At 31.3% G+C, this 117551-nt stretch overlaps 17 protein-coding genes and 1 non-coding gene across 20 annotated transcripts; 11 read left to right on the plus strand and 7 right to left on the minus strand.

Moving 5' to 3' along the window:
* Positions 1–7901: 7901 nt before the first annotated feature.
* Positions 7902–11408, plus strand: LOC114168797 (D-ribulose kinase). The gene is made up of 9 exons (XM_028053749.1): positions 7902–8060; positions 8158–8378; positions 8503–8642; positions 8770–9022; positions 9122–9254; positions 9667–9755; positions 10070–10347; positions 10828–10897; positions 11025–11408. Exons 1-9 carry the CDS (start codon positions 7982–7984, stop codon positions 11229–11231), a joined length of 1470 nt encoding a protein of 489 aa, XP_027909550.1. The 5' UTR covers positions 7902–7981; the 3' UTR covers positions 11232–11408.
* Positions 11409–16827: 5419 nt separating this feature from the next.
* Positions 16828–19121, plus strand: LOC114170421. Its single transcript, XM_028055897.1, has 5 exons — positions 16828–17474; positions 17693–17815; positions 17910–18051; positions 18249–18395; positions 18837–19121. The coding sequence occupies exons 1-5, from the start codon at positions 16828–16830 to the stop codon at positions 19119–19121; spliced, it is 1344 nt and encodes a 447-aa protein (XP_027911698.1).
* Positions 19122–20291: 1170 nt separating this feature from the next.
* TRNAP-CGG lies at positions 20292–20363 on the minus strand. The gene has a single exon. It is a non-coding gene; the product is annotated as a tRNA-Pro (tRNA).
* An 86-nt stretch (positions 20364–20449) lies between these two features.
* LOC114169599 lies at positions 20450–22127 on the plus strand. The gene is made up of 3 exons (XM_028054835.1): positions 20450–20955; positions 21441–21647; positions 21731–22127. The coding sequence occupies exons 1-3, from the start codon at positions 20500–20502 to the stop codon at positions 21794–21796; spliced, it is 729 nt and encodes a 242-aa protein (XP_027910636.1). The 5' UTR covers positions 20450–20499; the 3' UTR covers positions 21797–22127.
* Positions 22128–22330: 203 nt separating this feature from the next.
* On the minus strand, positions 22331–29406 carry LOC114169601 (protein DETOXIFICATION 46, chloroplastic-like). Its single transcript, XM_028054836.1, has 14 exons — positions 28882–29406; positions 28688–28782; positions 27072–27180; positions 26887–26942; positions 26341–26396; positions 25125–25263; positions 24866–25003; positions 24713–24781; positions 24510–24620; positions 24214–24342; positions 23323–23400; positions 22877–22948; positions 22720–22779; positions 22331–22635 (listed from the first exon to the last, which is right to left on the minus strand). The coding sequence occupies exons 1-14, from the start codon at positions 29303–29305 to the stop codon at positions 22540–22542; spliced, it is 1632 nt and encodes a 543-aa protein (XP_027910637.1). The 5' UTR covers positions 29306–29406; the 3' UTR covers positions 22331–22539.
* A 1748-nt stretch (positions 29407–31154) lies between these two features.
* On the minus strand, positions 31155–38810 carry LOC114170445 (protein DETOXIFICATION 46, chloroplastic-like). The gene is made up of 14 exons (XM_028055919.1): positions 38390–38810; positions 38196–38290; positions 37191–37299; positions 37000–37055; positions 36627–36682; positions 36043–36181; positions 35778–35915; positions 35626–35694; positions 35425–35535; positions 35167–35295; positions 34412–34489; positions 31778–31849; positions 31630–31689; positions 31155–31545 (listed from the first exon to the last, which is right to left on the minus strand). The coding sequence occupies exons 1-14, from the start codon at positions 38808–38810 to the stop codon at positions 31444–31446; spliced, it is 1635 nt and encodes a 544-aa protein (XP_027911720.1). The 3' UTR covers positions 31155–31443.
* A 7054-nt stretch (positions 38811–45864) lies between these two features.
* Positions 45865–51657, plus strand: LOC114169582 (squalene synthase-like). Its single transcript, XM_028054807.1, has 13 exons — positions 45865–46211; positions 46296–46338; positions 46854–46943; positions 47234–47309; positions 47944–48013; positions 48416–48559; positions 48641–48745; positions 49129–49275; positions 49994–50069; positions 50744–50832; positions 51200–51291; positions 51372–51417; positions 51497–51657. The coding sequence occupies exons 1-13, from the start codon at positions 46017–46019 to the stop codon at positions 51563–51565; spliced, it is 1242 nt and encodes a 413-aa protein (XP_027910608.1). The 5' UTR covers positions 45865–46016; the 3' UTR covers positions 51566–51657.
* Positions 51658–54722: 3065 nt separating this feature from the next.
* On the minus strand, positions 54723–58314 carry LOC114168378 (SH3 domain-containing protein 2-like). Its single transcript, XM_028053163.1, has 10 exons — positions 58052–58314; positions 57204–57326; positions 57028–57097; positions 56780–56931; positions 56363–56464; positions 55994–56194; positions 55818–55880; positions 55533–55688; positions 55343–55417; positions 54723–55043 (listed from the first exon to the last, which is right to left on the minus strand). The coding sequence occupies exons 1-10, from the start codon at positions 58109–58111 to the stop codon at positions 54927–54929; spliced, it is 1119 nt and encodes a 372-aa protein (XP_027908964.1). The 5' UTR covers positions 58112–58314; the 3' UTR covers positions 54723–54926.
* Positions 58315–60042: 1728 nt separating this feature from the next.
* Positions 60043–65336, plus strand: LOC114170625 (subtilisin-like protease SBT3.6). The gene is made up of 11 exons (XM_028056141.1): positions 60043–60383; positions 60484–60581; positions 60834–60931; positions 61728–61883; positions 61967–62078; positions 62270–62813; positions 63542–63639; positions 63733–63972; positions 64072–64186; positions 64277–64505; positions 64583–65336. Exons 1-11 carry the CDS (start codon positions 60294–60296, stop codon positions 65149–65151), a joined length of 2349 nt encoding a protein of 782 aa, XP_027911942.1. The 5' UTR covers positions 60043–60293; the 3' UTR covers positions 65152–65336.
* A 4566-nt stretch (positions 65337–69902) lies between these two features.
* LOC114168237 (GATA transcription factor 7-like) lies at positions 69903–71688 on the plus strand. 2 transcript variants are annotated; one of them, XM_028052983.1, is made up of 3 exons: positions 69903–70087; positions 70214–70555; positions 70707–71688. In XM_028052983.1, the coding sequence occupies exons 2-3, from the start codon at positions 70226–70228 to the stop codon at positions 71292–71294; spliced, it is 918 nt and encodes a 305-aa protein (XP_027908784.1). In that variant the 5' UTR covers positions 69903–70087; positions 70214–70225; the 3' UTR covers positions 71295–71688. The 2 variants fall into 2 exon arrangements, with proteins under 2 accessions (XP_027908784.1, XP_027908785.1); XM_028052984.1 differs by having other exon boundaries at positions 69949–70087; positions 70199–70555.
* Positions 71689–77453: 5765 nt separating this feature from the next.
* Positions 77454–80474, plus strand: LOC114169331. The gene is made up of 5 exons (XM_028054443.1): positions 77454–77810; positions 78698–78867; positions 79295–79361; positions 79923–79989; positions 80106–80474. The coding sequence occupies exons 1-5, from the start codon at positions 77549–77551 to the stop codon at positions 80203–80205; spliced, it is 666 nt and encodes a 221-aa protein (XP_027910244.1). The 5' UTR covers positions 77454–77548; the 3' UTR covers positions 80206–80474.
* A 404-nt stretch (positions 80475–80878) lies between these two features.
* Positions 80879–86252, plus strand: LOC114169330 (endoglucanase 24-like). Its single transcript, XM_028054442.1, has 5 exons — positions 80879–81219; positions 81316–81971; positions 83644–83943; positions 84482–84643; positions 85461–86252. Exons 2-5 carry the CDS (start codon positions 81543–81545, stop codon positions 86067–86069), a joined length of 1500 nt encoding a protein of 499 aa, XP_027910243.1. The 5' UTR covers positions 80879–81219; positions 81316–81542; the 3' UTR covers positions 86070–86252.
* Positions 86253–87941: 1689 nt separating this feature from the next.
* LOC114169109 (TATA box-binding protein-associated factor RNA polymerase I subunit B) lies at positions 87942–91850 on the minus strand. The gene is made up of 4 exons (XM_028054131.1): positions 91127–91850; positions 89807–90607; positions 89545–89678; positions 87942–88631 (listed from the first exon to the last, which is right to left on the minus strand). The coding sequence occupies exons 1-4, from the start codon at positions 91746–91748 to the stop codon at positions 88002–88004; spliced, it is 2187 nt and encodes a 728-aa protein (XP_027909932.1). The 5' UTR covers positions 91749–91850; the 3' UTR covers positions 87942–88001.
* On the plus strand, positions 91850–93428 carry LOC114169110. The gene is made up of 2 exons (XM_028054132.1): positions 91850–92140; positions 92473–93428. The coding sequence occupies exons 1-2, from the start codon at positions 91870–91872 to the stop codon at positions 92523–92525; spliced, it is 324 nt and encodes a 107-aa protein (XP_027909933.1). The 5' UTR covers positions 91850–91869; the 3' UTR covers positions 92526–93428.
* LOC114170422 (pentatricopeptide repeat-containing protein At5g50280, chloroplastic) lies at positions 92532–95992 on the plus strand (the record flags this gene model as incomplete). The annotated part of the gene is made up of 2 exons (XM_028055898.1): positions 92532–93415; positions 94462–95992. Coding segments are annotated over 2 exons (2172 nt in total), but the record flags the coding sequence as incomplete, so codon positions are not given.
* A 3382-nt stretch (positions 95993–99374) lies between these two features.
* On the plus strand, positions 99375–102053 carry LOC114169948 (fructose-bisphosphate aldolase 1, chloroplastic). Its single transcript, XM_028055356.1, has 6 exons — positions 99375–99692; positions 99874–100143; positions 100445–100554; positions 100677–100767; positions 101091–101360; positions 101593–102053. Exons 1-6 carry the CDS (start codon positions 99516–99518, stop codon positions 101869–101871), a joined length of 1197 nt encoding a protein of 398 aa, XP_027911157.1. The 5' UTR covers positions 99375–99515; the 3' UTR covers positions 101872–102053.
* Positions 102054–103908: 1855 nt separating this feature from the next.
* On the minus strand, positions 103909–106625 carry LOC114168815. Its single transcript, XM_028053774.1, has 4 exons — positions 106412–106625; positions 105567–105858; positions 105365–105407; positions 103909–104259 (listed from the first exon to the last, which is right to left on the minus strand). Exons 2-4 carry the CDS (start codon positions 105837–105839, stop codon positions 104108–104110), a joined length of 468 nt encoding a protein of 155 aa, XP_027909575.1. The 5' UTR covers positions 105840–105858; positions 106412–106625; the 3' UTR covers positions 103909–104107.
* A 1664-nt stretch (positions 106626–108289) lies between these two features.
* On the minus strand, positions 108290–110926 carry LOC114168945 (B-box zinc finger protein 18). 2 transcript variants are annotated; one of them, XM_028053931.1, is made up of 6 exons: positions 110661–110924; positions 109501–109597; positions 109290–109405; positions 108952–109194; positions 108722–108816; positions 108374–108607 (listed from the first exon to the last, which is right to left on the minus strand). In XM_028053931.1, the coding sequence occupies exons 1-5, from the start codon at positions 110751–110753 to the stop codon at positions 108727–108729; spliced, it is 639 nt and encodes a 212-aa protein (XP_027909732.1). In that variant the 5' UTR covers positions 110754–110924; the 3' UTR covers positions 108374–108607; positions 108722–108726. The 2 variants fall into 2 exon arrangements, with proteins under 2 accessions (XP_027909731.1, XP_027909732.1); XM_028053930.1 differs by lacking the exon at positions 108722–108816 and having other exon boundaries at positions 108290–108607; positions 110661–110926.
* Positions 110927–117551: the final 6625 nt, after the last annotated feature.

Here is a 117551-nt window from a genome sequence, read left to right on the forward strand (position 1 = left end):
GTTCAAAATCTTTTAAGCAAAATTCAAATTCAATAACACTTTAATCAATAACTTGCTTGTTGATAAGTATGTTTTTGTATAAAACAAGTGACAATAAATTGAATCAACAATAATTATACATAATATATATATATATATATATATATATATATATATATATCCGTACTTTACATTACAATACAAGATAATAAATATAGTTAACAATTTTAATCGTTATATAAATTATTCTACATATATATAGAGGCTACTTATAAATGATTCTTAATTATGTGATAAAATTTATTATATGGGTTTTTACGTATGTGTTAGTATTAATAATGGTTACATGTATTGGACAAATGTAATGTATTAGAAAATAGATTTTGAAATCTATAATTAATATGTATACTAAATTATAATTTATATGTGTAACTTGAGTTGTAATACAGAAATAAACAATGTTCTTTTACGCTCTACGCTATAACAACGTATCGTATATATTAAATTTTGCAATTTATTTTTGTATTACTTTAATATTTTCTTTCTTATTGCTTAAGTAATTAGCAATTTTATTTTCTTACTGTGGCAAGGAAGCTTAATTATGATTTAATTTTAAATTCTAATTTTTAAATATAACAAATCTGTAATCTGTAGAAGTACAAATAAATATAACAATACATACGTATTTTTATTTATTTTTTTACTTTTTCTAAATCCTTAAATTTAGTCTTCATTATTAAAATAGAGGTATTTTATTCTCCTATTTAAAATTTCCATATTTTAACATAACTAATTCTTAAACGCGTATACATTTAAACTGCAATGGAAAAATATTTATTCCTTTAAGTTTTACATATTAAACGTAAACACACGTATGGGATTAAATAAAAATAAGAATTATAAAGTTAATTTGGTAATAAAAATAATAAGAATGATATGAGAAATTGTGAGACTTTTAAAACAAAATAAAATATAAATATTTATTTAAAATTAAAAATCTTAATTGAAGTAGTCACTTAACAAAACTGGTACAAATAAAAAGTTAGAATTCATAATCGAAATAACAACTTAAAAAAAATAACATTGTTATTAATTTCTGCTCTAAGATATTGTTTGATTCAAAATATGAAACTTCTATTTTGAGAGGAGAAAACCGTGTTTTAGGATCGATAAAATATTTAAAATAATAACATTTTATTATTTTATTATTAAAAACATAACGTATAAATAGAAATTTCATAAACAAATTTTATTAGTTATAAATATTTTATTTTTTTAAAAACTCTAATTCTAAGAACTTTCTTACATTTTTCTAGATTTCTCATTTTCAAACTCGTATGTTTGAATATCAGAGGTTGTTAGGGTGATCCTAAAGGTGAATTTTCTAAACCTGTCAAATCAATTTCTCGAATCGAGTAAGTTGATTTTCTACCCCTTTCTTCATTTTTAGTTCAATTCAACGCATGGGAAGGATTATAGGTCACATGTGTTATCTAATATTCTTTAGGTGATTTCTTCTTCATCAGTGATTATAGTTTTTCTCCCTCATCCAATTTCGTTTTTAGGGTTGAATTGTGTTCCTTATGAGCTCAAATGAGGGTTTAGTGCTTTTTGGGACAGTGGAGTCGAAATTCCAGGTAAGGGAAGTTAAAAATTTGCTTATAATTAGTGAATGGTCTTTTTTATTGTTTGTGGAATGATGGATAGTTGAATTGAATGGTGTTGTGAACTGGATTATGTGTAAATGTGTTGTTCATATGCTGAATTTTTGTTTTAGCCATGTAGAATCCACATGCATGTTTGAATTAGGTGATGATCGGTGAATTAGAACTAGAGTCATGAATCTAATTGGTATCACTTACTACAAATCTAAAGTTTTTCAAAGACTTAACAAAGGTAAGGGTTACCAAATAGATTTAGGAAATAGGCCTAAGTATCTCAAAAATCCCTTAAACTTGAATCTGTTGTTTTCTGGTGTGAGGTTGAGCACTAGATCCAGCACTCAACGCCCAAAATTGCAAGACGATTGGCGCTCAGCGCTGCCTAGCGATGTCCAAGCGTTGGGAAATCTTTGTATGGTTGGGAAAGGATTAACCTTGTATGGTTGGGTGATGACCCCTTGTGTCTAGCACTTTGCAAAGTCTATAAATCATTATAAGTGCACGCTTCTTATGTACCCTATATCAAAAACATGGATCCAGATCCTCGAGTCGTGAGATGTTTAGTATTTGGGAATCCTTGTATGAATTTGAATGTTAATGATTCAAAGATTTTAATCTGAGTTATATTTAATTTTCCATAATCTTATTTGAATAGTTCTTATTTATATTAGTTTACTCTTTTGCTTTTGTGTGGTTTTTCTTGTATTTCCTTCTTTTGCAATGATCACCTTGGTGGTGGGAGCAGTTGAGGATTATACAGATGGACCTTTACTGAAGATAAATGATAGAGTTGTTTAGATAAATCTTTAAATGTTTATCCTATAAATATTTGTGGTATATATGTTTTGATATATATATATATATATATATATATATATATATATATATATATATATTCTAAAACCTCTAATTCTTCCTCTTAGAGACTTGTAAACATAAAAATTTGAGTTTATGAATTATGAAATGATTGTAATATTGTATTTACTATTAGTCTCTAGATGTTTTATGTTTATCAATATGAGATGTCTTATTTAACGGTTTATACTATTAAATGGAATATTATATATATCATAATTTTATTTTTTTTAAATTAGTAATATATATTTAATTACTTTTTCATTTTAATTTGAATAAATGTGAGACTATTAAAAAACATATGTCCCAATCAATATTAAGGAAATTTTTGTCCCAAACTGACATGTCAATATTTTAACCTTAAATTTATTAAGATAATATCCTTAAAATTAATGAAATGTTTCCACATTATTATTTTAAAAAACTTGAAAATGCAAAAATATAAAATGTAAGGATAGTAAAATGTATGGCTTAGAGAATAGCCGTGTTTAAATTTATGTTTAGAAAAATATATACCTAAATTTACAAAAGAAAAGATAGATATTGACAAATCTACATTAATTAATTGGTAATAAGTTCAAAATAAGCAATCAGTCTTATTGGAAACCTCCATTAAAATATTCTCAGCGTCAATTTACAAATAACAACATCAAAGGATATGACAAAAATTCAAAAATGCTAAAATCAAATGAAAGCAATAAACACATGAGCCTTATGCACTTTGCAATCAGGATTTGTCTTTAAGTAAAATGCTATTTGTCAGAACTTTAGTACCATATGTCATTCTTTCCTTAAAACCTCAGAGAGGTGAGAATTATAATTGGTGTTGGTCTCTCCGTTAAATTATAATTTACAAATTAACCAATAAGTATTTTAACCACTCTATGAGACTATATAATAAAATGTGAAACTTCAAGACTTTGAAACATATTCTATTGAAAAATAAAATTATGTCATATTTACTAAAATAAAACAAGATAACATTGGGATTTGGTAACATGTGAACATGCAACTATGTAATATCTTAAATTTCAAGCAAATATGTTTTGTTTATTTTTTGTTTCTTACGTTTTTTTTATTCTATGGTTAGATCATTTAGTGTTATTTTTTTAATATTTTGAGATTAAAAAACCTGCTAAAAACCTTTCTTTTAAATTCATATAAAAAAGTATTGATGTTAGGAATTTAAATATAAAATTACATATCAAAAAGATAAGAGTTATAAATAATATAAAAAATTATAAATTTATTATCTTAAAAATTTAAATGAACATTTGAATGAAATATATCATATATCAAGTCATTAATCATTTAAAACTCACCAAAAAATAAATTTTCTGCTAATGTTATCTTGATAATATATAATTTAGATTATTAAAAAATAAATTATAAAGTATTTTTAAATTTTTTGTTGTATTCACGGCACCGCTCTCACCGTCGTTGTTTCACGCGTTAATGCTTGAGCTTTCTGGTTGATCCATTTTGGCGACAATGCATCACAGGAATCGATGAACCAATTAATTAATGCCATGTATTAATAAAACCAAACTCACCAACTTTATCTAACCCTCCCCTGAATTAAAAATTTCCATTGCATGTGATTTCCACAGAATCACTTTTTTTTTTTAAGTACGTTTATACCCAAAAGGTGCCATTGGATGCTTCAAATCCAAAATATAGTAGATTTTATCCTTTCCCCAACGCTTTATTCTCTTCCCTCGAGTTAATATGACTTATTAAGGGTAATATAAATATTGTGTTAGGATTAAAAAAACATAACAATTTAACTAACCACTCCAAGTGGTACTTTTTTAACATTATTTGGTACATTTCTTGAGTTTTAATGTTTGGAATCTATTACTTGATAAATCATTCAATATAAAATATATATATATATATATATATATATATATATATATATATATATATATTTGGTCATTTTATTCAATTTTTGTGGTAAAGGTTTCTGGTTTCCACTCTAAAATATAGTAGTTATATCTAGGTGCACAATTAAATAATGTACTATATTCACACTTTGAGTTTTGAAAAAATAATTATGTGAAAGTAACACACGACCTTAATTATGTGAAATTTAAGCGTAAGGATCTACTCTTGACATCAAATATATTGTTTTAAATATCAATAACTATAACTCAAAACAATTGTATAAATTAGGTCAGTGAACTAGATATTAATGATTCTCTTATGATTCAACATTAATTATAATCCCATGGTTATATAATAAATGATACAATAGTTTTAATAAACAATAAATTTTGATAGCATGGTATAATTTTATTTTACATCTAATCATACTCAGACTATAAACTTACAAATTCAGAAGAAAAAAAATAACAGAAGGAAAACAGACCTGTGGGGTCACCTATATGAAAAGTTAAAAAAGATGGATTTGTTTCAACTAACCAACAACCTCTGTGCATGTACCCTCAACGAAGATATTCGATCAGAAATTATAAACAAAAAGGTAAAGAATATTAGAATGTTATACTTCATCGAAAAATATAATGTTAAATATGTTTTTAATTATTTAATTTATAGTGAATTTTGGAATTTGTCTATTTTAAAATTTTGGACTAATTTAGTAATTATTTTTTGAAATATGTATATTTAATTATTTTAATCAAATTTTATTAAGTTTATTTGACATTTCAAACGTGTTTTATAATAGTATTTGAGTTAATATTAAGCAAAAATGTGTGAAACAGTATAAACAACTCAAATATAATTCTGAAATACATACGAAACATCAAATAAACCTAACAAAATTTGATTAAAATGACTAAATCTACTTATTTCGAAAAATGAAAAACTAAATTAGTACAAAGTTTTAAAATAAACAAATTTTAAAATTTACTAAAAATTAAGGAAAAAAACATATTTAACCCTAAAATATATTTGGATAAACCTTTATTTTCCCTCTATTGTGTATATTCTGGTTGGGAAAGAGTACAGGCAAAGAATACAAGGCTAAGAAATTGATTTTCTCTTTGGGGCACTTCACTCCACCTTGAGTGGATGTTGTTAGCTTTATGGCACATGCACGATGATAAGGGTAACCTTTTTTTTTATTGGTTGTGGTCCTCATCTTGTGACGGTGACCTCAAGCTACTTACTTGTGTCACATTCACGTACATTGCAAGAAAACAAATACCATGTTACATTTAAGGAATTATTTATTTATTTATTAAATATATATTTCATATCAGTAATAAAACAAATTTAAACCATATAAGTGAATAAAAAATTGTTTTATAAAATTAAGTTTAACTTAGTTTTAATACTTATTAAAATTTTATCAACGAGATTTATATATTTAATCTTACATTCAAGAGGTATATAGTTCAATAAATTTAATTAATTTTATAAAATTAAATTAAACTTTTTAGAATTTATTTTTTTAACAGTATTTACTCTAAATTTTGGACATTAAGAAAACATCTTAAAATATTTAACAACTTGACACTGACAATGTGAGATAATTTAGTAAAAGAGGAAAGAAACAAAAAAAATTAGGCAAATAAGTTGATTAAACTGAAATGAAGACCCACGTGTAAGTAGGGACATCATGCACGACTAGGATAGTAATGTTTCATGGTTTTCATGTGTTTGTGACAATATTGGTTTCATCATAGTGGCGGAAAGAGGGGTCGTAGTTTCTTAAGTTTTTATTACAATTCTCAGCCCCACCCTAGCACATTATATTATAGTAGTATTTTTGTGTGCGTCGTGCGATTTCACCTGGAAAATCCTCTCGTAGCATAAGAGTGTGTTCATTTAAGGTATTATTAAAAGATTTACGTCGATTATAGATAAAATAATTTTATAATATATAAGTGAAGTGCAAACTTTATCTTATAAATCAATTTTTTTAGAATTAAACTAGACTTAAAGTCTCATTCTAATATGGTATCAGAGTCATAGTAAACAAAAAATATTATCTTAATGAAAATTTTTAAACATTTTGTTCCACCCGTTATTGGATCGCTGACGGACTACCCATTTTTAGTCTTGCATTATATGTATATACCTCTCAGCGTGAAGGAGACACTAACGAACCATCCATTTCTAGTCTCACACATGAGATGTATATATCTCGACGTGATGGAATATGTTAAAATTTTCATATCAACTAAAAACAAAACAATTTCATTTAGGTACAAATCTCACCTTACATACTGATATAACATGGTTACATGCCCATTCTGCGAAGTTAGAATGAAATATTAAATACTTCTCTTTATGTTTTCCAAAAATGAAATATTAAATTGGGTATCGGGTATCGGTGTAGCCAGAGCGTTTAAGATTCCTTCGTCCGCACAACTACAGGACTTTTACTTCATGCACCTCCACAACAGTTTTGCACTCCCCCTATATTTTAAAGTGACAATTTTACCTATCATGAGAGTGACTTCCAGAATATACCTGTTTCGAAAATTTTCAGAACAAGATTTTCATAATAAAATTTTAGAAACAAGATTTTTAAAGCATATTAAATGCATTACAGCAAACACACTCTCTAGAATATAATTTCCGGACGAAACTTTTTGAAACACATATTCTAAAATGAGTCTTTCTAAACATCCCTACAATAAATGTGTTATAAAAAAGAGTTTTGTGCAATATATGAATATATTTTGAAAATAACTTTTTGGAACGAGTTTTCTTTCGCATTTTCTCCTCTTCCTCTGCAGTGTTCTCCTTATTCCTCTCTTCTTCTCCTTGTGCTGCGGTGGTAACGATGAAAGTGGCAGCACAATGGTGGTGTGTTGCAGTGGTGAACGGTGTCTGAATCTTTTTTCTAAGATTGTGGGGGTGCAGTTATTAATTGTGGGAGTTTTTAATTATAGACAAAAAGTGCCATCCAGCCCTTTAAAGTTTTTCATATTTTTATTTTCTTACTTCAAAACCAACACATACGAAAGCATTTTCGTGAAGCTTGTGACGAGGTGGGAAAAGAAATTTTATGAGGTGGAGGAAGCAATTTCCTAACAATTTTACAAACACACGTGAGCCCACAACATAATTTACATTCTTAAAGCTTAGGAACATTAAGAGCAGCTTCCATAATTTACTGTCTTTTGCCACTTTTATTTTAAGACATGATAGTATGTATGTATGACCATAACTTTTACGGACAAAATTTAGATGATGTAAGGCAGCATAAACAACATCTCTATAATATGATATTATATTTAAATTTTGCTTTCTGTAATAATATTTTAACCTTGAAAAAACTTTTGGGAAATTATGAAATTAACAATAACTTTTTTATTTGACAAAATTAATTTATAATTTTATAGTTTTTTAATATTTTTTAACCAAAAGATTGTGTTCAATAGATGTATTAATATCTTTTCACTTAATTATTTTATGTGGAGTGGCTTTGCCAATTGCCACCATGTTTTGTTCCTCAGCATCTTATTATCCCTGGGGAATGGCAGAAGAACATGTAGCAAGTGTTCAACATGGTTTGCGCTAGTTCACTAATCCACCCGGGAAGCACCGTTTTAGTATCTTTGCCATCAATCCAAAGGAAAAAACGAGGTATGTGACCTTTCTTCATCAGCATAGCAATTATGAACTGTTTTTCATTTAATTTAATTCCCCCCGTATTCATCATACTTTGAAACCATTTTCACAGGGAATGTGTTATGTAACAATAAGGTAAGAAAACAAAGAGTAGCATCAATGTCAATGTCCCTTGGTAACCAGAAAAATCAGAATGCAGAAGAAGCAAGTGTAAGAGAAGGTGAAAGGCTCTATCTGGGGTTTGACTTTGGCACATCTGGTGCCAGGTTTGCCATAATCGACAAAGATGATGCAATTCGAGCTGAGGCAAAGAGAGAGTACCCTTTGTACTTGGTATCATTCTATTTTCTGTTTTGTGCTAGCATACGATGAATTGGGTTAATTCTGTGTTTAACATGTGAAACGAAGGTTTATGTAATTGTTAATTCGGAGGTTTTTGTTTGTGTTGTCTAGAAAGAGTGGAGAGTCGCAGGATTGGGTACGCTCATGGAAGGAGACACTGTTTTCTCTGCTTGAAGATGTCCCACTCGACATTCGCAAACACATTGTGGCTATTTCAATTGACGGGACTTCTGCCACTACTCTCATTGTTGATAGGTGGATGAGTATTATTGACCTGCACTTTTTGATTTTGTTTAATTTGTTTGTGTTGATTTGAATTGTATTAAAGATTATGCATCTGAATTCTGAATTCTGAAGTAGGAATGTGAATTTGGTGTTGCAGTTACACAGGGGAACCGTTGTGGAGACCTTTTCTTTACAATGAGAGTTGTTCTGATGCATTACCAATGGTGAAGTCTATTGCTCCTCAAAATCACACGGTTTGCACTGGGTCGTCCACTCTGTGTAAACTCGTCTCTTGGTGGAACCATGTTGGTTCGGATAAAAAACCTGCTTTGTTGTTGCACCAAGCAGATTGGCTTTTGTGGCTTCTTCATGGAAAGCTTGGAGTTACAGATTATAATAATGCTCTCAAGGCATCATTTAATAAGTCTATCACCGTTCTGGGTTTTCACAGCTATATGAGATTTATGTCTATGTTACATTTTTAACCATTTTTTTGTTTTGTTTTGCAGGTTGGCTATGATCCTGAAGTGGATTCGTATCCTTCATGGTTAGTGTGTCAACCATATTATCATCTTTTACCTTCAGTTCTTGCTCCCGGAACTCCAATTGCTTGTTTAAAGGAGGAAATTGGAAAAAAATATGGTATGTTTTCTTTGCACATTGATTGCAAGCGCAATGAGTGAGGATCTGTACCTAAAAACCCTTTTTATGGTTATATATTAAGAGAGCCTTCTGTAAAACCAAAATTAAACTTAAATGTTTTAGTCTCCAGCTTTTATTGGTAAAGCTTATTATTAGTATGGAAATTTCTAACTTCAGGGACATTAACCGGGGGGAGAAATAGATTGTTTTTTATTTGTTGAAAAATAAGGCTTTGTCTGATAAGTGTTATGTACAACCGCACTTGTTTGTTACTAGGTTCCTATTAATAAGGTTTTTTGTCCTTCCAATTTGTTATGTACAACCTTATCTGGGTTTTGTTTTCTATTCAGACCAGTGAATAAAACTTTATTGCTATAGAATTGAAAATCATGTGTACTGCATATTCTTTCAGGTTTTCAAAAGGACTGTGTTGTGTGCACCGGAACCACCGACAGTATTGCTGCATTTCTTGCAGCTCGTGCTAGCCAACCTGGGAAAGCTGTAATCTTCTTTTATCTTTTACTGTTGCTTATTAAGACAGCTTCAGTTTCATAGAAAGCTGTATTTACGGATTGCCAAATAAATTGGAAGTTTCGTATTTTTCATGATTTTGTATTCAGTTTAGTATTCAAAAATAACGTTGAAGCTTATCAGCTTCAAGAATGGAATTTTTCTGTGCTAATATTTAGTCAATTTTGATTTTTGCATAGAAATCTTTCTGCTAATCCATCTCTGACAGTTACAGATCATGTTCCTTATCAATGCTACTACTATGACGCTTTTTATAACCTGGTTTCTCGTACTCTTCTTGGTAGGTCACTTCATTGGGTTCAACACTGGCGATTAAGTTACTCAGCAATACAAGAATTGAAGATTCTCGGTTTGGGGTTTACAGCCATCGCCTTGATGATAAATGGCTCGTTGGTGGTGCTTCAAACACTGGTGGAGCAATTCTTAGACAGCTTTTCACTGATAATCAATTAGAGAAACTGAGTGAACAGATCAATCCCTCACAACCTTCTCTTCTGGACTACTATCCCTTGCCCAAAGCAGGTGAAAGATTCCCAGTAGCAGATCCAAATTTGGCTCCAAGGTACTGAATCCCATCTGCTTTATCATTGGATCACTCATTTTTTGGAATTCAAATCCAGTTCCCATTTCAATTTTAGCTTGTTTGGAATAGTGTTTATAATATTCTCCCAAAAAGTCTCTTAACATGAACAAAACAAGTGCTGACCAAAAAAGAATCGTTAAAATAAGTTATCAATCGAAGGGAAAGTTTTGGGTGATTGTGCCAATTTTTAGAAAGGAGAAATGACATCTCAAGTTCAATATACAAAGAATCAGCATTAATTAGTTCTCAAAAGGCTGGTTCATTTTGGGTCTTGTGACAAAGCCAAATTTGGTTCTGCTAACTGTACCATCCAAAAGGCGAATTTTAACTTAACCACAAATCAATCTTAACTCATAGCAGGAAGTATAGTTTATTTCGATTTTTTATTTTCTGAAAACTTAATCTAAACAAGTCTGAAAGACTTTTCATTTTCATAACCAAGTTTGAATTCTTGGGCAGGCTTCATCCACGTCCTGAAAACGATGTTGAGTACCTGCATGGGATTTTAGAATCCATTGCGCGTATAGAGGTAAAACTGAAAATCTTCTGACTCAGATGAGACACTATCTTCATTTCATATTTTTGTTGAAACATGTGTGGATCTTCACGCATCCACACTAGAGCGAAATGTGAAAGACTCTTGAATGTTATTTTAGGCAAAGGCATATGGGTTGCTAAAGGAGCTAGGAGCAACCCAGGTAGAGGAAGTTTTCACTGCTGGTGGAGGAGCCAAAAATGAGAAGTGGATAAAGATTCGTGAGAGGGTGCTTGGTTTGCCTGTGAGTCGTGCAAATCAAACAGAAGCTGCATATGGAGCTGCATTATTGGCAAAAAAGGGTGATCAGCAAAATATTCTTTCATAACATTATTGCACTCCACCTGTTTGATCATGGTAACCAGGAATAATTCTGAGTTCAAATTGTTCTTGTGAAAATGAAATTGAAGTCCGAAGAATGTTTCAACATGGATGCCACAGTGATGTTAAGTTATCTTCTTGGGTTTAAGAATAATGAGACATTAACATCTTTATTATTTTATATACTATTATATAATGAAATATAGTATTTTATTATTGAAAATAGGTGTTTTATTTATGCTTTAAAGTTCAGCATCAAACCCTGTTTGAAAAGCCAAATAAATACAAATAATAACCGAGAAGAAGTGGTGTTTGGTTTGGTTTGATATAGAAAGTACTGCAAGTTATTGCGCCGATGAGAGAAAGGACAGTGTTGAATTCACTAATCTGAAATTTGTGGTACCTATAACCACGTGGGTCCATGAAATCATTACGCCTTTCTAATCCATCTTCGACACCCCTTCTTCCCAAATCTTCCTCATCATCAATGATCCAAGATTTACATTTGCGAATACCAAAATTTTAGCCCAAAAATCTATCTAGGTTTTTGGTAAATTTTTAAGGTGACTTATTGGGGAATGGTAAGGGAAGACATTAATCTAGGTTTGGTAAATTTTTAAGGTGACTTAGATGGTAAGAGATGAATATATTAACATGTATACAACTATGCATAACTTAATTATTTAGGACATTTGAATTGTTCATGACAAACTTTAGATTGTGAAGATATAAATGACATAATATTAGTAAAAACACATGAAAAAAACAATAGATTAAACGAACAATGACAATAGATAATATTACTAATAATAAAAGATAAAGAGTTAAGAGTAACATGAAAAAGTCATTATCTTGTTAAATAAACGTAAATTTAGATATCGATTACCATTGTTATGAGTCTCTTAACACACTTATTGAATGTCTAAGGAAAGTACAAGAAAAATGTCACTTAAAAAAACTCAACTAAGTAAGCAACACTCTTAAAGTAATTACTTTAAACTCTTAAAGTAATTACTTTAAAATCTTAAAGTAATTGTTTTTGCCATCTCATAAATATTAATATTAATAACTTATTACTTATGAGTATGAATGAAATGGTTATGTCAAAGATGTATAATGTCAACTCGTTACCCATCAACAAATAAAAAATAACTTGTTATTCGTCTGTTTACTTGTTGGATATCCGTTTCAAAAACTCCAAGATATTAATGAATATATGTAAATATTAAAAACAAGTTGTAAAATTTTAATATAAAATCTAAATAAAATAAAAAATATATAATATATAATATGAATTAAATTTTAATTTTAATTAAATTTAACTTAATAAAATATAAATTAAATTTTAATTTTAATTTTTTTATAGACAATGAATATTCATGGGTGTAGATAATATGATATTCACACCCAACCTATATATAAATGAGTATTAAAATATTTGTTATCCATTAATAATAGATATCCACCACAAATACAAACTATATGTCTACAAATATTTTATTTATTAAATGTATGTTGTATTATATATATATTTTTTTCACTCTATCTTATTAAAAGAGTTATTTTAAGAATTATTTTCCAATATCTTTTATCAAATATGTATTATATATATATATATATATATATATATATATATATTATTCTATCTTATTTACATTTTTATATTTTTTAACTCATGAAGACTTTATTTTCATAATAAAATAATTTATATAACATAGGAAAACAACAATTTTAATAAATAAAGAAAATTAATCATTTCACATCACCAAAAATTCTCATTATACATTAAAATCTACAATAAATATAATTATAATAGATTATCATATATAAATATATATACTATTTTGTTATAATTTTTCTTTATATGCTATCAGTTTTTATACAAACAACATACCTATTTAAAACTCTCTCATAAGAGAAAAATATAATTAAAATACTGACAATAAATTATATATTTAGAAAGACCCGAATCCAATTCATTTATCGGAAATCCTATCAACTTAGTCTCTTATTCGGCTCAAATCTAATGAACCAACAAAGTCAAAATATTTGTTATAAAAAATTTAGAAAAAAAAATAGTATTTTTAAAATGTATTTTGGTTTATATAATATAGTGAATATTTTGAAAGAGATTGACAATAATTTTGTCCTGGACAGTGACTCCTCAGTTGATGCATTAAATGTTTATGCAATGATTACCCTTTCGCTCTTTTCCTCTCTCTCTCCCATTCCGTCATTTTTTGGGCTAACCAATACTTCCCTCCCTACCCTATACTCTCCTCTCGCCACCTTTCTCATCTATTATTTACTTTTTGAAAACCTATTAAATATTATATTATCCTTAAAATAGTTACGAAAGAACGAAGTGATCATTCAAAACGTAATGTTTTTTACAAAAGCCATAAATAAAAATTTAATTAATTGAATCGCACTCATTTTTATTTAAATATTTTTGTTTGTTATTAATTTTTAAAAAATGTGTCTATTTGATATTAACTTTTATAGACACGTTAATAGTTTCTTAATATTTGAAAAAAATGTCTTTTCTAAAAAATATTTATTAATGTTGTTAATTTTATTCGATTTTTATCGCTAAATCTTATTATAAATATCTTTAATTTTGTAAATACGTGTTAATAATTTATTCAGAAAATAATCTAATTGATATATTATTTTAAAAGTAACAATTCAACTAATATCTTTTAAAAAATAGATATCAAACTCATCGAATGAATATGATATGATTAATTAAATCATAAATAAAACAGAAAATATTTGTTTTCATTTAAGTATATTTTAAAATTTTCTTTTTAACTAAAATAGATCCTTGATGAATTGTATACGTAAGAAATTCGTTTAAATAATATTTCGTTTCTTAACGAAAGTTTGTTATTAAAAAATTATTCTATTTTCTATTATTCTCCTTGCTTCTTACATCACTTACTTATAAACAAAATTTTTGAAGGAAAACGTATTAACGTCTCTTTTGTCAAATCCTCTCGATTATCCTTAACCCTTAACAATATAAGACTGTGTTTTGGTAGTTACCATTTTGATGGTTGTAAATTTTCTATAAAGTAATTTTAAGTTATTTATCTATATACTTTTTTTACGCTTTAACTTCTTTATAATACTTAAAATATTTATTTAACCAGTATATTTGTATATTATTTTATTGCTACTATAATTATATAAAAATAATGTTACAAGTCTTATTTTTGTAATAATTATAAAAATAAATAATTATATTTGTATATTATTTAATTAATATTCTAAATAATACTTATTTTTTAATGTTTTTTTAAATAAATATTTATTATTATTATTATTATGTTTGCTGAAAATATGTAGTGTGATTCTGAATGAATTGAAGAAATCGAAGAGATTTTATCTAATAAACCCAAATTAATCAATTTAATACATATTTTTATACTAAAATTTATTTGTAAAAGGGAAAAAATATAGATTTCCAATTACAACCGAAAATGTTTTTAGTAGAATTTATCTTGAAACATAATTTCTTGAAAATAACTTATATAAAATATAAATTTATTTATATTTTCTCTACCATGAGTAAAAATATACATAACTTTTTAAATAAGTGTCTCGGTGAAAAAAAAAATGAAAAGTAACTTTAGATATTTTTGTAAGGTGTCTGTGTTGGAAGGTCTTACAAAACAAATTTTAGGTTAAATGTATTAAAAAATATAGATATACTCTTTAGAAGAGTTTTTTCTTTTTTTTTTTAAGTGTGTTAGAGATTGTTTGGAAGTTGCTTAGAGTAACTTTTTTATTAGATGATTAGGACATAACATTTTTAACATGTTTATGGTTTTTTTGTTTTAGTTAATTATTTGATTTAATAAATAAAGAAGAAAAACAATATTATTTGGCACTCTCTTCTTTCTCTTATTTCTACTTAACAAATATTAATAATAAATAAACAAATTCTATATTGAAATAATACTATTTAGAGTTATTAAATTATAGTATAAGAAATGATAGTCTTATACTATTATGGTAAAATGAAAAAAAATATTTCCATATAATAATTTTATGACATATCCAGTACCAAAAAAATATTATAAGAAAAACAGTAACTTGAAGGAAAAAAAAAACACAAAAAATCAAGTATAGTTTAACAAATATTCAAATAAAATATATTTGAAACATAATAATGTAAAAATAATAAAATAAAAATAATGATGAGTGTCTTCAATATTTTTTAAATAATTTATTATTGTGATAAAATTGAATATGAATTATTTAACGAAATGTGAAACTGTAAAGACTATAACAAGTAATTGGGGTCACAAGAATAAATGTTTAAGAAGCTTTTATAACTAATCATTACAAGATATGTTCCAAAAATAGTAAAAATACTCTCCTTTTTTATTTTCTCTTTTTAATTGTTTTTAACAGAGATGTAATTATAAGTGTGATAAAAAAAACTTTCAATTTTTCATATATTAAATTTTTAAATAATTATATTTTTCTGCGGTAATTTGTCTATTCCTTTTTCATCATCTTCATCATGATCTAGAAAAAATAACGTATCAAATGAATTTTCACACACACAAAATCCTCTAACATAGTATTTTATAACGAATTATCTACCTAACACTTAGGTAAAACATATATTGCACTCACCTATCAATTTTTTTATCAACAATGTTTAATTTAACCAATTAAACAATGCGTGAATTATTGTAAAATATTTATTTTTTTAATCCTTGCGAATACCTTTTTATTCTTATATTGAAATTCTGCATCAGCAATAAATTATATTATATAATAAACTTTAATTATACCCTTTTGATCTTTTTCTAACTGGTTGGACCATCTAATTATTGTAAAAAAGAATTCCCATTCAAGATATGATTTTATTCCTTAAAGCCATTAAAAAATGCAATTTTGTTAACAATAACTAATGAAATTATTTTTAAACAATTTAAATCAATTTTTCACTACAATTTTTTTAAACCTTAATTATACTATGTAATTATGATATAGTTTTTATTTTTATGGGAATAAATGTCTTCAAAATATTATTAAGTAAATAATGTGTTCAGATATAGAAATGAGAAATAAAAAACAAATTGTGTTGACTTTGCATTCCATATAGGAAATCTAAAAATAAATTATTCACTTACTCCATTTAAACGTTTTTTATAATATTTCCAATAAAATAATTACTTATTAGCATTTTTTATATGTCTAGATAAATTTATTTAAAATGCACAAAAAGACAGTTTTTGAAAAAATGCTATGTAGTTTGAAGACAACTTAAAATATATATATATATATATATATATATATATATTACCCTGAAAATTTCCAATAATATAATAATATAATCAATAATTAATAATTGTTATATAAAAGAGACAAAATTTAGAAAGTACTACTGGAATATCTATAAAAGGAGGAGCAGTAATGTGATAAGTGTGTAAGTCATTCTTTCCAACAGTCTTTTAGCTATTTCTTCTTCCTCTCATTGGGAAACTCATATAATCATCACACAACACCCATTTTTACACTGCACATTCTTCTTCTTCTTCTTTCTTTTCTCTATCACCAAACACTCTTCTTCAACTTCAACCATGGTTTCTCTCAATCCAGAAGCACCTGAATTTTTTCCCACTCATACCTTCAAGCTTCAGCAAAAAGAAGAACCTTTTTCATGCCCCAATTTCATCACTTCCACATTCACTCCTCACAGCCACTACTACTATGTTGTTTCTTCATTTCCCTCGCGTGAACTTCACCCCCATTACGTTTATTACCCCGCCACAACTTTTTCACCACCTTCCATATCCACCCCTTTGGCGGCGCCACAATCTGAACCACCCCGTATTCATAGAACAGAAAAAGAACCTGGTCCAGTGGATTCCCATGAAGTGAACCAGAAGAAGGATGAAGTGGTTGTGGCTGAAGATGTAAAGTGCGGCGCAAAAGGGCTGGTGCAGAAGCAAGTGTTTAAAGCTTTCATAAGTTACGGAACAATGAATGATCAACGTTCTGAAGGTACGAGGATGATGAAGGCTTATGTGCCGAGAAGGAAGGGAGAAGAAAAGGGTCAACGCAGAAGCTTTGACTTTTCTAAGAGCGGAAAGGTTACGAGGCACCCAGATGAACAGGATTGTTGGAGGGGTTATACTAAGAAGAAACGTTGTTTTCCTCTGTTGCCTGTTAGGGTGGACAAGAACGAAACCACTGTCATGATCAGAAATATTCCTAGCAAATACACGTATGTGTGATTTTACAATACAATATAATAACCTTTGGTATTCCCTTTTGTTTCAGATTTTTTATTTTTTGGAAACTATGTTAGATCAACTTTCAAAGTCTGTGACGGGTTGTTAAAGTTATTATCATTATTTTCTTTTGTATTTTTTGTCATTTGAAACTATTGTTCATGGATAGTGTTAATGGGATTTTTGCTATTGTTCATTCTGGTTGACTCAGCCGAGATATGCTGGTGGAGTTTCTGGACAGTCACTGCATGAAAGTGAATCTGAGAGACAAAGAGAAAGACGAAGAGTCTTGTTGTTTAGCTTTTGATTTTGTTTATTTGCCAATTGATTTCAAGTAAGTTGTTCTATTCACAATGTGTCTGTGTTTATTTATTTATTTATTTTGGTGTAACATAGATTATGATTATGATTTTGTTTATGTTTTGCAGAACTGGGATGAACAAGGGTTATGCTTTTGTGAACTTCACCAAACCCCAGGCAGCATGGAAGTTTCTTTTGACAGCTTCCAACATGAAATGGGACTTGTTCCAGTCCCACAAGATACGTGAAGTTGTTTCTGCACGGTTGCAGGTATAGACTCACATACACATAAAATCATAGAATAGACTTAATCATCATTCTCACTGTTAACCATTAATATTATTATATTCCTCTCTTTATCTGTTCAAGTGCTATTTTTTCATTATAACTCATTTAAACTACATGAGAGACCAAACTTACAATTGTATAATGCTATATATTAACATAAAAGACTTGTTTTTATATAGGGGAAGGAGAGGTTGGAGAAGCACTTTGAAACTATGAACTTTCCAAGCGAGTCCGAGGATGTTCTGCCAGTGTGTTTTAACCCGCCACGCGATGGAGTTATAAAGGGAAAGCAAATAACATGTGGGAAGCTGCGGAAGCATGAACAAGTTTGAAATGCAAGATTTTAGCTTTCATAGTTCCTCGAAGATGGTTCAATGTTTCTATGTATTTGTTAATATGCATGCATGCTTTATTTCTGTTTAGTAGTTTAGGTTTTGTGTTGTGGTAAATGTAGTAGTATTCAGATGATGAAACAAACATGGTTTTGAAAAGTTTCCACGAATGGGTTGGGTGGACCCTGGCCACTTGATCCCATGATATGAACCAGGTTGTGTGGTGGGGTCCACCCTTTCTCTTGTGGAGGCTCAACAACACTGAATCAAGCCTCATTCTAATGAAGTTTTCTTTTGCAGTGTTTATATCTGTTTGTGTATTTGGTAATGTATATATAGCTTGTATCCTACGAAAGCTGAAGTTGTGTTTTCGGCTCAGGGAATATGTTTTAATGCGTTGTGTCGTTTATGTTGCTGTTTGTGGTAATGTCGCAGTTCGTTGCTGCGAAAGTTAAAATTCTTGGTGTTAGTTTTTGTGATATCTCATGTTTGGGGTTTAGTCAGCGCCTGGAGACATGTATGAAGTCAAAGGACACAACAAACGTTGTCTTGTCTGGGGTCAGTGTTAAGTTCTGCATGGTTGATTTGCTTTTGAGATTGTGCTCGCTGGGTCAAAAGATTTTAACCCGTTTTGAAGCAATTAGAATTGATGGGTCTGTCAAGAGAGGTGTTTTGTGCTCTTTTGAAGTGGTTAAAAATGGTGAAGATTGGGGGGTTTAACTTTTTCTTAGTATGGACTTTTGGAAAATAGAGCTTGTTTGTTTGTTCTTGACAAATTTGGAACTATTTTTATTGATAATCACTTTGCTATTGTAACTAGTATGCTTTTTGTGGTCCTTTAAAACCTTGACTTTCAGAATTTGGGAAAGATGTTGTAGTTTCATAGAATTGGTGGAGTGCAAATAGTTTGGGAGATTGGACTTTTTTAACGGTAAAATGAACGTGAACTATTTCAACTTAGACTATTTGTCCTATTCCAAATATTTGTTTATATTTACTTGGAATGCATGCATTTTTAAATAGAATTCAAAAAGGCCTAATCAAATCTTTAATTCCCTGTATTAAATTTTAATGTAAGAGCGTAAAGTACACTATTTTATTCTCATTTTGCTAGGGGTGGCAAAACGGTGGCAAAACGGGCTGGGCTCAACGGGTCAGTCCGTCAGCCCGTGCTAAAAGGAATGGGCTGGGTTGAAGATTTCAACCCATCAGCCCGTTCTGGCCCGTCTCGTCCAACCCGTCAACTTGACGGGCCAAAGTACGGGCTGACCCGTTCTGGCCTGTTGGCCCGTTTTAAAAAAATAAAATATAATAAAAATAATTAAAAAAATTATTTTTTTAGATTATATATTTTAAATGTAGAAATATATAATAGTATTATAATTTAAATCATTAACACCTACAAATTAAGTTTGAATTATTAGTTATAATTGAATAATTTAATATGTAAATTTAATAATTATTTTAACTTATCTAATTAAAACATTAACTAATCAATTAAAAGTTAAAATAATATTTTATTTGATTAAATATGACTTTAATAATAATTTATATGTATATATAAACAAATTTAAAAAATAAAACAAATTAAAAAATTTGAAAACTAATTAAAAAAATAAAAAAGAAAACTAGACGGGCCAGTCCGTTCTGGCCCGTGTTTTGACGGGCCAAAACGGGCCGGGCTGGCCGTTTGTCACCCCTACTTTTTGCGCTACAAAACAATTTGGATGTAGAAGTAAATTTTCCTAAAGATAAATGATAAGAAATGATGTGCAATATATAAAGAATTATCAGTGCTATGCTATCAAATTATAACTATGTATTATGAAGGTTAAAAATGACAAAAAGTTTGAAAAGAATGGTGAAAGGTTCAAGAAAAATAGAAAATTAGGGGTGTTGCGAGAATCGAACTCGCGACCTCTCGCACCCGAAGCGAGAATCATACCACTAGACCAAACACCCTTCTGATGACAATCAATTTTCGCCATTGAGTATAACTTCTGATATAACAACCTATTGTTGCTGTGTGAGATATCTTTCAAATCCAAGCCTCTGTGGAAAACAGTCGGATACTATCTCACGATTCATCCGAACTAAAATGGCGGCAGCAGCAGCAGCATCCTCTCATCTAATGTTTGTTCTTCGTTCACAGCCATTGTCACCATTACCCTCTTCTTCTTTCTTTTCTTTCCTCAAACCTCTTCCACGTCTCCAATTCCCACCGCTTCGAAAATCTCTCTTCTCCGTTTCCTCTTCTGTGGTGGTTTCCCAAGACGGCGAGGAAACAGAGACTGGGAATGATGAACTGGATAGTGAAAGAGGTGATTTTGGAGGTACCCAATTAGATTCAACGTCGTCGCCGTTGGTGATAAAGAGGGAGGAGAGGCTGAAGTTGGAGGTGCCGAGTCTCAGTGTGAAAGAAAGGAAAGAGCTTGCGTCTTATGCTCACAGTTTGGGGGATAAGCTCAAGACCCAGTTGGTGGGAAAATCTGGTGTTACGCCCAATGTTGCCACCTCTTTCATTGAGACCCTTGAAGCCAATGAACTTCTCAAGGTATCAATCAATTGCGTTAATTTCGCTATCCCGTGTTTGGTATGTTTCCGCGGATTGTGTTCTGAAAATTGAAATTCTTCTCGGTTTGATTGTGGTTGTCTTTTTTATTTTTATGACGTTTTCTGGTGCTTGTAGAAAGAACCGTTGTAGTTGTATTTTTCTTGCTTTTAGGCTGATTGTTGCTTGAAATATTTTCATAAATTTCAGTGTTGCAGTAAAATTACTTGAAATTTCTAGTGGTTGGAGGCATTCATTGACGTTGCATACCTAGAAAAAAAAAATGCGATTTTCACTTGTAAGGTGGATTTTATCACTACTAGTCACTAAATTAGGTTGCTGTAGAGTGCAGCCGCTGATTTTTCTTTCTTTTTTTATTCACATAATTGTTTCTACTATGGTGTCTTCGTCTTGTGTTTCCTCTGTTGATTTGCAACTTGAAAATGAAAAAGTGTGAAGTGTATCAAAATCTTGGATGGTATTTACAGATTAAAATACATAGGAGCTGTCCAGGTGAGTTAGATGATGTGGTGAAGCAGTTGGAAGAAGCAACTGGCTCGGTGGCCGTTGGTCAGATTGGTCGAACTCTGATTATATACAGGCCCAGTGCCTCCAAATTGAAAGAGGAAGAAAAGAAGAAACAAGTTCGTAAATTTATTCCGAAAAAGCAACTAAATCCGAGACTGGTAAACAAGGTAAAAGTTGTGCCGTTATGTTATTTTGCATAAAGTATTGTGTTCAATTGCTACGTTTCCCTAATTCTCTTGTGAAACTACAGAGTAGGGTTCAAGTACCCAAATTAACGCGGCCTGGTTCTTCATGGAAAGGAAGAAGTAGGCCATAAACACATTCTACTTGTATTGAGGTTTGTCCTGGTGCTGTGCCTGAACAAGCTTGAGGCTATGGCATGCATAAAAACCAAAGGTCATGGAATCGACTGTTTATTGGCAGAAGAAAATACAGTTAATTAATTTTAAATCAATGAACGGTTCAATACGAGTGTAGAGTATGCTTGTAACTACTGGAGCATAACAATGCATTGAGTTTGGTTAGGATTGTTTGGAGATCAAATCAATAGATTTTACCGCGATGAACATATTGTATTTGCAATTATTATCAATCAGAACTCTTGTTGAACACACCGTTGTCAATAACTTAGAAACCTTGATTAAATACATTCCCTTCAAGGAATAATCTCTTGTTGGTAACAAAGAACACCATAAGATAGAACAATTGTTGATTTGCAAACTGCAATTAATGTGACTTTGAATTCTTCTTCTGTTATGAGTATTTTAAAAGTAGTTCAAGGACATCGTACTTCACTGTAGAATGCGTATGGTTTAATTGGGGATTTTCTAGTTTCAAGTTAGAATCACAATGAAACTGAAACATCATTAATAAACATAAGGAAAATTGATTGGGTCTAGAAATACATTTTACAATGTGTTCATTGATTGGATCTAGATGTGCAAGTCCTCTTTGACTTGCACATCATTCAATTAAAATCAATTTGTAAATTTGATTTCATTCAAAATCAATTTTTGCCTATGATTAGAAAGATCTATTTTATAAAACCAAGGCCACAAGTCAAGTAGTCCTCAGCTTGCGCAGCTCATGTGTGTTTCCTGAGTACAAAACGCCCTTGGGAGAAAGAAGGCGCTGGAGGGCAATTGAAAAGCGAGCCTATCAACCAGACAAGAATTACAAGTGAGAATACTTGAAGAACTGGTACTTCAACTTAACACAGGCTAAAGGTCTTATTCTTACCCATTGAAATATTGCGAGGGAAAACCAGCAGCCAAGTAAACCAAATCTATTGCTCATGGCCTGGGCATCACAAAAAAAAAAAAATTTGTGCGTTTCAGGCAAAATTGGGCAAGCAAGATTACTGTGAGTGGCCCGAGCTTAAGGAGAGGTAGTTTACCCATAATACTAGTGAACCCACGCAAAAGCATCCAGTCATTGACAAACTTATAAATCTCAGGTCCCGCCCAGCCTGCATGAGCAAAGATACATTAAAGTTCTAATATGGTTTTTAGGAGACACGCAGGTCCCTGTTTTGAATGAGTAATGCCGAAAACAAGACAAGTTTGATTGCGGTGTCGGCAATAAAATAGCTAACGACTAATCTTTTTAAGCTTATTTTGATAATCTTCTAAGCAAACTTATCAAGAGCAAGTTCTTGGTTTATTATAATAAGTTTTATAGTCAAATTTATAACATAAACTCTCATGAAAAAACGCTTCACCAAGCTGTTGAACACAAACACACTAAAAGTCCTCTAAACATACTTGAAGAGAACGAACGTACTGAAAAAGTTTTATATGCCTGCCTATTTTTCCCATTTATATAAAGATTTGACGAACTTACCAGCAATGTTCCCTCGAGGCTGTGAGTAGGGGGAGTTATAGACAGCGCTATAAAGTATGGAATCAGCACTTTATGCATCTGCACGATCATGATTACAAAGACACCAGTTAACAGTAATCTATGATCTAAATTTCAAAATATACTAATTCACAAAAAATGCTGCATTTCCGTTTGTTTGCCCTGTTGCTTGTGTGCTTGTCCAACCAAGCACTGGTTCAGTAACCTGTCAGTACACCCTCTTTAACTGAGTGTTTGAAAACCAGTGAAGAATTAAGTGAACTAGCCTGTTTAGTGCTTAACTGGTTTGAGCTTCTTGTACAAAAAGGCAAACCTTTAACCCTAGGATTCAAAACTTGATATGTCCAGCTTCATCACCATGCCATGCTGCTGGCCACTAAAGCTGGTCCTTTATTTCAATTTTCTTTTTTAAAATAATGCTTTCAGATTGCGTTCCAATATTTATATGTGCAACTTAAATTTATTCATTTACTGGTTCAAATCTATTAAATTTTAACAACGCATGACACATAATATGATCTTTCATGTTATTTCAAAATCTAAACAAACTCAATTTCTATAAGCATAACATTTATTTATTAATCTGATTGTGTAACAACTACATTGCTTCAACCCTCAAATACATAAACTCTGAACTACAATATTTACAGTTTTAATATCTGATCTGTTTTTAAGAATATTATTGCACACAAGTAATGATTTAAAATCATAAACTCTCAAAGAACAAGACTAACAAGGAAAAATGGTAATTTAACTTCTAAATACTTGATTGACTATACCGGCACATGTTTTCAAACAAGTTGCAAAGGATTAAGCACAAAAGGGGACACAGCATAGATATGATATCTAAATCATAGAAAGGAATGAACTGACCTCCTGAATGACCATCCGATCAGGTGTAAAAATGTATGGAAATAACCAAGGAACTGATGTTCCAACAATCCCTAGCAATAATCCAAGTATGATTCCGATTGTCAGAAGAGACCTTAGGAGCAATTGGGCCTGTCATGAAAATTTTGAAAAAGAAGAAATGATAAGAAATTATCGTCTTATATAACATGAATGTCAACTAAACAAAAGAGTGATCAGAGACCGTAGATATGAGGATAGGGTAGAGACCCTTGGACATCAGAGTATGATTTGTGACATTATAAATGAGAAATACTGACCTTTGATAAGCTGCGATTAGCTCCATATATCAATTCAGGCATAAATGATTGAGCAGTTTGGGAGAGAGGTTCACCCCAAACAGTACACATGGAATATGTTTGGACCATTACCTGAAGAAAAAATTTACGTTATCACTGGCCTTGAAATTGGTTTTCACGGAAAAATCTCAAACAGCAAGCAAAGAAAGCCAAATAAAACTAACTTGATGAGCAGCCATTGTATGTGTACCCAATGATGTAGCGAAATATATAAGCAGTGAGTAGAAAGCCACCTAAACATTAGAACTTCAGATTACATTAAAAAGCTTAAACTAATCCAGACAAAGCTACAGATCTAGTATAACGATGGAGACAACCTTTGACATCATTGTCATAAATACAGGAGCAGCAAGCCCAAATATCATCAGAAGTTCCTTCCCTGACGGAATGGAGAAGGCAAGTGCGTTATATCCCTTTTTGTTTAGTGTTTTAATCATCATGGAAGCAGCAACAACCTAGAATCAGTATGAGAATAGAAAAACAGTATATGACGAGTTAGAGAGTGTTTTGAGAATAGGAAAGCCACATATAATACAACTCAATACATTACAATGCATAAGGGTTAGCTCAGCATACTTGGGAAATCATTGTAGCCCACGCTGCCCCTACAATTCCATAGCCTAACCAGTTGCACAAAACTATGCAACCAATAATATTTATAACAGTAGCAGCAGCCAAGGACTTCAAGGGTCCCAAGGAATCTTTCATGCCAAGACTACAGAATGTGAAATTAAATTAATAAGCCAATGTTCACCATTTTTCTGAAACTATTCCAAAAAAAATTGGCATTTGGCATTATAAGCTCTGCCAATTGTAACAGAAGAACCTAAAAAAGGTTATTTACTCAGTTTAGAAAGAGGACACTGCATACTAAGTTCAAAATACAAGATACAGACTATATACATTCAACATATAGAGGTAGGAAATCATTGTAGCCCACGCTGCCCCTACAATTCCATAGCCTAACCAGTTGCACAAAACTATGCAACCAATAATATTTATAACAGTAGCAGCAGCCAAGGACTTCAAGGGTCCCAAGGAATCTTTCACGCCAAGACTACAGAATGTGAAATTAAATTAATAAGCCAATGTTCACCATTTTTCTGAAACTATTCCAAAAAAAATTGGCATTTGGCATTATAAGCTCTGCCAATTGTAACAGAAGAACCTAAAAAAGGTTATTTACTCAGTTTAGAAAGAGGACACTGCATACTAAGTTCAAAATACAAGATACAGACTATATACATTCAACATATAGAGGTAGGAAATCATTGTAGCCCACGCTGCCCCTACAATTCCATAGCCTAACCAGTTGCACAAAACTATGCAACCAATAATATTTATAACAGTAGCAGCAGCCAAGGACTTCAAGGGTCCCAAGGAATCTTTCATGCCAAGACTACAGAATGTGAAATTAAATTAATAAGCCAATGTTCACCATTTTTCTGAAACTATTCCAAAAAAAATTGGCATTTGGCATTATAAGCTCTGCCAATTGTAACAGAAGAACCTAAAAAAGGTTATTTACTCAGTTTAGAAAGAGGACACTGCATACTAAGTTCAAAATACAAGATACAGACTATATACATTCAACATATAGAGGTAAATTAACTTTGCGTGAGAAATGCCAAAGCAAGTGAATTTTTTAGCCAAGCCAATATATCAAGACAAATCTATTATTATTATGAATAGTATTTCCTACATGATATGAATATCAAGCCTCAAATCGTTAACTCAGGTTCAAATATCGTCCCAGAGATTCAGATGTCAGAAATAAAAAGCGTATTTGCACCTTGCACTTTGAGAAACCCATCCAACAAGTAAAGCAGGCCACGCCAAGCCGCGAATCTAACAAAAACAGAGTAACCGAAAAATCACTGCATAAATTAAGAGGGGAACAACACAGTTTATAATTAGGAAGCACTAAGCAAAATCTTATTAGCAGGTTTTGAGAAATGTCTTGTTATTAATAAAATTGCAAGAAAACAAAATTGATGAAATATAAGGGGTGTTTACTTGCATTTTTATTTCCCATTTTCAATTTTTTATTTCATTTTCAAAGTACGAAGCAGCACCTCATTTTCAATCTGTAATTAAGGATTTGTACAAGAAACAAAGAAACAAATTTACAGTATAAATATTTGAAAATAGAAGACAAATTGTAAGCAAGGTTGCCAATTTGTAAATAAAAGGTGAAAACGGATAGTGGAAACACACGTAAACACCCTCTGCGTTACTTCCCTCCATAAATAACATGTCGAGTAACTTCTTGAATTCATAGAATGTTAATTACAATCTTTATTTAAATCAAATGACATAAAAACATGTGGAAACAAACCTTTACATAACTGCTAGCTGCAGGTACTATGTGTGCATTCTTTGATCCAGTGAAAGCTGAAAAGGCATAAATGGAAAAATCACCAGTTATGGGATTGACCCTGCTACCCTTTCAGCGCAAGTGAATTCTTGTTTTCCAAAACGTATCAAAGAACACAAGTGGCTAAAGCACTCTATTTTCAATACCAGTTATTATTGCAGCACCAAATAGCCTTGTGAACAAAAGCATCACAACGCCACAAGATAACCCAACAAAAACCAAGATAGATATGTGATGTTGCACTTCTTGTTTGTCCTACACAAGTTCGTGAAAAAATTAGTATAAGTCCCAAAAGTGCACAAGTTAAATATGCAGATTGGAATAAACAAGGTGATGTAGATTTAGTCAAATCAAGTAATGCTAGATAAAGTTGTGGCCATTGCATTACCACATGTTTAAATATTGCAATATTGAAAATTAAGGTGTCGATACTAAGTTTTTAATGAAAGACAAGCTACAGGAAGGTATTATTGTGCCTTGAATTCATCCCTTTTCATATCCTATTATAAAAAAGATGGCACACGAAGATTTTGTATTGATTACAGAGATATGGATGCAATTATTCTGATAAAAGACAGTTTTCCTATGCCAAATGTTTATGAACTAGATGAAACAACTTATTTCTCTAAGCTGGATTTAAGATTCGGATATCATCAAATCTTAGTCAATGAGGTAGATGGACATAAGATAACATTTATAACTCACCACAACCGTTATGAATGGTTGATGAAATCACTTGGGCAATAACTAATGCCCCTACAACTTTTGAGAGCTTAATGGATGAATATGAAGCTTTCGAAGGTTTTCTTCAGGAAATATGCCTTGGTATTCTTTGATGATAATATTGATTTATAGCTCTTATAGGTCCTTCCATAGTCTCATTTGGAGGTGGTACTTTCAATATTGCATCACCATACACTTTGTGCAAAATATCAATGCTCATTTGGATTGCAGTAAATTTTTAGAACATAGTCTCTAGTACAGGAGAGGAAATGGACCAAAGCAAAGTGCAGGTACCGTTGGATTGCCCTATACCTTTGAATCTTAAAATTGTGGGAGGCTTTCTTGTGCTTACAGGATACAATAGAAGATTTATAAAGAGTTATGCTTCATTAAGAAAGAAAATTTCGACTGCGATAATCATACTGCCACAGCCTTTGTAGATCTCAAAACTGCCATTGCCCAGGCCCCAGTCCAAACTCTTCCCGATTCTTCTCAACCTTTTTGTCTTGAAAACAGATGCATCAGGATTAAGGTTAGGTTCTGTGTTGAAAAAAAATCACCATCCAATTGACCACTAGAATGCAGAGGACGTCAGACTATATCAGGGAGTTTTATGCTATATCTGAGGCTGTTGTTAGGTTCAAGCGTTACCACCTTGGCCAGAATTTGTGATTAATATGGATCAGAAAAGTTTGAGGAGTTTAACTGATAAAATACTCCAGACACCGGAACAGAAATATTGGCGACCCAAATTGTTGGTCTATGAATTTTACAATTGAATATAAACCTGGTAAAGATAATGAGGCAACAATTCTGGCCTAATCTCAACCTAGAGTTCAGCTTGGTCCGATGCTGAAAGAGGCTCTATGTGCTCATTCTAAACTCTATGTGCACAGTAAATTGTTATACTCAAAAGGCAGGCTAGTTATCCTAGCAGAACATGAATTAGTGAAACAGATTCTGTATGAGTTGCATAGCTCATTGTAACGACACATGCATCATACTCGACATCCAATAATCTCACACATTTGTTACCAACCTGTTTAGCAAGGGCAGTGGCAACCATATTGGAAGTGGCAATTGATAGAAACATGAACACGTAGCTCATGTAATCACAAACAACAGTGGCAGGACCTGCTCGTAGGAAACTAAAATAAGATAAACGAGATATTTTTCATAATTAAGAGAAAACATAATAAAGTGAATTGAGCGACGATTAATCTCTTTCAATACCTAGAGCAGCAAGTTCAATGGAGCTTCTCTGACCAATAATTGCAGTATCAATGAGACTCATGAGTGGTGCACATATCCAAAGTCCGGTTGCTGGACCTGTAAACATCACAATTTCCTTTATCTGATCCAATATCCCTCGATTCGCTAGTTCCTTTTTCTCACCCTGCGTCGATATTCGTTCTTCCTTTTCTTCTTCTTCACCTTCGTTCGCGATTTCATCACTTCGAAATGCGCGAGCGGTTACGAAGGCGTTGCGATGATACGTGGATGCTGAAGCTGTGTTTGAGAGGGAGAGACCGAAAGGAAGAGAATGTGCAGAGAAAAATCGAGGAAGACGATGGTTTGAAAGCGTGAAATTAGGGTTTTGGCGGGGAGAGGAGTGAAGATAGGAAGGAAGAAGTAGCGGTTTGAGTTTGAATGCCATTCTTCGCTCTTTGCTACTGTGAATGGAGGGAACGAAACGAACCCAATGGGATTTATAAAACCCAAGATCGTTAGCCTCTGTTGGGGTTGGAGTCGGCGAATTTTTCGTTTTTAGTTTTAAAATATAAAATTGGAAGTAAAAGCATTTTATTTATTTTTATTTGGGTCACTGTCACTGATTGATGTGTGGTTACATAATAGGGGCAGAGTCTCTCAACCATTTTGCTTTTTTCCACGCCATCAAATCCAGAGAAAAAAAAAAAACTGCCACTGTTTAAAATAATATAGAAATGAGTGATGTGATTTGCTTAGTCTTAACTAAGACAATATTTTATGTAAGATTCTTTTATAGAACACCGGCGAAATTTAGCTTATAAAGTTATGAAGAAACTTATGTAAGAAACATTTTTAAAATGAAAGACTTTTTGTTATGTAAAAATTATTTTTGAAATAAAAGGCTTTTGATATTATATTATATTTCTCCGAACTGTTATTAAGATGGATCAGACTTTAATGTTATGGTGAGATTTTTTGAGAGAAAATATATAAGAAATTCGGTATCAATGAACGAAACTAAATAAAAGACGAGAATACCACTTTTTTAATTATATATTATTTATTCTATTTATTTTCTTAATCTAATGTCTGATTTTTAACTCTTCTTAAATTTCTATCATTTTACAAGTTCGACCTCTTCTCCCCCGTACTCGAAAACACTGACTTTGGAGGAGGGTGCAAGTTGTTCTTCTATCTCCATTCTCTTCATGACTAAAAAATCTAATCACGATATTTAAACCCAAAATCTCGTCGAATGAGAATGAAGAGGCACGGGCACATGGTCATTGTGTAAATGCCACCTTGAAAACCTTCTACGCTGAATTCATGTCTAGTTTGTACGTGGTGTCTCTTTTCACTGCCAATTTAACATTCTTGATCCTTCCAGATTGAAAGGCCAAATTCCTTCATCACATTCCGTTCGTTTTCAGTTCTTCTTAAGGCATCTTTTGGTATAAATAATTTAGTATTTGTCAGCGTTTATGGCGATTGATTTGGCATGACTTGGGAAAATAATCTTTATCTAATTGTGATGATTCACATACAAATCTGTGAAAGAGAAAACAAGCGTAAAATAAGAAGGAAATTATTTAATAAATTGTTAATTTATTTTTATATTAAAAATTGAAATTTTAAAATAATTTTAGTATTCGATTTTTTTTTTTGTTTTTTATAATTGGTATTGATAATTAATAAATAATATTTGATTTTTTAACATCAATTCTCACCGAAAGTTGTTGGGTTGGGGGTATTTATTTGCCACTTGATAACAATTTCAGCTTGTAACTAAGTTACTTGATAACAATTTCATCTTTAGATGTCTGAGAGTTCGCTGCCGAAAATAAATATCATGATTCTCCAAATTACATCAGCAAGTACTCTCCTATCAATAATCTTTAGTCCACCACGTGAAAAATAGTCCTCGCCCAAAGTTCATTTATTACCACACACTATTTTGCTGAGGATTAATTTTATACAAAAATCACAATACTGTTTTCTTAAAAGTAAGCAAAATAAATCGAGCATGTAGTAATTGTCAAAATCTTAAAAAATACAAGGTCAGAAAATAAATGGCTCATTTCTCAGGCATATATTGATTTTCAAAATTAATTGAGGGAAATACGCATTGTTCTGAATGCCCTTAGCTTACTGTTTACAACTGAGGTACTAAGTCATACCATACTACTTTCTTTTTAGGTATCATTTAAGATTCTGTTAAAAATATAAAACCAATTTTCTTGACTTCAATAAAATATTAATAAAATTTTATACTTCATATTAGGCGAAAATTTATGTAAATGATAAAAGAGTAAGGAATATTATTCTAAACTTTGAAGATGGCAGTTAATAAAAATATTACATAAACAAATACAAAGTGCACACACCACTACAAGGATCTGAATTAATTTTCACGCTACTTATGATAGTGATAATATATGTAGAAAGAAATTTATTTATTCAATCCAATCTAACTCAGATAAAATGAATTATAAAACTAATGGCCCCCGGGTCGAGATGACCCAATAGTCTTCTGCCACTGTAACTTGTGTGATGAAATATAAAGTATGAAACCAAGGACACAAACTAGGCAGTCCTTAGCTTTAGGAGCTCATACCTGTCTGTATCTTCGGAGTATAAAATGCCCTTGGGAGAAAGAAGACGCTGGAGGGCCATCGAAAACCGAGCCTAACATCCATAACAGAATTGCAAATCAGAATACTTAAAGAACTGGTACTTTAAATTAGGAAAAGCTCTAGTTCTTATTCCTACCCATTGAAATATTGCCAGGGAAAACCAGCAGCCTAGCAAGCCAAATCTACTACTCAAGGCCTGAGCATCAAAAAAAAATGTATGTTTCAGGCAAAATCGGTCAAGCAATGTTACCATGTACGGTAGGAGTTCAAGGAAAGGTGTTTACCCATAATACTAGTGAACCCACGCAAAAGCATCCAGCCATTGATAAACTTATAAATCTCAGATCCCGCCCAGCCTGCACGGGTAAACGTACATTAAAGTTACAATAGCAGTTGTTGTGTGACACATGCAGAGGTTCTTGTTTCTAACGAGTTGGAAATGTTGGGCATGGAATCAAATCATCATCATCACGTTAAACATTAGATACCATTATGATAAAAAAAATATCAAAATATTAATTCAACTTGAAAAAACAGAATTTAGATGAGCTTAAGAGAGTTAATGAAACACACAAAGTAGGACGAATAAGTTATTGGTTGGACAGTGGAGGATTTTTCCATTGATCGAGGTGTTCAAGGAGTTGTGTTATATTGCATGAAACATAGGAGATCTTGCAGAAGAAAAAAAAGCCTGTTGGAAGCTGCGCAGGACCATGCAAGAAATTGACACAATAATGACAGTTTCAAATTTCTTGAACTTTGAAGCTGCAAAACCGTGCAATTTGTCATGCGAGATAATTTTGGAATCCCTTTCCCAACCTTAAAATCCCGCTTTCTAACCTGAACCCTTATCCCGTCTTAGCTCTCTGACTCCACCACTAAATTCTTTATCACCCACCCAAATCCACCGGAGTCTCTCCTTTACATACTCCAGCCACCACCATCATTTCACCCAAAATCTTCCTATCTCTGGATTTTCTCACAAATCACCTTTCGCACATCACAATCTTCTCCGACACATCCACTAACCTCCCTCTCTCCATTGTTGCAGCTCAATGGCCCCCAAGCGAAAGATGTTGAGTCATCTTCCAACCCAAGCCCACAAGGAAGAAACCCCATTAGGGGAGGACAAGGGAACCACCAAGGGAATAAAGGTTAACTTGGTAGTAAAAGCACAATAGAAGGATGAATATGGGTATGGAAAATGATTTATGGACACCTTGATTTTGTCTACATCTATTACACGCTTATTTTTTCTTTCAATCTTTTCTTATAACATAAACCTATTGTTTTTCTTCTCTCTGTAAGTGTATACTAGTTGTTAATACCTTTTTGGTATTCATGAATCATTACTTCTATGGGTATTATCTATCCGATCAATACCTGGATCTGGATCGTTAATATTAAAATATCTAATCGTATTTGTGTGTATAGATATAATTTACATTCTCACCAATGATCTATTAAAGAGCTTTTAGAGTTTGATTTCATAAATTTATGTCCTCTTTTTACTACTGAAACTAAAGTTGTTCTTTTATTTAAACATAAGTGTTACGATGGAACTTATTTAAATTTGTATTTTTTTAAGAAGACTAATGATGCAATTATTTTTTATCCGTAGAAATTAAACATACGGTAAGGAGTTTAGAATAACTCACATCTTGTTCAATCAACTCAGCTAGACTATCTTGATAAATACAATCTTATTTGGATTATACTTTAAGATAAAAAAATTATTTGAATTTATATTTAGAGAATTTTTTTAATTTACAAAAATAAAAATAAATATTAATGGGTATAAAATAGTCCACAGGTAATTTTAAACAGATAATCAGGGTAATAGATAGCTACTATCCGTGCTCATCCTAATCGCGGGTTTGATTTTTCCAACGAAACGACTAACATTTGTAGAACAAAAAGTTATAGGCAACCGCCCACCAACAGTTTTAGTTCTTGTATTGCCTGACTCTTTCCACCAGACAAGATACAATGTTATGTATGGTCACACCATTCATGCCACCACGTACAATAACTAGATCATTGTGGGTAAACCTTCAAGGGAGGGGGGGCAAATTATCAAGGAACTAAGTATAACAGCAGCGCTTAGCAATAGAGGTAATGACGCCCTGAAGCATAACTACACTAAAAGTTCCATTGGGAATAGTTTGAAGTTACCTAGCAAGCAAGATACCTATATCAAGTTGCGCCTATGAGTCAGTCAGCAGCCCATCAAAAATAAAAGTTCCCAGTAACTGATTTTTCCATTTCACTCACCTCTACCAAAATATGCAAAGTACTAAGAATTCCAAAAGTACTTCCAAGTAGAAATTTTCCTTCATTCAGGCAAACCTTGCCCACCCCCTCATTGCCCAAAACATAAAATTGAAATCATCCTCAAGCCTAGAAAATCAAGGTGAAATCCAAGAAACCAGTGGCATAAATAGTGTGGCAGTACAAAGGATTATAGACCATTGAGTTGCAATAATGTTGATATGGAGGAGATAGAAAGATGAAGGTTGGTGGGTGGGTAGAATAAAGGAGAAGGTTGTGACCTGGGAAAGAGATAAGGAAGATTTTATATGGAGAATGGTTGGTTTAAATGTGGTGGTGGGTAGGTATATACGATGGTGATGAAAGGAGTGGCTAAGGAGGTTTTGGGTGGACGAGGAAGATGAAGATTTGAGGAGTGAGTCAAATAGGGGCACAACTGAGAAGGGGTCGAGGGTTTAGGTTATACTGTCGGATTTAAGGGTTGAGGAAAAAGATTTGAAATTCAAAATCACATGTCTCATTCTGCATGACAAATTGCATCTGCACAACTGCGCAACTTTCGAATACACATTTTATCCAAACACAACCAAAGATCTTAAGCATCCTAGAAGAAGAGGTATGGAAGAAGATGAAGCGAACAAACATACCAGCAATGTTCCCTCGAGGCTGATAGTAGGGGGTGTTACAGCAAGGGCTATAAAATATGGAATCAGCACCTTATGCATCTGCACGGTTACAAATACAGTAGTCAACAGTTACCCATAATCTAAATTCCAAAATATTATAATTCATAAAAATATCTGCAAATACATATAATCTGAACAAAATATTGTCTAAAAAAGCTCGTTAGGATGAACTCTAACTTGGCTCTGATACCATTAGAGAAGTGAGTTTTAAACCTAACTCAACTCCACAAAACCAACTTGTAAGATGAGATTTGCACCCCACTTATATACTATGAAATGGCCTTATCTCTAGTTGATTTGAGACTTTTAACATATCTTTTATTTATTTATTTATTAACTTAACTCTTGCTATTGAGTTTTAACAACGCAAATGACATAATATGGTCCTTTTGTTATTTTAAAATTTAACCAAAAGAATCCTCTTTATGTTTTATATTTGATTATTATTTTGTGTATAATTAACAATGGTTCGACTGTGCATCAGTATCTTTACCGTTTTGATGTCTCTATTCCAGCTTTAAAAACATTACTATCCAGACTATGATTTAAAATCATAAAGCTCTCAAGGGACAAAATAAAACACGGGAAGAAAGCAATTTAGCTTCAAATGATTGATAGTACTGCCACACATTTTCAAACAGGTTGCAGAGGATTAAAAAGGAAAGAGGAGCCAACACGGATATGTAAACTAAATTTTGAAAAAAGAATGAACTAACCTCCTGGGTGACCATCCGATCAGGTGTAAAAATGAAGGGAAATAACCAAGGAACTGAAGTTCCAACAATCCCTAACAATAAGCCAAGTATAACTCCAATTATCACAAGAGACCTTAGAAGCAATCGGGCCTGTTCAATATCATGAAAACAACAAAAAGAGGCATTGAGAGATCAAAGACCGTAGATATGAAGAAGACAGGGAAAATACCTTTTGACATCAGCGTAAGATTTGTGACACTGTAATTGAGAAACACTAACCTTTGATAAACTCCGATTTGCTCCATATATCAGTTCAGGCATAAATGACTGAGCAGTTTGAGAGAGAGGTTCACCCCATACTGTACACATGGAATACGTTTGGACCATGACCTGAAGCAAGAATTTAAATAATTACTCTCCTAGAATTTGGTTTTCAAAAAAAAAAAAACTCAACAGCAGGCAAAGGAAAATAAAACTAACTTGATGAGCAGCCATTGTATGTGTACCCATTGATGTAGCAAAATATATAAGTAGTGAGTAGAAAGCCACCTAAACATCAGAACTTCAGATTATATTAAAAGGTTAGACTACTGTATTCAAAGCTACAGATCTAGTATTACACTAGAGACAACCTTTGACATCATTGTCATAAATACAGGAGCCGCAAGCCCAAATATCGTCAAAAGTTCCTTCCCTGAAGGAATGGAGAAGGCAAGGGCATTATATCCCTTATTGTTTAGAGTGTGAATCATCATGCAAGCAGCAACAACCTAGAGCAACAAGGGAAGAGAAAAGCAGTGCGCAATGAGCTTAGTACTTTGAGAATGAGTACAATACAACCGTATATAATACAATTCAATATATATAATATCATAAATAAGAGTTAGTTCAGCATACTTGTGAAACCATTGTAGCCCATGCTGCCCCTACAATACCGTAGCCTAAACAGATGCACAAAATTATACAACCACTTATATTTATAAAACTAGCAGCAGCCAAAGCTTTCAAGGGTCCCCAGGAATCTTTCATACCAAGACTGCAGAACGTGAATACCAAAACCATTAATTAATTTAACAAGCCAATGCTTAGCATATTTTTTAAATCATACAAAGCAAACATTGATACTTGGTATGCATTAAGCTCTGCGAATATGAGAGAAACTTTAAAAGATTATTCATAATTATAGTTATTTTTAAAAAGAAAAACAGAAAGAGGAAACACATACTTTACTTAAAATATGAGAGATAAACAACATATATTCCAGATATAGAATGCTGTCTCAGAAATGTCAAAGCACAGGAATTTTACCCAATAAAATATCAAGAATAATCTACTAATATATTGAACAGTATTTCATCTTGATATCAATTACTACATGAAACAGAATACCAAGACTGGAGCAGTATCTCAGATTTGACATAAAATTTTCAAACTACTTACATCAGAGAATCTGATGTTAGAAATAAATAGCATATTTGCACCTTGCACTCTGAGCAACCCATCCAACAAGTAAGGCAGGCGATGCCAAGCCTCGAATCTAAAATTCAAAAAAGAAAAAGAAAACTGTAACTGAAAATTCACTGCACCAAAATAAGCGGATGAGAACACTATCACATATCGTTTAAAAAATAATTAATGTAGCAAATTCCTATTTACAAGATTCTATCTCTTTGTAAAAAAAAAAAAAAAAAGCAATGTTACATAATACCTTCATCTACAATTACAAGAAAAACAAAAAGTTGATGAACTGATAAATTAATTGTCTTCATAATAGTTCTATAACTTCTAGATTTATAGAGCACGGATTGCAGTCTTTATTTAATTTAAAGGATATAAACTCGTGTAGAAGCAAACCTTTACATAATTGCTAGCTGCAGGTACTACGTGTGCATTCTTTGGTCCGATGAAAGCTGAAAAGGCATATAAATAGCAAAATCATCAGTTATGGGATTGACTCTACTAGCTAACCTTTCAGAACAAGTGAATTCTAGCTATCCAAAATGAGTTGAAGAGCACAAATGGAGAAAACACTCCATTTTCAATACCAGTTATTATTGCAGCACCAAATAGCCTAGTGAACAAAAGCATCGCAATGCCACAAGATAACCCAACAAAAAGCAAGATAGATATGTAGTGCTGTACTTCTTCTTTGTCCTACACAAACTCGTGAAAGAGCAGTATAAGTCCTGAAGTGCAGAGTGGTGGGTATACAAAGTGAATCGTGTAGATGTAGCCAGATCAAATAATAATAATAATAGATAACAATAATAATAGTAGTAGTAGTAGATAAATCATCGCACCACCTCATATTTACATTTTGACAACATTAAACGTCAAGCTAGAAATTAAGTTCGTAATCACCAACATATATCGATCAATCTGGTATATTCACTTAATCTTTGCATCAGTATACACTTGTTTAAGTAGATAAACAGAGAAACAGCAGCCTAGAAACTAGAAGAAGATATGGTTTCTAGTTACAATAATAACAATTGTAGATAATAACAATATAGCTTATTTAATTTCAAACAATCTGTTATTTAGTTGTACCTGATCACTCTCTATCCGGCCGACTCCTTACTGCACACAAATGCTATGTTAAATTATTCATTGGTCCCTACAGTTGTATTCATTCTAAGTTTAGTCCGTCTGAGACAAAACTGTGACCTTTAGCTCCTACACATGCATAAATTTAAGCTTTGTACCGGTGTGAACACCACAAAAAAAAAATATATATATTCTACCAATATAGAGCCACCACATAAACTTTCTCGTGAAGATAAACCACTACACAAAAAAAAAAAATAGATGGGAACCAATTTTACAGTTCTATGTTGTCCTCATATGCAAGCTATATATAAGATAAACCGCAGGGCACCATCTTCCCTTGTAGCATATAAGAGTAACTTCACTTCAGTCACTATACTTAAGAGCATCGATGGTGCCAACATCACAGATCTGGACCTAATGAGCATCTTGCCTCAGTTTTTCGATAAGAAAACACGCTAAACTTATATAGCATCCAATAATCTCACGTGCCTGTTACCAACCTGTTTAGCGAGGGCAGTGGCAACCATATTGGAAGTGGCAATTGATAGAAACATGAACACGTAGCTCATGTAATCACAAACAACAGTGCCAGGACCTGCTCGTAGGAAACTAAAATAAGATAAACGACATATTTTTCATAATTAAGAGAAATCCTAATAATGTGAATTGAGCGACGATTAATCTCTTACAATACCTAGAGCAGCAAGTTCAACGGAGCTTCTCTGACCAATAACCGCAGTATCGATGAGACTCATGAGTGGTGCACATATCCAAAGTCCGGTTGCTGGACCTGTAAACATCACAATGTCCTTCATCTGACTCCATATTCCTTGATTCACTAGCTCCTTTTTCTCACCCTGCCTCGATAATTCTTCATCTTTGTCTTCTTCGCCTTCGTCAACGATTTCATCACTTCGAACAGCGCGAGCGGTTACGAAGGCGGTGCGATGAAACGTGGATGCTGAAGCTGTGGTTGAGAGAGAGAGACTGAGAGGAAGAGAAGGAGCAGAGAAACGACGAGGAAGACGATGGTTTAGAAGCGTGAAATTAGGGTTTTGGCGGGGAGAGGAGTGAAGAGAGTAAGAAAGAGGTAGTGATTTGAGTTTGAATGCCATTTCTTGCTCTCTGCACTGCTTTGGTGGAGGGAAGGAAAACGAAGCAGAGTATTCCCTCCCACCCAACACTGGCTTGAGTGGCTCACCACAGTTCAAACTGATTGTCTATCCTTTTCTTCTTTTTCTAGTAATATATTCACTTACTTATTTTAGTATTTCTTTTTTTAATGATAAAAGTATTTTAGGTATTTTAGAATCAAATAAAACATAAATTACGAAAATGAATATTCAATAAAAATAAGAACCTTTTTAAATATGATGTATTCCATTGAAATTTAAAAAGAAAATGCATGTACATTTTAAAGGTAAAAAGATTATCTATATTAGGTAGTATACAAAGATAGTTACGTTTTCGAATTCGTTAATTGTAAATGAATCCACAATCTATACCATACGGCTGAAAATATACTGTGATAATTTATATCTAAAAATATAGAGAGTCAACGTTCAGCCTTGTATGAAAAAGTATATGAAGTTGAGTTGTGAGAATGATTGAAGAGTTAGTTCCTGTCTTTTTTAAGTCAACTTTCGTTTTACCAAAAGAAAAATATATCATGTCATGTTGCTTAATTTAGATGAATCATTGTGTTATTTAATGGTTGATATCAATGTAATTGTAATTGTGATAGTTAATAGTTGTTTAATTTGAATTAAGTAAAAGACATATACGATTCTTTTTTTTTTATAGTTTATTCTCCAAAACTATCATAGTTTTGTATATATGGTGTGTGAAATTATTTGTCATGAAATTGTGTTAAAGTATTTATGAAAAGTAATTGTAGATGTTTTTTCAATTCAGAAATTATGTTATGAAAATAATAAAACAAGAAGAATTGTGACAAAATGCCTTAAAATTTGATGAAAAATGTCGGTTAACCCAGCACATGTTCAATTTGGATCCATTTCATTTAATATCTTGCTGGTTAAACGAATTTAAATAATTTTTTATTTTTTATTGATTTTTATATTTTTTATTACAATTACGTAGGTTGACAATGTAATTTTTTTAAAATATTATAATTTATTTAAATCATCTGCAGGTAAAAAATGTTTAAATAAATTAAATGTTTAATCTATTTGTCAAATTACTTAATCTACAACAGTATTTGGTAAAGTAAATATATATTTATTACAAACTTTATATATTTTGTCAATACATTTCAAGTGTAATATAATAAATATATAAAATAAATTCAAAGAAGTCAATTAATTCACTATCACAAAAATTGAGCCGAGTTAAGTTAATTATTTGTGAACTCCTTCTGATGGATTAACCATGTAAATGATTAATTCAATTTAACCTCATTATATCTACACACAATAATTGGGATGTGATACTAAAAGAAAAAAAAAATCATATAATTATGGACATGGATGCTAGCTACAAATAGTTACATCAAGTTATCAATTTTTAAGGTCCATGTGTCGGAAGGACGATGAAATCAATAATTGAATTCTGATAGTTAACAATGTGTTTACATGACAGTGAGATTTAACAAGTATGTTTACATGACAGTGAATTGATAATGGCATGTTACTTGAGGAATCGTCCGGTATCAACGAGCTTTGAGGTAGAAGACATTATTATCACAGACAAAATCACAAAAACTAATCTATCAATCCCTAAAAAAATAGGAAACGACACATCACGCAAGGACCAAGTGACAAAAGTTTTGATTCCAAAATTGACGATTCTAATAACACAACATTTGGAAGTGTTACTGCACTCTAAAAAAAATTCTTATTGCATTCACATCTATTCTTATAAAAGGAAAACTCTCCCTTCTATATGCACAACATCTCAGTTTAAGGATATTATAATTTTAAGAGGTTTTAAGTGTTTTGATTATTGTTCTTAACTTAAACTTTTATCTTAAACAAATTTTCAAGTGGGAAATCAACACTGTTCTTTATGGTAGGGTTAAGGCGTTCAAGGAATGAAGATGCTAAGTTCGTTTTCTTTTTCATATTTTACTTGAATTAGAATAAAAGAAGTCTTACGGGATCAAGGAACTTATCTATGATGGAACCATAAATTTAAAATTATCTCATTCACAAGATATTTAAAAAATAATAATTTAACTTTAGTGGTTAAATGTTTTTCGACATTGAAAAGTCTACCTTGATCGAAGTTCAACATTCGAAAATATAATTTATTAAAAATCGACATTCGAAAATAATGAGATTTGTATTACTCTTGTTAAATAATCAAAGACTATTTTTGGAATTTAAAATTGTTTGGACGTGTAAAAGAAACTTTGGAATTGCAAGAAGAAGTCTCGTAAAATAATATGACAAATATAAATCTCTGCATAAAAAATGAACTTTATTGAGACTTTTTCAAGTCCAAAATTGTCGCAATCTTTTTTTATTTTTCTGAGATGAAATCCCTCGAAACTTAAGAATGAATGAGATTTTGAGAAAACAAAACGAGGGGTGAGGAAAGAAAGAATAAATAAATATTTCTATTTAGTAGTTTATTTCTGACTTCAAATGCTAAAACGTATAACTTCCCACGCCACTCCCCTAATTTACTATTTTCACTCCCATTATTCCTTTCTTAAGTCCATGTCCAAAGAAACCCAGCACTAGCTAAAAAACATGTATCTACTCATTGGGAATCAAGGTTATTCTGCACCTCTATAATTACTATCTGCATCTCCATATTAATAGAAAACATATATATATATATATATATATATATTCTTCCTCAATGCACCTCAGCCCCGTTGCTATTTCTATTTCAAACGTTTTAGAAATCCCAATTTTATAATTGTATTCTATTAGTTATGTTCCACAAATCTAGTAATGAAATTATTTTTCAAAAATTTCAAAAAATTTATGTTTTAATAGATAATCAGAAAGTCATTTAGAAAAAATAAAATAAAATAGTCATTTTAAAATTTTGAAGAGATGCGCGAAGAAATTGTGGGATGCAGTAAGAAAAATACCTTATATCAAAGTATCCCAGCTCACGGTTTCTTCGCTTTATAATTTAAATAAAATTTTATTAAAATAATGGTTAAATATATTTTTCATTCCTTAATTTTTTTCAATGAATTTTAGAATTAGTTTATTTCAAAACTTTAAAATAATTTATTCCTTCATCTTTTGAAATACATGAATTTAATCATTTTAATCAAATTTTGTTAGGTTTATTTTATGTTTCGTACGTATTTCAGGATTGTATTTGAGTTGTTTATACTGTTTGACACGTTTTTACTTTAAAGTTAAGTCAAATACTATTATAAAACGTGTCTAAAATGTCAAATAAACTTAATAAAATTTGATTAAAATAATTAAATACACATATTTTAAAAAAAATGAATAACTAAATTAATCCAAAATTTATTAAAAATTAAGAAGCCAAACACATATTTAACCTTTTAAATAATATTACCTTGGGACAAATACATTACTCTTTCCCATTACAAAATACTTACCTTCTCTTAATACATATTTAAAACGAATACTAAAATGAAGTTAATATTGGATTAAAAGTTATAAAATTAACTAATTCATATTTTAATTTTTTAAATTACCATCTAAGTCATTCACTGGACAAAACAAGTGATAAAATTCACATAAAAGAAATTATTTTACAAAAACCATATAGTACGACGTAATTTTCTCAATATAACTGAATTTATAAAGCATTTCATTTAAAATCAAATATTTAATAGACTTAAATATATACAAAAAATAATTTTCTAAACCTTATTTAATATTAAAATAGTTATCAGAAATAAATTATATGAATCCAACTTAACATATTTTTAACCAAAAACCTCAAAATATTAAGTCATCAAAATAATATATTTATTATATATAAAATAAAAATATTTAATAAATTTTGCAACGTTTATAATTAAATCCGTAAGTACTGCTCCATATATTCGGTGCGTGTAGGAGAAGACATAGATTGATAATTATATTTGTGAGTCACGCTGTGAGCGTGTCTCTCGCGTCTCGCGTGGCCTGCATAAACAAATTGGTGGGAAAAAATGCGTGTAAATAGTGACAAAGGTTAGTTAATAACTGCACTCCACGTCATAAACAGTGACAAAAAAACGTTTTTTCTCTTTTTTTTTCCTTCTCTTTTTCTTGACTGGTGCGTGTTATTTATTTAATAGTTTTATATTGATACTTGTTAATATTTGATTTTTTTTTCAACAATAATAAGAAATAATGATGACAGAAAATAACTGACAAGATATAATATTCACATAAATTGGGTTAAGAAAATTATTACATTCAAAATGGATAATGGTATTTTTATAAATAAATTTCATTTATTTTCATAATAAATATCATTTATGGAAGAACATGATTGAATGCTTTTAATGAGATTTCTTTTTTAAAAATTTGAATTCGAATTTTCATTTAAATGTTTAAGTTAAGTTTCATCAAATAACTTATTCATTAATTTAAACTTGTTTAAGAATGTATATTAAGGTTAATTTAATAAATACTTCTAAATGCATGAAAAGTAAAATTCATTTAATATTCATTGTTCACGTCTAACAATATACAAATCAAATGATTTAGATAGTATAATTATAATTTAGTGATCAGATAATAAAAATGATAATCCCATCTTATATTAAGCCATAGCAAGTATAGTAGAGATGATGTGTTATACAAGTTTATCTTTTACATTTTTTTGCAATTTTTTTTATTAAAATTAATTAGCTATAGCAACATACATTTCAATTTTTTTTTAAATGTTGAACATTCTCATTCGATTTATATTTTTAATATTTCATTGAATTGACTATAATACATACACCTATATTTATACTTTCAATATTAATTTAATTTATATTTGTATCATTATTTATCATTTTTCAATTTTTAAAGTTAACAAATTATTAATAACTTTTTTATTCAATTTATTTTACATCAGGTATTAATAAAATTATATTTTAAATTATTTTAGTTTAATAATATTTCAAAATATTAATAAAGGTGTTAAATAAGTTTGTCTGTAAAAAACATGTTTAACATGTAAGAAAAAATAACAACTAAATTAAAATGATTATATTCATTTATTTTTAAAATTTAAGAATCAAAATATTGATTTCAATTTCTCTACTAAAAAACTATTTAATCTATTATAAAAACAAACATACATAAATAAACATTTACTTTTGTTATTTTGAATATTTTTACTATTTTAATAAATTAAAATATTTTAACCTTGTATTTTAAAGCATCACTTTTAAACAAAATATTTTATCAATACATTTTAAGTAGTTATTTTTCTATAGGTTTTATATATTAGTCAATTTAAAACATTTCATTGTCTTTAAAGAATTGTGACAATGTGAATGAAATCTCTTCAATTGTCAACGTATTTAATTTTTTATAAAAATGTTTCTTAGTTTAAAATAAAAATCTCTCTGTATTTCTTTGTTTAATAATCACGTAATTATGTAAGATGGAGAACTTAGGAAGTTAGTAAGTATGCAACACCCAAAATGTCTTTATAATAAGTAGTTGGGTGATTTTATGATTTTATCTTATCTTATTGATCGCATTTATTATGTGATTAGTTCGAGCAAAGATTTTATAACATCCATTTATTCTTTTATTTTAGTTTAACTGACTTCTATTTTATTATATTATTTAGTATTTTATATTCCGAGTCTTGAAAATTAATTTAGTTACTACATTTAAGTTATAAGTAATTTTTACTTTCAAGATTTAAAATCTTAAATTTAAGACTATCTTTATATTATATCAATATGTTTCAATAAAGTTGTTTCAGATACAAGTCTTAAATGTGAGACTCTAATATAAGTGAAGACAATTAGTTTGGTTTGTGTAGGTTTCTTAACTCACGACAACAACTTTTGCATTTATTGTTGTTTTATATTCCTGCTTTAGATATTTAGGATGCAATTATTCTAAAAGGATTAAACATTTTTAAAGTTGAGAGATTCAGGTTAAAATAAAACTAATTACAATTTTCGTAATACTAAAAATACATTTAATTCTGAATAATTTGACAATATTTTTATTTATTTAATCAGTCATTTTCAATATGTTTTACGGAGCTTAAATTCCGATATTGTGTTATCAACAATTAAAACTAACAATATATCATGATTTTACACATATTTTTACGGAGCTTAAACATATATTTTTATATTTTCAATAAATATCAATAATTCATTTTATTCCATTTCCTGAGAAAGTGATACTCGTCTCTTTTATCATATTTAAATTATTTAACTTTCTTTTATTTATTGAAAGACATCTTAGACATAAATTAAAAATATATTTAACGCAAGAATTATAACTAGAATATTAAGACTTGAGTTGGATATATAATCTTATTAAAACATGCTAAAGCAACTTCAAAACAACTTAAATTTAAGATTGTAGACTATAAAAATAATTCTTTATAATTATGTAAAAGTTATACTATATATATATATATATATATATATATATATATATATATTATAAAATCATTATATAAAGAAAAATAACATACAAATGTTTCGAAAGGACGAGGTTCACATAAAATAAAATAAAATATATTCAGATAATATCATTCTTACATTACGTACAATACGACACAAGTGTAATTTCCTCCAAACTTAAAACACTACAAATATTAGATTAGAAGTAATCTAAAAAGGATATAATTCTGTACCATTTATTTTATCTTTACAATTACAACGTTTATTTTTCTCTGGATTTTTGTTTACACTTTTCAATTATTGACATGTATTAATATCACCCACGCCACCCATTATTTATCAGTTAACCACCTTTATTATTATTATTTAAAAGTGGTAAAATAATAATTTTAATTGAAAAAGGCTCCAAAATGAAATATTAGTGCTTGGTGGCTAGGCTAAGGAAGGATTCCCATTAAAAATTCAGACCCGGTCCAGACAAACGGACAAAACGTGCATTTAATCGAATTTGTCTACTAAATAAAAAAAAAATGGCAACTGCTAGCTGATACGAGTGTGACTAGCGATATACCTTCTCATTTTCAACCGCAAATAAAAAATAAATAAAAATAAAAATTGTTATATATTCCCTCTTTCCAAAATTGCTTTACCGAAAAGGCGTCGTAGTCACCATCGGAGCAGCGAAGATCCATTGCGCAGTTACAAATAGCTCCAAAGAAAGCTGAATTGTGGTTATCCAAATTCGAACGCAGAAGAAGAAGAAGAAGCTTTGAGAATGGGGAGTTTGAGATCGATTCTGAAGCATCCAGATGACTTTTACCCGTTGATGAAGCTCAAAATGGCCGCCAGAAACGCCGAGAAGCAGATCCCGCCGGAGCCGCACTGGGCCTTCTGTTACACTATGCTCCACAAGGTTTCTAGAAGCTTCGCGCTCGTCATTCAGCAACTCGGTACCGACCTTCGCAACGCGGTTAGTGTCTTCTCGATTACTCCGTCTCTTCTTCTGTTTAGATTCCGCTATTTCTCAACTGACTTCGTTTTTTTTTTCTGTCAGGTTTGCATATTCTATCTGGTCCTTCGAGCGCTCGACACCGTTGGTTTGTATTCGTATCTTCGATTTGATGCGCGCGCTTTTTGTTGCTTTGTTTTTTTGTAGCTTGCGATGACGAACGAGTGTTAGTACTATCGGTTTCGGTTTGTAGAGATGTGGTTGTTCCGGTGCTTAGTTTTTTTTTTTAAGTTTTGAATGCTGTGCAGGGATTGGTCTTATCGTCCAACGGTTTTGGGAAATGAAAGTGATTTTAAGATTCTGCTCTTTTTAAAAGCTCTTGAAAATGGAAAGTTTCAACAGAAAAGAAGTAGCTCGAGTTTAGTTTTATTTTATTTTTTTAATTTTTTTTTAAGTTTCTGCTTCTTGTAAAATAGTTAATTGTGATGGAAGATGTACATATTTGGCATAGAGTTTCTGAGTCCCTATCAATCTGCTGGTTACGGCATCTATTTCCTTTGAATGATATTTGTTTATCTTAAAGTTATTTTATAGAGTAATTTTTCCATTATTAAGAAATTGAAAGTATCTATATTGTTGTAAGTCTCTGTTATTTTTGGACAGAGGATGATACTAGCATAGCTACAGATGTCAAGGTGCCAATTCTGATAGCCTTTCACCGTCATATTTATGATCGCGATTGGCACTTTTCATGTGAGTGTGTCGTTCTTTGTGCTCTTTATTTTATATTTTTATGCTAAGATAAGACTCTATACGATTAGAACACCTTTTTCTCAATCTGTGGTATTTTAGTCATAAATATTCAATTTAACCACATCTAACTTGTTTTTCATAAGCTGAATTAGACACATACAGGAATTACTTGTATTGTTCCTAAAGGCAGCCTTTATTGACCACGAGGAGAATGGTTTTATTGTATACGAGCCTCCAAATTTATTGATGCTGGCTGATTTGCTCTCTAATTTTTTTTTTAATGTAACTAGGTGGCACAAAGGAGTACAAAGTTCTAATGGACCAGATTCATCATGTTTCAACTGCTTTTCTGGAACTTGGAAAGAAGTCAGTCTTTATCCGAGCTCATATACCTGAATTGAATTTTAAATCTCACAGCATATGATTTTTCCTTGATCCAATCAGCAGCAGACCTTAGGACTTTGGTTCCGATTTTATGCTATCATTGTTATAACCTTGTGGAAAGGCTGTGTACTGTTTATCATTAATGCATGCTACCAACAGAATATCACGTAGAAGTTAGTTTGTGAATAACATTTGTTGATTCAATTTGTATCCCTTTCTGGAATATCAAAATTTGGATATGGAATTACTTATTATGTTGAATGTTGATTACATAGTGTTGAATAACCATGGTGCTTTGTATTTTGTATTGTTTTTCACCAGCTGTTACAAAAATTTCGGGGTTCCTGTCCATTGCTAGTTACATTCACTTGGTCTTTGTAGGTTTATAGACCCAAAAATAAATATATTCAAGACTTAAATTGGGGATCTCATTCTATAATTTGTCTTCGTGCATTCATATTGTTAAAATTGAATATATTTCACAACCGATGGAGATGTGTCTTTGGGCTATTGATTCACTTTCTTTTTATTAGTTTTTCTCAGTTATATGTGTAATTAGATTATGGCTGTATAAAATATGAAAAACTAGTTAAATGCTAGTCAATGGCTTTTGCAGCTATCAGGAAGCAATTGAGGACATTACAAAAAGAATGGGTGCTGGAATGGCCAAATTTATTTGCAAGGAGGTTTGTCACACAATGCTTCTGTTCTGCAATACTATTTTTTTTATCTTATAATGAATATTGTAAACCTCTGGGACTGACAAGACATTTATGAAGTTTGTTATTCCTTTAGATGATGTCTCCTCCTTCTAGTTTCTGGTTTTTAACATTTTGGTGTTTTAAATTATGTTGTTTGGTAGATGGCAATTTAGAGAGATGGTCAATATAATTATTTGAAAACCGATATCTTTTGGTTTTATTTAAACACGACAATTTTTAAAATTTGAGGTTATACTATTATTTTTAGTGCATCACTTATAAATTCTTATCTACTGAGCACTATGCTGCAAAGGTATTTCTGCCATGTTTTCAACATAGAAAGATCATCCTCATTTATGGCAAGAGACCTTTTTCTTCCATCTGCAGGTTGAAACAATTGAGGACTATGATGAATATTGTCACTACGTGGCTGGACTTGTTGGGCTGGGTTTATCAAAGCTCTTCCATGCCTCTGGTTCAGAAGATCTGGCTTCTGATTCCCTTTCCAATTCAATGGGCTTGTTTCTTCAGGTATCATGGCTTTAAGATATGAAAACTACATTATGGTTGCAATTATTTACTTACATTTTATGCTACCTGTTGAGATTGCAGAAAACAAACATCATTCGAGATTATCTGGAAGACATCAATGAAATCCCCAAGTCACGCATGTTCTGGCCACGAGAGATTTGGAGTAAATATGTTAACAAACTTGAGGTTTGGCCCTACACTACAGGAATTTACATCTAGCCTAACTTTTTTAGAAGCTAGAAAATAAATTCTCGCATTCTCCAATGAAAAACATGTTCCATGACAAGCATGTGGTTCAGATTAATTTAAGCACACATGTCAATTATATTCTACAGCCTAAGATCAATTCCATAAAAAACTAAAATTGAAGGCAGGCAAAGTCTTACAGCAATCATTCTTTCAGCTCTTTCTCCCGCATTTCATTAATCTCACGTGGTGTGATGGTGAAATCAAATTTCCAGTCGCACGTTTTTCGTACACACATGAAATGCTTTAACTTCCATTCCATGTTCAGGTGTGCTGTGTATGGTTTTCTTATTTGTCACTCGAATTTAATTTTTATGATCCAGGATTTGAAATACGAGGAGAACTCTGTTAAGGCAGTACAATGCTTAAATGACATGGTCACTAATGCTCTGATGCATGCTGAAGATTGCTTAATATACATGGCTGCTTTGAAGGACCTTGCTATATTTCGCTTTTGTGCTATACCCCAGGTGCTGTTCTTTTACTTAGTTATTTCTGATTTAACTGTTATTTAGTTCATGTCACTCTTGTTGCAACCATCATTTATCTGTATGTTTTATTTTGCTTGCATATCATGTTATGTTTCAGAAGAGTCGAGTCATTTCAGCTTCCTCCCTATTCTGTTCAACAAAAGATCAAAAAGTAAAACTAATATATTCTGTCAGTTTCTTCTAAGTTTTTAGTTTAATACTTCCCAAAAGATGTGTTAATCTATTATACAATTTTTAATAGTGTTTTACCGAAACATAGTAGTAAGTTGTGACACAGAATATTTTTAATCCTAACTCCATGTAGAATAATTGTCAGAGTACAGATTGACTTCCTGTGGTTGCATGATTTTAGTAGATCATGTTTGTCTGAGGGTTTAGCCATATAGCCTTTCTGGTTTAGTTAATACTATAGAATAAGAAAATTTTTCTTTCGAGCAGAATATGTTATAGAGGAAGAAGCTGCATGGGGGTCTTAGGTGTTAGCTTCCAAAGTCACAGTACTTTTGTGGTGGATGTACAATCTGATGCTCCGTTGAACCTATTTGTTTTCAGTACTATTATAATTTTAGGGTGGGAGGGGTGTTAGTTATTGTTCATATTAATTTCATGTTTAATGATTAGTGTATCAAGCGATATTTATTTTTATAATCTTTCCCCAGTGATTTTGATGTTTATTTAACATGCTGCACTGTGACAGATAATGGCAATTGGAACACTTGCATTATGTTACAACAACATTGAGGTCTTCAGAGGTGTAGTTAAAATGAGGCGAGGTCAGAACAACTATTTTGATACTGAAGTCCTTGTGATATAATTTTGTGGCATGCTAAACGTAAAGCCAGAATTGGTATACATGACAGGGCATGTGTTTTTGAAGTTGTTGGAATAGTGAATTGTTGCAATATGGATTTCATGTTATTTCATGCTGAGTCAATCTCCATAAAATTATTTTGGAATCTGTTTGTTATGGAACCCGCATATGCATTTGTCTGAAAGACAACTTTTCTACAATGGGTCTGCGTGATGTCCATATCCTGTTAGATTCTGTGTTTGTATGTGGGATGTTCAAATATCACATCTAAATAAATGCTTGCATCCTCCTCTTATGGATGTTGATTAAGAACTGGGAAGACAGTTTGAACTTGGAAAAAGTGGCTAATATCATATATTTTGAGTTTAGAGGCCAGGAGCTACAACTCTATGTTGGATATCCCTATACTTTTGAAGTGAACTTATAATACCATAGCCTAGATGCACATACATTAGCTGAGGCATTTGAATGGTTTTCTTTCTTCCCATTTCATTTTCAAAGTATTGTTTTTTTCTTCGGAGAATAAAAAAGGATCAACATGTAGCTATTGGTTGTGTTTGTTGTATGCTGTTGCTGTTTGTGGGTGTGTAATATCAAACTAGATGTTATTTATTAATTTTTGTTTCCAATTTATAGGTTTAACTGCCAAGGTGATTGACCGAACAAAGACTATGGCTGATGTCTATGGCGCTTTCTTTGATTTTGCTTGTGTGTTGGAGTCTAAGGTACGAATCTGTTGTTGTCCTTAACACCGTATTAAGTTTGCAACAAAAGAATGTGAACGCTACTCATGTTGCATTTAACATTGGATAATGTTCCTAGTTTCTACCCTGAACAATCTGTAAAGGACCACACTTCGGTTCATCAATGACTTGATGCACATAGACCTCGAAAATTTTCCCGGTTGGGTGTGTTTTCCCAAGAAAATAGCAAATAACCCTTGATCCACACCATTCCATTGGCCTAATGGAAAAGACATCTTTTAGTGGCCGAAATTAAAAATGCAGATCTTGTTACTGTTCTTTTTCCTACTTGCGGTAGTACTTAAATCTTGCTTTTCCAAATAAAAAGCTCCTATATTTTCCGTTGTAGGTTGACAAAAATGATCCCAATGCAACAAAAACATTGAGTAGGCTGGTAGCTATACAGAAAACTTGCAGAGAATCTGGTCTCTTGAGTAAAAGGTATGCACATAACTTATTTACTACAAAATTGTCTTTTTTTACCATTCATATCCTAACAAATCTATGGTTGTTTTAAGCAGAAAATCATACATTGTGAAGGATGAAAGTGGATTCGGCTCAACCATGGTACGTTTTGGCTTTTGTTTCTTTAAACTGGATTCTGCATTTCTAAGAATATACTAACGGAAACCATCCATCCCTGCAGATTGTCATCTTGGTCATCCTGGTTTCCATCATTTTTGCTTATCTGTCGGCTAACCACCATAATAACTAGTGTAAGTTTTATTGTTAATTGTAAGCTACGATCAAATTGTAAGAACAATTATCCTTTTTTATAAAATTGTCCACTCCTTCTCTTCATAGTAATTAGCTTTGCCTTTCCAACATTAATGATAAACATTAAAAATTGCCCGCACTTCCATTCGATTTTGTAAATCGTGACTCAGCAATGACACAATTTAATATATTATCATAAAAAGTAACCTATCAGGGTTGCAATGGTGTTCAAGAAATAAAAATGTACGAGAAACACGTTTCCTAGTTGTTTACGTGTTGTAAAAGGTGAAGCCAGAGAAAAATAATACGGACCTTTCAGACATTACTTTATTATTTTAAAAAATTTTAAACCTACTTAAAATAATAAAACTAAATTACTCTTTTAAGTTTTACACTTTTTGTGAAATTAAGTAAAAACCTTTTTTGTATTATAACACATTATTTCCTAATTTTTTAGTTACCTGTCATTCATTTCTGAATAGTAATGTATTTTTTATATTAGGGAAAATTGACTTCAGAATGAATGGGAGGAAGTGACAAAAAAATTTATGAAGTATAGTAATTTTATGAAGTATAGAAGTGATCAAATAGGAGATATGCAACTTAGTTCGCAAACATTGTGAACTAAAATCCTTGATATTAATTGTAATATTGTAATAAGGATGACAATAAAATTAAATGAAAACTATTTTTCCTCTTATTTAAATTGATTTTAAGGTTCCTTTAACTAGGTTGTTATTTAATATCATTCACAATCTAAATCAATTCCCATAAAATTCTTTTTTATTTAAGTAATGATCTCAATTTCAAGTGTTGAAGTACAACGAAATTAAATTCTATGATAAAAAAATTCGTTAAATCCTCAAAGTGTGATTATACCAAAATTTTGTGTAATTTCACTTGTTCAAGGGTGAGCATAAGTTGTATCAATATCTGATTTTGAACATAATTATTTTTTCTTTGAAATTATGACCAATATATTAAATCTTGAATAATTTCAGTAGTATTCCAATTTCAAATTTATTAAAATAACATTCTTAAAGTTATTTATTATATACGAGGTATTATCTGTTTAGAAATTTTGAACTCTGAATTTTGTTAGAGTTTTGTCTTTAAAAGACATAGATGAAAATTGAAGGAGAAAAATGTATTTAATTGTTTTTAGTTCTAATTCTTAAGCGATGTAGGAATATTATGCGACAAATCCTCATCCCCAATCTAGGTTTCAGGAGTTCATATTTGAAATCACTTTTTCATTTTTCCCAATTGAGAGTTTAGTGATCAAGGGTTTCGACTTGTAGTTCTTCTAAGATGGAAAGAGTGACACTTCAAGGGAGCCAGGTGCATAACTTCGGTGACTTGTTTGAGTTGTTGGTGAAAACTATAAAGATATCCACCTGCTGAAAGGTTCAAAAAGATATTGAAGTATAATAATATAGAAATGAGTTCAAAATTGAGTGACTGCTTGGTGTATTTTGTATTACAAGCTTCATGGGCCCGTGGATAAAAGCTAGGCAATAGGTTATTTATCTAGAACCCGTTTAAAGTGTAATCAATTAACATATTACATCTGAGTTGTTCATAGGTAACAAAAATATAGACTATATGTAGTTGTATATTCAGCTTTGAATATCTCAGGGTCAACTCTAAGTATCTCGAGTTTGAGCAGGTACACAAGTCTTCCAAGTTCAGAAGCCATAAATAAAGTACAAGTAGACCAAGTTTGAGATGAACAAATTTTATCATTTGTCAAGTTTCAACATGTATACTAAGGTTGTATTTTCACAACCGTACTCCACGATTTTTCTTATAGCGGTAAACACCTAATAAATTTAAGTCAAGGACCGAATATCTTCCATCTTCGGAGGATAAAATAGTTATTAAAGTGATGCCCCTTACTCCTAATGTCCTATTTTGGGGTAATACTTCTTAAATGTTTGTTGATTCAATTGAATACATACATTTTAATAGTACATACCTGTTTCTTTGTGTGCAAATACCATGGAAAAGGACTTCGATTACGAAAAACTTCGTGCTAAGGTTAGTGCACCTCCTTTGAAAACGGAGCCATCGGCCATCGATTTCCAACTTCAACTTTGAACTCAAACTCTCTGGCAAATAGGTCTGAAGGCCAATCAAGTGATTATCGGAAGTGCTGGAACGCCCAACTCTTGAAAACAATTGATGCTGCGGGTTGCTTGGATTCTACCGAGATAATGATGACAAGAAGCATGACAATCATGCATTACTAGAAAGAAGCCATTTCAAAGAGTACTCAAATGATCAACAAGGATTCATGATTTGGAGAAGAACATATTACACTAAGAAAAAAGGTCAAGCCTATCAATCAGGAAATTATTTATCTCCTTAAATATTTTGACTTAAATATTTTGACATGACTTTCTTAGAATATGCAAAACATGACTTTCTAAGAATATGCAAAACAATTTATGAATTGTTTGTGTCAATTATCAATTAATTTGTCTCTTTAAATATTTTTATATAACTTTCTAAGAATAAATTAGACAATTCATAAATTAATTTGTTATCCTTAAGAAGATTACAGGATATTGTGTAATTATGAATAATAATTATTTAAATATTTTTAACATCATTTATAATGAAAATAATAATAATGAAAGACATCAAAGATATCAAACCCTTTTTTGTGATAAAGTGTGGGAAAAAGAAAAGGTTGAATATGACCTTATCTCGTCAACCAAAAATCTAGAGATGACACGAAAACAAAGTAGGTTAAAGAACTTCTGAGGTGGGCGTTCTAAAAAGAAACTTAGAGACAACTGATGAGATGAAGGAAAAATTAAAAGAAGCCGAAGCTAGAGTTGAAAAGATGAAGGAGAAGTTAAAAGGAAGCCAAGGCCACCGCAAACGTTCTTATACTACTGCTAGTTTATATTTTAATGTGTTCAAAAACACGGATTCTCATTAAATCATTCAAAATCAATTTAAAATACCAATGAACACGATTTTTGATAAACATTCACGGGATTGCTTGACATTTCATCAATAAAAAACATATATTGAATTTTATCATCAATCCAATTATAAACAATTTCAATTCGACATCACTTTTAACTAAAATAAATTTGATGCATGATCAATATTACAAACGAGATCACCCAAATACACATTGGTTAGTTCAAGTCGCATAAACACTTGTAAGGAAACAAGTTGAGTGCAATAAAATAAAAGTGGGTAACAAAATATTCACATATATGAAGTCTACATGATAATCAAACCGGAAAAGTTTCCATCTATATCTCAAATCAATTTGTTTTTACATATCAAAACATACATACAAAATTCGTAGGTTAAGAAACCAACTCAACAGGAAAAGCTTAAAACACTTCAGCCACCTTACTTGCAAGAACCCGTTCCCTCCTTTCAATGTAACTAAACGGAAACCAACCTGCCCTGCCTTTGCATTCGCCCTCGGCCCATCCGCTATTTGTCACCTGTTAAAACCACAGCCATCATAATCACAAACCAAAGGAAAATCAGGCCAACTTGAAAAACAATAATTTTGTGTTAGTCATTAGTACGTGAAGCACAACAGCTTGATTTTGGGACACACAAACCACATTATAAATAGATGACCAAACAATCATTCGGTGGTGAATGGACAATGACTTAATCGATGATGTTCAGAGTTCATATCAGATTATCAATTCTGTTTTAGTTCTGTTTTGATGGGTTCACTATTACATGAGAATAGTATAAATGCGAGATAAGCCATCTTTTTGGTTCATCTAACCTTTCGAACAACAATGTAATCACCAACTGATAGATTTAGCTCCACTTCGGATACAGCAGAATATGGAAATAAAACCTGCGAGAAGAGCAAAAATTAAAAAGGAAAAAAGTAGTCATCTCACCTTTCTCAAAATTTAATATCTATAGGTGTTTTCCCTGTGTCCAAGAGAGTAGAAAGAGCTCGTACTAACCTCCCCTAAGAAGTAACCCATGCTATCTGTTGTTCCATTATGTGCCTGAGATGCGTAGACACCATTCACTTCTTCATAAGACGGAGGTGGTGGCATGTCGTTATCCAGACTAGGAGGAATAGGAGGGGTTTCAATTCGTCGTTGTTCTGATATCATCTATGATCAATATACATATAGCATGAAATCATGTTCATATCGAAAGAAAATTATCTGTCCGTCAAAAGGAATATTTAGCTTCTGCATGGGGAATTAATGGTAAAATGACCAAGTGATATGAATGCTTACCTCCCCCTCAAGCTGATCAAGTATTTGCAGGACTGTTTGATGATAGGCACGCTCTGCTTCAACCTTCACAACAAAAAATAAATGTGGGATGAATGAGAAGTTATGGCTTGTTTGTTATTACCCTGATCCAGAGTTTCATTAAATCGACGCAAAATCATAAGGGCACACTGCAATACCATAGCTATAAGACGCTGAAGAGTTAGCCTCTGTTGCTGTGCTTCAACAGCAGCCAATGCTGCAGCTGCTTCCTTCCCCAGTATGGTCGTGTTTGCCTTCAGATCTTGCAGCTTTGCTTCAGCTGCTTCTAATTTCATAGAATTCTCAGCACTGGGTGGCATTTCTCTTACTCTAGCCTGGCGTTTGGAAACTTCAATAGCCTGTCTAGGTTAAAAAGACAGAGTAATTACACGTCAAATAGCAAAATAAAATCATTAATGTAACATGTACTGAAGCACAGAAGACAGACAGCAAAAAGCAGGCTGACAAATGAAAGTGGAAGTCCAACAAGTTTTGATAAGTTAAATGAAAGACAAACTCTAGAATACCTGTGCTTCAGCTTCTTGCCGCATTCTGTCATAACGTTGAGCAAGATGCCGTGCATCCTCCAATGGAGCTCCCACCACCATTGCCCTTAAGGGCTCTGCAACCTGGTCAACAATATGAGGCACCACACTATATAAAACAAGATTCATGAACTAGGTATATGAGTGAGGCTATTAAGTTCTATTCATAATGGACTTGGACACAGCTTGCATGTTCCTTTTTGCATTAGATTAAAAAAGACTTAAATATCTGTAAATCTCAATCATACTCAGTAAACCAACATAGGTTTGTGGAAAATCCCAATCATCATTTCTGTGAAATCAGGTTTGAGCCTTATAAACCTTGCATTGCAAGTGTTGCTCAATGAGCTCATACCCCAACAGATACACAACAGACAAACATCAATACATATACAGTACCTGTGTACCAAGAGCTTTTAGTAGGTTTCCACGCTCCTTCTCCGTTTGAGCATGTGCTTGCGCAAAACTTAGTGCAGCTCTACTCAGTGTATTACCACTGGTACACGTATTTTCTGCACCATATTTCCTGCTATCTTCTGACAACTTTGTTCCTGTTAAGTGCGATATACAGGAATTCGATAAAAATATTTCTTGTAAACTAACAGCAACAGATTTTCATAAAAGCTTCCCAGAGCAATATTACTTGCCTATTTCCACTTGCTTGGACCCAGTAACAATATAACCTTCTACACCACGAACAAAATCCCTTTGATAATGCTGAAAACACAGTAGAAGAGCTATTATCAGCCTAGAGAAGAAGAGATAAATTGCCATATGAACTATACATGAATAGAAAATAATTGAAATCAAAGAGCCAGGCAACCTTCCCCGCACGAGTCGATATATAGAGTTTCTCAAGTTTCTGGTGCAACTGGAGTTCCACTCCATTGGTAGCCACATTATCTGAACCTCCATAACCACCACCCCCAAATTGCTTCAGAACAGCCTAAATAGAAATAATTCTGAATTTTAGTTAGCACCTTGCTAATTGAGAAAGAAATAATCAAGCCAAAGGAACATTCGAGACAGAAGGAAGAAAAAAACAAAAAGCTTAATCATCACAACTAACTATGGACAATATCTACATTCAGTTTCAAAGGTAGATTTAGTTTTGTTCTCCAACAACTGAAGTTTGATATCCGTAATCTATGCTGGCTTTAATGAAAACCTTTATTTATTACGCAGATTATCCATGTAAAACTCCAATGCTATTACTAAATTGCATCTATGTTCAGTTCATTAATGAAATGAACCACAGGCACACGCGTGGCCTGGTGATTTTGAATTCAGACACTGATATTAATTAAATACTGTTTAAATCATAATCCTCACAGTTAAAGAAACGGAAATTCAGATATGCACACGCGGTGATTTCGAATTTCAGCTACCGATTTCACCGCCTTAGCAAGATAAGCTACCGATTTAAAATTCAACCTGAATCTACCGTTTTCTCATTAATTGATTTTCGCAATGCAAGTACGAAATTCGATTAGATCCAATACTCAGCGGCGTCATGTTTGACGAGAGCAACAACTACAAGATTACAACCGCGAAGCGAGGAGTAAAACGAGAATTGCATCGGAACATAGCTCATGATAAAAGAAACCTCTAGAAACTCTAACAATTTTCAGAGACATAAAGGAGAAATAGAAGGATCTACAATAACGGAACCTGTTGCTGGCGAGCGACTTGTTCTCGAAGCTTGGAGGCTTGCTTTCTGATAGCATCCATTGAATCAACTTCGTTTTAGGAACGAAAAATTGAATCTAGTCACGATAATAGTTTCAGTGATTCGGTCTCATAGCACTGCCTCTGCCACCAACAACTTCTTCCAAACTATATCCAGAGCTTTGGATCCTTCCTCCAGAAACTTGGCTCTTTTCAAACCATTTTATTTTATTTTTTTAAATAGAAACAGTTACCATACAATTATCACTTTTCTAAAGCTCCGCGTATTACATCATATGGATATATACCCTCCGCTAGGGAAATAAGATTTATTTGTTTTTCTATAATAGTTTATTGATTCTATCACAACAAGAATAATAATAATAAGATTTTATTAAGTATGAAGTCTATAATAAAATTAAATATTTCTAAATGATTTTCTTTAAATTTTTGTATATCTGAATATTCAAAACTTTTATATTTTTTGATTAAATAATAAAATAATAATGTTTTAATCAAAATATAAATATTTTAATATTTAATTGAAAAAATTAATAAAAACTCAATTAAAAAATACTTAAATTTATCATAAAACTTAATATATTTAATTTATATTATTATATAAAGGAAGTTATTTATTTTGATTTACACATTTGTTTTCATAATTTAAATAAACATTTTTTAATTAAGATAATTATTTTGTCATATGTGATCATATATTTTAAAATTGATATTTTTGTGTGACGATTTTTAAATTTACTTATTATTTTTAGTTAAAATAATTATCTATAATAAAATTATAAAAATTATTAATATTTACTTTTATAATTATAATAATAACAATAATAATAATATTTTTGCTCATAAAAAAAAAGTAAACACATAGCATATTTTTAGTAGTATAATAATAATCTATAACAATATATAAATAGATTCATAACATTTTAAAATTTCAATTTTATTCTTTAAAATATAATTATTTATTAAATTTTTGAAAATTGATGGTTACTTTTATGAACTTTTTATAAAATCGTCTACTTCTGCTTTTTTTATTTATCAACAATTTTTCTCTCATTTTTTTTCTATATTTCGCTTTATTTTAAATTTTTAATAAATATAATTTTATTTTATATATTAATTTAATAATATTATAATATCATCACTTATTAATATAATATCACACATATTTTAAAAATGTGTACAGACACTAATAACACATATATTTACGCTAATAATAATAATAATAATAAATTTAATTGAGAACTTATGTCCATGTCTCATTTTCTCTAATTTTTCTTTTATTTTATATGGAAATGAGTATTTCTTTAGTATCATAATAACATTTTTTTTTTTACTTTTTCCTTGTGAAACGCTTTCTTATACTCTAATTCATTTTTAATAGTGTAGAGTCAATCCACATAGTCATCAAGTTCGAGTTTACCTTTGAAAGTTGAAATCTCCACTCTAATGTCATTGCTCTAAATCATTTTCTTTTGAATGTGATGGTTACTTCCAATAACTCTATGACCTAAACTTTTACAGCTCCTGAAAGATGACAAGGAGTTATAATCTGTCACAATGAATACCATAAACGTACACAAGTTACACTCAATCCATTAATACATCATAAAATATCTGTTAAAAACTTCCTTTTCTGACATAATAATCAGATTCCAAAATTCCTCAGATTTTTGGATGGAAATAACCTCTAGAATTAATACACGTACAGAATCTTTGTCGTTGTGATCAATTTTTCATCCAAGAATAAAGTAAAATTCCTTTCAAATACTGAAACTGATACCTCTTCTTTCTCAGCCAGAAAACAGAAAAGTGTTCGGTTGGTTCCCTGGTTGGAATCACATTATGCATATCATAAACAATAAATAATAAAAGGAGTTGACATCACCATCAATTATTCCAATGTTAGTCAATGCAATAGGACATTGTTGGAAACATAAAGTGGCAATCCAGAAGAAAGATCATTTTCATGGTCCTCAATTCCCGTTTCCATCACAGTAGGTACAAAGATTCCAAGATCAATGATGAAGCCAAAAGCTGAGACTGAGCCCACCATAGAGTAAATGCTGCAGTGCTGGTGGAGCAGGTTCTTAGTGGGTTTGTTTCTTTGACATCTATATACGCTATTCCATACACTGTTACAAACACCATCCAAAATCTACTAAGCCAAACTATCACTCAAACAACAGTGCTATTTTCAAAATCTCATTCTTGCTTTCACTCCCTCATGGCTCTTGCTTCGAATTTAGTCTTCACTTTCGTAATTCTTGCTCTGCAACAACAATCTTGGGTCCTTGTCACCTTTGCTTCGAGCAATGTAAACTCTGTTTCTCTTCTTTTCTACCTACCATGTTCTGATTTTTCCCTTGGTTGCATCCTACTTATCTGGTTCTCTTTCTTGTTCCTGGTTTTTGCAGGTCCATATTGTGTATATGGGCGACAACAGAATAAAGCAGAGTGAGCAACACTTGGTTGAAGACTCCCACCTCGACATACTATCTAGTATTCTCGGAAGGTTAATTTCCCTTTAACTTATTGTTCTTGTTTTTCATTGAAAATGTTTCTGTTCCACTGAAGTTTCAATTTGAGTTTAGAAATGTGGTGTGTACTTGGTGTGAGAGAAAAACCATGGAAGGTAAGTTACCCTGCATAGTTTGATGCATATAAGATGTTTGGAATTTTGACAGTATATAAGATGTGTTAAGAGATGAAACTTCTTCTAAGAAATAAACTTCAGAATCTGATATCTTCCTTTTTATTTTAACAGCAAAGATCATGCTAGGAAGTCCATCCTGTATAGCTATAAGCATGGCTTTTCTGGATTCGCTGCAGTTTTAAGTCAGCCCCAAGCTAGGCTCATTGCAGGTAATTAATTTCAAGTTGAGTCTAGATCCAAAGTAGGGATATGTGAAAGCGTTGAAAAATACTTTCTACACAATAAATAAATAGGATCAAAATGAAGGTGGGCATTTTGTTGTTTAACCATTATTATCCTTTAAAGGAGACTTGATTGGAAGAGATGTGAACCTTTGTACTCCCTCAATAAAAAGGGGAAGTGGTCCCCAGACGCGTGACACAAAGTACCAACCAATGCTAGCAATAGTCATGGACTATTCCATCATGCAGGACCTTTTAGATCTTAGTCAAATTAAGGAAATCATGCAGAAAGATAGCTGATCTGAAGAAAAGTCATTATCGAATGCAGTAGCATTTGGTTGAACATTTCATGTCGATCAGAAATATAACAAATTTATAGTATATAAAATATACAAAGTCGGTATAAATCTTAGGTTTTGTAAAATTGAGTTAGAGGTTTTATAAAATTGAGTTAGACTTAAGTTTGCTTCTTAGGATAGTGTCCGACAATTCCAGAAACTACAATCTCTCTTTTTAGCAAAATGTCAAAATTATGCTTGTAAAATATTACACGTTGGGAAGTAAATACAGACGTTGGGGCTGCAAGTCAAATTGATTGGACTTGTATATGATGAGTGAATGTGGTAGAAATTTGGGTACTATGGGATTTGTATATGATGAGTTCTTGGTGGAGTATTTGAATGTTTTGTTTTCCTAGAATGAGAACTTAAATCATATCTGAATCAAAGCTCTCCCAAGCAAGTAATAATAACTTTCTCTCCTTGTCTGCATTATTTACATGCAGATTTCCCAGGGGTTGTCCGTGTAATTCCAAATAAAATTCTCAGTCTTCACACAACAAGAAGTTGGGACTTTTTGAACGTAAAGCAAGAAATAATAACCGGTGCTCTTTCTAGGGGTCAATCCGGAAGAGGCACCATCATCGGCATCATGGACACTGGTTAGTTTGGAATTGGTGCATGTTGTGCATGTTAACATCATAAAATGAGATTGTGATTACTTAATTGATTCTTTACTCTTCAGGTATTTGGCCAGAGTCTGAGAGCTTTAGAGATGAACACATGGACAATCCTCCTCTTCACTGGCGTGGTATCTGCCAAGGAGGAGAAAATTTTGACCGCTCCACTTGTAACAGGTTCATTAAAAATTTACTTCTAGCCATGTAATTTCCTTTTTAGATGTTCAAGTTACAACCACTGATGAACTTTGGCACTCAATAAGCTCCAAATCTCAACTTTTCCTAACTCCAAGTTACATCTATGTTTTCTACTTTGAACATTTTGGTGGAAAATGTAACCTTAAATGGTATCTTTCATATGATGGCAGGAAAATTATTGGGGCACGTTGGTATATTAAAGGATACGAAGCTGAAATTGGTAAATTAAATACAAGCGATGGAGTGGAGTACTTGTCTCCTCGAGATGCATCAGGCCATGGCACTCACACATCATCTACTGCAGCTGGAGTTGCAGTGGAAAATGCAAGTTTTATGGGACTAGCTAAAGGGTTGGCAAGAGGTGGTGCTCCATCAGCTTGGTTAGCTGTGTACAAAATTTGTTGGTCTACTGGGGGATGCAGCTCTGCTGATATTCTTGCAGCTTTTGATGATGCAATATTTGATGGGGTTGACGTTCTTTCAGCATCTCTTGGCTCAGATCCTCCACTTCCTACTTATGTTGAGGATGCATTGGCCATTGGTTCTTTTCATGCTGTTGCTAAGGGAATTTCTGTGGTGTGTTCTGGTGGCAATTCTGGTCCATATTCACAAACTGTCATAAACACTGCACCTTGGATTATTACCGTTGCTGCTAGTACCATAGACAGAGAATTTCCATCTAGGATTATCCTCGGAAACAATCAAATTCTACAGGTACTTCATCTTTCTTATTGTGATGTTTCACCACAAAATTCATCAAACACTTAATACATGAAAAGCGAATATTTTTACATTCAAACGAGGACCAGGAAGTTAATTATTTACTGAGACGAGCCTAGCTTAGGATTTTCAGGTGACAGTAATGAATCCTCATCTCCTTATGAATATGAGATTGGCATGTCAAGTCAATTATGAAGCAAGTTACATCCATTCCCATATTTCTGCAAGTTTTTTGTTCAACTAAGCCTCCATTTTGGTCCAAATATTATAATGATTGTAGGCATTAGTTACTGGACTCACTTTAGTCATGGAGTTTATAGAAATTTCATTTTAGTCTCTAACTTTGTTAAATATTATAAAATATCTTTCGCTTAATTCCTTTCCACTATACTTTGAGTCGAGTAAAATTAAGAAATTAAAGTGGAGTTTATTACCTTAATAAGATTATGCAAACAAAGTTTGTTAGACTGAAGAATGGTCTATTGAACAAGCATGTACTCTTAGATTAAACCTGAATAAACTTTGTAGGTAGATTCAAAACTCTGACCAGAACAATTGCAATTCAAAGTAAATTTGTAAAGCCCAAAAGGGGTATTTTATAGATGCAAAACTAGACCTTAAACTGAGCAAATAGACACAAATTGTATGTTAATAATTTGCATCTTTGTTAGATTAACCGTTTGCAATGCAGACACGGTACTATATTTAATTTCCTCATATAGGGTCAGAGTTTATATACAGGAAAAGATTTGAGCAAGTTTTATCCAATTGTTTTGGGAGAAGACATAGCAGCTTCGGATGCTGATGAAGAAAGCGCAAGGTAAATTTACACGTTCTTATTTGCTTGGTATCTGCATGAACCTACCGTGACTGTGAAAGTAGTAATAGCGCATATCTGTTGATTTTTCTTCAGAGGCTGCAATTCAGGGAGCCTGAATGCCACCTTAGCAAAAGGAAAAGCAATTCTGTGTTTTCAGTCTCGGTCGCAGAGGTCAGCCACAGTTGCTATAAGAACAGTTACAGAAGCTGGTGGCTCTGGTCTCATATTTGCTCAGTTTCCCACTAAAGATGTTGATACATCATGGAGTAAACCCTGTGTCCAAGTTGATTTTATCACAGGAACAGCTATTCTATCATACACAGAAGCAACTAGGTGAGTCCTCTGTAACTGCAACATGACAACATCTATGTTTTATGTTTTTGCATACTAACAGCAAATTAATGAAGTATGGAAAATGCATGTATATTGTAGGAATCCTGTAATAAAGTTTGGCAAAACAAAAACAGTAGTTGGCCAACAGATATCACCGGAAGTGGCATTCTTCTCTTCGCGAGGACCAAGTTCTTTGTCTCCTTCAGTATTGAAGGTTCAATTCATTCCTCTGTGAATGTAGTAAATACCTATTTTTCATCTTGTGAAAAGGCACAGCTTTATATTTATGATGAATGTGGTGCAGCCTGACATTGCTGCTCCTGGGGTTAATATTCTTGCGGCATGGTCACCTGCTTCTTCTGCTGGGCGTTTGGTATCTGATGCAAAATCAAAAAAGTTGCAGCCCCTTACCTTCAACTTTGAGTCAGGAACTTCCATGGCATGCCCTCACATTTCTGGTATTGTTGCACTTATAAAAACTGTTCATCCAACTTGGAGCCCCGCAGCAATTAAATCTGCCCTTGTCACAACAGGTAAAATGTACTTCTTGCTCGTTTTGCAACTGATTAAGATTGAAGAGAACATTTTACATCCTGTGTTTTTTCTGAAGCTTCTCTGAAAAATGAGTACGATCAATACATTTGGGCCGAGGGAGCACCACATAAACAAGCTGATCCATTTGACTACGGTGGTGGACATGTTGATGCTAACAAAGTGACAGATCCTGGTCTGGTATACGACATGAAAACCTCAGACTACATTCACTTCCTTTGTTCTATGGACTACAACGACACTGCCATAAGCTCTTTAACAGGATTTCCTACCAAATGTCATAAATCACACAAGTACCTCTTAAACATGAACCTCCCTTCTATCGTTATTCCTGAGCTGAAGCAACCCCTCACAGTTTCAAGAACAGTCACTAATGTTGGCCCAGTTCAATCTATCTACACTGCTCGTGTTGAAGCTCCAATTGGCGTATCTGTCACAGTTGTGCCATCAACCTTAACATTTGGTCCTAAAAGAAAGAAAATGAAATTCAAGGTAACCTTTTCTTCGAAGCTACGAATTCAAAGCAGATTCTCATTTGGCTACCTCTTCTGGGAAGATGGGTCACATGAAGTCAGAATGCCATTAGCAGTTCGCTCTGTTCCACAAGAATTTTTAGCACAACCTTAATACCACATTTACTACCACTGTCACAAAATGGTAACAATCATGTGCCATTGTGTTTTCTTGTGGTGAATAGAATCGTGTAGTACTAATAATGGCTCACTTGCGTGGAATCATAGCCAATGTTCAGATTTTAAAAATAGACACGCCATTTCGTATACAACAATCGAATTCTGTGTCACAATCTTTAATCATTGCTGTTCATGTTCCTTTTCTAACATCAATCTTTAAAGTGTATTTTATATATATATATATATATATATATATATATATATATATATATATATATATATATATGGCTTAAATATCTTTTTCGTCCTCATTTTCGTAGTGTTTGTTGCGGATCATCTTCATTTTCAGAATGTTTAAAATGGTCCTCATTTTCGCAATTCGTGTTTTATTTGGTCCTATGTGATGCTGTTTAAATCAGTAACGGAGCACTCTACAGGTGACACTGTTTGTTTTACGTAGTGTATAGTGTATTACGTTACTGATTTAAATAGAGTCACAAAAAAGGACCAACTAAAACACGAATTGCGAAAATGATGACTATTTTAAACATTTGGAAGAAATGAGGACCATTTTAAATATTATGTCAAAATGAAGACCATCCGCTACAAATATTACAAAAATAAAGACGAAAAAAATATTTAAGCATATATATATATATATATATATATATATATATATATATATATATATATATATATATATTACAGTGGTGGATATCGTTTTGAATAACAACTCAACTGAATTTTTCATATAATACATGAGTAGAAGTCACATTTTGAATTGTTTTATTAAAATAAAATTGTTGAAAAGTATCCAACTATAATTATGAAAATATATTTTTTTGTGTGAATAAGATTGGGTGCGTGGGTGAACATGATTGAAAGATACAAATATTCGACGTATAAGTGTTGGATTTGTAGGATAAATACAGAGATTTCAAGTGAATTGGTAGCACGTTTTTATTTGTGTTGTAGTGCTCCTTGATGGCTATCGTAGCGTCGGCGGAATTTTGAATCGGTGTGAGTTACACGTGAAATAATTAGATAATTCAAACCAAGCAAATTACTCTCACCACACACCATTTCAAAAAAAATATATATACAAAATATTAAATGTTTTTTTTATAGAATTAGAAATGATTTTCATGATAAAACAAGATAGATAATATTGGATAAGAGATTATTGTTGTGATACATCTAATAGTATCATATCATTTAAGAGTTGAGAGTTGAGGTTAATGTCTTTTAAATAGGCATCACAAAGTTGGTCACAACCCATTAACCCATCCAAAATAGAGGGTTAAGTTCACATTTTTGGTCCACCAATTTATTTTGACCCATCTATCAACATTTTTTTAACTTAAAATAAAAGAAAAATATTTTAAATATTTGACTTTTCAATATTATATTATTTTAAAGATGTACATATGCAAGAATATTGTAATTTAAATTATTAATATTTATAAATTAAGTTTTAATTATTAATTATAACAATAATTTAACATGTAAAATATAATAATATTTTAATATATCCAATTAAAAATATTAATTAATCCATTAAAAATAATATATCTATTAATTAATCCAATATAATAATTAGTCTGGCATGACTCGTTTTTAAAGTCAAGATCAAAGTGTCTATTTTGCCACTTTACTTTTAAAACAATGAGAAGAGTTTGAATTTCCAAAAGTAACAGCACATCTATCTATATTGCACCAATATTTCAATTTGTGTCATATATTTGTGTCTAACATTTATTTGCATCAGATACTTTAAGACACTTATCAATGAAGTATATCTAAATCAATAATATTTTTATGATGACAATAATTTATAAATGTTTAATACATTTTTTTTTTAAATTGAATTCCCATAAGAATAATCATATATATCTAATGTTTTAAAAATAAAATTGTATATTTTTTAATATACATATATCACATGTCATGTCTTATTATTTTCATAATCAGCATTTCAACGTATCTTATACATATTGTATCCGATACACGTATTGTATTTATACATCATATACTTCTGTATTAACTTATGCCTTAAGAATTTCATACTCCAAAATATACAATATCTTAAATGCACCTTTATTAATTTATTCTAACATAAAATCATGTTCACATTATTTCTATAAAGATTTTCGATAATAAAATAACTAACGATTTGACCAAAAATAAAAAGTTTATCGTTTAGTCATAAAAGTTTTTAGTCTCAAATTTACTTCTATAATAATACATATTTAGTCTTAAAAGTTTTTAAAGAGAATATGTTTACATTTGGTTTGAAACCATTTACACTTAGAAAAAAATATTTATATAAATTTATTCATGTTTTTCATATAAAATTTTTGTTGTAAGTCTTCGTTTAAAAGACAAAACTGAGTTGAATTAAAGAGTATAGAAAATGAGAAAGAAAAGAAAAAATGATAAATAATTTTATTACCTGAATAATATCTGTTCAATGTATATAGAGGTATATTCAATTATGCAAGAGTCTAAATTTGTTTGTATTCTAAGTTATCAAAATCTTTTGGTTCTAGTCCTAAAAGCATTTAATGTATGATTAATTTTGCAAGACAAATAATTTAGAGCAACTTTTCTCTAAAGATGTAATACATCAGCCTCGTTATGATAAATGTTTTCTACGAATATTATTTTATGTGATTTTATATTATATTAAATACGAGCTATTTAATGCCAACTATTTTAATAAATGATGTGACACTTTCCGTAGAAACCCGTCTCCTTTAAATTATTTATTTAATAATACATAAGACTAATCATTACATTTTATCACTCCTATGCTAAATTTATAAAGTAACATTACCAGATATATTACGGGTTTGTTTTCCATTTGTTATCTAGTGAGCTAATTAAATTTAATTTATTTGAGTAAAAAAATTCAAATTCCAATCACAGATTAAATAGATTAGTTTATTGATTCACTTAATTAAAAAAATAATTTTTTTTTAATTTTAAAAAAAATAAATTATAATTATGATTAAAATGTAAATAAATTTTAATATAATATATAATTTAAAAGAACGTTAAATTTCAAATACAAATCAAAATCACTAAAAATATAAATTATTCATGTGTTGACTGAAAAAAACAATATAATGTAACCTAATGCAAAATCTAATATAATAAAAAATATTTAGGTGATATTTATTTGTGAGTTTGTGAACCAATCTGACTTACCACGGGTTCAACCCGGATGAGTTGAGTAAAAAATTAACTCGTATTAAAATTTATAAAAAAAATTCAATCAAACTCAACCCAAACCTATGGTGGACATGATTGATTCGAGAGTTCCAACGTATTTTGACATCTCTAACAACATTACTTCTTTCTTTTACACGTTTGTTTCTTTTTTACATTTTATTTTTGTTTTAAGCTTTAGGATTATTTTGTTCTATTAGATATGAGTGAAATGTTGATAGATGATTCGATGAAAAACGATTTAGAGATGAGAAAAATTGATTTACTAAAAAGATAATTAATTTAAGTAAAAATTTCATTAATATATATATATATATATTTGACTTTATGTATATTTCTTAAAATATTAATTTTGTTTGGTTAATAAAGAGTTTGGTTGAAAAAATATAAAGCAAACTATCTTAAATTATTAATGATTTTAAAATATCACTTATTAATTATCAATTAAAATTGCAAAAAAGTAGAAAAAGCTTAATAAATATAATTATTTTGAACAAAATATAGAGTCAATTAGTAATTCAACAAATAATTTCCACAAGTCCATAGATTGTTCCTTATATCACGCTGTATTTTCTTTTTCAAAACGTTTTTATCAAATTATCACACAACACTAAAACTAAATGACACAAATTTTACATATCACCCCAAACCAATCCTCACAAATACCTACAACTATTAAATAAACCATGCCAGAGAACGCATTGAAGAATTTCCATGTGCAAAAATAAATTACCTGGTCCCTACTTCATTCCGTGAAAATTTTAAAAATATAAATTAAACGGTCAAAACAAATAATAATCGTATATTTTGAATATAAAACAAAAGTAATATATTTTTTTATAAACTAATAATTTAATTTCTCTGATTTAGATAATTAATTTTTTTGGTCCTACCTGGCATGATTGGAGAATTAGAAAAGAAAACAGCGGGAAAAAAAAATAATCCAAAACTTGGCACATCACGAGGCGCAATTAACGCGTTGAAGCAAAGCTTTTGGTAATCTCCAATTCTGTGTTTTTTCTTTTCGCTGTGTTTCCCCTTTACACTAATTCACCGTTTTTTTTTTCAAATTTCGACACTCAAAAGCTGTGTTAACGCAACCCACCAGGTTTCTTAATCATGCTCTCTTTTGTTTTCGAAAACTTTCAGCGCCAAATTCTGATTAATTTCATCATTTCACTCCCTCACACTTGGTCAAACCCACGCTTCATTCATACCCTGCAATGCAATTTGCAAAAATGAATAAAAGTAATAGTCAAAACCGGCATGTGACCTTAACGTTTTGTTCGGTTTTGTTTTGTTTGTAACGTAGAATTGGACCGGGCCAGCAAGTTTTCTAGAGATAAGAATTGTAGCATAGTTTTCGAATTTTCACAAAGCCCTCATAAAGTAATAATAATAATAATAATAATAATAATAATAATAATAATAATATAAAAAAAAGAGACCAATAATAGTCAAGACCCACCACCTGACCAAATGGCACGACCTGAGTGCACAAGTGCATGACCCTCGAGGAAAATTTAGTAGTGCCATATTTAAATAAAAAATGGTACTACTGACTTATAAGAGACCAAAATAAAAAGAAAGAGAGATAAAGATAAACCAATACCTCAGACGCCTGTTTCGCCAAACCAAAGGAAACTCCACTGCACTTTCCTTCCCTTCTTCTCTCTCTTCACCACATTTTTCTCTAGCAGGTAAAAATTTATTAATTCATCAAACATGTTAAATCTTCAACAACGTTCGTGTTTGCCACAAAAAAACATTAATCTAGGACCTGAAATTATATTCTGTCGTCACAATAATAGCTTTGAGGTCTGTAGGAACCAGAAAAAATGGAAGTTGCGGCGGCCAAAGCGCTCAAACCGAGCTTGCGGACAGAGTTCATCTTCCCGCAAGCAATCTGCGACGAGATTTTTTGTTTCAACGCCAACAACATTGTTGTCGGCGAAGATTTCTCCGTCGACGACCTTCTTGACTTTTCCAACGGCGAATTCCAGCTTGGAAAGGATTTCGATGTCTCCGAGGAAGAGGAAGACGAGGAAAAAGACAGCACCTCCGGTTCCTCGCAGGACCGAACCGAAGACGACAGCAATTCCAATTCCACCGCCGCAGGCGGCGCCGGCGATTCAGACTCCGTCTTCGCCGGGGAATTATCAGTTCCTGTGAGTTTTCTATTCTTCGTGTTTTTTGTTTTTTTTTTTAATTTATATAAAATTAAAAATATAATTAAATTTATTTCAAACAATTTTTTTTTTTTCGTTTTATTTTGGAGAAACAAGAGGAATAATTCTTCGTTTGGGTTTATTTTTGAAGGCGGATGATGTGGCGGACCTGGAGTGGGTTTCGCACTTTGTAGACGATTCTCTGCCTGAGCTTTCTCTTTTGTACCCTGTCCCTCCGGAGCAAACAAGGGTATGGGCCGAACCAAAACCTAGACCGGGCCGGGCCCAAAACGGTTCAGCAATTCCTAGAAGGCCGAGGACCGGAAAGAGTAGGAAGCCCAACGCTCGCGTGTGGTCTTTTACGGTGTCGCCGCCGTCTTTGTGTTTTTCGGTGTTGGCTGGCTCCGTTGAGTTTGGCGAGCCGACGGCTAAAAAGCAGAAGAAAAAGGCCGAGGCCCAAAGTGGGGCCCAGTTTCAGCGACGGTGCAGCCACTGCCAGGTGCAGAAAACGCCGCAGTGGAGGACAGGCCCACTGGGGCCCAAAACACTCTGCAACGCTTGCGGGGTTCGGTTCAAGTCCGGTCGGCTTTTTCCAGAGTATAGACCGGCCTGTAGCCCAACTTTCTCCGGTGATATTCACTCAAATAGCCATCGTAAGGTCTTGGAGATGAGGCGTAGAAAGGAGACCAGCGAACCGCAAACCGGTTCAGACCGGACTCAACTGGTCCCAAGCTGTTGAATTTTGCACACCAAACTTGGATACAATTTATTAGGTGTTTTAAATGTTTTTTCTTATCAGAATTGAAACTTCCAATGCAGAAATTTAATTCTGAATGAGCAACAACATTTTTATTAGGACCGTGTCTAAGTTTTGTTTGAATCAGTTAGCATTTCCTTAGGGTGGAATAGGGAATAGAGTAGGTTTAGGTCAACGAACCGGTCTGAACCGGTTTGGTATTTGTTCCATAGTGATTAGTTAGTGATTTAAATTAGTGGTAGTGAAATAGGGAGGTAGCAGACATTAGGAAGGCCTTGATTATTGTATTACATTTTGCTAGCTGAGTTTTAATGAATTAATTAATGAGATATGGTTAAATCCAGAAAGAAAAAAATTAATTAAGAATTTATGAGAACATGGTTCTTGGCCTTATATGTATACTTTTGTCAAGTTGGGTTGATATTTTATTTGACTCTCTTTGAAGGCCACACTTGGCTTTTGAATTTTGATAGAATCATTCATAATTTTGAGTTTGTGCATGTATGAATGTATCATAGTGCAGTGAGAAAGAAAGAGAGAGGAAAGGTGGGGCTGAGAGTGATTGAAGCAATAAAGTTGGGTTGGGTTGATTTCAGACCATTGAAACTGTTCTACCCTTCTATTATTACCTTTTATCATATATATATATATATATATATATATATATATATATATATATATTATAAACTACCCACAAATTCTTAATTACTAGAAAAAAATATTTGTAGTTTAAGTTAAAAGGTTTAATTTGTATTATGATTTTTTTAAGATAATAATTTTTTATTTAAGTGTATTTTCTTTTATATGAGATAAGTAATGAAGTATGTTATATGAAGAGAATTTTATAAGCAGATTGAGGTGAAAAAAAAAAATCCTATGAAAAAGATTGAAAGTAGTACATCTTTACCTTTGTGTTTGTGGCTACACGCATCAATGGTGAGTCATCTCCATGTTTAATGGTTAGGAGACATGACTTATACTTTACGAAAAATGGTTGTATTTCCTTTTTTCCTTTTGAAGATAAATTTTGTTTATTTTTTAATCTAATTAAGGATTTTTTTTTGAAAAATATTTTATCGTGTTAATTAATCTTGTGATATTAGTCAGTACTATTTGTTTTTATTAGTTTATTTTAAAATTTAAGATGACATTAATCATTCATAATTTTGTCTTTGTTTAAATATTAAACAGTTTGTATGATGTAATAGGAGAATTCGTGTTAAAAATAATGTCCAAAAATCTAATCACCTTTTTATTTTATATCCTTTAACATTGGAATTTTATGCATGGTAGTTCCCAAGGAAGTTGCCATGAAATTATCATCGCATAACTGTTTGGGTAATTTTTACGTTTTGAAAAACCGGTTTCGTGATTTTTATCACGATAATACCTTACTTAAAAAGAACAAAAAAACAAAACTATGGCATAACCACGATTTACGCAAATCACTTTTTTTTAAGTTGTTCAACGTATATTAAATCTACACGTAAGAAAAAACACTTGCAATTCATAACCCTTGCCAAAAAGGGTCACATAAGCACTTATCGTGTTGATGAATGGTTGATGAATTACTTTTTTTTTCTTTTTCGATTGGAGTTTTGTGGATTGTTATTGATAGGTGTTCTCTCTTTAATAATAATAATAATAATAATAATAATAATAATAATAATAATAATAATAATAATAAGGGTTAAATATGTTTTTAGTTTTTAGTGAAATTTATAATTGATTTTTTTTCGAAAATTTTGACCAATCTAGTCATTTATTTTTAGAAATGTATGATTTAGTTATTTTAACTAGATTTTGTGAAGTTTATCTAACTTTTCAAGCGCATTTCATGATAGTATTTAAATTGTTTACATCGTTTAACATATTTTTACTTAAATGCTAACTCAAACATTATTATAAAACGCGTTTAAAACTTCAAATCAATTTAACAAAATTTGATTAAAATGATTAAATCCACACATTTATAAGGATGAAGACTAAATTGGTCAAAATTTTTGATGGACTAATTCTAAATTTTACTAGGAATCAAAAACATATTTAGCCCTAATAATAATAATAATAATAATAATAATAATAATAATAATAATGTTATTATTATTAATTAAAGGTGAATGGATTGAAGTTAATTAAAGGTGTTTCTGGACGAAATTAGTTTATAAAGTAGTTGAAATTTTATAAACTGGTTGAAATTTAGAAGTTATAAGTCAAGACTGAGAGAAATTAATTTTTTAAAAGTTAACTAATTGAATTAAATGCGTTTAATGAGATCGACTACAAAATTAGTTGACAAAATATACGTAATGATATAGAATGCTATAATCTGGTTATTTGCCTACATAGGTTTGAGTTATGTGTCACTTTCTATTTCCACGTTTAGAATTACTTATAATAGTATGTGAACTTAAAAAGTTGGAATGTTGCGAAAAGATTATGAAAATTTTATGATTTTACGCATTTTTTACTAACTATTATAGAAAAAGATAGAACAAATATACTCTCACCTTATTTTTCTGAAAATAAAAGGTTATTTATATTTATGAAAGAAATCAAATTTTTATATGATTTATGAAGTTTGAATTACATATTGTTGTAGTACTGGCATTCGAAAATCTTCTATATAGTACTTGCTATGATCATAATAATTGAAATCAAATATTTATTATTAGTTTAGTCACATTTTAATCACATATTTTAATTTTTAGTGCATAATCTTATGTACTAGTTGCTTTCATTGAGACTTAATTAGCTTTGAAAGTTGGATGGAAGCATGTAAATGTTGCATGAGTCAACTAAGTGGTTCACAACAAAATTATTATTTTGCAAAGGAGAGGGAGGAGAGGATCACATGACTCTCACATGCTTATTATTATTATTATTATTATTATTATTATTATTATTATTATTATTATTTTATGTTTTTTTTATCAATTTCAAATAAATAAAAAAGTAAAGTGGGTGATATAGATTGTAATTAATTCCGTATCTATTGTTTTATAGTTTATTGTACTTATAAATTTAATTGTTTTTTAATTAATTTTTTATTACATATTCAAAAATATATATTTTTCAATTAAATTTTAATTATTTAGTTTATTTTGTTAATTAGATGATATGACTATTATAGATTTTATTTTTTCTTTATTAAGTGAAATTTTATGATTTATATAATATTATATTGTAGTTAGTGTAAAATATAAAGTGACTTTTATTATTTTAATATTATTTTATATTAAATGTAAATCATTATATTTTCTAACATATGAAAACTAATAACTAGGATGACGAAATAAGATATAAGTTGTATCACTCGCAATATTTAATTAAAAATATATAAAATTTAAATACTCAATAGATATAAAAATAAATAAAAATTCAATTAAAAATATTTAAATTTATAAATCACGTAAAACTTGATCAAGTATTATTTAAATTAATAATTTTTTCATTAAAATTAATATTTCCTAAATAAATTACTTTTTATTTAAGTTTATCTCTTTGTCTTGACTTTATTGTTTATGTGTTCATTAAATTATCTCACGTATTATATTGTTACAATGAAAAATATATCATGCAACTGAGCATATAAAAAATTGCGTACTTAAAAGAAATATTATATTTAGAGTCTTAAAAAATTAGACATTTTTTGTAATATTTTTTTCGGTCATTATTAACAATGTCACAATACTTAATTAATCATTCTTGCGACAAGTTTTCATTCTAAAACAACAAAATGTGATATATACTTTTTAAAATTATGAGCAAATTTGTGTTTTTAACAATGAGCAAACACAAAACTCTTTGATATGTGTGAATTCGCAGACCCAAAATCATGTCAAAATAGTAGTTAACGTTGACCTGGTTTACTTACTGAGTTTGACGTCAAACATCAATTAATTTGAGTTAAAAAAAGAAAGTTGCAGATTTTTTGTATCGAGTTAAAAACTTTATACTTATATTTTAAAAATAAACAAATGACATGTAAATTAAGAAAACACTCGTCATCGTAAAATTAAAAAGAAAAGAAAAATCTTAACGGCTTAAGATTACTTTATGCATGACTTAATCTCCATAAGTCTTTTGATACATTTTATATAGATTTTGACTTTGAATTTATAAATAAAATAGTTATATATGTTTTTAAATCTTTTGATACATTTCACATAGATTTTAACTTTGAATTTATAAATAAAATGATTAAATATGCTTTTAGTTTATAAATTTTGATGTAAAATTAAAATTTAGTTATTATTTATACCATAACTGATTTGAGATCGTAACATTTATATATCAAATACATTTTTGTCTTAAATTTTAAAATAAAATGAGTATAGTTATTAATAATATCACGGTGTTCGAGTTGATATTTTAGATGAAACATGTTAAATACATTAATTAGTTCAAATAACGACCTAAAATACTATCTAAAATGTATAGAACAAGTTAATTATTGAGTTTAGGTAACTGTATTGATTATTTTTAAAATTTAAGAATCAAAATATATAAATAAGAGCAAATTTTAATTTCACATATAAATTTAGAGATTAAAATTATATTTAACTTTTAGATAAAATAATTATAACTTTTATTTTTTTTTTTCTTTCTCTTTCAAAATCTTATGTTGAAGTAAGTGCTTCCGAAAATGGTGTAGGGAAAAGCAGGGAATAAGTTTGTCCATGTGAGAAGTAGTTGTTGGTAGGACAAGACGAATTCAATGAACAACGTGCTTCTGATGCTGATCTTCAATTGGAATCTTAAGTATCCAAATGAAAAGCACCATAACTCATGTGCACATCACAAACACACCACTTAGAGATACCATCACTTTTATTATGCATCACTTTTGCCAACTTCAGAGGCCATTCACCATTACCCTCATATTCAATTTCCAAAATATTTTACAAAACTATAATAATCTATTTTCAATTTATGTATTGTTGAAAACTTTTATAAGAATTAAAAGAGAAAAAAAATGATTTTAGCCTAAAAAATAATAATAATTTCACAAAAATTATCTTACTATCTGAGTTTTTTTACAATCTTAATTTTTTAAAATTGTACAATATAAAAATAAATTGATTTTTCTAAAACTTGTGTTGTCAATATTGACATAATTAAATTTGATCGAATTTCGGCTGTGACCGACTCAGATAAATTTTGACTTAGTCGACTTGATCAAATTTTAGCATGGGTTGCGTAGTTGAGTTTTGTTGAATTTCAACTGAAGTCGACTTAGCCGACTTTCTACCGGACCAATTCGACCACATTTCGATCGTGACCGACTCGATTGAATTTTGATCAGGACCGATTTAACAAAATTTTGGGTAAGGTCAACTAGAATGAATTAGGTCGAATTTCGACCAAGGCTGACTTAGTCGAATATGGTCAAATTTTGACCAGGGCCCACTCGACCGAATTCGATCAACGCGACTAACTTACTCAAATTTCAACTATGGATAATTCGACCGAATTCTAGTTGGGATCGAGACGTCTTGACCTTCGACCTATACCAACCTTTTTTGACCTTCGGTTAGGACTAGTCCTTATTGACCTTTACCTAACCAAACTACAAATTTAGATTGAAAATTTGGATTAAATATTTAAAATTTTTCATATTTGTAAATCTTGGATTCATATAATTGATCTCTAGTAAATATATTATATATTTGCTGATAAAAAAATCCAAAAATAATTTTTTACATGAAAAATACCTCTAATTATACATTTTAGAAGTCTTTTTTTATTTAGAAAAAAATTTAAAATTGTGTAATATTGTACAAATTTTACAATGAATGTATTTTTTGAATAATATTTTTTAAACTGCACAATTTCTTTAAGTATGAAAAATATAAAACATAGAACCACAATAAGACACCACTGAAAGGACGATAACAAAAGAAAATGAATAAGGATCAGCGATAAAGATATAGAAAAAAAAATGGTAGAAAATAAAGGTTTTTTTTGTCTTTTAAATAAGTTAAAGAGGTGCAGAAAGAACCATGGGGTGCAGCAAGAAATACCTTGTGGAGACTGGTGAGAGGAATAACCCAGTTTGGAATTTGGATTTGCAATAAGATCCAAAACTAATAAACTCAAAGTCCAACCCAAAACGCAATGTGGTGTAGTGTATCCATTGTTGGGTTTTATGCAGAATTAGTGTCTTTTCCCTTCTTCCGTTGAAATCAAAAGCAGACATGGAAACTTGACAGAGTAAGAAAATCGAATCGACGATGGCCGTCACAGAAGACGAAGCCGCAGCTTCAGGAGCAGGTGCTGCTCAACGTCAAAATCCCATTCCCAACAGTAACCCAAATCAAAATCCAAATACAAATCCAAATCCAAATTCCAATGAAAACCCTAACCCTAACCCGCCTCATACCACTAAAGGATCCAAAGGAAAATCGTGCAAGGGATGCACCTATTACACATCGCTTCATAAAATCAAATCCAAAAACCCCACATGCGTCGGCTTCTCCAGAACACTCCAGCAAGGTCGCTCTCTCTTGGTCTACAATTCATTTTTTTGGTGGTTGGTTCGATTATTGAAAAAATCTATATCATTTAAAACAGAAAGAGCATGAAATGAAATTCTGGGTGTGAAAGTTTCAAAATCTTGTTACTGAATTCAAACATTGTATTCTCAGCAAAGTGAATGTATATTAATTTAGAGCTATGTTGATATCTGTTTAGCCGAGTAATATATATATTTTTTTTTGTGGAGTACCTATTCCTTTACTTGTAGTTTGATGCAGAGCAACGTATTCAAGATGGCATTGGATTTCTTGTTTTGAATTGAATTGCAGCTGGATTCTTATTTGCTTGCTTTGGCAGTTAGTTTCCACAGAAATAATTTGAAATTGATTAAGATGGCATTTGTTCTTATCCTTGTAGTTGTTACTGAGAAAAATTATGAATAGCAGTTTGTGGCGAGAGAGGGAGCCGGGATAGCACTTAGCAGACACAAAATTATTTATAGATCAAACAAAAAGAACCATTTACAACTTATTTTGTTTCCTTTTCCTTTTTTTCTCGCTTATTCAAATTCTATACATGTACTTGATAATCTTTAAAATTAATATTTTTTGGAATCCTAATGTATAGTTTTTGGTTGTGGCAATAAGCATGCTTATTTTTCTATTAATAATTCCAGTCCTTTATACTTGTTAGTCATTACTACCATTTTTTTCACGGTTAATCTTTATCTAAATTATTCTATTGCTACTTGTTAGTACTTTATTTTATATGTTAGATATTGTAGCTTTATGTTTCTTTTGGATTGGGTTTATTGTCTATAATTTTCTCTGCTCATGAGAGTTTAATATTTGTTTATTATAAGCCTTTAATATATCTATAATTGATGTTCTTATTCATATAACCAGTACCCCCTTTTGTTGTGGGAGAAGCTGAGATGGAAGCTTCGAAAGAGGGCCGCAGTCTTACAAATTTCAAGTATGCCTGTATTGGATACTCTGTGTACTTAGACAACAAAGATTCTTCAGCTGACTTGCAAGATAAAACGGCAAAATTGCCCTTTTGTGTTGGTCTAGAGGTTATATATCTTGTTTGCCATTCCATTGTAGTTTATCTATTGTCTAAATTTTGGTTTATGCAGTTCCATGGATTTCTTGGGTGCTGGTACATATTTCTTGTAATATAAATCTGCATATATCATGGCACAAAGAACAATTTGTTACAGGGGGGGGGGGGGGGAACAAATAATCAACTTGTGAAGTCATTAATGATAAAAGAGAACTGCTAAACCATAGCACCACCATTAATAGTTATGCAGAGACACTAAGTAATTTGGGTCTGCTTGTATAATGAGTTTCATTTATTATTTGGGGGAGCTCACCCGATAGTGAAGAGTCTATAAGATTGTTGCTAGAAACCTAGCAATTCTCAAGAAAAAATAACAATAAAAAGTGAAAAAGTAAGGATGTGGTCTCAGTTTATGACTCTATTAACATATATTTCAGGTTGTCTTAGAAGAGAAAGCTTCAAATCCCTCTGTTGGCCATGTTCCTGCTACTCATAAAACTGAAGGTATTGAAATTCTTGGTTTTCATTTTACTTTTTATTTCTATAGTTATAGACTTCTTGATTATTTCTTTCTTTTTCAATCATTCGTCATTTCAAACATACTTGGAAAATTCTATTTGATCTTGGAGTCATTAATTTTTGTTCCCTCATTATATCAATTATAACTTTCCCAAAATGGCAAACATGTTATACTGGAAGTTCATTGCAAAGTCATAGAAGCAGTTGGACACCTTTTCTGTTGTGTTGTGTACGTTTACAACATTATCGAGTTGTTCTCAATTACGGAAGTGTATTGTAGAAGGAACAATAAGAGAATATAAGAGAATTAGACCTATGTGCCAGTGTATAACAAAGTAGTTAGTATGGCAATTATTATTGGCTGTTATCTACTTAGAGAGAAACTGTTTCATTTCATGTTAAAAATGATTTTCATGGTTTTGCTGATTACTTATTTTATCAGTTAAGATTCTTCTATTATTTTTAGTTAGTTTCATCTCTTTTATTTGTACATTTTACGTACTGTGCCTTTTCATTTCTGGGATTTTGGTCTTGTTTGTCCTGAAGATGAACATGCTACTCCTCAACCTCGAAGATACACCCCTTCAAATCGTACAACCGAGTTCTTGAACAGGCAAGTGGAAGTTTTTAGCATACACGTGTTAACTTTTGTTGTACGTTTCTGCCGTCTAGCTATACGAGTACTGAGGATGCAGCTAATTCTAACACCGGAAGATTCCAAATTTGCAGGTTTCAAAGAAATGCAGGCCTGGTGGTATCCGGTGTCGCCAAAGACTTGAACAGAGTGGGTAACTTCGTGAAAGATCTCCTAAATGACATTCTAAACTAATTCTACAATACATCTTGCATGTTTCGTAAATCCATGCTCTCTTAAGACGATTTTAGAATTCGATCATCACCCCTGATCTGCAAGGTGCATTATAGAACTACTTCGACATTCTATCTAGGCGAACGAAGGTGACAGTTGTCTTAATTCGTGTCGGAAATAAATTCAATTTTGCATACTTGACATTTTTCTTTATCTTTGGTCAATGTTTTTTATACAGGTAATATAAATAATATTTAAACAATGACCACATTCTGACTTTAGTTAAAATATTTTGTTCTGTCGCGAGTTGATGTGTGTATAGTTTTGGATTTTGATACACGGAAGAGTGTGTCTAATGTTCGACAACCTTTGTGGTCTTCCAATATGGACCCCCAATATTGGTGTACTGGTTTGACAGTAGCCTATTGTCTTTTTTACTGAATTGATAGTAAAAGTTCAAAGGGCTTACGTGCTTTGGCTTTGTGTTTGGCATGGCATACTTGGTCGTTTTTTTCTTTTATTTTTTAGAATCGAATGTTTACTCTCTAAGTTGATTTTGTAATTTTTAATGCAAAAATATATTATTTTGATAACACTAAATAAGAAAAAAAAAAGGGCGTTAGAAATTAATAATTGGGAAACGTTTTTCATTTTTATGCCTATACAAATTAATAAAATCACTTCTGCGTGACGCGTGTCTATAAACAATAAAAGGCGTTAGAAATAGTAGCTTCTAACTGCAGCGGGTAGAAATTTAATCTCATCAACTGTATTTTAAAATGCGGGACAAGCTTTCTCGAAAGCATATGTTGTTTATAAGAAATTGCAGAATATAATGTATTCAGAGTTCTCCATTTAATCTCGATAATCTCTTTAGATATTTAAATAACCATTTTCGTATTTGAAAGCATTGATTAATGTAGTCGCATGTTGTGATTAGGTTTGCGTAGAAAAGGTATTTTTATATGAAAGACAAAAATGATAAACATTCAGTTTACAGAAACTAATGTGACCAACTTAATCACTGAATGAGAGGTAAAACAATATTTTACTTTACTATTACTTTAATTAGCGTTGTTAATGAAGTGAATAACCGGAAGTTCCTAAAGTGGAGGTGTGACAATGTTGTAGGATTAGTAGCATAGAACGAGATTTGATTAAGCCAGAATCCAGTTTGGTGCAGTGTTAAAAGCGGGAAGGTAACGACAAACGGAACCGATCTAACACAGCGTATATAACACAACGAGGTGGAATAAAGAAAAAGGAATTGAACCGACGGAACATAAAAGCTGGGAAGCGAACAAGAAGTGAGAAATGCGGAAGCACGTGATTTGAGTTGAGAGGAGTGTGTGTGATTGATGAGAAAAATGAAGGCGTGGAGGAGGCTGTTCTATGTGGCGGTGTTTGAGGCGGCGTTGATCGGAATGTTGATCGGAAAGGGAAGCGGTCATGACTATTGGGACGCATTGTCGAAGGCAATTATTTTCTTCGAGGGACAGCGATCGGGAGTCCTGCCGCAGGATCAGAGAATGAGTTGGCGACAGAACTCCGGTCTCAGTGACGGCTGGAACTACAACACGGATCTCACCGGCGGTTACTACGACGCCGGGGACAACGTGAAATTCGGGTTTCCGATGGCCTTCACCACCACAATGCTGGCGTGGAGCGTGCTGGAATTCGGAGACCTCATGCCTCCCAATGAGCTCAGGAACGCCCTCGTCGCAGTTCGTTGGGCCACTGATTATCTTCTCAAGACTCTTTCTCAGCCTAATCGGATTTTCGTTCAGGTAAATAAATTACTTATTTCCAATTCCTCTTCACTGCATCAACATCTATTTTAATTTTACTTCGAAAGTAATTGGTATTTTGTGTTGGTGAACGTGATGCCATCGCTTCCTCACTCTCCTTCATTCAGTTTGGTGATATGAAATAAATTTGTACGTTTGAAGTAGTAAAATTTTACGAGTTAAACATAATACATAATTTTGATTTAAAAATATTATCTGTAATTTATGCTTAGGGTTTATGATTTGTTTGAGACACGGATAATTTCAAAAGTTTAAAAGCAACAAATTTACTGAAATCCTGGTAGATTTGAAGGATTTATAAAACTTTTGTGTTCATCCGTTTTGAGTAACATTTGATTTTGATAATAGATTTTGAATAGTAGACAGTAGAATTAGCTCAACTAATCATACTTGGACTGAAAAGTTAAAGTTGGAGAGTTTCAACTAGAAAAAACAATAATTGTAGATTCAATTAACTTAACTTTATAAGTAGTACAACATAATTAAGTGTTTTTTATATTTCTGTATTAGACAAAGTTGTTAATTTGAATTATCAAACACTTGTTAGTTTATAGAGAAAGTTGAGTTAATAGAAGGACTCATTTTGTGTTCTTCCTTTTGTAGCACAATTAAAGTATTTTTGAATAATAAATGAAAGTAACTCCACTAAATATAGAGGGTGGACCAATAAATGGGCCATGTTCACAATTTTCATTCTTAAAGTTTCTGAAAAATTCATAGGCTTAAAAATGGTCCTTGCTGACGTTGACAATAGAACCTTTTTTCTTTTTCCATTTGATTCTTATGACACATACATTGGGTTACGTTAATGGATTTCATTACATATTAATATATTATTATTATTATTATTTATAGTTTAATACGTTCAGATGGAAGCATTTATATGATGATTAATTTTGTTTAAAATATTTTTTTATGATAAAATTGAAAAGTATGTTTGTGACAAGTTTTATATTTAAAACAACTAATTGTAGAAATAAAATGAGAAACAATTAAGCCGAAAGCAGTCCATTATCTTTATTACAATTTTTAAAATCTTATTTACTTAAAAGTATATTTTGTGATAAAAAGAATCTAAATTACTTTTCTATAAAAATAAAATTATAACAGTCATACTTAGTCACGAAGGAAATATAGGTGATCTAAAAAGCAAAAAGAATAAAGGAACAACTAATAATTTGATTACTGATTTGATTTCTATCCACTTTAATTTCATATCATGAATAAAGGAGATTCACTTTTTTTTTTCTTTCTTTATTTATTTTTCTAGTTTAACAATCTTTAGCAATTCAAATAAGTATTTGTAAAAAAAATATTTTCTAATTTTACCAATTTAATAATTACTTTTTTAGATTTAAATAATTGTTTATAATAAAAACACTATTTATGCAATAAAAGTAAGTATTACCTATAATTAAAGTATAACAATCATTGATTTCTATAATTATTTTTCTATATAAATTATTTTATAATTGAGTTTTTATTACAATAACTAAAAAATTATTTCATAGTTTAATAAAATTTATACTATAATATAAAAAAAGAGGACAAGTGTAATGCATGTTTTCCACTGTTTTTACTAATGTTAAAAATTTATTTTACTTGTTATATGCTTAGTTAATTATTTGTGTTCGCGATGTGAATGTGATAGGTGGGTGATCCAAACTCAGATCACGATTGTTGGGAGAGGCCAGAGGACATGGATACAGCGAGGACCACGTATGCTATTGATGCACCAAACGCCGCTTCCGATGTCGCCGGCGAAACCGCCGCCGCACTAGCAGCCTCATCCATGGCGTTCCGGTCATCAGACCCCGGTTACTCAGAGACATTGCTTCGAAATGCTATTACTGCCTTTGAATTTGCAGATAACTACAGGGGTGCTTACAGTGACAATGAAAATCTCAAGTATAATGCCTGCCCCTATTACTGTGATTTTAATGGCTATCAGGTAATTCATTTCACTCTCACTTTCTTTAATCAATCACTAATAAAGGCTTATCTCATTAATTAAATCTATAAACTATGTAAATTTAACAAAATGTAGTTAATGAGACTAAATTTAAATACTTTTAGAGTTGAGGAATAAATTGAACTACAGTTTTCAAAATGAACTAATTTTAAGTTTTTAAAAACTAATTTTAATTTTCATTAAAAGTTAAAAAATAAAAAACATATTTAACCCTTAATATAACTTAGACATTAGCGGATTAATTACTAAAACTAAAATTTCAATATATAACTATAAAATAATAAAAGTTTACCTATAATTATGCGTGCCGTATCTGCCATGTGAAAAATTTTGGTAGTTGGAAGATGTCACATGCATGTGTCTAGGTCTGCCAATAATGCTCAGTGCCCACTCCCCCATTTAGGTAGCACAGTGGATGTAATTGCTCAATAGATTTTGGCTTTTCATAGTTGTCTTTACATTTGGTTGTGTTTTGTTTTGATGATGAGTTAATGTTATTTTAAAATGAACATGGTAGGATGAGCTGTTATGGGGAGCTGCATGGCTAAGGAGGGCGACGCAGGACGATAATTTTCTGAACTACATTGAAAGCAATGGTAAAACTCTTGGTGCAGAAGACACCATCAATGAGTTTGGCTGGGACAACAAGCATGCTGGCCTCAACGTGCTTCTCTCCAAGGTCACCCTCATATACTCCTTCACAAACTTCAACCACAACTTTAAAATCACCAAATTTATGTCATTACATATTTATATTTTCTCACACATCCACACAATAATCAAGTGCTTGCTTTTCAATTTGGAGTTTCACTTGATAATCTATATTAACTATAGCAAAGGCTTAATTAGATAGATTATATAGGTAGCATAGTTTGAAAAATAATACAAACATATTTATAAAACTGCACTGAACTTTTGTTCAATATAATATATAAAATAAAGATTAAATATATTTTAGTCTTCAAACATTAATATATATTTTTGTTCACAAACCTTAAAAGTGAACAGATATAATTCTTTCAATATAAAGACATTAAACATGATTGAATTAAAATTATTATATTCATTTATTTTTCAAATTTTAAAATCAAAATATATTAAATTTTGAAAAATAGATGAATTGTAATTTCAAGTTGAAGAGTAAAAAGATATTTAACATTATAAAATAACAAATGAGTACAAATTTTATTCTTTCAACTATTACTAGATTTGTATGACTAATTTTTTGTCCCTTTTTTTTTACACCTATATCATCCTATTAGAAATAGTGTAAAAATCTAAAAATTAGATGGTAAAATGTGAAAGAAAAAAAAAGTTAGTTGGAAGAATAAAGCAATAGTGCAAATTTTCATAAGATGACAAATGTTAGTATAATTAAGATATTAAAACTCATAATAATATCTAACATGATAGGTGACGATCAAATCAAAATTTAGAATTAAACCTAAAACACACATGCATATCGTTGATAACAGAAAGATTTATGAAATTTGTAGGAAGTTATAGAAGGAAACATGTACTCTCTTGAGTCCTACAAGTCCTCAGCAGAGAGCTTCATTTGCACAATGATACCTGAATCACCAAGCTCAAACATGGAGTACACACCTGGTGGACTTGTGTACAGATCCGGAGGCAGCAATTTGCAGCATGCAACTTCAATTGCTTTCCTTGAACTGGTGTATGCCAATTACCTAACACACACTTCACAAGTCATCACTTGTGGCAATGTCTATGTGAGTGCACAAACTCTTCGCCAACATGCTAAGAGACAAGTTGATTACATTTTGGGTGATAACCCAATGGGACTATCCTACATGGTTGGGTACAGCAACTACTATCCTCAACGTATTCATCATCGTGCCTCTTCTTTGCCCTCCATCAAGGATCATCCCCACTTCATTGCATGCAAAGAAGGTTCAATCTACTACAACTCAACAAATCCCAATCCTAATCTACTTGTTGGTGCCATTGTTGGAGGACCTGACCAAAATGATGATTATGTCGATGATCGATTTGATTTTAGGGAATCTGAACCCACCACATACATTAATGCACCATTTGTTGGGGTGTTAGCATATTTTGCTGCAAATCCCAGCTTTAGTTGATGCAAGGATGACCATCATATATAGGATTTTTTTTTCTTTTTTTCTGAATGAAAAGATGTGCCTTGAATATGTTTCTCGTCTTGAGAAAATAATCAATGAAGAGGGTTTAGGAATAGTACTAAATTTGAGCTCACAAAAGCTGCTTCTGACTTTTAAATAGAAAGAAGGGGTGATTACTTCTAAGTATTCTATTCGAGATTGTATGTAAGGGTTATTTTGTTTAAAACTCTTAGTTTTTTTTTTTTTTTTTAAATAGCTTCAATATTTTATTTAACACTAACGATGCATGTACAAAATGAGGAATTTCTAAAGTAATTTCAAAGAGAAGAAATCATCAGCCACTATGTACATGACATGACAGTGTCTGAAGGAGGCTTTTTCGTATTTTAAGGTTTATTTTATCTCATAAAAATAGGTCCGTTGGTTTTTTTTTTTTTATATGCAAAATAGGGTTAAATCATTAGTCACTCTGCCGATTTTTTTATTTTTATTTTTTAAAAGTGAAAGCGTACTATAAAAGGCCGGTTTTTATTCACATTAAAGTGAAGTCGTCATGATAAATAATGATTTCACTTTTCAGCTTTTTTTTAATTATTATTTTTTTTAACGTTGGAGTTTATATTTTATTTTGTATAATAACAATGTGGTTTTATGTTTGTTTCTACATAGAGTGTACTCACCTAATGGTTTACAAAAATATCCAATCATGATGGTCTGGGAATTCATGAATGAAATTAAATGTTATTCTGATCATTTAAGAAACACAATTCAGTTCAAGAGTTTTATATATAAAGCTGCAACTGCAACGATAACAAAAATTGTATTTAATTAAAAAAAAAATGAAGTCGTCATTTAGAAAGGAGATTTCACTTTTTTAATGTAGAAACCGGTCTTCTTAATACGATTTCACTTTCTTAAAATGAAAAAAAAAAAGGAAACCAGTAGAGTGGAGGACGACTTCACCTATAATGTCGTCTTCCCTTCTAACGACTTAACCCTATTTTATAAAAAAATATTTAACGGACCCATTTCTACAAATTTGAGATCAAATAAACCCCAAAATACAAAAAAAAGTCGTCTGAAGGACCATAATTTTTGGGAGTACAGAATTTCAATTTTGGGACATTGTGGACTCACCCATATCGCTTTGTCTAAAGTCATTGATAGGATCAATTTTTATATTTAGATAAGGTATATGGCACTCACAGAGAGGTTGGTAGCGAGATTAATTATTCTTTCCCATGATTTGGAAATACATAATTAAGTATAAGAATTAGTTTATCTAAAATGATAATGACATAAGAGAAATGACAATGAATGAGGTAAAAGTGTAAATATATGTGTAAACATTATTCTGTGTATAATAACCTCTCGATAATAAAAAGGTTAGAGATTGCACTACAATTATAATTAATAATTTATTTGCAATTCGGTGTCTCATGTTCATACATCATCACACACACTAAATTCAGAGAGATACACAAATTTGAGTTATAATCCTTATATGGTTGTTTTCTGTGATCTTTGTTATCCTTATATATATAAAACGTAAGGACAAGTGGTTATAATTAATTCTTTCATAATAGATAATTGAGGGAAATACGCCAAACTACAAAGATGCGTTTGAGATTCTAGAAAACTAATTTAACTTAATAATATATTTTCACAGTTTTCAACTGTTTCAAACATACAGATCCAAAACACTTAGAAATTTTTTAAAAATTCATCTTTCAAACATGCTCTAAATTTGCATTACCAATGAAAAGTTTCATGTCATTTCATTTTTTACTTTGGTTCTCATCGTCTCATCTTATAATTCATATTATCTAGTCTATTATGAATAATTGGAAAGCGAAAGAAAAAACAAAAAAATGAAAAGAAGTATCCTAGTTGTTAGTGTAGTTAAACTGAACAAGAATGAAGAATCAGTTCTCAAATATTCAAATTTGATAGCCCCCCAGGAAGATCATCAGATCCATTTTGCGTGGCCTGATCACTACAAAACTGACATGAAATCTTAGTTGGTTTCGAATGTAAGCATTTATCAGTCTGTTCCTCTAAAAAACCAAGTCTTCTCTCAAGGCTTAACACACCGATATGCAAAATGCGAATGTCAACTAGTGCAATCCTGGTACAAGCCCGAAGCAAAATGTAATAATCAGCATGGGCAACATAGGTCAGGGCACCTTCATCCCTCTTTCTAGCATAGTGGATATAATCAAGTTTTTTTCGCTTCAAACTAGGTGGTATGTAACAAAACCTGTTCTCTTCCATGTCTAATTTCATCTGTCTAATGGCCTCTCTGACTCGAGGTTTTCCTGAATTGCGATCATTGGAATCTGAGTCTTCATCTTCTGATGAACTCTCCTGTGAATTATTATCATCCACACTTCCAGGCAAGTCATCTTCAAGACAGGTTTCATCATCAGGAAATAGATTATTCAAACCTTTTTTTCTGATCTTTTCCTGCTTGGAGGTCCTGTCAATGCATTCTTTATCATTCAACCTCGTTTGGTTGAAAGAAGAATTTGACTGCTCTACATTCTCTAATGGTTTTATATCCTGAAATTTAAAAAAAAAAAAAATCGTTACAACATACTTTGACAGGCATTCTCGCAGTGTAGTCAGGCAACAAAAACAACTTCCGGAAAGTAGACAGTCCTAGGCTGATAGATAAAACTTATAAAACTTAATTTATATGTAATGAAATCTTCCTTGCATAATATTTAGGAGATGCAGGAGTACAAATTTTATACAAATTTTATCTGCAGTCACAATACGAGCATTTGTTACTTAAATATATCATTAAGAGAGTATAAATGCACATCCCTTCATTGATTCAAATTACATATCGTTGGAGAACCACAAAACTGAGAGTCAGGTACTAACAGTGAAATATTAGTTGACCCATGAATAATTGAGCAATTCTCACATGAATCATAAACAGTTATGTTATAATTTTGACAGTTGGTAAGTCAATGTATTCAAATAGTAACATGTAAATGCAACTTCCAAGTAACATGTCATTTTCTAGCATGTTCTCCCAATCAACTTTATAAAACAAAACCTGTTTAAGAAATTTAGAGATAGATAAATGGCTGGCAATTGATGGAGCCCCTCAATTTTACATGAAACAGAAAGAAATTCATATCTTTGTTCTATTTTGTACAAAACTGATTTCAGGAAATAAGTCAGCGCCAATTTTTGTGGCACTTTTATGGAATTTTGATGTCCTTTAGGAAGTATTGATGCAGTCAATTCATTTTCCAAGCTTTACCATGAAGGAAATTGAAAATCAGTAACAGCCGAGCCATGTCCCATGCACAAAAAGAGGACAGGCATAGGGGCTACTTCTTTCTTAGAATATCTCACAGGAAAGATATAAAGAAAGAAGTTGAAACCTTAAAACAATTTCAAGACATCCTAATTGTAAAGGCCGGTGCATGTCAATGGAATAACAAAGTTCTTTAATTACCTCTTCATTCTGATAAAAATTCCACAAGTATTCTATCATACTTTCTTCCTCGTGATTCCCATAAGCTGACTCTGATCCAGCAAACACAACATCCCTACAGTATTTGAGATACGTACGCAAGTCCTTCGAATGCTCTGTGCACAAATACTGGATGTTAGATAGCCATTTAATTGTTCCGAAAAAAGGACACAAGTAGAATATGGATTCATGCAACATAGGTCCAGTTTCGTAAGATAATAACATAAGTAAACAATAACTTTACCATTGGTATCCCCAATCTCATTATATCTTGCTTGAAGGTGTTGGATAAGCCAGGCAGAATCCATTTCATGTTTTTGAGGTCCCACTTGATCTTCAGCTGAATCTTTAGATTCTGAACCAAAATCATGTCCATTATTGGTGGCAAAAGTTTTACCCATTTCACTGTTGTCTATGGCATCATCATTACGAGACAAACTATTCTCCCACTCTCCAAAGCCATTTATGTTATATAATATCCTTATTGCTACAATTAGAATTGACATAACGCATACATGAGTAGGTAGCCTAAAATACTTGGTGGCTAGGGATAACCACAAAGATGGAGGCATTGACCATTCATATATACGACATGCATAAGGAAGAATCTTCTCAACAGGAAGTGATAATTTTTTAAGATAACGGTAAGCTATTGCATAAAAGTTAACTGGAGGTAACTCCAAGCCTATGAACTGAGCAATGGATGCAGCAAATGACTCTAGCTTCTGTACTGGAACAGCTCGCTGGGGCCTGAACATAACATTTGAACTAATAGGACATGCACTTGAAGGTTGTCCTATGCGCTTTTCAATTTCAATAAAAGCAGAAAAATACGGAAGCTTCCCTTCAGAAGTCCACTTCATCATGTCAGATGGCAGGACAGCTTCTCTGGCAACATGACATGCCAGAAATGAAACAGCAATAGTACAAGATAGTGGAATCCTTTTTCTTAAAGACCTAAACCATATCATTACAGCTCGCTGACCAAATATATTGTGGGGCTCCGCTCTGTGTTTAGAGCGTGGCCTATAATCTTCTGGTTCATCTGAGACCAATGAAGAAATAAACTCAACAAACTATAAGATATGGTTGATGAAAATAAAGCATCTCATTGAGTGCAGAAAAGCTATATACTACACACTTGATAAACATGAAAGCTTAGTATAAAATTGTCAAGATCATCCTGTTACACTATTGCTCAAACAATAAATTTGATAACTAAATCCAAATTTAATGAATATGAAATTGAGTTGTGACTATCATATATGATATACTAGAGAGAGTGAACACGTCAATTAATCACTAGGTTTCATTAAATTTTAAGAGAAACAGAAAGCATTTACTGAAACCTTTTTGTGAACAGGACACATTAATGCCCCACATATTTTACAACCAAAACAAACCAAGAATTGGAATATCACTTTCACTACTACTGAGCCAGGAACATGCACCAAACCTATATAGGAAAATTGACTGGAACGTACAGAACCAAACCATGAAACAAAACAGAGCACATGTATTGTAATTCAAATGTAAAAATATAATACTGGAAACTTTGTTTTACCTTCATTCTGCATCTCAGAGTTATGGATTACTTTATCAGGCCAGTCATCGTCGAAAACACCAGTCCTAGAGACAAACCTCAACCAAATTGGCCCAACCAAGCCACAAATTAGAGGGGTAACCTTAAAGTCCTTCACCAAAGCTTCACACTGAAGCTCAATCATCAACTGCAGCCCCATCACATACCGCATCCTTATCTCATTGTGGTAATCTTCAAAGCTTGCAACTTTTGAGCCTCCAAAATCAGAAGGAACCGAAGGACCTTCCTCAAAATACTGATCGGCATCAAAATCCTCTCTTTTAACTTGAACAGATTCATTTCGTTGAGTGTCATCATCCAAACCTAGATTCCTAATGAAATTGGACTGGGAATCATAGAATGAGTCATATTGGGATATGGGTTCGGCTTTGACTGCAGTAGGTCGTTGCCGTAGGTGACTGGCCATGTAGACAGCCCCACCAGTAGTTTCTCCCTTATTGAAGAGATCATCAGCATCGACGGCAGTGTCCATGACATCCTCAAATTGCGAGCCACATCGAAGGCAGTAGAAAAAGCCATCAGAGCCATCACCAAGACCCACATTGTTACAGGTTCGACAAGTCAAGTTATTGACATCGACCATTGCTGGATGCTTACACACACCTACACCTTTCAGTACTATTCCGAGCCTGTAACAATGCTTCAGCTATAATATAATATTTCAATAGATATTTCCAATCCAGTGACTAACTGGTACGAACACTATGACTAATTTCCAATCCTGTGAAACACAACCACGTCACTTTCAAATCGGAAGATATGGTAGAAACTTGTTTGGGCTGATCAGGCACTTGTTAGGGTTTCACTCTTGTTCTTCTGCTGCCCCTCACTGGTTCGTTCCTTCTTCTGAACCGCTCGCCGTCGAGTCACAGACCGTCGTCCTCGGCCACCGTCACGAGTCGCGCGCCGTCGCCGTCGTCGTCTACGGCAAGTTGGGAGGAGAAGCTGCGCCGTCGCCCTGCACTGTTTTGTTTCGTAAGTGGTGAATGGGTGGGAAAATCTATTAAAATCATAATTTTTTTTATGACTTTAGTTTTATATTTTTTTAAATAATGATTTTGATTTAACCTTTTTTTTTGTGTTTTATTTTTTGTATGTTGATTAATTAAAGTACTTTCTTATTGTGCTTTTGAAGAAATATTTTTATGTTTATAATTTAATTAAATCAATCGAAAAAATATAAATATATAAAATTAAAATCAAAGTAAAATTATGGACTTTTTAAAATGTAAAAAAGTAAGAAACTAAAATTGGAGGAAAAACGAAATTGAAAATTTTTATGCGTTCTTTGGTTTGACTCGGTGCAGAACCTGGGAAAGGGAATCATGTGAGGAATCAGCAAGCTTTGGGAAGAAGATAACTTTTGTTTGCATTCACAGAGAGCCATGGCTTTCAACCTCACACACTCTACACTACCTTCTTCTTCTTCTTCTTCTTCCATTTCACACCATTTTCATGTTCATACTCTTTCAAAACCTCTTTTTCTTACACACTCCAAAATCTCAACCTCTCTAATCTCCAAAACCCTTTGTCTTTGTGCTTCACCATTCAACACCACCCAACCTTCACCAACCCCATTTTCCTCCCATATCTCCAACAAGAACATGAACCAGAAGAACAAGAGGTCATAGAAACAATAGAAGAAGTAGAAGAAGAAGCTCGTGACCCAGATGATCCAATCTACAAATTCTTCAAAACCCGCACTAGGATTTCCTTCCAAGACCCGGGAAAAGAAGGAAGGTTGTCGCTTCAGAAGAACCGTCGCATATCATGGCACCTTGCTTCTGACACCAGTGACCTTGTTGAAGAAGAATCTGTAACGGGTTTGGAGGATGGTTCCTTGGTTGAAGAAAAGAAAGAAAGGGTGTGTGAGAAAAAGGGTTTGCCTTTACCTGAGGGGATTGTGGGAGAGATTGTTCAGATTGCAAGGAACTTGCCTCAGAATCTTACTCTGGAAGAGGGTTTGGTTGAATACGAAGGAAGGGTTAGTGAGAAAGATTGTTGGGAGGTTTTGAAATCACTTGGGGAGGAGCACCTTCTGGTGTCTTGTTTGTATTTCTTTCAGTGGATGAGGTCGCAGGAACCTTCACTGGTTACACCTCGGGCTTGCACTGTGTTGTTTCCTTTGTTGGGGAAGGCGAGGATGGCTGATAAGTTGATAGTTTTGTTCTCAAACTTACCGTCCACCAAGGAGTTCAGAGATGCTCATGTTTACAATGCTGCAATTTCAGGCCTTCTTTCTAGTGGCAGGTAAAATATTCTTGCAAAATCACGTGGTTTGCTTGTTTTTCTCTTGCTGCTTTTGTGTGGATCATGGGAAGATTAATAGAGGATGCAAATGTAAGTAAAATAACTTGTTTACTAGAATGATCCACGTTTAATTAATTGACTTGTTTACTAGTCCATTTGTTTCATTGTTATAATTGTTGTAGTGACTTGGAAGATAAGGAAATGAACAAGGTGTTACAGGCTTGTTATCCAAGCAGTGGTATAAGCCATGCCATTTCTTAATTATGTTTCAACTCAACACTGGAAACTACTTATTTCATCATGTTTACCTAGAATTCTGATCAATGATGACAACCTGACAATGTTATGGCATGAATATTAACTGCACTAGCACATCAGTTTCAGCATGAAGTTCAAGTGGTTGTGCATATTCTTTTGCAAGTTTTCTTGATGGGCTATACTTTGGTTTCTTAATATATTAGTAATAGTTAGGGAAACTTTGCTACTGTATATTATTCTTCAAAGGTGGAACTGGAAGTATACTGTTCTGAAATTACTTTATTTTAGAATTTTTTCTGCATTTGTATTCTAGTCCAATTGCAAAAAATATATAACTTAATTTGTTTGTGTAAAATATATCTTACCAGATGATCCAACCAGGTGTTGGTTGTTGGAGCCTTTCATTGATTGAAACAATCCCTAGTCTCTTTACACCAGTCAGTTTTTCCATTAATGCAGATGGATGGAAGTCCTTTCTTTATCTGTTGGGCTTGTCTTGTTCTAGGTTTGTTATTAAGAGTCCAATGAACACCTATAAAATCTATTGAACTTCATTGGTACTTGTCAGAGAATTAAGATGTTAGAATTTACCCCTGCTGTGAAAAATTAAATATTATCTATGATTAAGATATTTAATTATTGTATGGAAAACAATGTAAAACAACCAAAGATGTTTCATCTCTGCCTACTTTGACAAATGTTCTGACATTGTTCAGAACAGCGTCACCCCTCTCTAAAATACCCCGTATTGTAAGAGTTTATTGTTGAAGTCTACCTGATTGTTTTAGGTATGAAGATGCTTGGAAAGTGTATGAGTCAATGGAAGCTGATAATGTTCTTCCGGATCAAGTGACATGTTCTATTATGGTTATTGTTATGAGAAAACTTGGCCACAGTGCAAAAGATGCATGGCAATTTTTTGAAAAAATGAATGGAAAAGGAGTCAAGTGGGGTGAAGAAGTCCTAGGTGCACTCATAAAGTCATTTTGTGTTGAGGGTTTGATGAGGGAAGCTCTCATCATCGTATCTGAAATGGAGAAGAAAGGGGTTTCCCCAAATGCTATTATGTACAACACCCTGATGGATGCATATTGTAAATCCAACCGTGTAGAAGAAGCTGAAGGCCTTCTTGTTGAGATGAAAGATAAAGGGATTAAGCCCACTGAAGCTACGTTCAACATTCTAATGTATGCATACAGCAGAAAAATGCAGCCTGAGATTGTGGAGAAGCTGATTGCTGAAATGCTGGATGTAGGGTTGAAGCCAAATGCCAAATCATATACTTGTCTAGTCAGTGCATATGGAAAGCAGAAAAAGATGAGTGACATGGCTGCAGATACATTCTTGAAGATGAGGAAAGATGGTATCAAACCCACTTCACATTCTTACACAGCTCTTATCCATGCATATTCAGTTAGTGGCTGGCATGAAAAAGCTTATGCAGCATTTGAAAACATGCAAAGGGAAGGTGTTAAACCATCCATAGAAACCTACACTGCATTACTAGATGCATTTAGACGAGCTGGTGATACTGAAACATTAATGAAAATATGGAAGTTGATGAGGAGGGAGAAAGTTGAAGGAACACGTGTGACATTCAATACTCTAGTTGATGGTTTTGCTAAACATGGTCATTACAAGGAAGCAAGAGATGTAATATCTCAATTTGGTAAAGTTGGATTGCATCCAACATTGTTGACTTACAATATGCTGATGAATGCATATGCACGAGGAGGGCGACACTCAAAGCTGCCAGAGTTGTTGGAAGAGATGGCAGATCGTAACTTAAAGCCAGATTCTGTAACTTATTCAACTATCATATATGCATTTCTCCGTGTTAGAGATTTTGCACAGGCATTCTTTTATCACCAGGAGATGGTCAAGAATGGTCAAGTAATGGATGCCAATTCTTACCAGAAGCTTCGGGCGATTCTTGATGTTAAAGCTTCAATGAAAAACAGAACGGATAGGAGATCCTTGATTGGTGTGGTTAGAAATAAGATGGGTGTTGTGAAAGCTAAGAGGAAAAAGGATGAGTTTTGGAAGTTCAGGAAAAGACATGTTAGAAATCAGTAGTTCTGAATCCTGCTTGTCAGTGTAAAGTAAGTTATATATGCAGATTGTAATTTCAATTTTGATCCTTTTTTTATTTCTTTAAATGGGTGCATGAAGATCTATTCACACATTGAGAGAATCATCATTTAAGAAACAAAATGAAACACAATGGTGAAGTGGCACACGACCTTGGTCAAATCTAGAACAATTTGAATGTAAAAGAAAACACAGATGGTCCTAATTGATTTTTATTTTTTGTTGCTTTCAGTGGATGCAGAGCTCAACCAAAAACAAGTGTTATTCTATCAATTTAATTTGATTCCCTTATCATAGATGTTCTCATAGATTCATCAAGGTAAAAGATAAGTGACTTGCACAGTTAAAAATTAAAGAACATAAATTAGAAGCTAAAGAGCATTTTACAGATTTAGTTTTCTGCACAGTAATGCTTGAAATATTTACTAAAGTTTAGTTCTTAAAACTTTAATGCGTGTACTTTTCCGATTTGAGATTCAAAAAGTAATAAAGAAAATGAATTATATGTACTCAAGGAATATATTTGGCACCAAATTAAGATCCCTCAATGGTGGCAACTCAATTTTTGTTTTCTCCACTTTCCCTATTCCTTCCTTTCATCCTATTTCTGAGAAACTAAACTATTCTAATTTTCTGCTACGGAGTCAACAAGTTGAATCGGTGATTAAGCATAATTTTGTCATGGCTTCAATAGACTCTCTCTTTGTTGATTTTGCATTGTTAATAAACAAGTTTTGGAAAAGGTCAAATGAATCTCCTTTGTTTAACATTGTTCAAGGATGATCTAATTATAACTCAACATATTCTGTAAATTCAAGTAGTTTCAGCTCTAATCCATAACAAATTTCAAGAAGTAACAAAAAGGAGAAATAACAGCAATATAACCATTATAAAATATCCTTTCCAAACTAATTATTCAAAGATTTTTTAGATGACTAGCTTGGGATTGAAAATCTTTTAAAAATATTATTTAAGAAAAATCCACTTTCTCTTTACAATAGAAATTTCATAATTTTTAAGATATTCAAATACATTAAATTTGAAATAATTTTATTTTAAATTGTTTAATTTTTGTTAATGTTTTGCTCAGATAAAAGAATTGAATTCTTGTTTGGATAAATTATTTTAATTACCATCAAATGAAAAATTATTAAAATAGTAAAGTACTATTAATAATTAAAAAATATCAATATTGATCATATCTTTTAGTCAATCCTCCTTTATGTTATTTTTCAGTCAAAGTTTATTTTCGATATTCAAATTAACAAAAGAAAAAATTCTATGTGTTGGTCGAGATTATTTTCAATTGATGTTAACCATGATTATTTAGGTTGAGGTCAAACTTATATTTATGAGTTGGGGCTAATTTTGGCGACTGAAAAATTTCTCCAGAACATTAAAAAATAATCCTATTTAATTTATGATGAAAGTTTTCTCAATTAGCTAAAAAAATCCTAACAAATTATTGACAAATAATAATATAAGTGTTCTCGACAAGAAAAATAATCATTACATATAGCAACAAAACCAATAAAAATTATAGTCATCAATAAATAATCCAGATTACATCTATAAAGATAATAGTCTCTCTGCCTTTAGTCGAGAATATCAAACAATAAATAATATTAATTTATTTAATATTAGCTGAAACGTAATCCTCCTGATGTTGGCTAGAAAAATCGAATTTAATTCTTTATTGAATTTTTTTTGCTGTTTTTAAACTGTTATTTCATAATACACTAATTATTACTAATTTTAATATTTTAAAATATATTATAAAAATATTTAAAATGTCAACACAGTATATTTTTAATATTCAAAAGAGAATGACATAAAAAAAACCAATAAGAATTCTGGATTCAGAAAAATCTTAACTAATGTTAGATTAATACAGAAGAACTTTGAGTGACATTGAAAACTCTCACTAACATTGACTTAGAAATAACCCTGGCCCAATATCAACAATAAAATAACCTCAACGATGCTAATAAAAAAAAATACAAGTCCACTATGAAAGAAAGCTTTTTCAATGTTTATGAAAAGAATTTTGAGATTATGATACACAAAGCTCGGTCAAACCAACAATAACTCAATTTTGATCATGTTGTTCATATCCCAACTAAAATTGAGTTAAGAAAAGTATACCTGATATAAATTTAAAAATTAGAAATTATTTTATTTTAAGTAATCAAATTATTAGTGAAATCTTGGAATTTTGGTATAAACCTAATTGCTATTCACATGTTAACCACTATATTACTTAACGTTGTCGTAACAAAATCCTTTAATAATAATTAATTTTAGTGACTAAAAATAACTATTTCAGTATAGTGATCAATTCAAATAACAATTTATAAATTAAAAATGATTGATTACTACAATAATTTTAAGAAATTATAATTCGTTTCTAAATTGATAACTAAAACAGTTTTTATTATGAATTGGTATGTAAATTGATCCTAAACATTAATTATCTAGATTTTAGCTAACAAAGTAATTAGTTTTAAAATGGGTTAAATATGTTTTTGGTCCCTTAACTTTTAATTTGCAGTAACTTTTAATTTTCAGTAACTTTTGAAATTAATCTATTCTGAAACTTTAAACCAATTTAGTCTTTTATCTTTCGAAATATGTGGATTTAGTCCTTTAAATCAAATTTTGTTAAGTTTATTTGACATCTCAAGCCGTTTAATAATAGTATTTGACTTAAGATTAAAGCGAAAATGTGTCCAACAATATAGACAACTCAAATACAATCGTAGATGCGTATGAAACATCAAATAAATTTAAAAAATTTTGGTAAAAGGACCAAATCCACGTATTTTGAGAGATGAATGACTAAATTGATCAAAAGTTTCGAAATGGACTAATTTCAAAATTTACTTAAATTTAAAGAACAAAAAACATATTAAATCTTTTTTAAATTGATCTCTAATTAAAAGATTAATTTTTAAACATATTTTTTATTACTAAAATTCATCATTACTTAACAGTTTTCTTATTTTTAACGAAGGAAAATAAATTCTATTGAGCGTATTCTCTTGTATAAGATAGATGCAAAAACTCTTATTTGACTATCAATTATGGAGTAAAACCCAAATTACCTATAGAGACATCATTTTCAACCAGATGAAAAAACTCTTGATTAGGTTATTCTCAAATCGACCAAAAGACGAGGAAGAAAATAACACAATGAGAGTTAATTGGGCCATTAAAAAAGATCATAGCGAAGGTGTGGGGTAGTGGAAGAAGGCACAATTACAAGGAGTCCTTGACACGGCATGATCTAGAGACATCGTTACCTCAACCTCACAACACCCTATCATTGAACCAAGACCATAAACCAACGAGAAGGAGACAAAAGGGTTAATCAACAAGGTAAACAATAACCTCAAATACTTGGTTCATCATTTCCTTCTCCCAGAGACAACAATAATTGGCACCACCCTTTTTGGTGCATGTAATACATTTGTCACGACTAGTAACACAATGGCAAAATAATATTCCAACTCATTTTTACGAGGCGAGAAAAAAAGCATCCATTTGAACCACGAAATGGCAGCGCAGAAGGGGAAGGAAGCTCAAGTTATCATCCACATGTCAAGTGAGGATAGGTGAGCTCACACCAGCCTCAAACGAGACATCACTTCAGAACTATAAATGAAGCGAAAACGTTGCATGTGTGGTAACGAGACCAATACAAAGGTTGTTCTGTAGGAGATAAGATTGTGGTAGTAGTGTTTCTTCATCAATGGCCTCTGCTTCACCCTCTCTGCTCAAGTCTTCACTTGTTCTTGACAAGTCTGAATGGGTGAAGGGTCAAACCCTTCGCCAACCTTCTGCATCAGTTCTCAGATGCAGCCCCACCAACCCTTCGGCCCTCACCATCAGAGCTGGTTCGTACGCTGATGAGCTCGTTAAGACCGCGGTACGATGATAAAAATCTCATCTTTCATGCACTTTTGTTTGAATTTAGAGGAGAAAAAGTAGTTGTAATGTAACTTTCTTGTTAAATGCGTGCTTTAGTATTGTAGTTGTGGTTGTGGTTGTTCTTGTTTGGTCCGAAAGTATGTTTTTGACATTGTGGATGCGAATGGTTGTGGAAACAGAAAACTGTGGCTTCACCAGGGAGGGGTATTTTGGCCATGGATGAGTCGAATGCTACTTGTGGGAAGCGTTTGGCTTCGATTGGGCTAGAGAATACTGAAGCTAACCGCCAGGCATACCGTACCCTTCTTGTGACAGTTCCGGGCATTGGTCAATACATCTCTGGGGCCATTCTCTTTGAGGAAACTCTCTACCAATCCACAGTTGATGGCAGAAAGATCGTTGATGTGCTCATTGAGCAAAACATTGTTCCTGGTATCAAGGTCGACAAGGTAACAATTTCTGAATCACCCTTTCCTTCCTTTACTATGCAGTCACATACAAATTTTATTTTGAATTAAACTTAAAATTCACTTTTTTACTGTCATTTTTCTATCATTCGGATATTTGTTAGTGTGCATGTATAAAGATGTTTCACGTCTCACATAAACACATATTAGAAGTAGCATACCAGAAGTTAGCTTTTTTTGTAGTTCACAATGGTGAAAATGTCGATGATGAACTAAAATAGAGGCTTCGAATCTGCATAGTGTATGCACTTTTAAGTCATGGTTTATGTGGTTGAGACAACAGGGTTTGGTTCCTCTTGCTGGCTCCAACGATGAGTCTTGGTGCCAAGGTTTGGATGGTCTTGCCTCTCGCTCAGCTGCATACTATCAGCAAGGTGCCCGTTTCGCCAAATGGTTAGTGTTCGTAGCCCTTTGCAGTGGCAGCAAAATCATTCATAGTTTCATGCTCTTTATTTTCTTGTGCCACAAATCATGCTCATTTTTTCATCATATCAACTCATAACTCCACATATTAGGCGTACTGTTGTGAGCATCCCCAACGGTCCCTCTGCTCTGGCTGTTAAGGAAGCAGCCTGGGGTCTGGCTCGCTATGCTGCAATTTCTCAGGTGAGAAAACCACTCAACTTGTACTGGTGATTTGATTTTTTTTTCTTTTCTTAGAGCTATACTTCCATTTATGGATGTGAGGTAAAGGTAAGGGAATACTTTTGTTGAGAATCAATAAGTCTGAGTACAACATTGAGTAAAGTTAAGAAAGCCGAACAATGTATAAGTAAAATATCCATAAATTCATTGTCTTAAGATTTTGGATTAGAGTTGGTTGGTGCCTCTGTATCTCGCAGTGAATTCTCCTATCGAGAGATGCATCAACTTTTTACATATTTGTATTGATTCTGAATAGCCCAAATGTTTTCAATTAATGGTTTTAGGACAATGGATTGGTCCCAATTGTGGAGCCAGAGATCTTGCTTGATGGGGAGCATAATATTGACAGAACTTTTGAAGTAGCCCAAAAGGTATGGGCAGAGGTTTTCTTCTACCTTGCTGAGAACAATGTCCTTTTTGAGGGTATTCTCCTGAAGCCTAGCATGGTTACACCTGGAGCAGAGTCCAAGGAGAAGGCAAGTCCTCAAACAGTTGCTGATTACACCCTCAAGCTCCTTCACAGGAGAATCCCCCCTGCAGTCCCTGGAATCATGGTAAGTGACACTGCCAAATGCATCATTCTTTGCATTCCTAACTTCAATTTGGATTCTCCGTTGACTGTATCTTCAAAATGCACCGATGGACACTGATGTTGAGATTTTTAAAGTATCAATATCAGTGTATTTTAATGTTCAGCGGAGGACAACAACAAAAAAACTTAGTACAGAATCTGAACTCAACTAACTTTCCTTTGATGCGGTAACTAACCAAAGTTGTGTTATGCAGTTTTTGTCTGGTGGACAGTCTGAGGTTGAAGCTACCCTGAATTTGAATGCCATGAACCAATCTCCAAACCCATGGCACGTGTCATTTTCATATGCGAGAGCCCTCCAAAACACTGCCTTGAAGACATGGGGAGGGCGCCCAGAGAATGTGAAGGCAGCACAAGATGCACTCCTTTTCCGTGCCAAGTCCAACTCACTGGCTCAGCTTGGAAAGTACACTGGTGAGGGTGAATCTGAAGAGGCCAAGAAGGAGTTGTTCGTCAAAGGTTACTCCTACTAAGATGTTTCTAGTGCATATGATACATGTTAGGCACCAACACCAGCAGTTGCAGTAGGTGTTGACGGAGGATCAATGAAGTGGAAGACTAATTTCTGTAAAATGTAATGTTTTTATAGTCTTGGAGACTATTTTTGTTTATGGTTTACATGTTCCTTTACAACTTAATAAACCTTTTGCTATGAGTTGTGCACTTGAATATTATATATATATATATATATATATATATATATCCCATCCCCATATATAACAAAATGGTTGAATCTTGGCAACTGATGAAAAATCTCTTTATAAAATAGTGTAAGAATTGAACTCAAACTTACCAACAAGACCCCTATTCCTCTTTAAAAGGACGTGAATTTTTCTTTGCTTACGCTCAAGAACAAACAACTTTAATCCCAAGGAAGATAAAACTTGTCAATGTTAGCAAGAAAACATCTTCAATGGATTGTGTAATTAATTCAAGACGCATATATTTTTTTTAACGAAAAATGTTAATTGTTATTCGGTGGGGAAGTTAAACCTCGTAATCTCTCGTCTCTTTTTCAAATCCACCAAATTAATTTTGGACAATCAGACAATTAAATTTTGACTCTCTTTTATGACCTGATGTGGTATCTTCTAAGTGATTATGAAATATAGAAAATGAAAAAATGAAAATAAAAATGAGAAGTCATTTAGAAGATGTCATATCAGATTATAAAAGAAAGTTGTCGAGATTTAATTGTTAAAAAATAATTTTTCATTAACTTTATAACTCTTGAGTGTTTTGGAAAGAATTAAGCTCACAACCTCTCTTACATTCTCTTCTAACCCTATAACTAAGTCAACTTTATAACTCATAAGAGACCAATAGTATATAAACTTTTGAAAAATGATACATATTTGTCTATCACAAACCGAATAATTAGTGTAGTATATTACATTTTTTTTTTATTTCAACAGTGAATCTTTAGAGAAATGCTACATGGCAAATTTTCTTTTCCTTTTTAAAAACTCAAGTAAATATCTAAAACTCTAATCTACAACAATTTATTGAGAAGAGAGTGATAACTCATTCAATATTTAACAAACGTGACGACGTTTAGAAAGAAAAAGTCATTGTATTAAATACTTCATTTCTTAACCCTCAACTATGCGTACGAAAAACTGAGTGAATTTTACAAATGAACTTATTGTATGAAGAACGGTATGCATACAATGTGATGAATAAAAAAAATGTTCTTTCTATCCAGACTTAAAACATGAAAGAGATGTGTAATTTGTATAGTATCATTATTGATGTATAGTGTGTTTGTATATTTCTTCTTGAAATCTCAAAATCATAATTTGGACAAAGCTTAGTGAAGAGAAACCTTAACCAAATCCATGTAGCTTATGAAATAGATACTCCAATCCATACATAATGATAGCCGTACGAAACAATAATCACGTGAAATAATTCTTAACAAACCAGATTGATCCTTAATGAAACGATTACAACGAAGTCTCATTGAGGAGGTTAAGCTTATCATTAACCAGATTGATGCTTAATGAAAAGATGCAATTTCAAATTATGTAACTTGAATATTTGTGTTCTATTTAAGTAATTTTAAATAGTTATAGCTTTCTCTCATCGTCTTCTTAGTTGTTTTGTATATATAATAAGCACTGACGAAGATGGGATGCAATGAGGTTACTGATAAAGGTACTTGATTTAAATAGTAACTATCAAGTTTAAATCCTTATCATCATCTCATGTAAATTATAGAAAAAGTCTCGGTGTACCTCAGTTCTTTAAATGTTCTGTAATTCAGCTTCATAAATTGTTTGTTCTGATAGTTCGCACATCCAAATCTGATAGCACTTACAATATTTACGCAGATAAATTTAGATGAGCATCAGTGAAGGATATTGATACCAAATTGTGTTTATAAAAAGTCCCCATTTACAATTAACACAGTTAATAACTAACATGTTGAAGATATAGATTCGGTGATCTATTTAGAATGGATATGAAATAACTCAGACAAAATATAGTGAGAACCAAATGCAGTCAGATTACTCCCTCAAAGCACGTTTCATATTCGCGAGATCATTTAATTATTATAAATATAAAAGAAACTTAATCAAGCACCTTGCAGAATGCGTAAGGAATATTGCAAGATTGGCTAGAAAATCTACAATGGTCGGAAACAACTAGGCCAATTGAAAAGACATGAGGTAATGTTGATGACCTGAACAAAGTCACTGGAAAGTATCAACTTGCTTCAGTTTCAAGTTTTAAGCCACTGTCTGTTGGACTAGTTAAGTTTGCTGAGCGTTCTGATGTTTTTACTACATCCGATAGGTACTTCCAACAGCGTTTGTGAACTCCACTAATTTTTTTTGGAGCATCTGCTAATGGCAAGCCTGCAATAAGTTGTACGATATCAAATCAAGTCAGAAAATAAGTACTAAAAAATGTTTCAGTATTTACGCACGCTTCATACACTTTATTTTAGGTACATTATGCTTCACAAAACATCCTGAGAATTTATCATATAAAGCTGCCAATAACAACTAACAGCAACTACATTGTCAAGTAAGAAAAAAAAAATGTTATTTATAACTGAGATCCGAATTAATTTGATATGGAAACATGAATGAAACAAACGAAGTTAACACCGAGACATGCAAATGTAATGGAGTGCCGCATGTGGCATCGTTAGTCAAACTTATGCACACAAGCTCAATCCTCTCACAAGTTCTTACAAGCTCACAATGAGCGTTAAACACTCTCCATGAGCTCTTCATCTCAGTAAAGCTAGAAATGTTCCTTTAGAAATGTCAAACAAACACTTCTACCAAATAGGGACTACTTAATTTTTTGGCTGTTCAAATAGGGACTGAAAGGGGAATAGCATAATAGAGAATCAATTTGTTATATGCAAGGCAGGACTGGGTAAGGTAAATTGAGCAATAAATAACTCCAACAGAACCTCCTAAGTGAATGCATAAACAGCATAAACCAACTCAAATAAAAACTACAAATTCCCATTGAGAATCCATAACCACCGCAGTATAATCAGAAACTCCGACAAGCAATATTGCTATGAAACAGAGAGACAAGCACGAAAAGGGAATGAAGCATCAGTTAAATAATTCATACTTTCTACATTATTGTATGTCGTAATTGACAGAAGGACACCTGTCTTAAATTTGCAACTCAAATAACTCTTTAGTTCTCAATTAGAACTCCCTACACTTTTCACTAACCTAAACTTTTATTGCTAATGGAAAACTATGTGCTTATTATCCAGTTTAAGTGTTTATAATAGACTGATAAGCGCCAATAATAGATTAACTATCCTAAATGGACATTAAGGCAATTCTTATGTAAGAATTCAGAAACTAGCCTACAATTTGACTGGAGAAAAGCAGTGCAGCAAGATTAACAGTGCCGAGACTCTGCTGCACAGAGAATTGATAAGCAGAATACCCAAAAGTCAAAAACACTTATACTTATGACACTAACCATTTTTATGAGCAATCCCCCATGCTTTTCCATGCCTTCCATCCTGTAAAAACATTTGAAAAATAAAATTAAGGACAAAGAGACTTGCGAGAACTGAGAAAAGCAGAGGAATAAATCACTGTAAAATACATTGAAATAGTTGAAATCCGAACCAAAACAATAGGAGGACAAGAAAAAAAGTTGAGGATAGAAAGAGAAGCACCTTGTACAGATTGAGTTTAGTGATCTCATAAGAAACTTCGTTCCAGTGAGTCTTGGCCATGTGATAGCCAATTCCCCAGTTAGGTAAGAACTGAGCCACCTCGAACAAGTTCTTCTTCTTTCTTCGCTTCGATTTCTTAGGGCTCTGACCAGAAGAAATAGAAGAGGAAGTAGATGATGAAGAAGTGCTCAAGGCTCTCATGAAGTTGAGCGGAGACCTTAGCAAAGGAGAGTTTCGAACAGATCCAACTCTGTTACCCAATGCACTTGCCATTGGTTTTCTGCTAAAATCCCTATGGAAAAGCAAATGCAAAAATGTCAAAAAGCATGCACCTTGTCTAATATTATGAAGCACAATGCCTTATAGAAATCCTAAAGCCCATATACACATTGCATGGTAAAAATAGTAGAGCAGCAATATCCAATCAGACCAGAATCATTGAAACAAGTAAGGGCTGTTTGTACGAAAATTTTCATAAGCACTTTTACAATGGAAATTTTTTTTAAAAAGTGAAATTAGATTTTCTGCAAGTTAAAACCAATGCATAAACTAATTTTAGTTCATTGAGAATTTCTTAGCAGATACTAAATGACATACAGAAAATCATTCCGCGTTGCAGATATAAATTTTCCAAATGTGAAAACAACAAGACAAACAACACTTAGTAAAATTCACAAACAGTTTGCAGCAAATGAAGGAAGGGGAACGAAAGTAATTACCGACCGAAGTGAATTTTCTCCTTTTTGACTTATGAAGTTAGGAGTGAGTAGTGAATGTCGTTAATCATTCAATGAGTTCAAAAATAAAGAAGAAAAAAGGGGAACGAATGAGTTTCAATGACATACGCTCAATGATTTGTTTGTTGATGTGCCGATAAACAAAAGGGAGAATCATACAGCGGACGGTTCTCTCGGAGGGGCCGTGAAGGATGGCGGTGGTCCGTGCAGCGGCGCAGGGAGGAGTATTCGGCGGCGAGGAGGCAGCACGTTGAGAAAGAAGAAGAAGACGCAGTGGTGAAACCTACAAAGAACATGAAGCCACTAAAGATGTTAAAATTTTATTACATATTAATTTCTAATAACTTTTAATCAGCTAAAGTTTAAGAAATGTTATGATACAATATTTAATTTTTTTTTTGTTCAATAAAATTTATTAAAAATACAAGATTAATATATATCATAACTTATTAACGAATTATTATCTTTGTCTAATTTTATATTTTTGGAAACACCTTTTTTAATAATTTTTATTAATACGAAAGCACAACAGTTATTTAGATGGGAGGTGTCAAAATAATTTTTTTTTTTTCGTTTCAAAGGCTTATAAAAACAAGTTGGGTGAGTTCAAAATCCGTGCTAGATGTGGATCAATTTTAATTGGGTTACAACAGAAGAGACGTGAAAGCCCAATTTTTTTATTTGTAAAAAATTATCCGTTTTAAATTTTAAAACTTTAATTTTTTAGTTTTAAAATAAATAGAATATTTAATGATTATTTTAATTAAAATATATGAAAAATTATTTTCATTTATTAAAATGGCAATAGAGTTAAAGCCTATTTTACAATTATAGAAAGAATACATGGCTTTGTATTGAAAATATAAGAAAAACATATATATTTTATAACTAGAAAAAAAAGTGTAAATATCATATAACAACCCATGAAAAGTAACTACAAATTCCCTTGGTAGATTTAATCATACATTTTATGACTACACATTTACTTTTATACTGAAATAATGCTTTCTTAAATATAAATTCTATATTATTTTTACAGGACAGTGTGTAAACCAGCCACAATATGACTTTTATGATACTTGTAACATATAATAATTAAACCACTAAAATTTAATGAAAATTTTTTATATTTTAAAACTTTAATTTTTTTATATAGTATATTTTTATTTTAAGTTTTAGTTAATATGATGTTTTCAAATAAAATAAGAGACAAGTTTCATTTATTAAAAACATAAAGAATATTTATATAGCATAGTTTGTCCTTTAGACTATTATTGAAACAGTCATCTTATGTTTTGAAAGTGTATTATTATTACTAGCGTAAATACAGGCGCGATGATGCCTGATTTTTTAAATACGCGTGATATTATATTAGTAAGTAATAATATTGTAATGTTATTAAGTTAACATATAAATTAAAATTATATTTATTAAAAATAAAGTGAAATATATCAAAACAAAAGAAAAAATAACCATTGATAAATAAAGAAGAATAGAAGAAATAGAGAATCCAATTTTATAAAAAGATTGTAAAAATAACGGTCAATTGTTAAAAATTTAATAAACTATTATATTTAAAGAGTAGAATTGATATTTTGAAATGTGGATACAAAAAAGAAAATTCCCTTTATATATTGTTATAGATTATTATTATTATTATTATTATTATTATTATTATTATTATTATTATTTCCTTCTATTTGCCTTTTATATTAGCCAACTCTTATTTATCATCTCACTTATTCTTTTTTTTTTCCTTAAAGTATTTTCACCATTGTAATGAAATATTACAGTTTTCATAAATGAAGAATAATGTTGCTTTAAACTCCTTTTTTAATTTTTCATATACGAAATGTGGTTGGTGCTCCAAACGTTAAACCAGATAGGCAACAATACAACCACCACACCATCATCATCATCATCATCATCATCATATAACTCTTCCCCAATCCCCTTCACCTTTTGTATTTTAATAAAAAGAAGCCCTAATAATAATAAGTCTTTACTTCAACCAATGCATTAGCAAACCATCCCTTTCAACATAGTACAGAAACTGAAGTTAGCAGCAGATTCAAATAATTTGAGGGTTTAATCATATATAATATCTAGACATGTAATAAATATCATGAAGTTACACGACCAACAGTTCCTCTGCTGTTAGACTGAATTTAACAAACCAAAATGCTGAGGTTGTAGTTAACATAAGCTGCTTTAAGAAAACTTGGTATATACCATTGACTTCAAGCGACCTCCATTATGCAGCTCATTCATATGAAAGTAACTATTTCCCCTCATTGATTTGTTCTGCAGCCAAACAATTCAAACTTTAAGCAGACAGAAACAAGGTCAACGGTGTAAAAGAAAATTGAGTAAACATTATATTTCTGTAGCTGCCTCAGCCCATCCTATGTGTTTTACCTTTATTACTTCTCAGCCCCTTGTTTGTAGGATTCAACTGGTGGCACACTTGCAAATTCATGATTACTGCCTCTTAAAATATCCATACCTTGTTCCTTAAGAATTAGATTATATGTTAATTCGACAACTAAATAAGTGTCTGTCACAACTGTTTTGTTTCTGAAATGCACATTACAAACAACCCTTGATCAAATAACTCAAGTTCTTGCAGAAAAGGAAAAAACAACTACCTGGTTGTTTGGTGCTGGTCCATTTAACCGCAATGGCCTGGTGTTCAGATCAATTAACTTTTTATCCATTTTTCTATGACCATCAATATTATTTTCCTGTCTTGGAACAGGTAAGATGCTGTGATTCTGCTGACTATCTCTTGTATTTAGCTTGAGAGATTGGTTTTCATCCCTCCTAAATTCATTTTGATCCAGTGGTTGCAGCCCTAGTTCTTCCATTTGGGCAGGTTTATCACCTGGAAACTGCCATAAAAAGGCCAAAAGCAAGATATATAAACTTCAAAATTATCTATTCAGAAGCTTGGAAGATTGATAATTCTTTACATCTTAAAACATACCTCAACTCTTTGCCTCAATAGAAGATATCTTTCATGAGTCCTTTTACCACCAACATGTACAATCATATCACATTGCAGACACAGCGAACTACCATCTACCTCACAGTAAAAGAAAGCTACACACAAATTTCCAGGACATGGGAGAAAGATTCAACCTCTGTATAGTTTAGAATGCACAATCTTGCAAAAAAGATATGAATACCCTCAGTACCAGGTGCATTTTCACATATGTCACAGCGTGGAACATCAGTGGGGTCAGCAAGGCCAACCCGAATGTGTCTACTAGCAAGTTTGTTACACATATGGATCTGTATTTCCAATGCAAACACATGCTGTCAGAAAAAAGAAAAAAAAAATTGCATGCAAATGTAGTGGTACTTTCATAAAATTGTATATGAATGTTGTTAACAGAAACACTTACAAAACGCATAAATAATTGGGTCATATTAATTATTGCATCATCCAAGAAAAAATAAGAAATTCACAGGCAGAATGCATCACTCAACATGCAAAGATTTTTCAAGAAAACATGCAGGGGAAAATACAATTCCATAAATGGTTAACTACTTGTTCTGATTCCAAGTGAGTCGGAATTCCAACAATGTTGTCTTAATGTTTACCTCTTTTGTTAAGCGAATCAATCTCTATATGAAGATTCTATGCAATATTATTTCAAAGGCATTGCAGATCCAATGATGCAAAAAACATATCCTAAAAAGATATAAACCCTCTTAGATAAACTTTTACACAAACACTCAAAAAATATATATTTAAATTCCTCACATAAGCTAAACTCAACTTTTAGCCTTGAGCTTTTGGAGATGTTCTAATGAAAATGTTAAATTAATTTTCCTTATTACTTTCTTTTCTTCAATGCACTGCGTAGTAACAAATTTGATTAATACTCTTGGAAGTAAGAAATTACATCAACAACCAATTGTGTCTAAAATGGAAGTAAATGTAAATTAAAAACAAGATGAAAAACTGAAAAAAGAATACGAATAGAAGAGCATCCTGCTCGCCTATGGACTTCAAAGATAGAACATAGGCAGATGAAACACTAAAACCAAAACATGTTCAAAATTAAGGCCAAAACTCATGGGAAATACATTACTTTGCAGACGAAAGCTAAAGCAACATCAACAAGACCCAACATCAAAATCAAATCAAAGTGAAACAACATTCATCTACTCCTTGAACACCAATTATTAAATTAATAATTACAGTAATTTAAATAGTGAAATAAGATTCAATCAAGCAAGCAGAGCAAAGTGTAACGAATTGTTTTCTATGTATTTATTAATTTATGGATGAAATTGGAAATTGCTAATAATAGAATTGAAAGAGAAAGGAAAGAAAGAAAGAAGGAACCTTTTGGTCACAGGCGGAGCAGAGAGCAGCCTCATCGGCGGCGCAGAAGAGAATGGCGGCGGCGCTCTCGCATACGTCGCAAAGGGTTCGCATTATCTATTCCGTTTCTATGCTCTTTGACCCTTCTTCTTCGATTCTTCTTCAATTCCTCAAAACTTTTACTTCATCTTAGTTTCTAAACCGTTTACTTAACAATTCTATTAATAAGCTGAAAATCACTTGGACAAGACAACCACACCAATGCGAAGCTGAAAAATACTTCAAACGAAACTGAGTATTAGAAAACAAAAATATATGAAAAATAATCAACTTTTCTTAAAATTATAAACAATTTGTCTACTATTAACAGGAGAAATTTTCAAATAATTTATGTGTAGATCAATTTTAGTTTTTTTATTTTCTATTATAACATTCTTATAAAAAAATCCTCGAAACAAGTCATGAATAAGTAGTGAAAATGTTTTTTTCTAAATTAAATTTTGTTCGCGTTAGTTGTCCACTAATCACATGTTAATAACATGAAATTCAAAAATATAGTCAAACGCGGAAATCTATTATTATACTTTATATTGTGCATATGTTATTTGTCCATCAATTATTTGGTGTGTTTTCAAATTTTTAGGTTAATTAGAAAAATAAAAAATAAAAGGACTTTAGTGTGTGTTTAATTTATTCTAATTTAAGTAAATATTTTTTTGTTTTTATCTTTATAAAAATAGTTGCATTTAGAAATATATTCTATGAGTATATTTTTACACTGTTAAAGAAATTCAAAATACTTTCAAATATAAAGTTTAAAAATTATAATAATAATAAATAAATAAGTTTATTCCACATCAATATATCTTTAACGATACCAACGTCATACAAATTTCAATTACTATTTATTGCTTTTAGCTAGTGACAATGTCAATAAGTTTTTTTAGTAAATGCATGATTTTATTTTTAATTAAAATTTGTTAGAGTTGTTTTTTATTATATTAATATGCGTTTATTCGTCTTTTATTCGTCTTTTTCATAGTTAAATTATTGTCAATAAGTCATGAATATATGTCTTACTAGTATTTGTACCTGATATTTTGTAATATATTATTGATTATTAATAAAATATTTAATTTATACTAAAGTAATATTCTTATAATAACAATAATTTATAATTTTATATATTAATAACTTTAATATATTTTAATTTAGATTTACACAATAAAAATTATATATTTATCGTCTTTCAATAATTATTATATATTTTTTAATATGTATATATCACGTATCAAATTCTAATATTTTTAAAATAAACGTAGATACACATGTTGTACCATAGATAGACTTTAATGGATATGTTAATTATATCTCTATAAATTAGTGTTATTATTATTTTTTAATCGATTGAAATTTTCTTTTATCAATATTTACTGGATTTTTTTTTTAACAATGTTGGGCAAATAAACACTTCATTTATTAAAAAAGTTAAAAAATATTAATAAATACTCAAAAATAATCTTAAGTGTGGCAAAATAATTATAACTAACACCGGTTTAAAATATTATATGCCAATCACTTTAATAAAAAAAATAACCACATCAATTGACAAATGTCAGTTACTAAATTTTAAAATTACTAATTAGTTTGATATTAGATTTATTTAATATAGTACTAACTAAAATATCTTATTTAAAATTAATAATAAATTTGAATTGTTTAATTAAACTAAAACATTTGAAATGTTAAATAATTATATATATATATATATATATATATATATAAATAAATATATATATATATATATATATATATTAATTCAATGTAGTTGCATTTTTTTAAAAACTAAATAATTTTACCAAAATATAATATTATATTATTCTTTTAATAAATTAATTAAATATACATGTGTCGAGGTTACTGTTGTGTCTCAGTTATTATTTACAATTTGTAATTAATATAAAATTTATTTAAGAGTTTAATATTAGTAGTAATAGAGCTATGTTGGCTAGTTATTATTTACAATTTGTAATTAATATAAAATTTATTTAAGAGTTTAATATTAGTAGTAATAGAGCTATGTTGGCTTGCCATGTACTAAAAGCTTGACTCAATAAAAAAAAATATTTCAATAAATTCGAATTTAATTATATTTCAAGTCATTAAACTAAAATGCAAATTTAAAAAGAAAAAAATATTTATCTTTAGATTATGTCTATATTATAACATACTTTATTTCTATTCATAACACTAAAATAAACATTTTATATAAAAACTATTTTTCATACATTTTTAATATCAGAGTTCCTGAAGTTAATTATCATGCAAAACAAACAACCAGAAACCGTCTCTGCTATGCCCAGGCCCACTCTGATTCTGTGCTCAGCTTCAGTTGTCTCCATAGTTTTCCCTATGTTTTTGTTTTGTATATTTGCGATGTTTTATTTAATACCACTTTCAAGATTAAATCACTTAATTTGTTTTTCAGTTTATCTAAAAAAATGCTACGTAAAATAATGTAAAAGATACAATTAAATTAATTTGTAGAACATCATTTTACATGAGTTGATTTTGTATAATTAGTAAATTAGTAATGCAAAATAATCTAAATGGTAAAATCAAGAGTCCAATCGTTTAAGTTTTGATAGAGATGCTTTTACAAATTTTTAACATTGTTAATCATAATTAAAATACATATTTAAATTAATTTAATTTATTAGTAAGTTGTTGATCTGACTTAATTATCTTTTTTCTAAATTATCTTAAATAAGATAAGCAAATATTTCATATTAATAATATAGATAAAAAAACATTTTAATTACCTGTTTTAAAATAAAATGTCAGTTTACTAAGGTTTTAAAATTGAAGTCTCTAAATGTCTTATCATCTGATTTTGTTATTAATCGGATGACTAAGTCATAATTTTTGTTTTTTGATCGTTTATTTATTTGTCAACTTGTTCATGTTTTCCCCTTAATTTCGTTTATCAGCATATTTATTTCATTTCGTTTTGTATAACAAATTGTTCAATATAGATTAAAAGAATACTACAGAGATAAATAGTGAGTAAGCATATGAGTTGGATTTAAAAAATAAAGTAATAGCCGCATAATATTGTTAATAACAAAATTAAATGGTAGAATAGAGTAGGTAGACAAACAATAAAAATAAATAAACATTTAATAGAATAATTTTGTTAATAAAAAAATTAATAGAAAATATTTAAATTTATGAGTTTCTGTTGAATGTGAAATTAGTTCGGTAAGATTTAATGACAATGTGCACCATAAAAAATAGCCTAGAAAGTACATCACTCAAATTTTAAAACCACTATAAAAACCATATCAACAGTGTTATAACATTCCATCTTCAAGTTTTATTATTTTTGGTTTGAAACTTTAAACTTATAATTTTAAGAAAATTAACCTAACCAGTTAAAATAATGATCATCAACCAAACAATGACTTTGCAATAAAGTGGGAAGCATTGAGAAGTAAGTTTTTCGTATTTATAAATAAACACATGAAATGATCGAAATGGACAAAATGAAAAATAAAAGGAAGATGATAGAAGAAGATGTTGGAACCACAAATATTCAAAGGTTATTAATGTGAAAGCAATTGTGCATCCATTCACAGCCACATGTTGGTTCCATCGTTTCTGAGCGAAGAAAATGGAAAATTAAGTAAATCAAAACCACACAAAAATGTGGCTTCAGATTGTGTACATTACCAAATCGAATCAAAAGTGGCACGCTTGTTATGAATAAATAATTACTTGAAAAGTTTCGTATTTGAACAAAAATAAATATAAAATTTTAAAATTGATGTGAAGTGTTTTATACAAAGAACTCATAGTTGATATCTACGAGGGTTTAAAAATATTACTTTATTAAAAATATTTGAATAAAAGTTTTACATCTTTACATAAAAGAGACCGAATATATAAAAGTATTCGATCCATAGAAAAAACAAAAATTCAAAACAGTATAAAATCATAAACATAAATAGAAGTGGGTGAGTGTCTTTCGATTTTTTTTTTCAAAAGTGATTTAATGTATTTCAGAAAATAAAATTCAGAATAATGGGTTGCAGGAAAAATTATCATGAGATGCAGGAAGTAACAGCCTTTTATTATGAATAAGTAAAATGAAAACCAATTCTGGTTCAAAAACAATTGTACATGGGCTTAAAAATAGCCTTTTTGGTTTTTCTTTCTCTACCTCAATATTTTAGTTTTTCACTCCAAAATATACAACATTGTGAGTGCTTATCATAATATGCTCAAAATATATTGTATATTGTGCAATGTAGAATATTAAAATTGCATATTTCATAATATGACCTAGGATTGAGTAATTGGAAACAAGATTCTATAGTTCAAAATATTTTGGATAACATAATCTTGAACATTATTATAGATTCCATAATACAATATAGAATATGATTGCATAACGTGTAATGTGATTAAGAAGTTTAAAATAAGATTACACAATTTAAAATATAATTACACAATCTAAATTATGGTTTCAAGTTAGATAGTTCAGAACAATATTTCAAATTTCATAATCTAGATTAAGATTATGTAATTATGTACTGCATAATTTGAAATGTGGTATTGAACTAACTACATATATGATTATCTCGAATTACATGATTAATAATATATTCTAGATAGTTTCAATCTGAAAATGTCAAAGTTCCCGAAATATGATTTTGAATCGACTATAATCATTGTATATATTAAGGAGTGAGAGAAAATTTGTGGGGTTGCAGAAAGAAAAGTTGTAACCATTTTTTCTTTTGGGTTTCTAACTTATGGATCCAGCGGAAAGGAACTATTGAAAGCACATGAAATTAGGAAATTCATGACGGAATTTTGAGTTTTAAAATTGATAATATTTAGTCTCAGAACTTGTACTCAAAATTGAAATTTCTTTCTATCCGAAACTTCGATACATTTTGATCCTAAATTTAAAAGATGAATGAATTTTAACTCAATTATGTTAACATTTTTTAGGTGTCAAATGCATTTTGCAGTAGATATTAAATTAGGAATGTGTCAAATGGTGTAAATAATTTCAATACTAACATGAAACGCGTTTGACACGTCAAATATAGTTAACGTAATCGGGTTAAAAAGACCAAATTAGTTCATTTTTTAAATTAAGGGATCGAAATGTACCGAAATTTTATACATATATGAATTCCAATTTTAAGTGAAAGTTCAAGGACTAAAAACATAGTTAACATTTTTGTTATGAATTAATGGTCGTCCATTGATTTATACAATTACTCATATGATTGATAATCATATTATTCATTACTCTTTATGATGTAATATTTTGTATTTACTATTTGATTTTATATCCTTTCTGGGTTACCATATTGTACCTATAAATAGGACTCGTCCTATCAGTAATGATACACACATAAAAACAGAAGTTGCTCCCTACTCTCTAATTCTCTATTCTTCCTCTCCTTTGTCTCTCTTATTACCTTTATTTTATAACACGTTATCAGCACGAGGGTTATCCAACTGAGCGTGAAGGCATATTTTTTTTTTCTCCCTAAGAACAACGCTCTATATTCCTTAACCGAGGTTCTTTCTAATCTTTTTCTCATTCACAAACTTTATCTCATTTTCTTTTTTTTGTGTAATGATAATTGTTTGATTTATTTTTCTCTGTCATATTATTATTATTATTATTATTTGATTTTAATAATTTCATACATGAAATTTGATTATATTAATATTTTATGTGCTAGTTTTAAACACGCGAAACGTTGCAAAATTCTCTGTCATAATATTTTTATTATGACGATGATTATTATTAATATTATTATTTTGATGATGATGATTATTATTAATATTATTATTTTATGTGTTAGTTTTAAACACGCGAAACGTTGCAAAATTTGGATTTGTGACCCTTGATATTGTAAGGAAGAATTCCTTATATTGGATTTTAAATGTTGAAATATATTTAGATGCAATGGATATTGGGATACCATTAAATAAAGAAATAAAGCAACTAATTTGCTCATAACAAAAATATTGTGAAAAGAGACTTCACAAATATTGTGAATTTATTTCATGCCTATGCATGGCTGGCTGGACAAAGCAATAAAGCTTTTGATGAAAAATCATGAGATCCGCCTAATCTGCTCCATTCCCAGAAGTGAATGGAGCAATCAATATTATGAATTGATTTCATGCCTTCTTGTGGCTGAACAAAATAATGAGCTCTTGATGAAAAATCATGAGGCCCGACCAACTGGTTCTGCTCCATTCCCAGAAGTGAATGCAGCAACATCTGATCCATATAATCATGGACGAGGTCAAGACCATAATAATAATCGTGGTCGTAATTTTGGCCGTGGTCGTAGCCATGGTCGTGGTCGTGGTCATGCTATTAATCATGGTCGTGGACATGGTTATAAAGGAAATTTTCAAAGAGAAACTTCATCAACAGAAGTGGAACAAGAATGCGAAAAAGGAAAAAGAAAGGGGTGAAAATAATGGCAAAAAGGCTGAAAATATATGTTACCGTTGTGGTAGTAAAGGTCATTGGACCCGTGCCTGTTATACACCAAAGCATCTTGTTGAACTCTACCAAGAATCACTTAAAAAGAAGAATGTAGAAACACACTTTGCTTATGAAGATGGTGATTCTGATTATGGTCATATGGATACTACTCATCTTGATATTGGTGATTTCTTTTCTAAACCCGATGGAAGCATTGATCACCTTATTGGTGATGGGAGTGTTAGAAAATAGTTTTATTTTATGATTAATTTTTAAGACAATGTTTTATATTTAATTCATGTTGCTTTTATATGTACAAGTTTTTATGTTTTTATGAATAAAATCCTCTATTTTATTTTTTTTTTTCTTCTTTCTCTCCTCTT

The sequence above is a fragment of the Vigna unguiculata genome, chromosome 11, assembly GCF_004118075.2.
Source record: "Vigna unguiculata cultivar IT97K-499-35 chromosome 11, ASM411807v1, whole genome shotgun sequence".
In the NCBI taxonomy this organism is placed as follows: domain Eukaryota; kingdom Viridiplantae; phylum Streptophyta; class Magnoliopsida; order Fabales; family Fabaceae; genus Vigna; species Vigna unguiculata.

Bases quoted from the DNA above. Each gene is read 5' to 3' on its own strand.
- LOC114169601 (XM_028054836.1), bottom strand. From the start codon at position 29,305: ATGGCATTCAAACTCAAACCGCTACTTCTTCCTTCCTATCTTCACTCC. The intron at 22,949-23,322 runs GTAAGTTCGTCA...TTGCTCATGCAG, and splicing joins GCCTCGAGGGAACATTGCTG to GCTGGGCGGGACCTGAGATT. The intron at 22,780-22,876 runs GTAAACTACCTC...TGTGATGCCCAG, and splicing joins TGGGTTCACTAGTATTATGG to GCCATGAGCAATAGATTTGG.
- LOC114169110 (XM_028054132.1), top strand. From the start codon at position 91,870: ATGACTAATTTCCAATCCTGTGAAACACAACCACGTCACTTTCAAATC. The intron at 92,141-92,472 runs GTAAGTGGTGAA...GACTCGGTGCAG, and splicing joins GCCCTGCACTGTTTTGTTTC to AACCTGGGAAAGGGAATCAT.
- LOC114169109 (XM_028054131.1), bottom strand. From the start codon at position 91,748: ATGGTCGATGTCAATAACTTGACTTGTCGAACCTGTAACAATGTGGGT. The intron at 90,608-91,126 runs GTAAAACAAAGT...CATTGGTCTCAG, and splicing joins CTCTGAGATGCAGAATGAAG to ATGAACCAGAAGATTATAGG. The intron at 89,679-89,806 runs GTAAAGTTATTG...ATTTGTGCACAG, and splicing joins TGAGATTGGGGATACCAATG to AGCATTCGAAGGACTTGCGT.
- LOC114170445 (XM_028055919.1), bottom strand. From the start codon at position 38,810: ATGGCATTCAAACTCAAATCACTACCTCTTTCTTACTCTCTTCACTCC. The intron at 36,683-36,999 runs GTTTGCTTCTAC...TTTGAATTTTAG, and splicing joins CAGCTAGCAATTATGTAAAG to ATTCGAGGCTTGGCATCGCC. The intron at 31,850-34,411 runs GTATGTTTGTTC...TTACCCGTGCAG, and splicing joins GCCTCGAGGGAACATTGCTG to GCTGGGCGGGATCTGAGATT.
- LOC114169582 (XM_028054807.1), top strand. From the start codon at position 46,017: ATGGGGAGTTTGAGATCGATTCTGAAGCATCCAGATGACTTTTACCCG. The intron at 48,746-49,128 runs GTTTGGCCCTAC...TTTATGATCCAG, and splicing joins AATATGTTAACAAACTTGAG to GATTTGAAATACGAGGAGAA. The intron at 51,292-51,371 runs GTATGCACATAA...TGTTTTAAGCAG, and splicing joins TCTGGTCTCTTGAGTAAAAG to AAAATCATACATTGTGAAGG.
- LOC114168815 (XM_028053774.1), bottom strand. From the start codon at position 105,839: ATGGCAAGTGCATTGGGTAACAGAGTTGGATCTGTTCGAAACTCTCCT. The intron at 105,408-105,566 runs GTGCTTCTCTTT...ATGTTTTTACAG, and splicing joins CTAAACTCAATCTGTACAAG to GATGGAAGGCATGGAAAAGC. The intron at 104,260-105,364 runs GTTAGTGTCATA...AACTTATTGCAG, and splicing joins GGGGATTGCTCATAAAAATG to GCTTGCCATTAGCAGATGCT.
- LOC114170625 (XM_028056141.1), top strand. From the start codon at position 60,294: ATGGCTCTTGCTTCGAATTTAGTCTTCACTTTCGTAATTCTTGCTCTG. The intron at 60,582-60,833 runs GTTAATTTCCCT...TTATTTTAACAG, and splicing joins CTATCTAGTATTCTCGGAAG to CAAAGATCATGCTAGGAAGT. The intron at 60,932-61,727 runs GTAATTAATTTC...ATTTACATGCAG, and splicing joins CCAAGCTAGGCTCATTGCAG to ATTTCCCAGGGGTTGTCCGT.
- LOC114168378 (XM_028053163.1), bottom strand. From the start codon at position 58,111: ATGGATGCTATCAGAAAGCAAGCCTCCAAGCTTCGAGAACAAGTCGCT. The intron at 57,327-58,051 runs GTTCCGTTATTG...ATTTCTATTTAG, and splicing joins AAGTCGCTCGCCAGCAACAG to GCTGTTCTGAAGCAATTTGG. The intron at 56,465-56,779 runs GTACTGTATATG...ATTGTTGACCAG, and splicing joins TAAAAGCTCTTGGTACACAG to GTTGCAGAGCCCTTAAGGGC.
- LOC114168945 (XM_028053930.1), bottom strand. From the start codon at position 110,753: ATGCGAACCCTTTGCGACGTATGCGAGAGCGCCGCCGCCATTCTCTTC. The intron at 109,195-109,289 runs GTATGTTTTAAG...TTTTTATGGCAG, and splicing joins TATTGAGGCAAAGAGTTGAG to TTTCCAGGTGATAAACCTGC. The intron at 108,608-108,951 runs GTAGTTGTTTTT...GTTTGGCTGCAG, and splicing joins GACCAGCACCAAACAACCAG to AACAAATCAATGAGGGGAAA.
- LOC114169948 (XM_028055356.1), top strand. From the start codon at position 99,516: ATGGCCTCTGCTTCACCCTCTCTGCTCAAGTCTTCACTTGTTCTTGAC. The intron at 99,693-99,873 runs GTACGATGATAA...TTGTGGAAACAG, and splicing joins ATGAGCTCGTTAAGACCGCG to AAAACTGTGGCTTCACCAGG. The intron at 100,768-101,090 runs GTGAGAAAACCA...TAATGGTTTTAG, and splicing joins GCTATGCTGCAATTTCTCAG to GACAATGGATTGGTCCCAAT.
- LOC114169330 (XM_028054442.1), top strand. From the start codon at position 81,543: ATGAGAAAAATGAAGGCGTGGAGGAGGCTGTTCTATGTGGCGGTGTTT. The intron at 83,944-84,481 runs GTAATTCATTTC...TGAACATGGTAG, and splicing joins GTGATTTTAATGGCTATCAG to GATGAGCTGTTATGGGGAGC. The intron at 84,644-85,460 runs GTCACCCTCATA...TGAAATTTGTAG, and splicing joins TCAACGTGCTTCTCTCCAAG to GAAGTTATAGAAGGAAACAT.
- LOC114169599 (XM_028054835.1), top strand. From the start codon at position 20,500: ATGGCGGCAGCAGCAGCAGCATCCTCTCATCTAATGTTTGTTCTTCGT. The intron at 20,956-21,440 runs GTATCAATCAAT...TGGTATTTACAG, and splicing joins AAGCCAATGAACTTCTCAAG to ATTAAAATACATAGGAGCTG. The intron at 21,648-21,730 runs GTAAAAGTTGTG...GTGAAACTACAG, and splicing joins ATCCGAGACTGGTAAACAAG to AGTAGGGTTCAAGTACCCAA.
- LOC114168237 (XM_028052983.1), top strand. From the start codon at position 70,226: ATGGAAGTTGCGGCGGCCAAAGCGCTCAAACCGAGCTTGCGGACAGAG. The intron at 70,556-70,706 runs GTGAGTTTTCTA...TTATTTTTGAAG, and splicing joins CCGGGGAATTATCAGTTCCT to GCGGATGATGTGGCGGACCT.
- LOC114168797 (XM_028053749.1), top strand. From the start codon at position 7,982: ATGGTTTGCGCTAGTTCACTAATCCACCCGGGAAGCACCGTTTTAGTA. The intron at 8,643-8,769 runs GTGGATGAGTAT...TTGGTGTTGCAG, and splicing joins ACTACTCTCATTGTTGATAG to TTACACAGGGGAACCGTTGT. The intron at 9,756-10,069 runs GTAATCTTCTTT...TCTTCTTGGTAG, and splicing joins CTAGCCAACCTGGGAAAGCT to GTCACTTCATTGGGTTCAAC.
- LOC114170421 (XM_028055897.1), top strand. From the start codon at position 16,828: ATGGTTTCTCTCAATCCAGAAGCACCTGAATTTTTTCCCACTCATACC. The intron at 17,475-17,692 runs GTATGTGTGATT...TGGTTGACTCAG, and splicing joins AATATTCCTAGCAAATACAC to CCGAGATATGCTGGTGGAGT. The intron at 17,816-17,909 runs GTAAGTTGTTCT...TATGTTTTGCAG, and splicing joins TATTTGCCAATTGATTTCAA to AACTGGGATGAACAAGGGTT.
- LOC114169331 (XM_028054443.1), top strand. From the start codon at position 77,549: ATGGCCGTCACAGAAGACGAAGCCGCAGCTTCAGGAGCAGGTGCTGCT. The intron at 77,811-78,697 runs GTCGCTCTCTCT...TCATATAACCAG, and splicing joins CTCCAGAACACTCCAGCAAG to TACCCCCTTTTGTTGTGGGA. The intron at 78,868-79,294 runs GTTATATATCTT...CATATATTTCAG, and splicing joins CCTTTTGTGTTGGTCTAGAG to GTTGTCTTAGAAGAGAAAGC.